The sequence below is a fragment of the Diceros bicornis genome, assembly GCF_020826845.1.
Source record: "Diceros bicornis minor isolate mBicDic1 chromosome 29 unlocalized genomic scaffold, mDicBic1.mat.cur SUPER_29_unloc_2, whole genome shotgun sequence".
Lineage (NCBI taxonomy): Eukaryota > Metazoa > Chordata > Mammalia > Perissodactyla > Rhinocerotidae > Diceros > Diceros bicornis.
The window spans coordinates 316297-460475 of NW_026690894.1; the positions used below are offsets into that span (position 1 = coordinate 316297).

At 44.6% G+C, this 144179-nt stretch overlaps 1 protein-coding gene across 1 annotated transcript; it reads left to right on the forward strand.

The window, feature by feature from the left end:
• Window positions 1–51686: 51686 nt before the first annotated feature.
• On the forward strand, window positions 51687–110063 carry LOC131401968 (zinc finger protein 705A-like). The gene is made up of 6 exons (XM_058537004.1): window positions 51687–51710; window positions 107105–107231; window positions 107937–108032; window positions 109266–109469; window positions 109554–109880; window positions 109999–110063. The coding sequence occupies exons 1-6, from the start codon at window positions 51687–51689 to the stop codon at window positions 110061–110063; spliced, it is 843 nt and encodes a 280-aa protein (XP_058392987.1).
• The last annotated feature ends 34116 nt before the right edge of the window (window positions 110064–144179 follow it).

The following is a 144179-nucleotide window of genomic DNA, read 5'->3' on the forward strand; positions in this document are numbered from 1 at the left end:
TGGAAGGAATTGACAGGGTCCTGTGACTACATGAGGGTGAGTCTCCCCTGGGGCCCCCTCTTGTTCTCTTCGGGGGAAGCCCAATCTGCCTCAACCCCCTTCTCTGTGAGGGAACTCTTCAATTCCATGCCAGCCAATGTGATCAGTTCGTGTACTTGCCAGATCTCATTTTTCTTGCTGTTTAGGGTTTGGCACTACTCCTTGCATGTCTGTCACCAAGATGCAGGTGGGGGCTGTGGAAGCGGTTTCATCACAGGTCTCCACAAGGTGGAATCCTTGATGTAAGAGATAGCATTGCAATGGTGGTGCACACCCCCAAATTGTTCCTCAACACTCCTTACTCATGAAACCGCCTCCACAACAGCAGGAGCTGTGCACATTCCCTAGAAAAATTTTGGAGAGTGCTCATGTACACTTCCTTCAAGAGAGACACTGGGAAGAACCTTTCGATTCTCCTACCTGCCCCAAACACGTAGCAAGGTGACGGTGCAGTTTGTTTTATCCTGGCCACCACTGAGGTTGAGTCCCTCATCATTTTTAAACTCAACACCTTTATATCTCATAATATTCAATTTCATGTTACAAGTTCTGGTTTTCACCTATTTTATTGGGTTAGTTGTAATTTCTCTCCCTTGGTGAGGACGTTCTAATATGCAGTCTTTGTGTGTCTTTGTCTTGTCTTCCAGCATGCAAACAGACCAAGACCCCTCTACAGAGGCGAGAGGAAATCTGCCCTGGGCCTCAGTCTCACATGTAGGCCACCTTCGAAGACACCTGACGTGAGGTCCAGCGGACCCGCAGTGTCTGCCATCCAAAGACCTGAACTGAGCCTCTTCTCACCTCGTGGAATTCAGAATGGTCAGGAAGTGCCTGTCCCTGACACGCCTCACGCAGCATTCAAGCACTTTGCCCCGGATCCTACCCTCATTGTCCAGCTGAGGGACAAGAAGCCCCATTTTTCCTCCCTGGAAGATCCCCAGGCTCCCTCTAAGACACATGGCCTGGGCCACGCTCACCAGCCCCAGGAACAGGCCATGTATCTGGATGTCAACTCCTATCCCAGCCCACAGGCTGCTGGACCTACTGTGGACCGGGATGCCAAAATCAGCATCAAGGCACCAGGCAAGAGACCTGCCCAGGTGCCAGTGCAGGCTTTCCAGACGCTCCCAAAGAAACCGAGACTCACTCCCTTCCAAGCACCTAAGAAGAGCACTCAGAGACCACATCTGGGGGTTTTCCAGACTCCCCAGCCTCCACCACGGACAACTGGACGGAGACCCACTGCGGGATGCCAGGTGACCAGAAAGATGCATGCCCAGGGGAAAAGCATTGACCTCCCGCCTCCACACCACAGACCTCACCTGAATACCGCTCAGCCCTGCACTGTGGCCCATCGCCCAGCACTGAACCGTGACCCAGGCCAGCCCCTCAGAATGCTCTTCAGGAGATTAGACAATGGCTGGTGGAGCTCCAGACTCCTGACTGCTCCCTCCTGCCTTCCAGCTGAGAAGCCAAGCCCTCCCGGGCAGAGCCCTCTCACACAAGAGACGTCTGAGGGACACTGTGCCCAAGTCCCACTGAGTGTCCTGGAGAATGACCTCCAGGTTTCCTCTTCCTCGGAAGAGAGTGACTCGGAGGGAGACACCTCCTGCCAAGGAAGACACGTCCTCCCACCCCAGGACACCTGGAACTGACTGTCCAGTGAGGAGGAGAAGTCACAAGGAGCAAGGTTTTTCTCGCGAATCAGCCATTCCCCATCTCTGCTCTGGCTACACATGGTGGAAGCCCAGGCGATGCTTGTGGAAACACACAGGCAAACACTGCCCTCTTTCATGATGGAAGCAGAAGTGACGATTCAAAGGGCGGTAATCAAACTGGAATAGGAAGTTGTTTGACACTGAAATCCATTGGATACTAGTGAGTTCGATTGCAGGGGTAAGGTCTCAACTAAAAGATAATAGGAAATGGATCTGTATCTCTCCTCCGATTTCAGAATTTGGGGAAAATGGGTAAAGGGCTCAAAAGAGTCCGTGGCAAATTGTAAAGACTTCCCTGACCTGGGATGAGATATTTTGACTCTGTGGGGTTATTTCTGTGGAAATCCTGATGCGGGATATTCTCATGCCTTTGTTCCTTTGGGTTACTAAACGTCATTAGAAAGTTGTGTTTTAAAATGTTCTTTTGTTATTAATAAAATTCTCCCAAAGGTGACCTGTGGTACGCACTTTTGATTTCTAGGCATGCAGACCATTTTAAAAATTTCTTTGACTCATCCAAGTTAAAGTGACTGGGTGAAGCACTGTTTGGCAGGACCTAGGGCTTTTTAGAAACACAGATTCTCAGGCACACTCAGCCCCACGGCATCATTACATGCATTTTGACAGTGAGCCCCAGGGAATCTTAGGCAGATTTCAGTGAGACAAGCGTGCCTGCAGACTTATTCGCACGGTGGCCCACATGGGACTCAGGGCGGGGTGGTTAGCAAATACCTGTGCCTGAAGCCTACTGCAAGAGATTCAAATTGAGGGTGTGTTTATTGCGGCCTGGGCACTGGGAGCTTTGGAAATCTCCCGACGTGATAACAGTGGGCAGCAAAGTTTGAGATCCACTGGAGGTGGTGAGCAAAGATTTCACCTGAGTCACCTGTGATCTCCATTTTCTCCTTCGGGAAAAGCTCTGAGTAGGATCCAGAAAACTCCCATGCCTCGGTAAGGAACATTTCCATAGGAAGAACAAATGACTGCTCCTACCTCCTTGTAGGACATCCGTTGGCGAGTGCTTCTTTCAGTCTGCAGCCTTCTGTGCCTTCCAAGGAGGGCAGCCCCTGGGTGAACGCACAAGGTCACCAAAAAGAAGGGAAAAGTCAAGATGGCACATTTCGGCAATACCCCAGCCTGCCATAGCTACTGAAGTGCTCCAGTCTCCTTGGGACCCGGGACAGACTTCCCTCCTTTCGGCATAGGCCCTGGTCTGGTCTCACGGCCTCCGTCCTGCCCCATAACTCTCTTACAGATTCTGACAACCCCATTCACGCAGGCCCACCACTGAACAACCACACGCCAGTGCTGAGATGACTGCATTCCCTAGATCGACGTAGGGGATTTCAAATGGCAGCCCAGAGTGGAGAACACTTTAGCTAATACTCCTTTTCACAGTCTCGTGCACACAGAAATTTCTTCAATGTACAAGACTCAACACCAGGGAATTAGGAGTTTGGATGTCCTGGACGGATCCATCTGTTTCTATTTCTCACAAGTTCCCTGGGGACGCTGATGCTGCTCTTTCAAGACCCACTTCCACTAGCACTCAGCCTGGGAAAGAAAGCACAGGACACACAAGCCCTGACAGCCAACCATCATCTCGCTACAAACACAGTGGGTTTCCGTGAAGATCACCCATGGTCTCGCAGAAAGCCTACAGTACTCGCGTATTCTCAGGACGTTGAGAGAAGTATACAGGAGGCGATAGGGTCTCAGCAGGACCACCTTCAGGAAACAGCACGCCATACTACATTCAGACGACCTTGCTTGAGCATCTAGTGTGCAGTCACATGTTCCTTAGGGCTCCCTGGGTACAAGGAATTGAGCTGGGAACCTCAATTCATTAGAAAATTTAACTCTGCTCTACCTTGGTAGTTAGTACTCTAAAGCCCACGCCAGGAAGGAAGACGTGGAAAAGCGAGAAGAGGGAGCAAGGACATTGAGGGGAGACAGGCGAATTGGTGGCAGACCGCTATTGGGACCTGGAAGACTTTCAACAGCTCAGGCACAGTTAGGAAGCCATCCTCGCACCATCATTTTGGCCAATGGCAGTTCCTGGGCACTTGAAGGGAAATAGAAAATTCTGCACGAGGACGACGGTTTCCTCTGCAGCCTTTCCAGGCTGGCAGGAGCAGTTCCGGTGCCCCCAGTGCATCATGGAAAAAATTCTGGGGGCTCCTGCCCAACATTCACTAGCCTTCAACGTCATCGAGAGGCATTCTGGGGTCCCTGAGCTCAAGTGAAAAATTGATGGTGGCGCTGGCTCGCTAAGGACGCCCACACTGGTCTTTCTGGCAGCTGCAAGCCACTGCTGGGCCTCGGACGTAGTTCGAGATTTGTCCAGAGACTCAGGCAGCCAAGGACACCCGTCCTGATTCTCTGCTTCTGGCACGCAATGGCCTCCGCCCGCCAGATGAACAACAAATTTTTCAGGAACGTCCTCAGACAGACAGGTTCTTTGCCATAGAGGGAGAGTCTGGGAGCTGCACTCTCTATAGCGGTCTCTTTGGGAACCTGCATGCATATCTTCAGTCAATCGGAACCACTTGAGAAACAGAGAAACGCTAGTCATTGTCGACTAAAGATAACCAGATCTATAAGCCATAAAGACAACAGGTAAAATAATAAAAATAACAGTGAATAGTAATGATAACAATGGGTTTCATCGACCCAACGATGATGCTACTCCCAATCATTATAGTATTGGAGATCATGCTCAGCCTCTGAGGAGGGCAAATAATGTGCAGATTCTCTTCAAGAATTACAGTCGACTGAAACATTCCACATTGGTCTACCCAACAGGAGGCTTTCAGGTCAACTTCCTGCCTCCAAAGCCAGAGAATCTGAGAAGGAGCCCCCAGGGTTGGCTTCCTCTCCACACTGTGCTGCACACACTGCCAGGGCCATGACACATGAGAAATGAGGGCACTGTGTAATCTTGGAAATTACACCTGAATCTTTTTTGGTATTGGCTGGTGATACGATGCTCCACGAGGCACATCCTAGCAAAATCAGAGAAAAAGTCTGGAAACGAACAGCTGCTTTCAACCAACACTCCAACTACGGCAATCCAACTTCCCAAATTGGTAGCATTCACGTCTAACAGCAATAAACTAAAATACTACAATGGAGGAGAAGAGTTACTGACAATATCCTTCCTTCTGCAAAGAAAGAGCTATAAATATGAAATCTAGGAAAAACTCTGTAGAGTTTTAGGAAAAATATAAAATACCCCTAATTGAAATAAACGGCCGTATAAATTAGGAGCAGTTAACACATATCTTAGTTGGGGAAATTCAACACAAAACACTTTCTCGTATAAGTTCTCATCGATTCCGCTCTAAATCCCAAGGGATTTTCTCTGCAATGCTGAGGAGGCAATTGACAAATTAAGAATTAAAAGAACAGAACCAAAAAGAGTCTACGCAAATTGGAATAATTCCTGGTGTGAAAGGGATACCTTTATTTTTCCGAAAGTACGCAGTTTATTCTGCCTTGGGAAGCCAGTCGTGAGAGTGGCAAGTGCTACTCCAATTACGTGGAGGGTGGGTAAGGGGCAATTCAGGCCAGTGGTGTGAGAATCACGGGGGGCACGCGATCCTTGGAGCGGGGAGAGGCCACCAGGAGGCCCAAGGCTGCGGTGGGAGATCAGGGAGGGGCCCCTGCTGCCCAGGTTCCAGGGCAGGAGGATGGGATCAAGCCGTGGCTACGGAGCCAGGACCTAGGGCATTTTGCCAAGTTCATAAATTATTAATGTAATGCAATTTTCAAAGTCCATACGGTTGCAAACCTCTGCAAACCACAAACTGCGGAAACTCCCCAGGGTACCAATAATCTGGAACAACGGAGACACTCCACCCACGTTACTGGCGGTTGTACATAGTCACCCGCTTTGGAGGTCCATCTGGTCCCTTTGAATCAATGAGCAACTACCCAGACGAGATCACAGGGCATTTTCATTCCCAACCGTCCCATCATCAAAACACAGACCTGTGCCTAACCGTCTCCTGGGCCTGACCACTAGCGGGAAGTTGTGAAAGTCACACAAATATCAACCAAAGGGAGATGAGGCTAGAAAAAGAAAGTCCCACGTCATCTACATACTACCGAGCACAGGACTAAGAGACTGAGCCGAGTGGAGCTGCCTGGCTCAACCAAAGGGACCTGGCAGGAACAATTACTTGAGTCACAAGACACAGTGCAAAAGAAGCCAGTCCCAGCAGGACGCAGATCGCACAATGCCTTCTCTGTGGATTCCTAGAGCAGTCCCATGCATAGACATCGAAAGGAGAATGGTGGAAGAGGGGTCTGCAGGGAGGGAAGAATGAAGAGTGGGTGTTTAATAGATAGGGACTTTCAGTTGCAGAATATGAAAAGCTGGGGAGACGGACGATGGTGATGTTTGCACAACGAGGTGAATGTACTGAGGGCGGTAGAAGTCTACACTTCAATGCCTTCCAAGAAGAACTACCACGTTACACATAATTCGCCACAAGAACAAAAGTGCAAAGTGGAGAAAGATAGAGGCATTAGCACAGAGGTTTCTTTTCCTTACAGAAAACAGATATTATTCAAAGTATGCCCAGGAGTGCCTGGCATTTTAAAATGCCTGAAAATGCTAAGCGACACAGGACGGTTTACGGCTTCAAGACCTGCTTACGTCAAAGGTGGGTAGATGAGATGGATTGACTGAGATCCCCTTAACGAGGTCACGTGACCTTGAATCAGTATAAAAGCCTGCCCGGAAGGGAAACTCCCCCTCTGACCCTTCCTCAGGCACCTTGGAAGCTGCATCCCATCCAGGGCAGCTGTTGTTGAACCCAGCTGTAGAGAATCAGACCGGAGGATCACTACTGGATTTCAGGTGGGTTTCCATTACAAACTGCCCCCTCTGACGATCCCTCTGAGAGGGAGGACAGTAGGAAAAAGAGGGAGCGATGTGTCTTGAGGCACAGGGGTATTGATTCTTTAATTTTCACAGGAATTTTGAGAAAGAGATCCATGAGATACATCCTTTTCAATGCTCATTATCAGACAAAGTTCAAATTCCAGAGGAAATAGACCCCAGTCCCTGATGTGCATGGGGCAGTGAGTGAGCAGGAATGGAAAGTCGCTGGCTTTGGCTATGGGCCTTAAAGCCTAGACAATAGATTAGTTCACACTTAGTTCAAACATATTCAGTTCAGATTTCTTGGAAAGTCGTTAAAATAGGGTCATGAAGATGACAAATAAAACAATACAGTTCTGACCATGCTGACCCTGGCAGGTCTCCAGGCCAGTAGAGGAGAAAACATTTTTCCTATCTGAATTGGAATGTGAAAAGTGCCTCCTCTCGTGTCAAAGAGGAACTTCCAGTTTTCGATAGGAAAGCTTACTTTGCTTTTGACATTCCAAGACGTGTGCCCCGGCATTCATTGCATCATTCCCGGGGCATGGATTATTGTGTACACCTGGGGAAATTTTGCCTTTCTTTGTCCAAATAGAGTGCGTTGTGATAGACTTCACCAAAGTCTCTCAAATCACTCTTTGAAGGATGGAAATGCAAATTGACAAAGGCTGCCTCCCGTGTCTGGTCTTGGGCAGCGAGCTTTTGTCGGGCGAGGGAGTCAGGGAGAAGGACAAAATCTCTGGGAGGGAGACATCACCTTGTGAGAAATGTGTTTTGACTGAGTGCTCATGAGGTCCCTTCATCCCCACTTGGAGAAGAAGGTGCATGAGGACTTTAGTCTCTGTGTCAATCTGAAAGTTTTCTTCTGCTTTTGATTCAGGAAATCCGAATATCAAGTCCCCAGAAACACTGAGGTGACAAACCAAGGAGGTGAGGAAGATGGCGGGCCGTTCCACCCAGCACGGGCCCTCCAGACTCTCTAATGTCCAGAAGGGCAAGAAGCAAGTGAAGGGACCGGCGGCAAAGAAGGCTCCCCTACCAGAGGAGGAGGATCCCAGGGTAAGCGTGGAGGCTTGGGTCTGTGGGGCAGCAGGGATGTGCATGGAATCCAGAGACAGGGTTTGAACATGGCCACTTCTGTGGCCAGCACTCCCTTGTCCTTTCCCATGAGACGATTTCTTTCCTTGAGACCACATCACCAGGCACAGGCCCATTCACAGACCCAGAGGAACAACCTCACTTCCTCTTTGCTGTCCTGTCTAGCTTGGATTTTGCCTCAATCTTCACTTATGACTCATCTGCTCACCTTGAGAGCTCCAATCCTTCCTCCACTGTCTATCCATAGCAGAAGCTTTTGGAAGGCACCCTAATATGCTCAGTGTCCTCACAGCTACTGCCATATGTCCTGTCCCCTCTCAAAAACCAATATTCACCTCTCAAACTCTGTCCTCCTATTCACTGTGGAAAAGTGCTTGTGATTCCCGCTGACTCAGAGACCATTTCCTCCTCCACCCACAGGTGAAGTGCAAGGACTGCGGAGCCTTTGGGCACAACAGAAGAAGTACCAGGTGCCCCATGAAGCGTTGGCAAGGGGCCATAGCCCCCCTGCACTTGGGCTCCAGTATTTGCAAGGAGAATGTGAAACCGGGGAATCTGCAGGTGCAGCCAAACCCACGGCTCTTGCAGAAGCCAGAGAGAGAGAAGCAGCAAAGACAAAGGTGAGGAACCTGGGAGCTTGTAACCAATCTTTGGGCTGAAATCCAAGGAGACTCACGTGTCTCCCCAGCTCCACATGGTGTGCACAGCCACCTCCAGGCCAGGACAGGGGGGTGGAGACAACGAGATAGGAGCTCATTCTCCTCCAGGGTCCACACTCAGGTGCTCACTCAACTCCTCGGGAGTCAGTCAAGGGGGTGGGGAACACTTCAGAATTCTCCCCACGACAGGGAGAGAAGCAATGGAGAAAAAGGAAAGGACTGCATGAGAAAACCCGCAGGGTTCTCTGCAGTTGGGGGAATAATCTGAGGTGAGGCAAAGGCCCAGGGCTTCACGACCTGTCTCAAAACCCAACACTGAAGGAGCCTGGGACACAGGAATATCTGTCCCAACTGGCTCCAGGAAATTGTGTGCCCTGCACTTGACATGCTTTTGTTTGCAGGCAACAAGAGCAGCACAGCAATGCTCTACTGCAGAGATTTCCCAGGAGAGCTCAAGGGAGTCCGCAGACGAATTGGAAGGAATTGACAGGGTCCTGTGACTACATGAGGGTGAGTCTCCCCTGGGGCCCCCTCTTGTTCTCTTCGGGGGAAGCCCAATCTGCCTCAACCCCCTTCTCTGTGAGGGAACTCTTCAATTCCATGCCAGCCAATGTGATCAGTTCGTGTACTTGCCAGATCTCATTTTTCTTGCTGTTTAGGGTTTGGCACTACTCCTTGCATGTCTGTCACCAAGATGCAGGTGGGGGCTGTGGAAGCGCTTTCATCACAGGTCTCCACAAGGTGGAATCCTTGATGTAAGAGATAGCATTGCAATGGTGGTGCACACCCCCAAATTGTTCCTCAACACTCCTTACTCATGAAACCGCCTCCACAACAGCAGGAGCTGTGCACATTCCCTAGAAAAATTTTGGAGAGTGCTCATGTACACTTCCTTCAAGAGAGACACTGGGAAGAACCTTTCGATTCTCCTACCTGCCCCAAACACGTAGCAAGGTGACGGTGCAGTTTGTTTTATCCTGGCCACCACTGAGGTTGAGTCCCTCATCATTTTTAAACTCAACACCTTTATATCTCATAATATTCAATTTCATGTTACAAGTTCTGGTTTTCACCTATTTTATTGGGTTAGTTGTAATTTCTCTCCCTTGGTGAGGACGTTCTAATATGCAGTCTTTGTGTGTCTTTGTCTTGTCTTCCAGCATGCAAACAGGCCAAGACCCCTCTACAGAGGCGAGAGGAAATCTGCCCTGGGCCTCAGTCTCACATGTAGGCCACCTTCGAAGACACCTGACGTGAGGTCCAGCGGACCCGCAGTGTCTGCCATCCAAAGACCTGAACTGAGCCTCTTCTCACCTCGTGGAATTCAGAATGGTCAGGAAGTGCCTGTCCCTGACACGCCTCACGCAGCATTCAAGCACTTTGCCCCGGATCCTACCCTCATTGTCCAGCTGAGGGACAAGAAGCCCCATTTTTCCTCCCTGGAAGATCCCCAGGCTCCCTCTAAGACACATGGCCTGGGCCACGCTCACCAGCCCCAGGAACAGGCCATGTATCTGGATGTCAACTCCTATCCCAGCCCACAGGCTGCTGGACCTACTGTGGACCGGGATGCCAAAATCAGCATCAAGGCACCAGGCAAGAGACCTGCCCAGGTGCCAGTGCAGGCTTTCCAGACGCTCCCAAAGAAACCGAGACTCACTCCCTTCCAAGCACCTAAGAAGAGCACTCAGAGACCACATCTGGGGGTTTTCCAGACTCCCCAGCCTCCACCACGGACAACTGGACGGAGACCCACTGCGGGATGCCAGGTGACCAGAAAGATGCATGCCCAGGGGAAAAGCATTGACCTCCCGCCTCCACACCACAGACCTCACCTGAATACCGCTCAGCCCTGCACTGTGGCCCATCGCCCAGCACTGAACCGTGACCCAGGCCAGCCCCTCAGAATGCTCTTCAGGAGATTAGACAATGGCTGGTGGAGCTCCAGACTCCTGACTGCTCCCTCCTGCCTTCCAGCTGAGAAGCCAAGCCCTCCCGGGCAGAGCCCTCTCACACAAGAGACGTCTGAGGGACACTGTGCCCAAGTCCCACTGAGTGTCCTGGAGAATGACCTCCAGGTTTCCTCTTCCTCGGAAGAGAGTGACTCGGAGGGAGACACCTCCTGCCAAGGAAGACACGTCCTCCCACCCCAGGACACCTGGAACTGACTGTCCAGTGAGGAGGAGAAGTCACAAGGAGCAAGGTTTTTCTCGCGAATCAGCCATTCCCCATCTCTGCTCTGGCTACACATGGTGGAAGCCCAGGCGATGCTTGTGGAAACACACAGGCAAACACTGCCCTCTTTCATGATGGAAGCAGAAGTGACGATTCAAAGGGCGGTAATCAAACTGGAATAGGAAGTTGTTTGACACTGAAATCCATTGGATACTAGTGAGTTCGATTGCAGGGGTAAGGTCTCAACTAAAAGATAATAGGAAATGGATCTGTATCTCTCCTCCGATTTCAGAATTTGGGGAAAATGGGTAAAGGGCTCAAAAGAGTCCGTGGCAAATTGTAAAGACTTCCCTGACCTGGGATGAGATATTTTGACTCTGTGGGGTTATTTCTGTGGAAATCCTGATGCGGGATATTCTCATGCCTTTGTTCCTTTGGGTTACTAAACGTCATTAGAAAGTTGTGTTTTAAAATGTTCTTTTGTTATTAATAAAATTCTCCCAAAGGTGACCTGTGGTACGCACTTTTGATTTCTAGGCATGCAGACCATTTTAAAAATTTCTTTGACTCATCCAAGTTAAAGTGACTGGGTGAAGCACTGTTTGGCAGGACCTAGGGCTTTTTAGAAACACAGATTCTCAGGCACACTCAGCCCCACGGCATCATTACATGCATTTTGACAGTGAGCCCCAGGGAATCTTAGGCAGATTTCAGTGAGACAAGCGTGCCTGCAGACTTATTCGCACGGTGGCCCACATGGGACTCAGGGCGGGGTGGTTAGCAAATACCTGTGCCTGAAGCCTACTGCAAGAGATGCAAATTGAGGGTGTGTTTATTGCGGCCTGGGCACTGGGAGCTTTGGAAATCTCCCGACGTGATAACAGTGGGCAGCAAAGTTTGAGATCCACTGGAGGTGGTGAGCAAAGATTTCACCTGAGTCACCTGTGATCTCCATTTTCTCATTCGGGAAAAGCTCTGAGTAGGATCCAGAAAACTCCCATGCCTCGGTAAGGAACATTTCCATAGGAAGAACAAATGACTGCTCCTACCTCCTTGTAGGACATCCGTTGGCGAGTGCTTCTTTCAGTCTGCAGCCTTCTGTGCCTTCCAAGGAGGGCAGCCCCTGGGTGAACGCACAAGGTCACCAAAAAGAAGGGAAAAGTCAAGATGGCACATTTTGGCAATACCCCAGCCTGCCATAGCTACTGAAGTGCTCCAGTCTCCTTGGGACCCGGGACAGACTTCCCTCCTTTCGGCATAGGCCCTGGTCTGGTCTCACGGCCTCCGTCCTGCCCCATAACTCTCTTAGAGATTCTGACAACCCCATTCACGCAGGCCCACCACTGAACAACCACACGCCAGTGCTGAGATGACTGCATTCCCTAGATCGACCTAGGGGATTTCAAATGGCAGCCCAGAGTGGAGAACACTTTAGCTAATACTCCTTTTCACAGTCTCGTGCACACAGAAATTTCTTCAATGTACAAGACTCAACACCAGGGAATTAGGAGTTTGGATGTCCTGGAAGGATCCATCTGTTTCTATTTCTCACAAGTTCCCTGGGGACGCTGATGCTGCTCTTTCAAGACCCACTTCCACTAGCACTCAGCCTGGGAAAGAAAGCACAGGACACACAAGCCCTGACAGCCAACCATCATCTCGCTACAAACACAGTGGGTTTCCGTGAAGATCACCCATGGTCTCGCAGAAAGCCTACAGTACTCGCGTATTCTCAGGACGTTGAGAGAAGTATACAGGAGGCGATAGGGTCTCAGCAGGACCACCTTCAGGAAACAGCACGCCATACTACATTCAGACGACCTTGCTTGAGCATCTAGTGTGCAGTCACATGTTCCTTAGGGCTCCCTGGGTACAAGGAATTGAGCTGGGAACCTCAATTCATTAGAAAATTTAACTCTGCTCTACCTTGGTAGTTAGTACTCTAAAGCCCACGCCAGGAAGGAAGACGTGGAAAAGCGAGAAGAGGGAGCAAGGACATTGAGGGGAGACAGGCGAATTGGTGGCAGACCGCTATTGGGACCTGGAAGACTTTCAACAGCTCAGGCACAGTTAGGAAGCCATCCTCGCACCATCATTTTGGCCAATGGCAGTTCCTGGGCACTTGAAGGGAAATAGAAAATTCTGCACGAGGACGACGGTTTCCTCTGCAGCCTTTCCAGGCTGGCAGGAGCAGTTCCGGTGCCCCCAGTGCATCATGGAAAAAATTCTGGGGGCTCCTGCCCAACATTCACTAGCCTTCAACGTCATCGAGAGGCATTCTGGGGTCCCTGAGCTCAAGTGAAAAATTGATGGTGGCGCTGGCTCGCTAAGGACGCCCACACTGGTCTTTCTGGCAGCTGCAAGCCACTGCTGGGCCTCGGACGTAGTTCGAGATTTGTCCAGAGACTCAGGCAGCCAAGGACACCCGTCCTGATTCTCTGCTTCTGGCACGCAATGGCCTCCGCCCGCCAGATGAACAACAAATTTTTCAGGAACGTCCTCAGACAGACAGGTTCTTTGCCATAGAGGGAGAGTCTGGGAGCTGCACTCTCTATAGCGGTCTCTTTGGGAACCTGCATGCATATCTTCAGTCAATCGGAACCACTTGAGAAACAGAGAAACGCTAGTCATTGTCGACTAAAGATAACCAGATCTATAAGCCATAAAGACAACAGGTAAAATAATAAAAATAACAGTGAATAGTAATGATAACAATGGGTTTCATCGACCCAACGATGATGCTACTCCCAATCATTATAGTATTGGAGATCATGCTCAGCCTCTGAGGAGGGCAAATAATGTGCAGATTCTCTTCAAGAATTACAGTCGACTGAAACATTCCACATTGGTCTAGCCAACAGGAGGCTTTCAGGTCAACTTCCTGCCTCAAAAGCCAGAGAATCTGAGAAGGAGCCCCCAGGGTTGGCTTCCTCTCCACACTGTGCTGCACACACTGCCAGGGCCATGACACATGAGAAATGAGGGCACTGTGTACTCTTGGAAATTACACCTGAATCTTTTTTGGTATTGGCTGGTGATACGATGCTCCACGAGGCACATCCTAGCAAAATCAGAGAAAAAGTCTGGAAACGAACAGCTGCTTTCAACCAACACTCCAACTACGGCAATCCAACTTCCCAAATTGGTAGCATTCACGTCTAACAGCAATAAACTAAAATACTACAATGGAGGAGAAGAGTTACTGACAATATCCTTCCTTCTGCAAAGAAAGAGCTATAAATATGAAATCTAGGAAAAACTCTGTAGAGTTTTAGGAAAAATATAAAATACCCCTAATTGAAATAAACGGCCGTATAAATTAGGAGCAGTTAACACATATCTTAGTTGGGGAAATTCAACACAAAACACTTTCTCGTATAAGTTCTCATCGATTCCGCTCTAAATCCCAAGGGATTTTCTCTGCAATGCTGAGGAGGCAATTGACAAATTAAGAATTAAAAGAACAGAACCAAAAAGAGTCTACGCAAATTGGAATAATTCCTGGTGTGAAAGGGATACCTTTATTTTTCCGAAAGTACGCAGTTTATTCTGCCTTGGGAAGCCAGTCGTGAGAGTGGCAAGTGCTACTCCAATTACGTGGAGGGTGGGTAAGGGGCAATTCAGGCCAGTGGTGTGAGAATCACGGGGGGCACGCGATCCTTGGAGCGGGGAGAGGCCACCAGGAGGCCCAAGGCTGCGGAGGGAGATCAGGGAGGGGCCCCTGCTGCCCAGGTTCCAGGGCAGGAGGATGGGATCAAGCCGTGGCTACGGAGCCAGGACCTAGGGCATTTTGCCAAGTTCATAAATTATTAATGTAATGCAATTTTCAAAGTCCATACGGTTGCAAACCTCTGCAAACCACAAACTGCGGAAACTCCCCAGGGTACCAATAATCTGGAACAACGGAGACACTCCACCCACGTTACTGGCGGTTGTACATAGTCACCCGCTTTGGAGGTCAAGCTGGTCCCTTTGAATCAATGAGCAACTACCCAGACGAGATCACAGGGCATTTTCATTCCCAACCGTCCCATCATCAAAACACAGACCTGTGCCTAACCGTCTCCTGGGCCTGACCACTAGCGGGAAGTTGTGAAAGTCACACAAATATCAACCAAAGGGAGATGAGGCTAGAAAAAGAAAGTCCCACGTCATCTACATACTACCGAGCACAGGACTAAGAGACTGAGCCGAGTGGAGCTGCCTGGCTCAACCAAAGGGACCTGGCAGGAACAATTACTTGAGTCACAAGACACAGTGCAAAAGAAGCCAGTCCCAGCAGGACGCAGATCGCACAATGCCTTCTCTGTGGATTCCTAGAGCAGTCCCATGCATAGACATCGAAAGGAGAATGGTGGAAGAGGGGTCTGCAGGGAGGGAAGAATGAAGAGTGGGTGTTTAATAGATAGGGACTTTCAGTTGCAGAATATGAAAAGCTGGGGAGACGGACGATGGTGATGTTTGCACAACGAGGTGAATGTACTGAGGGCGGTAGAAGTCTACACTTCAATGCCTTCCAAGAAGAACTACCACGTTACACATAATTCGCCACAAGAACAAAAGTGCAAAGTGGAGAAAGATAGAGGCATTAGCACAGAGGTTTCTTTTCCTTACAGAAAACAGATATTCTTCAAAGTATGCCCAGGAGTGCCTGGCAGTTTAAAATGCCTGAAAATGCTAAGCGACACAGGACGGTTTACGGCTTCAAGACCTGCTTACGTCAAAGGTGGGTAGATGAGATGGATTGACTGAGCTCCCCTTAACGAGGTCACGTGACCTTGAATCAGTATAAAAGCCTGCCCGGAAGGGAAACTCCCCCTCTGACCCTTCCGCAGGCACCTTGGAAGCTGCATCCCATCCAGGGCAGCTGTTCTTGAACCCAGCTGTAGAGAATCAGACCGGAGGATCACTACTGGATTTCAGGTGGGTTTCTATTACAAACTGCCCCCTCTGACGATCCCTCTGAGAGGGAGGACAGTAGGAAAAAGAGGGAGCGATGTGTCTTGAGGCACAGGGGTATTGATTCTTTAATTTTCACAGGAATTTTGAGAAAGAGATCCATGAGATACATCCTTTTCAATGCTCATTATCAGACAAAGTTCAAATTCCAGAGGAAATAGACCCCAGTCCCTGATGTGCATGGGGCAGTGAGTGAGCAGGAATGGAAAGTCGCTGGCTTTGGCTATGGGCCTTAAAGCCTAGACAATAGATTAGTTCACACTTAGTTCAAACATATTCAGTTCAGATTTCTTGGAAAGTCGTTAAAATAGGGTCATGAAGATGACAAATAAAACAATACAGTTCTGACCATGCTGACCCTGGCAGGTCTCCAGGCCAGTAGAGGAGAAAACATTTTTCCTATCTGAATTGGAATGTGAAAAGTGCCTCCTCTCGTGTCAAAGAGGAACTTCCAGTTTTCGATAGGAAAGCTTACTTTGCTTTTGACATTCCAAGACGTGTGCCCCGGCATTGATTGCATCATTCCCGGGGCATGGATTATTGTGTACACCTGGGGAAATTTTGCCTTTCTTTGTCCAAATAGAGTGCGTTGTGATAGACTTCACCAAAGTCTCTCAAATCACTCTTTGAAGGATGGAAATGCAAATTGACAAAGGCTGCCTCCCGTGTCTGGTCTTGGGCAGCGAGCTTTTGTCGGGCGAGGGAGTCAGGGAGAAGAACAAAATCTCTGGGAGGGAGACATCACCTTGTGAGAAATGTGTTTTGACTGAGTGCTCATGAGGTCCCTTCATCCCCACTTGGAGAAGAAGGTGCATGAGGACTTTAGTCTCTGTGTCAATCTGAAAGTTTTCTTCTGCTTTTGATTCAGGAAATCAGAATATCAAGTCCCCAGAAACACTGAGGTGACAAACCAAGGAGGTGAGGAAGATGGCGGGCCGTTCCACCCAGCACGGGCCCTCCAGACTCTCTAATATCCAGAAGGGCAAGAAGCAAGTGAAGGGACCGGCGGCAAAGAAGGCTCCCCTACCAGAGGAGGAGGATCCCAGGGTAAGCGTGGAGGCTTGGGTCTGTGGGGCAGCAGGGATGTGCATGGAATCCAGAGACAGGGTTTGAACATGGCCACTTCTGTGGCCAGCACTCCCTTGTCCTTTCCCATGAGACGATTTCTTGCCTTGAGACCACATCACCAGGCACAGGCCCATTCACAGACCCGGAGGAACAACCTCACTTCCTCTTTGCTGTCCTGTCTAGCTTGGATTTTGCCTCAATCTTCACTTATGACTCATCTGCTCACCTTGAGAGCTCCAATCCTTCCTCCACTGTCTATCCATAGCAGAAGCTTTTGGAAGGCACCCTAATATGCTCAGTGTCCTCAAAGCTACTGCCATATGTCCTGTCCCCTCTCCAAAACCAATACTCACCTCTCAAACTCTGTCCTTCTATTCACTGTGGAAAAGTGCTTGTGATTCCCGCTGACTCAGAGACCATTTCCTCCTCCACCCACAGGTGAAGTGTAAGGACTGCGGAGCCTTTGGGCACAACAGAAGAAGTACCAGGTGCCCCATGAAGCGTTGGCAAGGGGCCATAGCCCCCCTGCCCTTGGGCTCCAGCATTTGCAAGGAGAATGTGAAACCGGGGAATCTGCAGGTGCAGCCAAACCCACGGCTCTTGCAGAAGCCAGAGAGAGAGAAGCAGCAAAGACAAAGGTGAGGAACCTGGGAGCTTGTAACCAATCTTTGGGCTGAAATCCAAGGAGACTCACGTGTCTCCCCAGCTCCACATGGTGTGCACAGCCACCTCCAGGCCAGGACAGGGGGGTGGAGACAACGAGATAGGAGCTCACTCTCCTCCAGGGTCCACACTCAGGTGCTCACTCAACTCCTCGGGAGTCAGTCAAGGGGGTGGGGAACACTTCAGAATTCTCCCCACGACAGGGAGAGAAGCAATGGAGAAAAAGGAAAGGACTGCATGAGAAAACCCGCAGGGTTCTCTGCAGTTGGGGGAATAATCTGAGGTGAGGCAAAGGCCCAGGGCTTCACGACCTGTCTCAAAACCCCACACTGAAGGAGCCTGGGACACAGGAATATCTGTCCCAACTGGCTCCAGGAAATTGTGTGCCCTGCACTTGACATGCTTTTGTTTGCAGGCAACAAGAGCAGCACAGCAATGCTCTACTGCAGAGATTTCCCAGGAGAGCTCAAGGGAGTCCGCAGACGAATTGGAAGGAATTGACAGGGTCCTGTGACTACATGAGGGTGAGTCTCCCCTGGGGCCCCCTCTTGTTCTCTTCGGGGGAAGCCCAATCTGCCTCAACCCCCTTCTCTGTGAGGGAACTCTTCAATTCCATGCCAGCCAATGTGATCAGTTCGTGTACTTGCCAGATCTCATTTTTCTTGCTGTTTAGGGTTTGGCACTACTCCTTGCATGTCTGTCACCAAGATGCAGGTGGGGGCTGTGGAAGCGCTTTCATCACAGGTCTCCACAAGGTGGAATCCTTGATGTAAGAGATAGCATTGCAATGGTGGTGCACACCCCCAAATTGTTCCTCAACACTCCTTACTCATGAAACCGCCTCCAAAAGAGCAGGAGCTGTGCACATTCCCTAGAAAAATTTTGGAGAGTGCTCATGTACACTTCCTTCAAGAGAGACACTGGGAAGAACCTTTCGATTCTCCTACCTGCCCCAAACACGTAGCAAGGTGACGGTGCAGTTTGTTTTATCCTGGCCACCACTGAGGTTGAGTCCCTCATCATTTTTAAACTCAACACCTTTATATCTCATAATATTCAATTTCATGTTACAAGTTCTGGTTTTCACCTATTTTATTGGGTTAGTTGTAATTTCTCTCCCTTGGTGAGGACGTTCTAATATGCAGTCTTTGTGTGTCTTTGTCTTGTCTTCCAGCATGCAAACAGGCCAAGACCCCTCTACAGAGGCGAGAGGAAATCTGCCCTGGGCCTCAGTCTCACATGTAGGCCACCTTCGAAGACACCTGACGTGAGGTCCAGCGGACCTGCAGTGTCTGCCATCCAAAGACCTGAACTGAGCCTCTTCTCACCTCGTGGAATTCAGAATGGTCAGGAAGTGCCTGTCCCTGACACGCCTCACGCAGCATTCAAGCACTTTGCCCCGGATCCTACCCTCATTGTCCAGCTGAGGGACAAGAAGCCCCATTTTTCCTCCCTGGAAGATCCCCAGGCTCCCTCTAAGACACATGGCCTGGGCCACGCTCACCAGCCCCAGGAACAGGCCATGTATCTGGATGTCAACTCCTATCCCAGCCCACAGGCTGCTGGACCTACTGTGGACCGGGATGCCAAAATCAGCATCAAGGCACCAGGCAAGAGACCTGCCCAGGTGCCAGTGCAGGCTTTCCAGACGCTCCCAAAGAAACCGAGACTCACTCCCTTCCAAGCACCTAAGAAGAGCACTCAGAGACCACATCTGGGGGTTTTCCAGACTCCCCAGCCTCCACCACGGACAACTGGACGGAGACCCACTGCGGGATGCCAGGTGACCAGAAAGATGCATGCCCAGGGGAAAAGCATTGACCTCCCGCCTCCACACCACAGACCTCACCTGAATACCGCTCAGCCATGCACTGTGGCCCATCGCCCAGCACTGAACCGTGACCCAGGCCAGCCCCTCAGAATGCTCTTCAGGAGATTAGACAATGGCTGGTGGAGCTCCAGACTCCTGACTGCTCCCTCCTGCCTTCCAGCTGAGAAGCCAAGCCCTCCCGGGCAGAGCCCTCTCACACAAGAGACGTCTGAGGGACACTGTGCCCAAGTCCCACTGAGTGTCCTGGAGAATGACCTCCAGGTTTCCTCTTCCTCGGAAGAGAGTGACTCGGAGGGAGACACCTCCTGCCAAGGAAGACACGTCCTCCCACCCCAGGACACCTGGAACTGACTGTCCAGTGAGGAGGAGAAGTCACAAGGAGCAAGGTTTTTCTCGCGAATCAGCCATTCCCCATCTCTGCTCTGGCTACACATGGTGGAAGCCCAGGCGATGCTTGTGGAAACACACAGGCAAACACTGCCCTCTTTCATGATGGAAGCAGAAGTGACGATTCAAAGGGCGGTAATCAAACTGGAATAGGAAGTTGTTTGACACTGAAATCCATTGGATACTAGTGAGTTCGATTGCAGGGGTAAGGTCTCAACTAAAAGATAATAGGAAATGGATCTGTATCTCTCCTCCGATTTCAGAATTTGGGGAAAATGGGTAAAGGGCTCAAAAGAGTCCGTGGCAAATTGTAAAGACTTCCCTGACCTGGGATGAGATATTTTGACTCTGTGGGGTTATTTCTGTGGAAATCCTGATGCGGGATATTCTCATGCCTTTGTTCCTTTGGGTTACTAAACGTCATTAGAAAGTTGTGTTTTAAAATGTTCTTTTGTTATTAATAAAATTCTCCCAAAGGTGACCTGTGGTACGCACTTTTGATTTCTAGGCATGCAGACCATTTTAAAAATTTCTTTGACTCATCCAAGTTAAAGTGACTGGGTGAAGCACTGTTTGGCAGGACCTAGGGCTTTTTAGAAACACAGATTCTCAGGCACACTCAGCCCCACGGCATCATTACATGCATTTTGACAGTGAGCTCCAGGGAATCTTAGGCAGATTTCAGTGAGACAAGCGTGCCTGCAGACTTATTCGCACGGTGGCCCACATGGGACTCAGGGCGGGGTGGTTAGCAAATACCTGTGCCTGAAGCCTACTGCAAGAGATGCAAATTGAGGGTGTGTTTATTGCGGCCTGGGCACTGGGAGCTTTGGAAATCTCCCGACGTGATAACAGTGGGCAGCAAAGTTTGAGATCCACTGGAGGTGGTGAGCAAAGATTTCACCTGAGTCACCTGTGATCTCCATTTTCTCCTTCGGGAAAAGCTCTGAGTAGGATCCAGAAAACTCCCATGCCTCGGTAAGGAACATTTCCATAGGAAGAACAAATGACTGCTCCTACCTCCTTGTAGGACATCCGTTGGCGAGTGCTTCTTTCAGTCTGCAGCCTTCTGTGCCTTCCAAGGAGGGCAGCCCCTGGGTGAACGCACAAGGTCACCAAAAAGAAGGGAAAAGTCAAGATGGCACATTTCGGCAATACCCCAGCCTGCCATAGCTACTGAAGTGCTCCAGTCTCCTTGGGACCCGGGACAGACTTCCCTCCTTTCGGCATAGGCCCTGGTCTGGTCTCACGGCCTCCGTCCTGCCCCATAACTCTCTTAGAGATTCTGACAACCCCATTCACGCAGGCCCACCACTGAACAACCACACGCCAGTGCTGAGATGACTGCATTCCCTAGATCGACGTAGGGGATTTCAAATGGCAGCCCAGAGTGGAGAACACTTTAGCTAATACTCCTTTTCACAGTCTCGTGCACACAGAAATTTCTTCAATGTACAAGACTCAACACCAGGGAATTAGGAGTTTGGATGTCCTGGACGGATCCATCTGTTTCTATTTCTCACAAGTTCCCTGGGGACGCTGATGCTGCTCTTTCAAGACCCACTTCCACTAGCACTCAGCCTGGGAAAGAAAGCACAGGACACACAAGCCCTGACAGCCAACCATCATCTCGCTACAAACACAGTGGGTTTCCCTGAAGATCACCCATGGTCTCGCAGAAAGCCTACAGTACTCGCGTATTCTCAGGACGTTGAGAGAAGTATACAGGAGGCGATAGGGTCTCAGCAGGACCACCTTCAGGAAACAGCACGCCATACTACATTCAGACGACCTTGCTTGAGCATCTAGTGTGCAGTCACATGTTCCTTAGGGCTCCCTGGGTACAAGGAATTGAGCTGGGAACCTCAATTCATTAGAAAATTTAACTCTGCTCTACCTTGGTAGTTAGTACTCTAAAGCCCACGCCAGGAAGGAAGACGTGGAAAAGCGAGAAGAGGGAGCAAGGACATTGAGGGGAGACAGGCGAATTGGTGGCAGACCGCTATTGGGACCTGGAAGACTTTCAACAGCTCAGGCACAGTTAGGAAGCCATCCTCGCACCATCATTTTGGCCAATGGCAGTTCCTGGGCACTTGAAGGGAAATAGAAAATTCTGCACGAGGACGACGCTTTCCTCTGCAGCCTTTCCAGGCTGGCAGGAGCAGTTCCGGTGCCCCCAGTGCATCATGGAAAAAATTCTGGGGGCTCCTGCCCAACATTCACTAGCCTTCAACGTCATCGAGAGGCATTCTGGGGTCCCTGAGCTCAAGTGAAAAATTGATGGTGGCGCTGGCTCGCTAAGGACGCCCACACTGGTCTTTCTGGCAGCTGCAAGCCACTGCTGGGCCTCGGACGTAGTTCGAGATTTGTCCAGAGACTCAGGCAGCCAAGGACACCCGTCCTGATTCTCTGCTTCTGGCACGCAATGGCCTCCGCCCGCCAGATGAACAACAAATTTTTCAGGAACGTCCTCAGACAGACAGGTTCTTTGCCATAGAGGGAGAGTCTGGGAGCTGCACTCTCTATAGCGGTCTCTTTGGGAACCTGCATGCATATCTTCAGTCAATCGGAACCACTTGAGAAACAGAGAAACGCTAGTCATTGTCGACTAAAGATAACCAGATCTATAAGCCATAAAGACAACAGGTAAAATAATAAAAATAACAGTGAATAGTAATGATAACAATGGGTTTCATCGACCCAACGATGATGCTACTCCCAATCATTATAGTATTGGAGATCATGCTCAGCCTCTGAGGAGGGCAAATAATGTGCAGATTCTCTTCAAGAATTACAGTCGACTGAAACATTCCACATTGGTCTAGCCAACAGGAGGCTTTCAGGTCAACTTCCTGCCTCCAAAGCCAGAGAATCTGAGAAGGAGCCCCCAGGGTTGGCTTCCTCTCCACACTGTGCTGCACACACTGCCAGGGCCATGACACATGAGAAATGAGGGCACTGTGTAATCTTGGAAATTACACCTGAATCTTTTTTGGTATTGGCTGGTGATACGATGCTCCACGAGGCACATCCTAGCAAAATCAGAGAAAAAGTCTGGAAACGAACAGCTGCTTTCAACCAACACTCCAACTACGGCAATCCAACTTCCCAAATTGGTAGCATTCACGTCTAACAGCAATAAACTAAAATACTACAATGGAGGAGAAGAGTTACTGACAATATCCTTCCTTCTGCAAAGAAAGAGCTATAAATATGAAATCTAGGAAAAACTCTGTAGAGTTTTAGGAAAAATATAAAATACCCCTAATTGAAATAAACGGCCGTATAAATTAGGAGCAGTTAACACATATCTTAGTTGGGGAAATTCAACACAAAACACTTTCTCGTATAAGTTCTCATCGATTCCGCTCTAAATCCCAAGGGATTTTCTCTGCAATGCTGAGGAGGCAATTGACAAATTAAGAATTAAAAGAACAGAACCAAAAAGAGTCTACGCAAATTGGAATAATTCCTGGTGTGAAAGGGATACCTTTATTTTTCCGAAAGTACGCAGTTTATTCTGCCTTGGGAAGCCAGTCGTGAGAGTGGCAAGTGCTACTCCAATTACGTGGAGGGTGGGTAAGGGGCAATTCAGGCCAGTGGTGTGAGAATCACGGGGGGCACGCGATCCTTGGAGCGGGGAGAGGCCACCAGGAGGCCCAAGGCTGCGGAGGGAGATCAGGGAGGGGCCCCTGCTGCCCAGGTTCCAGGGCAGGAGGATGGGATCAAGCCGTGGCTACGGAGCCAGGACCTAGGGCATTTTGCCAAGTTCATAAATTATTAATGTAATGCAATTTTCAAAGTCCATACGGTTGCAAACCTCTGCAAACCACAAACTGCGGAAACTCCCCAGGGTACCAATAATCTGGAACAACGGAGACACTCCACCCACGTTACTGGCGGTTGTACATAGTCACCCGCTTTGGAGGTCAAGCTGGTCCCTTTGAATCAATGAGCAACTACCCAGACGAGATCACAGGGCATTTTCATTCCCAACCGTCCCATCATCAAAACACAGACCTGTGCCTAACCGTCTCCTGGGCCTGACCACTAGCGGGAAGTTGTGAAAGTCACACAAATATCAACCAAAGGGAGATGAGGCTAGAAAAAGAAAGTCCCACGTCATCTACATACTACCGAGCACAGGACTAAGAGACTGAGCCGAGTGGAGCTGCCTGGCTCAACCAAAGGGACCTGGCAGGAACAATTACTTGAGTCACAAGACACAGTGCAAAAGAAGCCAGTCCCAGCAGGACGCACATCGCACAATGCCTTCTCTGTGGATTCCTAGAGCAGTCCCATGCATAGACATCGAAAGGAGAATGGTGGAAGAGGGGTCTGCAGGGAGGGAAGAATGAAGAGTGGGTGTTTAATAGATAGGGACTTTCAGTTGCAGAATATGAAAAGCTGGGGAGACGGACGATGGTGATGTTTGCACAACGAGGTGAATGTACTGAGGGCGGTAGAAGTCTACACTTCAATGCCTTCCAAGAAGAACTACCACGTTACACATAATTCGCCACAAGAACAAAAGTGCAAAGTGGAGAAAGATAGAGGCATTAGCACAGAGGTTTCTTTTCCTTACAGAAAACAGATATTCTTCAAAGTATGCCCAGGAGTGCCTGGCATTTTAAAATGCCTGAAAATGCTAAGCGACACAGGACGGTTTACGGCTTCAAGACCTGCTTACGTCAAAGGTGGGTAGATGAGATGGATTGACTGAGCTCCCCTTAACGAGGTCACGTGACCTTGAATCAGTATAAAAGCCTGCCCGGAAGGGAAACTCCCCCTCTGACCCTTCCGCAGGCACCTTGGAAGCTGCATCCCATCCAGGGCAGCTGTTCTTGAACCCAGCTGTAGAGAATCAGACCGGAGGATCACTACTGGATTTCAGGTGGGTTTCCATTACAAACTGCCCCCTCTGACGATCCCTCTGAGAGGGAGGACAGTAGGAAAAAGAGGGAGCGATGTGTCTTGAGGCACAGGGGTATTGATTCTTTAATTTTCACAGGAATTTTGAGAAAGAGATCCATGAGATACATCCTTTTCAATGCTCATTATCAGACAAAGTTCAAATTCCACAGGAAATAGACCCCAGTCCCTGATGTGCATGGGGCAGTGAGTGAGCAGGAATGGAAAGTCGCTGGCTTTGGCTATGGGCCTTAAAGCCTAGACAATAGATTAGTTCACACTTAGTTCAAACATATTCAGTTCAGATTTCTTGGAAAGTCGTTAAAATAGGGTCATGAAGATGACAAATAAAACAATACAGTTCTGACCATGCTGACCCTGGCAGGTCTCCAGGCCAGTAGAGGAGAAAACATTTTTCCTATCTGAATTGGAATGTGAAAAGTGCCTCCTCTCGTGTCCAAGAGGAACTTCCAGTTTTCGATAGGAAAGCTTACTTTGCTTTTGACATTCCAAGACGTGTGCCCCGGCATTCATTGCATCATTCCCGGGGCATGGATTATTGTGTACACCTGGGGAAATTTTGCCTTTCTTTGTCCAAATAGAGTGCATTGTGATAGACTTCACCAAAGTCTCTCAAATCACTCTTTGAAGGATGGAAATGCAAATTGACAAAGGCTGCCTCCCGTGTCTGGTCTTGGGCAGCGAGCTTTTGTCGGGCGAGGGAGTCAGGGAGAAGGACAAAATCTCTGGGAGGGAGACATCACCTTGTGAGAAATGTGTTTTGACTGAGTGCTCATGAGGTCCCTTCATCCCCACTTGGAGAAGAAGGTGCATGAGGACTTTAGTCTCTGTGTCAATCTGAAAGTTTTCTTCTGCTTTTGATTCAGGAAATCCGAATATCAAGTCCCCAGAAACACTGAGGTGACAAACCAAGGAGGTGAGGAAGATGGCGGGCCGTTCCACCCAGCACGGGCCCTCCAGACTCTCTAATGTCCAGAACGGCAAGAAGCAAGTGAAGGGACCGGCGGCAAAGAAGGCTCCCCTACCAGAGGAGGAGGATCCCAGGGTAAGCGTGGAGGCTTGGGTCTGTGGGGCAGCAGGGATGTGCATGGAATCCAGAGACAGGGTTTGAACATGGCCACTTCTGTGGCCAGCACTCCCTTGTCCTTTCCCATGAGACGATTTCTTGCCTTGAGACCACATCACCAGGCACAGGCCCATTCACAGACCCGGAGGAACAACCTCACTTCCTCTTTGCTGTCCTGTCTAGCTTGGATTTTGCCTCAATCTTCACTTATGACTCATCTGCTCACCTTGAGAGCTCCAATCCTTCCTCCACTGTCTATCCATAGCAGAAGCTTTTGGAAGGCACCCTAATATGCTCAGTGTCCTCACAGCTACTGCCATATGTCCTGTCCCCTCTCCAAAACCAATACTCACCTCTCAAACTCTGTCCTTCTATTCACTGTGGAAAAGTGCTTGTGATTCCCGCTGACTCAGAGACCATTTCCTCCTCCACCCACAGGTGAAGTGCAAGGACTGCGGAGCCTTTGGGCACAACAGAAGAAGTACCAGGTGCCCCATGAAGCGTTGGCAAGGGGCCATAGCCCCCCTGCCCTTGGGCTCCAGTATTTGCAAGGAGAATGTGAAACCGGGGAATCTGCAGGTGCAGCCAAACCCACGGCTCTTGCAGAAGCCAGAGAGAGAGAAGCAGCAAAGACAAAGGTGAGGAACCTGGGAGCTTGTAACCAATCTTTGGGCTGAAATCCAAGGAGACTCACGTGTCTCCCCAGCTCCACATGGTGTGCACAGCCACCTCCAGGCCGGGACAGGGGGGTGGAGACAACGAGATAGGAGCTCACTCTCCTCCAGGGTCCACACTCAGGTGCTCACTCAACTCCTCGGGAGTCAGTCAAGGGGGTGGGGAACATTTCAGAATTCTCCCCACGACAGGGAGAGAAGCAAAGGAGAAAAAGGAAAGGACTGCATGAGAAAACCCGCAGGGTTCTCTGCAGTTGGGGGAATAATCTGAGGTGAGGCAAAGGCCCAGGGCTTCACGACCTGTCTCAAAACCCAACACTGAAGGAGCCTGGGACACAGGAATATCTGTCCCAACTGGCTCCAGGAAATTGTGTGCCCTGCACTTGACATGCTTTTGTTTGCAGGCAACAAGAGCAGCACAGCAATGCTCTACTGCAGAGATTTCCCAGGAGAGCTCAAGGGAGTCCGCAGACGAATTGGAAGGAATTGACAGGGTCCTGTGACTACATGAGGGTGAGTCTCCCCTGGGGCCCCCTCTTGTTCTCTTCGGGGGAAGCCCAATCTGCCTCAACCCCCTTCTCTGTGAGGGAACTCTTCAATTCCATGCCAGCCAATGTGATCAGTTCGTGTACTTGCCAGATCTCATTTTTCTTGCTGTTTAGGGTTTGGCACTACTCCTTGCATGTCTGTCACCAAGATGCAGGTGGGGGCTGTGGAAGCGCTTTCATCACAGGTCTCCACAAGGTGGAATCCTTGATGTAAGAGATAGCATTGCAATGGTGGTGCACACCCCCAAATTGTTCCTCAACACTCCTTACTCATGAAACCGCCTCCAAAACAGCAGGAGCTGTGCACATTCCCTAGAAAAATTTTGGAGAGTGCTCATGTACACTTCCTTCAAGAGAGACACTGGGAAGAACCTTTCGATTCTCCTACCTGCCGCAAACACGTAGCAAGGTGACGGTGCAGTTTGTTTTATCCTGGCCACCACTGAGGTTGAGTCCCTCATCATTTTTAAACTCAACACCTTTATATCTCATAATATTCAATTTCATGTTACAAGTTCTGGTTTTCACCTATTTTATTGGGTTAGTTGTAATTTCTCTCCCTTGGTGAGGACGTTCTAATATGTAGACTTTGTGTGTCTTTGTCTTGTCTTCCAGCATGCAAACAGGCCAAGACCCCTCTACAGAGGCGAGAGGAAATCTGCCCTGGGCCTCAGTCTCACATGTAGGCCACCTTCGAAGACACCTGACGTGAGGTCCAGCGGACCCGCAGTGTCTGCCATCCAAAGACCTGAACTGAGCCTCTTCTCACCTCGTGGAATTCAGAATGGTCAGGAAGTGCCTGTCCCTGACACGCCTCACGCAGCATTCAAGCACTTTGCCCCGGATCCTACCCTCATTGTCCAGCTGAGGGACAAGAAGCCCCATTTTTCCTCCCTGGAAGATCCCCAGGCTCCCTCTAAGACACATGGCCTGGGCCACGCTCACCAGCCCCAGGCACAAGCCATGTATCTGGATGTCAACTCCTATCCCAGCCCACAGGCTGCTGGACCTACTGTGGACCGGGATGCCAAAATCAGCATCAAGGCACCAGGCAAGAGACCTGCCCAGGTGCCAGTGCAGGCTTTCCAGACGCTCCCAAAGAAACCGAGACTCACTCCCTTCCAAGCACCTAAGAAGAGCACTCAGAGACCACATCTGGGGGTTTTCCAGACTCCCCAGCCTCCACCACGGACAACTGGACGGAGACCCACTGCGGGATGCCAGGTGACCAGAAAGATGCATGCCCAGGGGAAAAGCATTGACCTCCCGCCTCCACACCACAGACCTCACCTGAATACCGCTCAGCCCTGCACTGTGGCCCATCGCCCAGCACTGAACCGTGACCCAGGCCAGCCCCTCAGAATGCTCTTCAGGAGATTAGACAATGGCTGGTGGAGCTCCAGACTCCTGACTGCTCCCTCCTGCCTTCCAGCTGAGAAGCCAAGCCCTCCCGGGCAGAGCCCTCTCACACAAGAGACGTCTGAGGGACACTGTGCCCAAGTCCCACTGAGTGTCCTGGAGAATGACCTCCAGGTTTCCTCTTCCTCGGAAGAGAGTGACTCGGAGGGAGACACCTCCTGCCAAGGAAGACACGTCCTCCCACCCCAGGACACCTGGAACTGACTGTCCAGTGAGGAGGAGAAGTCACAAGGAGCAAGGTTTTTCTCGCGAATCAGCCATTCCCCATCTCTGCTCTGGCTACACATGGTGGAAGCCCAGGCGATGCTTGTGGAAACACACAGGCAAACACTGCCCTCTTTCATGATGGAAGCAGAAGTGACGATTCAAAGGGCGGTAATCAAACTGGAATAGGAAGTTGTTTGACACTGAAATCCATTGGATACTACTGAGTCCGATTGCAAGGGTAAGGTCTCAACTAAAAGATAATAGGAAATGGATCTGTATCTCTCCTCCGATTTCAGAATTTGGGGAAAATGGGTAAAGGGCTCAAAAGAGTCCGTGGCAAATTGTAAAGACTTCCCTGACCTGGGATGAGATATTTTGACTCTGTGGGGTTATTTCTGTGGAAATCCTGATGCGGGATATTCTCATGGCTTTGTTCCTTTGGGTTATTAAACGTCATTAGAAAGTTGTGTTTTAAAATGTTCTTTTGTTATTAATAAAATTCTCCCAAAGGTGACCTGTGGTACGCACTTTTGATTTCTAGGCATGCAGACCATTTTAAAAATTTCTTTGACTCATCCAAGTTAAAGTGACTGGGTGAAGCACTGTTTGGCAGGACCTAGGGCTTTTTAGAAACACAGATTCTCAGGCACACTCAGCCCCACGGCATCATTACATGCATTTTGACAGTGAGCCCCAGGGAATCTTAGGCAGATTTCAGTGAGACAAGCGTGCCTGCAGACTTATTCGCACGGTGGCCCACATGGGACTCAGGGCGGGGTGGTTAGCAAATACCTGTGCCTGAAGCCTACTGCAAGAGATGCAAATTGAGGGTGTGTTTATTGCGGCCTGGGCACTGGGAGCTTTGGAAATCTCCCGACGTGATAACAGTGGGCAGCAAAGTTTGAGATCCACTGGAGGTGGTGAGCAAAGATTTCACCTGAGTCACCTGTGATCTCCATTTTCTCCTTCGGGAAAAGCTCTGAGTAGGATCCAGAAAACTCCCATGCCTCGGTAAGGAACATTTCCATAGGAAGAACAAATGACTGCTCCTACCTCCTTGTAGGACATCCGTTGGCGAGTGCTTCTTTCAGTCTGCAGCCTTCTGTGCCTTCCAAGGAGGGCAGCCCCTGGGTGAACGCACAAGGTCACCAAAAAGAAGGGAAAAGTCAAGATGGCACATTTCGGCAATACCCCAGCCTGCCATAGCTACTGAAGTGCTCCAGTCTCCTTGGGACCCGGGACAGACTTCCCTCCTTTCGGCATAGGCCCTGGTCTGCTCTCACGGCCTCCGTCCTGCCCCATAACTCTCTTAGAGATTCTGACAACCCCATTCACGCAGGCCCACCACTGAACAACCACACGCCAGTGCTGAGATGACTGCATTCCCTAGATCGACCTAGGGGATTTCAAATGGCAGCCCAGAGTGGAGAACACTTTAGCTAATACTCCTTTTCACAGTCTCGTGCACACAGAAATTTCTTCAATGTACAGGACTCAACACCAGGGAATTAGGAGTTTGGATGTCTAGGAAGGATCCATCTGTTTCTATTTCTCACAAGTTCCCTGGGGACGCTGATGCTGCTCTTTCAAGACCCACTTCCACTAGCACTCAGCCTGGGAAAGAAAGCACAGGACACACAAGCCCTGACAGCCAACCATCATCTCGCTACAAACACAGTGGGTTTCCGTGAAGATCACCCATGGTCTCGCAGAAAGCCTACAGTACTCGCGTATTCTCAGGACATTGAGAGAAGTATACAGGAGGCGATAGGGTCTCAGCAGGACCACCTTCAGGAAACAGCACGCCATACTACATTCAGACGACCTTGCTTGAGCATCTAGTGTGCAGTCACATGTTCCTTAGGGCTCCCTGGGTACAAGGAATTGAGCTGGGAACCTCAATTCATTAGAAAATTTAACTCTGCTCTACCTTGGTAGTTAGTACTCTAAAGCCCACGCCAGGAAGGAAGACGTGGAAAAGCGAGAAGAGGGAGCAAGGACATTGAGGGGAGACAGGCGAATTGGTGGCAGACCGCTATTGGGACCTGGAAGACTTTCAACAGCTCAGGCACAGTTAGGAAGCCATCCTCGCACCATCATTTTGGCCAATGGCAGTTCCTGGGCACTTGAAGGGAAATAGAAAATTCTGCACGAGGACGACGGTTTCCTCTGCAGCCTTTCCAGGCTGGCAGGAGCAGTTCCAGTGCCCCCAGTGCATCATGGAAAAAATTCTGGGGGCTCCTGCCCAACATTCACTAGCCTTCAACGTCATCGAGAGGCATTCTGGGGTCCCTGAGCTCAAGTGAAAAATTGATGGTGGCGCTGGCTCGCTAAGGACGCCCACACTGGTCTTTCTGGCAGCTGCAAGCCACTGCTGGGCCTCGGACGTAGTTCGAGATTTGTCCAGAGACTCAGGCAGCCAAGGACACCCGTCCTGATTCTCTGCTTCTGGCACGCAATGGCCTCCGCCCGCCAGATGAACAACAAATTTTTCAGGAACGTCCTCAGACAGACAGGTTCTTTGCCATAGAGGGAGAGTCTGGGAGCTGCACTCTCTATAGCGGTCTCTTTGGGAACCTGCATGCATATCTTCAGTCAATCGGAACCACTTGAGAAACAGAGAAACGCTAGTCATTGTCGACTAAAGATAACCAGATCTATAAGCCATAAAGACAACAGGTAAAATAATAAAAATAACAGTGAATAGTAATGATAACAATGGGTTTCATCGACCCAACGATGATGCTACTCCCAATCATTATAGTATTGGAGATCATGCACAGCCTCTGAGGAGGGCAAATAATGTGCAGATTCTCTTCAAGAATTACAGTCGACTGAAACATTCCACATTGGTCTAGCCAACAGGAGGCTTTCAGGTCAACTTCCTGCCTCCAAAGCCAGAGAAACTGAGAAGGAGCCCCCAGGGTTGGCTTCCTCTCCACACTGTGCTGCACACACTGCCAGGGCCATGACACATGAGAAATGAGGGCACTGTGTAATCTTGGAAATTACACCTGAATCTTTTTTGGTATTGGCTGGTGATACGATGCTCCACGAGGCACATCCTAGCAAAATCAGAGAAAAAGTCTGGAAACGAACAGCTGCTTTCAACCAACACTCCAACTACGGCAATCCAACTTCCCAAATTGGTAGCATTCACGTCTAACAGCAATAAACTAAAATACTACAATGGAGGAGAAGAGTTACTGACAATATCCTTCCTTCTGCAAAGAAAGAGCTATAAATATGATATCTAGGAAAAACTCTGTAGAGTTTTAGGAAAAATATAAAATACCCCTAATTGAAATAAACGGCCGTATAAATTAGGAGCAGTTAACACATATCTTAGTTGGGGAAATTCAACACAAAACACTTTCTCGTATAAGTTCTCATCGATTCCGCTCTAAATCCCAAGGGATTTTCTCTGCAATGCTGAGGAGGCAATTGACAAATTAAGAATTAAAAGAACAGAACCAAAAAGAGTCTATGCAAATTGGAATAATTCCTGGTGTGAAAGGGATACCTTTATTTTTCCGAAAGTACGCAGTTTATTCTGCCTTGGGAAGCCAGTCGTGAGAGTGGCAAGTGCTACTCCAATTACGTGGAGGGTGGGTAAGGGGCAATTCAGGCCAGTGGTGTGAGAATCACGGGGGGCACGCGATCCTTGGAGCGGGGAGAGGCCACCAGGAGGCCCAAGGCTGCGGTGGGAGATCAGGGAGGGGCCCCTGCTGCCCAGGTTCCAGGGCAGGAGGATGGGATCAAGCCGTGGCTACGGAGCCAGGACCTAGGGCATTTTGCCAAGTTCATAAATTATTAATGTAATGCAATTTTCAAAGTCCATACGGTTGCAAACCTCTGCAAACCACAAACTGCGGAAACTCCCCAGGGTACCAATAATCTGGAACAACGGAGACACTCCACCCACGTTACTGGCGGTTGTACATAGTCACCCGCTTTGGAGGTCAAGCTGGTCCCTTTGAATCAATGAGCAACTACCCAGACGAGATCACAGGGCATTTTCATTCCCAACCGTCCCATCATCAAAACACAGACCTGTGCCTAACCGTCTCCTGGGCCTGACCACTAGCGGGAAGTTGTGAAAGTCACACAAATATCAACCAAAGGGAGATGAGGCTAGAAAAAGAAAGTCCCACGTCATCTACATACTACCGAGTACAGGACTAAGAGACTGAGCCGAGTGGAGCTGCCTGGCTCAACCAAAGGGACCTGGCAGGAACAATTACTTGAGTCACAAGACACAGTGCAAAAGAAGCCAGTCCCAGCAGGACGCAGATCGCACAATGCCTTCTCTGTGGATTCCTAGAGCAGTCCCATGCATAGACATCGAAAGGAGAATGGTGGAAGAGGGGTCTGCAGGGAGGGAAGAATGAAGAGTGGGTGTTTAATAGATAGGGACTTTCAGTTGCAGAATATGAAAAGCTGGGGAGACGGACGATGGTGATGTTTGCACAACGAGGTGAATGTACTGAGGGCGGTAGAAGTCTACACTTCAATGCCTTCCAAGAAGAACTACCACGTTACACATAATTCGCCACAAGAACAAAAGTGCAAAGTGGAGAAAGATAGAGGCATTAGCACAGAGGTTTCTTTTCCTTACAGAAAACAGATATTCTTCAAAGTATGCCCAGGAGTGCCTGGCAGTTTAAAATGCCTGAAAATGCTAAGCGACACAGGACGGTTTATGGCTTCTAGACCTGCTTACGTCAAAGGTGGGTAGATGAGATGGATTGACTGAGATCCCCTTAACGAGGTCACATGACCTTGAATCAGTATAAAAGCCTGCCCGGAAGGGAAACTCCCCCTCTGACCCTTCCGCAGGCACCTTGGAAGCTGCATCCCATCCAGGGCAGCTGTTCTTGAACCCAGCTGTAGAGAATCAGACCGGAGGATCACTACTGGATTTCAGGTGGGTTTCCATTACAAACTGCCCCCTCTGACGATCCCTCTGAGAGGGAGGACAGTAGGAAAAAGAGGGAGCGATGTGTCTTGAGGCACAGGGGTATTGATTCTTTAATTTTCACAGGAATTTTGAGAAAGAGATCCATGAGATACATCCTTTTCAATGCTCATTATCAGACAAAGTTCAAATTCCAGAGGAAATAGACCCCAGTCCCTGATGTGCATGGGGCAGTGAGTGAGCAGGAATGGAAACTCGCTGGCTTTGGCTATGGGCCTTAAAGCCTAGACAATAGATTAGTTCACACTGAGTTCAAACATATTCAGTTCAGATTTCTTGGAAAGTCGTTAAAATAGGGTCATGAAGATGACAAATAAAACAATACAGTTCTGACCATGCTGACCCTGGCAGGCCTCCAGGCCAGTAGAGAAGAAAACATTTTTCCTATCTGAATTGGAATTTGAAAAGTGCCTCCTCTCGTGTCAAAGAGGAACTTCCAGTTTTCGATAGGAATGCTTACTTTGCTTTTGACATTCCAAGACGTGTGCCCCGGCATTCATTGCATCATTCCCGGGACATGGATTATTGTGTACACCTGGGGAAATTTTGCCTTTCTTTGTCCAAATAGAGTGCATTGTGATAGACTTTACCAAAGTCGCTCAAATCACTCTTTGATGGATGGAAATGCAAATTGACAAAGACTTCCTTCCGTGTCTGGTCTTGAGCAGCGTGCTTTTGTCGGGTGAAGGAGTCATGGAGAAGGACAAAATCTCTGGGAGGGAGACATCACCTTGTGAGAAATGTCTTTTGACTGAGTGGTCATGAGGTCCCTTCATCCCCACTTGGAGAAGAAGGTGCATGAGGACTTTAGTCTCTGTGTCAATCCGAAAGTTTTCTTCTGCTTTTGATTCAGGAAATCCGAACATCAAGTCCCCAGAAACAGAGGTGACAAACCAAGGAGGTAAGGAAGACGGCGGGCCGTTCCACCCAGCACGGGCCCTCCAGACTCTCTAATGCCCAGAACGGCAAGAAGCAAGTGAAGGGACCGGCGGCAAAGAAGCCTCCCCAACCAGAGGAGGAGGATCTCAGGGTAAGCGTGGAGGCTTGGGTCTCTGGGGCACCAGGGATGTGCATGGAATCCAGAGACAGGGTTTGAACATGGCCACTTCTGTGGCCAGCACTCCCTTGGCCTTTCCCATGTGATGATTTCTTGCCTTGAGACCACATCACCAGGCACAGGCCCATTCACAGACCCGGAGGAACAACATTACTTCTTCCTTGCTGTCGTGCCTAGCTTGGATTTTGCCTCACTCTTCACTTATGACTCAGCTGCTCACCTTGAGAGCCCCAATCCTTCCTCCACTGTCCATCCCTAGCAGAATCTTTTGGAAGTCACCCTAATATGCTCAGTTCCTCACAGCTACTGCCATATGTCCTGTCCCCTCTCCAAAACCAATATTCACCTCTCAAACTCTGTCCTTCTATTCACTGTGGAAAAGTGCTTGTGATTCCCGCTGACTCGGAGACCATTTCCTCCTCCACCCACAGGTGAAGTGCAAGGACTGCAGAGCCTTTGGGCACAACAGAAGAAGCATCAGGTGCCCCATGAAGCGTTGGCAAGGGGCCATAGCCCCACTGCTCTTGGGCTCCAGTATTTGCAAGGAGAACGTGAAACCGGAGAATCTGCAGGTGCAGCCAAACCCAGGGCTCCTGCAGAAGCCAGAGACAGAGAAGCAGCAAAGACAAAGGTGAGGAACCTGGGAGCTTGTAACCAATCTTTGGGCTGAAATCCAAGAGGACTCACGTGTCTCCCCAGCTCCACACCATGTGCACAGCCACCTCCAGGCCAGGACAGTGGGGTGGAGAGAACGAGATAGGAGCTCACACTCCTCCAGGGTCCACACTCAGGTGCTCACTCAACTCCTCGGGAGTCACTCAAGTGGGTGGGGAACATTACAGAATTCTGCCCACGACAGGGAGAGAAGCAATGGAGGAAAAGGAAATGACTTCATGAGAAAACCTGCAGGGTTCTCTGCAGTTGGGGGAATAATTTGAGGTGAGGCAAAGGCCCAGGGCTTCACGACCTGTCTCAAAACACAACACTGAAGGAGCCTGAGACACAGGAATATCTGTCCCAACTGGCTACAGGAAATGGAGTGCCTTCCCCTTGACATGCTTTGTTTGCAGGCAACAAGAGCAGCACAGCAAAGCTCTACTGCAGAGATTTCCCAGGAGAGCTCAAGGGAGTCCGCAGACGAATTGGAAGGTTTTGACAGGGTCTTGTGACTACGTGAGGGTGAGTCTCCCCTGGGCCCCCCTCTTGTTCTCTTCGGGGGAAGCCCAATCTGCCTCAACCCCCTTCTGTGTGAGAGAATTCTTCAATTCCATGCCAACCAATGTGATCAGTTCGTGTACTTGCCAGATCTCATTTATCTTGCTGTTTAGGATTTGGCACTACTCCATGCATGTCTGTCACCAAGATGCAGGTGGGGGCTGTGGAAGCGGTTTCATCACAAGTCTCCACAAGGTGGAATCCTTGATGTAAGAGATAGCTTTGCAATGGTGGTGCACACCCCCGAATTGGTCCTCAACACTCCTTACTCATGATTCCACCTCCAAAACAGCAGGAGCTGTGCACACTCACTAGAATAATCTAGGAAAGAGCTCGTTTCCACTTCCTTCATGAGAGACACTAGGAAGAACCTTTCGATTCTCCTACCTGACGCAAACCTACATGTAGCAATGTGACGGTGCAGTTGGTTTTATCCTTGCTGCAACTGAGGGTGAGTCCTTCATCATTTTTAAACTCAACACCTGTATATCTCATACTATTCAATTTCATGTTACAAGTTTGGTTTTCACATATTTTATTGGGTTAGTTTTAATTTCTCTCCCTTGGTGAGGACGTTCTAATATGTAATCTTTGTGTGTCTTTGTGTTGTCTTCCAGCATGCAAACAGGCCAAGACCCCTCTACAGAGGCGAGAGGAAATCTGCCCTGGGCCTCAGTCTCACATGTAGGCCACCTTCGAAGACACCTGACATGAGGTCCGGCGGACCCACAGTGTCTGCCCTCCGAAGACCTGAACTGAGCCTCTTCTCACCACGTGGAATTCAGAATAGTCAGGAAGTGCCTGTCCCTGACACGCCTCACACAGCATTCAAGCACTTTGCCCCGGATCCTACACCCATTGTCCAGATGAGGGACAAGAAGCCCCATTTTTCCTCCCTGGAAGATCCCTAGGCTCCCTCCAAGACACATGGCCCTGGGCACGCACTCAAGCCCCAGGTACAAGCCATGTATCTGGATGTCAACTCCTAACCCAGCCCACAGGCTGCTGGACCTACTGTGGACCGGGATGCCAAAATCAGCATCAAGGTACCAGGCAAGAGACCTGCCCAGGTCCCAGTGCAGACTTTCCAGATCCTCCCAAACAAGCCGAAACTCACTCCCTTCCAGGCCCCTAAGAAGAGCACTCAGAGACCACATCTGGGGGTTTTCCAGACTCCCCAGCCTCCACCACGGACATCTGGATGTAAACCCACTGCGGGACGCCAGTTCACCAGAAAGATGCATGCCCAGGGGAAAAGCATTGACCTCCGGCTTCCACACAACACACCTCACCTGAATACCGCTCAGCCCTGCACTGTGGCCCATCGCCCAGCACTGAAGCGTGTCCCGGGCTAGCCACTCAGAATGCTCTTCAGGAGATTAGACAATGGCTGGTGGAGCTCCAGACTCCTGACTGCTCCCTCCTGCCTTCCAGCTGAGAAGCCAAGCCCTCTCGGGCAGAGCCCTCCCACAATAGAGACGTCTGAGGGGCACTGTGCCCGACTCCCACTGAGTGTCCTGGAGAATGACCTCCAGGTTTGCTCTTCCTCTGAAGAGAGTGACTGGGAGGGAGACACTTCCTGCCAAGGAAAACACGTCCTCCCGCCCTAGGACACCTGGAACTGACTGTCCAGTGAGGAGGAGAAGTCACAAGGAGGAAGCTTTTTCTCGGGAATCAGCCATTCCCCATCTCTGCTCTGGGTCCACATGCTGGAAGCCCAGACGATGCGTGTGGACACACACAGGCAAATACTGCCCTCTTTCATGATGGAAGCAGTAGTGACGATTCAAAGATCACTAATCAAACTGGAATAGGAAGTTGTTTTACATTGAAATCCATTTGATACTACTGAGTTCGATTGCAGGGGTAAGGTCTCAACTAAAAGATAATAGGAAATGTATCTGTATCTCTCCTCCGATTTCAGAATTTGGGGAAAATTGGTAAAGGGTTCAAAATAGTCGGTGGCAAATTTTAAAGAGTTCCTTGACCTGGGATGAAATATGTTGACTCTGTGGGGTTATTTCTGTGGAAATCCTGATGCGGGATATTCTCATGGCTTTGTTCCTTTGTGTTATTAAATGTCATTAGAAAGTTGTGTTTTAAAATCTTCTTTTGTTATTAATAAAATTCTCCCAAGTGTGACCTGTGGTATGCACTTTTGATTTCTAGGCATGCAGACCATTTTAAAAATTTCTTTGACTCATCCCAGTTAAAGTGACTGGGTGAAGCATTGTTTGGCAGGACCTAGGGCAGCAAAGTTTGAGATCCACTGGAGGTGGTGAGCAAAGATTTCACCTAAGTCACCTGTGATCTCCATTTTCTCATTCGGGAAAAGCTCTGAGTAGGATCCAGAAAATTCCCCTGCCTTGGTCAGGAACATTTCCTTAGGAAGAACAAATGACTGCTCCTACCTCCCTGTGGGACATCCGTTGGCGAGTGCTTCTTTCTGTTTGCTGGATTCTGTGCCTTCCAAGGAGGGCAGCCCCTGGTTGAACGCATAAGGTCATGAAAAAGAAGAGAAAAGTCAAGATGGCACATTTGGACAATACCTCAGCCTGCCATAGCTTCTGAAGTGCTCTAGTCTCCTTGGGACCCAGGACAGCGTTCCCTCCTTTTGGCCTAGGTCATTTCACTGGAAACCCAGAGTTGAGAACACTTTAGCTAGTAATCCTTCTCACAATTTCATACACATTGATTTTTCATGGATGTACAGTGCTCAACTTTAGGAAATTATGAGTTTCATATTCTAGGAAGGACCCATCAGTTCCCTTTCTCACATGGTCCCTGGGGACTTGGATGCTGATCCCTCCAGACCCTCTTCTAGTAGCACTAATCCTGATAAAGCAAGCACAGGACACACATTCCCTGACAGGAAACCATAGACATGTTTTGCTCTCAAAACAAGGACAGTGGGTTTCAGGGAAGTTCACCCATGGTCTCCCTGAAAGCCTAAATTTTTCGCTTACACTCAAGACATTGAGAGAAGTGTAGAGGAGGCAACAGGGTCTCAGCAGGGCAGCCTTCAGGAAATATCCTGTGTTCCTACCTTCGAACAACATGGATTCAGCATCTACTGTGTGCTCCCACGTTTGTTAGAGTGCCCTGAGTGCGAGGCATTGAGCTGGGAAGCTTAACACATTACTGGAATTATCTCTGCTCTACCTTGGTAGTTATGGACTCTAAATCCTGTGCCAGAAAGGAAGAGGTGGATATAGGAGATGAGGGAGTAAGGACATTGAAGGGAGATACGCGAATTGGTGGGAGAATGGTATTGTGTCCTAGTATATTTTCAGCTGCTCAGGAACAATTAGGAAGCCATCCTTGCACCATTATGTTGGCCAATGGCAGTTCCTGGGCACTTGAACGGAAATAGAACATTCTGCAAAGGGAGGATCGGTTCCTCTGCAGCCTTTCCAGGCAGGCAGGAGCAGTTCCAATGCCCCCAGGATACACTGGAAACAATTCTGTGGGCTCCTGCCCACCATTTGCTAGCTTTCTATGTCATCAAGAGCCATTCTTGGGTCCCTGAGCTGAAGTCGAAAACTTTGTGGTGGCTCCTCCTGGCTAAGGACGCCCACACTGGGGCTTTCTCGCAGCTGCAAGCCACTGCTGGGCCTCTGACATAGCTCTAGATTTGTCCAGAGGCTCAAGCAGCCAAGGACACACTTCCTGGTTCTTTCCTTCTGGCACGCAATGGCCTCTGCCTGCCAGATCGACAACAATATTTCAGGAACGTCATCAGACCAACAGGTTCTTTTCCCTAGAGGGACAGTCTGGGAGCTGCAGTGTCTTCGTCGTCTCTTAGGGAACCTGCATACACATCTTCAGTCAATCAAACACTGTTCGGAAATAGAGTAACTCTATTCATTGTGGAAAAAACATAATCAGACATATAAGCCATCAAGACAACAGGTAAAATAACAAAAATAATGGTGAATATCTTTGAGAACAATGAGGATCATCAACCCAATGATGCTAATCCCAATCATTATAATATTGAAAATAATGCTCAGCCTCTGAGGAGGGCAAATAACGTGCAGATTCTCTTCAAGAATTACAGTTAACTGAAACGCTCTGCATTCGTATACCAGAGAGGTTGCTGTCAGGTCAACTTCATGCCTCTAAAGACAGAGAAACTGATAAGGAGCCCACAGTGTTCACTTCTTCTCCATACTGTGCTACATGGATTGATTGAGATCCCCTTAACAAGGTCACATAACCTTCAAACAGTAGAAAAGTGTGACAGAAAAGGAAACTGCCACTCTGACCCTTCTGCAGGCACCTTAGAAGCTGCATTATGTCCAGGGGAGCTGTTCCTGTACCCGCTTGTCAATAATGAGACTGGAGGAGCAGAGCTGGATTTCAGGTGAGTCTCCACTCCAAGTTGACATCTCAGATTATCCCTCTGAGAAAGGGGACATTAGCAATAACAGAGAGTGATGTGACTTTAGGCAGTGGGGTACAGATTCTTTAATTTTCATAGGAATTCTGAGAAAGAGATGGATAAAATATATCATTTCCAATGTTAATTATTACATGAGGTGCAAATCCCAGAGGCAGCAGAACCCAGTCCCTGATGTGTGTGGGGCAGTGAGTAGCTAAGGAAACTTGGTGGGTTTGGCTATGGGAACTGAAAGCCTAAATAAGTGATTTGTTCATACTTAGTTCAAACATATTCACTTCTCATTTCTTGGAAGCTAGTTAAAAACGGGTCATGAAGATGACAAACGAAATAAAACAGCTCTGACCCTGCTGAACCTGTGAGGCTTCCTGTCTAGTGGAGGAGAAAACAGTTTTTCCACATGAATTTGAATTTGAAAACTGCATGGAATGGCGTCTGAATCCAAGGAGATAAGAAACTTTTCAGAAACCTCATCAGATTAATAGGTTCTTTTCCATAGAGGGAGAGTCTTTGAGCTGCAGTGTCTATGTCTGTCTCTTGGGTAACCTACATACACATCTTCGGTAAATCAGACACTCTTCAGAAATAGAGAAACTCTATTCATTGTTGAATAACGATACCCACAAATATAAGCCACACAGACAATGGATGTAATAATAAAAATATTGGTGCATATCAACGATAATAATGATGATAATCAACACAATGATGCTAATCCTAATAATTATAATATTCAAAATAATATTCACTCTATGAAGAAGTTAAAGAAAGCAAAGAGTCTCATCAATGACAAGTACACATCCTGGGAGTGATCGAGGTCGTTTTGAGTCAGAGTGCCAGCTTCACATGATGCAACACACTTGTTCCCTGAAGCCAAAGACCCATAGCAGAAGAGATGAGAAATACAAACTAGATGTTGGTATGTGCAAACATGGGGACTCCTGCATGAACTATGGGTGCCTTGGCATTAGGTCTAAGAATAAAAGGACTCTGGTTGCAGTCATGCATTTCATCAGACACATGAGTTTTCAGGAGCTAGGACCACTCACGGATGTTGTAGGGCTTACTGACTTGAAGTCAGGCATCCTGCTTCATGAATGGTGTGCACCAACCCAGCTGATTAGGAACACAAAATACCCAGCTTTATGTTACTTCAAAGTGTCTGGCTGCCCTTCTGTCATCTGCCCGTCCCAGATGCCACAAGGATCAGACATCTTGGTCCTATAGATTGGAACTGAGATATTGTAGGGCATCTGCTTGTCTTGGTCCCATTTTGACCAATTCTTGCTGGGAAGCAAGGAAGACTAAGCCCTCCCATAGTCCTGGGTGGAGATAAGGGAACCAAGAATCCCTGACCTTGATGGATCCTGGAACACCACACATCAAAAGAGCTTCTGGGCTCTAAGGGCTGATGTAGTGCCTGGAGCTTAATGTTACACACAACCAAGGATTCTGAGTCCCAGGAGAGAGGGCCATGTGTGGTTTCAGAGTCTTGCCCATTTGCAGGGATCTCAACCGAAGCAGCCACCTGGCTGAACCACAGAATGCTGTTTGGCATCTTGCGGAAGGGAGGGCTCCACCCAGAGTCCTTCCTCCTCTACCAGGCATTCTTCTTCAAGAGGGGTACACACTTGAGTTCCCATACGATCCTATCATCTCCTGCGGGTTGTTTGCCTTTTCCCTTCCTGATACTGGTGTTTGTCTCATGGAAACATTTCATGGTGCAATCCTAGGGTGCCAACTCAAGCTTCGCCATGAAAGTCCATCTGGGTACTTTGTCATAGACTCAGAGGAATCTACATATAATTTAAATCTTTTAGGATAATATATCAAAAGTATAACGATTAGTATTCACATCATTATGATGGTCATTTTGATCGTTACTATCCATCATTATTTTTATTATGATCATTCTTGTCATTGATAATTTTTGTTGTTGTTGGCATACAGCAGTCTATAGAGATTCTCTGTTAAGAAGTGTGTCTGATTCAATGAAGATGAGGAGGATTCACCTACAGACACAAACACACGCAGCCAATCCCAGGGTGATGCTGCACCACATGGGGTCCTTTTGGAAGTTGATCTTCTGATATTTCCATGTACCCTGTGGGGCAGGGACCATGCCATGCTTGCTACAGAGGCTTCAGGAAAGTGTCTTCTCCTATCTTGAGCAGCTGGAAAAAATTAGAAGCACTTTGATGGTCCTAGAAACCATATGTGCAGGTCTGTGAGCCAAAGAAAGGAACTCCTAGGACAAACCTATCCAATACGATGTTATCTATGTCAACTCTGGGGCCCCGCGATCCCTTCACTCAGCCTGGGGTGATGATGCCCTCCAAGGGCCCTGGGTGGAGGTGTGGGAAGTAAGAAGTGGGGCCAGTCAGGAGCCCAGCATGATTTGATGGCGGAAGGGCAGCTGTACAGTGAGTGATGATGTGTTGCTGTGTGAATAATGTGCTGGGCAGGTGGAGCTCTGAGCCAGGGGGGAGGTTCTGCTGTCACTTTGGAGATCCGCCTGTCTTGTTGCTAGCCCTGCCCAAGAAGCCATCTGGTCAAACTACTGACACCTGTTGAGTGTCGTGGGGAAGGCAGGCCACAAACCTTGGTGCCTCCACCTCCACCCAGGGGTCCTCTCCAAGAAGGTTTTGCAGACCCCCCCATACGACCCATGCCCTCCTGGGGCTTGTGATATTTTCCCCTCCTGCTGTTCCTCTAATCCATCATGAAGCACAACCATGATGCAGTGCCGGGACTCTCCTAACTAGCCCAGGAGTCTCCATCTCTGTACACTGTCATACCTCACATGCTTAGCAGAACCTGTATGCTAATCTCCATCCCCATTTTCACGTTCTTAAAAATTTTCCTATTTACGTCAGTATAACTCTCACGGTTATCTTGTGGTGCTTCACTACGTTGTCATTATAAGTGTTTTTCTTTACTTTTACACCAATCACTTTTGGGTTTATTATTGCACAGTGCTGAAAAGATTTTTCTTTATTTCAGAGGTGTGTACAATTCCTGAGGACTATTGGGACGGTCCCTTACTGACAGCATACACACAGCATGTCCAGGGCTGCCCCTGTACCATGTAGTGCCCATTCAAAGAAAGAGATTCCTAATAGATTATCTGTCCCCTGAGAGCCAGGGGTCACCTCCTGCCTGCATTGGACACTGGGGAGGGCATACTAGTCCCTCCCTGATCCTCCAGAAATGGTGACAAGCACCCATGAGTTCCTAACAAGCATGTGTGGAGCCCTACAAAGCCAAGGAGTGCCTCTGCAAGAACCAGATTCCTCCACAAGATTTCCTATGTGAAAGGAGGGGCCCAGACAACCTTGGGGCAGCTGTGATCCTCCTGATACTCCAGAATTATTCTAAATCACCTGGGAGACTATGGATCTACTCCAGCCTTCATTTAACGGCAGGAGAAGGATTCACCTCCCGCCAGAGTCTCCTAAGGTTTTTCTAGTCCATTTAGGTGTCTGGGAACGGCCCACAAAATATGTGCAAGGAACTCCAGGAATTTCAAAGATCCCTCTGGTGTCCAGGGATGTCTGCAGCTGTCCTGAAAGCACGGAGAGCACAGCTGGCCTCCAATAACCTTTGAAGGTTCACTTCCTCCAAGGAGGCGGGAGCCCAGGTGGCTCCTGCATGCATGGGCAGCACAGGCGAGTTGTGGAGACCAGATGTCCCCATTTGGGAGTATGGGAGACCAGATGTCCCCACTTGAGAGTCTTGGAGACAGATGTCTCCATGCAGGAATATGGGAGACAAGAGGGCAGCCAGGCAACTCTGCTGTGAGGGCTGATGGAGTCCAGGAGGAGCCCTGTTCCCTGCAGTACAGAACACTGAGCTCCAGGGGGAGGCCATGGTGTAGCTCTTGGGTCCTGGCTTCCTGTAGGGAACCTGCCCAACCAGTCACCTACTGAACTGCTGAAAACTGTTGAGTGACCTATGGAAGGCAGGACAGGATGAGGGTCCCTATACCTCTGCCCTCTAGACTCTGATAACCTAATTTCCATCTACTCTGTTCAATATTAACATCATTATTAGCATTATTTATGTCTTGATGGTCATTATCATGGTTACTCATATTTATTTTTATTATACTGTTCCTAGGAATCATTTTTGTGTTTGTTATTATGAAATGTTAAAGAGATTTTCTTTGTGAAAGAAGGGTCTGATTTTCTGAGGATCATTAAGGGGGTCCCTGCAAGTAGATATACACTCACTGGTCTCAGGCTGACACTGGACTGCCTGCTGCCCTTTAAAAGCAGGAGGCTAACTCCAGGGGCCCTACTTATGCCTCAGTTGGTCTCTCTCCTCTGACCAGCTTCTGTCCCGTCATCCCCCTAAGCCTCTTCATCCCCATGTCCTTGGCCTCAGTTCCTCTGCACTGGTTTTCCCCACAGCTCCCCTCATCTCCTCCTCAATCTAATGCTGTACTTAGATCTCCCATGGGCAACTGGGAAGGTCAACTTCCTACCAGTAACCCCCAGTTTCCCTGCTCCCCATCCAGGCCCAGGTCCCATCTGGCCTTCCCCCTTCCCCGACCCACCAATCACCCTGACCCAGGTCCCCTTGTAAGCCCAGCATCCACTCCTTCTCCCACTCTCTTCCCATTTCTGTCCCTTCCCTGACTCACTTCCTGTTGCCTTCCCAGGTCAAAGACCTGTGGCTCCTGCCCCAGGTCACCTAGGATGTGTTGGCCACCCTAAAGCTTTGTCCTCAACTGCAAGTACCTGCATGTTAACTTCCTCTCAGACAAGGACATCCCCCTCCCCAAGTTGCACAAGCAGCCTTCAACGCTTCTCCCTCACAAACATGTCCCTTCTTTCTGACCCTTCAGGAGTCTCAGTGCCCCTCCATGTCCCCCTGAGGCCCTGCTCTCCCAGAAGCTGTCCCTAATCAGTAGGTCTTAAGAGCCTGCCAGGGTTCCTGCCTTTTCCTCCATCATGACATGAGAGTGAAGCCTCTTCAAGGGCTCCATTTGGGAGGAAAAAGAACATCACAGAGGCTAATCCAACTGATGCAAAACAAATCCCCTTTAAGAGAACTTCCTTTAGAAAATACCATGCCTAAAATAAGGTCGAGGGAAATTTAACTTTTATATGTAAGTGTAGATTACAGTCATCCCAGAATTGAGAGCCATTACTCAGGAGCAGACTTCAGCCACTTAATTGCCCCTTTCGGAAAAGAGGGATGAAACTCTGAAACGGATCTGGAAGAGGTGGGTGGAGCTAAAGGACAATGTATAACCAGCCTTACTTAGGAATGTAGGTACCAAAGCATTAACTATTCCATCAAAATGAAAACAGCAATGGGTGCAAAACAGCATTATCAACATAATTTGTAAGGAATGGAAGAATGCTTTACAGCATATACAGTTTTACCAAGTTAGCTATTTAAGCCATTTGGCCATCAGTGGTATGGTTACATAATAATAAATCATCATAAATTGGAACTTAATCCAATAATGAAAAGGTGATTCAACACCTGAACCTTTTTCGTTTTATACGATAGTTTGACCTTCGAAAACATTTAAAAATCATGCCAAATGATGGGGAGAGTGTTTTTAATCCAGAAAATTACAGGAAACATATTTAACAGTGAATGGTTTGCACTGGAATGGTTTGCAGTGGAAGCCTTTGCACTAAACGTAAGTCTGGGCAAACAGTGGAACCCCTTCTGTCCCCAGTTTTACCCTCCCTCCCCCTTCTCCCCCGCTCCTCCCTCCACAGTCAGGGAACAGAGTGAGGACGCCCCCCCCCCCGGGAGGAACACACCTTCCCGCGCGGCATCGCGATGTGAACCCCCGGGACGGGATGTGGACAAAGGACCTGGCGTCACGGGAGCCCCTGGTGGAATCCCCGCACGGACATGGCCTCCCTGAGGGCGAGGGAAGGGCGGGCTTGCGGACCGCGGGTCAGGGACGGAGGGAGGGTCTCGGGAGTGACCGCGGTCTGCAGGGCCCTGGGCCAGGGGGAGGGCGCGGCGACCCGGAGCCGCCCTCCAGGGGGCAAGAGGGGCAGAATCCCCCTCCCATGGGGACTTGACCCCAAGCATGGTGTACAGGGGAGACCCCGTGGAGACAGGAAGACAAAGAACGGAGAGCAAACCAGCTCGGACCGACTTTAAGCAGAAACGGACGCGCCCACAGAACCGGCAGCAGAACTACCCGGGGCCTCTCGCGGCCCGACGGAGCTCCTCGCGGGGCCGCGCGTGCGCGGATTGTTACGCCCCGGCGTCCTGACTAAGCATGTGGAGGGCGGGGCGATGGGGCCCTGAATCGCTGCTGTGACACAGAAATAGGGAAACTCACGCCCTGGGGGCTGACCTTTGATTTGGGAAATCTACTTCCGGGTCTGCAGGAAACTGGGAGCTCTGGGAGGCGGGGCTTGGAAGGAGGGGGCTGTGGGCGGGGCCTGGGAGGCGGGGCGTGTGTGGGCGAGGCCTGCGCGCCTCCGCCCCGTGCGTTTCCGGTCTGCCTGTACTTCCGCCTGCGGAAGTAGTCTGTGCGTCTGAATCCACGCGAGGTGCTGGGTGTCAGTGGGGCTGCGCTGCGCCCCCTGCAGCAAGTTAAATGATTCGGATACTTCTCGGTAAAAGCTTAGAGTTAAGGGGCCGCGCACACTGAATGCGGAGATGTTTCTTTCTCAGCAACCTGAAATGTGTTTAAGTCAAAAACCTGCACAGTGAGCGTGTCGTGAGTCCAGCAGATGCGACTCGGCTGCGGGGGCTCAGCGCCCGCGGTGCGGGCGGATGTGCGCGCTGGTTGCACTGGGTTCATCTGTGCCTCCAGCACGCAGAATAGGTCATTTACAAGGGGAACTGGAACGTGACTCGCCACACTCGGTGTGGTCGGAATGTGCAATTTCACACTAAAGAACACAGAATGTAGTTTCAGTCTCTGTTCCCCATTCACCTGGGAGGCAGAGACTCAGCGCTGGGCTCAGTTTAGGGACTTCACTGGATGGGATCTGGGCAGATCGCTCACCTGGTGCCGTCATGCTGAGTTTGGGGTTCTGGCCCAATCTATGTGCAGCATGTGGGGTGGGATGAAAGTTTACATCAGCCTCCTTGTGCATGGGAGTTTACAGCATGGCCCAGACCACGAGATTTGGAGGCAGCCTGGGGAACATCATGGGAGCAAACATCAGACCTATTGTCTGTGAGCTGGAGAATGAGGGTCAGTCCTGGCCAAGGTGCTTGGAGGTTGGCTGAGAGGCGTCAGGGATATCCACTTCTTGTACTTATTTTTTTCCATGAGATGAGAAGGAGCTCAGCTCAGGTCTATTGATGGGAGACACTGCAGGGCACGTGGATGTCATATTTGGTTTCCTGATAGGTGCTGACTTGTGAGAACAGGCTCAGGACAGGTCTCTTCTTGGCTGTGAGGACAGGAATTGATTGGCCTGCTTGTATCCTGTAGGAGAAGACACCATGCATAGAATATATATTAAGATTTTCTTCATCAAGTGAAAATTTAAATCAACCAAATAAAAGACATGGAACATGTAACACTTAATTTAGCAGTTAAAGAATCATTAGCAGTCATTTTAAATATGAAGTACTGAGTGGTAGGATAAAATCAATTAAATTATCAAAGTGAAAAACATTTTACTTCAGATTTCATAGTATGGATATTATTAATATTGTCTCTAAGTGGAAACAAGCTCTTTCATACACTGTTCTAAGCATTAACACAGCTAATGAGCTTTTAGAGGCAGATTAATGACTAATAAATTTTGATGGACAATTTCAGAGTATTTTTAGCAATTTAAAAGATGCATAGAGGATTCTACCTTTTGGAGGCATCTGAAAAAATAAATTCCACATGTCCTCAACAGCATGCTGGCAGACACACAAGTAACAGTACAAAAATTTAGAGACAAATGAAAATTGGCATCCTAAAAGTTCACAGACTTGAATCCCATCGGCCAGAATGGAATTTTAACAACTCCCTCTCACAGAAGGGGCATAGTCTTGAAGCATATTGTGGTTACCCAGAAGAGTAAAAGAGCTGGGACCAGGGGAGACTCACCCACAGATCATCACAGGACTCTGTCAGTTCCTTAAAATTTTGAGCTGTCCTGGGACATTTGTGGAGTTCAACCATCCTCTGCTGCTCTAACTACCTATAGAACAAACCATGACAAATGGGTGTACCACAATTTCAAGTCCCCAAATGGGAGAAAAATTACTGGGACCCAGGCCTATTCAGTGTTTCAATGTGAGACAGGTAGTGAAGCCCTGGACAAGACTGCCCTTTCCCTCATCTCAGATTCTTCCCCCAACTCCAGGTAACCCTCCAGGTTCTTCCATAATATACTTTCATCTAGGCTTCATTGCTTTTCTTCGTGTCATTTGCAAAGTTCCAAGATGTGCCCTGGTCCCAGCCTCTCAGTAATTATCCAGGAGTAGAATGGGCTCCTGAGTTTGGACCCTTGGAGGATATGGAACTCTTCTCTATTTCTCTCCATGTTCGTGTCTTTGCCTAGAGATGTCTTTGCACACAGTGTAAGAGGAAGAGACACAGGATCCATAGGTTCCAACGCTGAAAGATTGCTTAAAACTCCCACGTTCGTCACGTTTGTCCTTGTTCCATCTCACTTTGAATTATGTTAAAGGGCCCGGGGTTCCTTGGTGCCTCAGGCTTCCATGGTTTCAGGTTCTCCTTCACCTTGTTTGACCCCAAGGGTTGAGGACTATGGCCCTGTCCCAGCACTTCAGAGGGTGCCTCCTGCTTCTTGCCTTGTGCCCAAAGGCTCTGCAGTCCTTGCACTTCACCTGTGGGTGGAGGAGGAGGTGGTCACTGAGTCAGCAGAAATCACAGGCAGATTTAAAGGTGAATATACTGTTGTAGTTTGAGAGATGAATATTGGTTTCAGAAAGGAGACATTGTCACGTGACCCTTTATGTGCCAACATGTTAACAATATTGTCCTGCCCAAAGCCTGTGTTGATTAGGGGTCCTAGGAGGATGGATTAGATGGTCTAAACGTGAGGAGACTGAGCCAGATTTAAAGATTTGGATAAACTCCAGCCTGGACATGACACTAAGTAGGAGTGAGGTTGTTCATCCAAGTCTCGGAATGGACCCATGTGCCTGATGATGAGGTCCCAAGGTAGGCAATCCTTGGATGAGAAATGACAAGGAAGTTGTGGACACAGAATTGTGCATGTCTGAACCCTGTCTCTGGATTTCATGCCATCCCCTGGTTCCCGATAGACATAAGCCTCCACTTACCCTGGGATCCTCCTCCTCTGGTAGGGAAGCCCTCTGCGCCACTGGTCCCTTCTGTTGCTTCTTCCCTTTCTGAGTATTAAAGAGTCTGGAGGGCCTGTCCTCGGTGAAACGTCCCACCATTTGCCTCACCTCCTTGGAGAGTCACCTCAGTCTTCCTTGGGACTTGATTTTTGGATTTCCTGAGTCAAAAGAAAAAGAAAACTTTCAGATTCACAGAGACAGAAGTCCCTCGTGCACCTTATTCAGTGAGGGATGAGGAGGCATCATGACCACTAAGTCAGACACATTTCTCACAAAGAGATGTATCATTCCCAGACTTTTTCCATCCTCTTTCCTGATTACCTAACCTCAGTAGAAGACTCTGACTTAAACAAGACATGTGACTTGTAAATGGTGAATTTAGTTTTGCACACTTGAATGACTGATTTTACAGAACTTGTTTAGACATATTACATTTCATTGCTTTAAGAGAAAGAAAGAAATCATTTGCTTGGAGTTACAAAATAATCAAGGTTATGGGAATGCTACATTTAATCCTGTGGCACACATATTCAAAAATTCAGAATAAAGTCTGCTTTCCTCTTCAAAACTTGAATGCCATATTTGACATGAGATGAGGAAATTCCAAAATATAAATTCCAAATTAAATATAGAAAAATTATTTTCCACTCTACTAGAATGACAGCTTCACAGCTGAGAGTCTGGGCTGTTTATTGACTCTTTTATCTTCACTGCTTTAATTTTAAGCTAAGTTCTAATAAAGGTGAAATGAATATATTTCATGTAAGGATGAACAAATAAATTAGTCTTTAAATTTCCGTAACCAAAACTGCCAGGTTTCCATAACTGGTCACACACTGTCTCATTCAGTTCAGGGTGTATATTGCCTTCGAAACTTGAACTTTCATGTAATAATCAGCATTTACAATGATGCATTTTTCTCAGTCTCTTTCCTAAGAAATACTATTAAAATGAAAGAGTCTTTCCACAATCACTTAAAGCCACATCACATCATACTTTTACCACTGTACTATTTCTCTGAGGGATGATCTGAGGACCAAATCTGTATAGAAAAGCAGCCTGAAATCCAGCTGTCCTTTCCCCCTCTGTCAGTGGATCCTCAGAAAGGTGGATGCTGGACAAACTCCTTTAGACGGGATGCGGTTTCTAGGATGGCTGAGGAGGGGTCGTGAGGAAGTTTGCTTTCCAGCCTGACTCTTATAATGTTTCAGGTTCTTCTGACTGTTCAGGTGATCTAATCCAACCAACTTAATCAAGTAACATTTGATCTGATCCCTTTTTGAGGCCATGCACCATAATTTGTTGTTTACCATTTCCATACATTTTAAAAAATATGTGTACACATATGCATACTTTTAAAAACGTCTATTTTCTCTAAGATTTAAAAAAATTTGTGGATATGTCTGTTTCTTCACCTTGCATTTTTTGGTAAAATATAAATAACATAAAATTTACCATTTTAACCATAGTTAATTGTACATTCTGTGGCATTAAGTACATTCACACTGTTGTGCAACCATCACCATCATTCATCTCCAGAGCTTTTCATTTTCTACACCTGAAAACCTGTACCGGTTAAACAGTTCTTCCAATGCATAGATATAGACACAGGTGCATTTCTCTAAGTAATAATCATCATTGATATGAAGGTAAACATTGCTTAATGGCTCACATCAATGTCTCCATCTGTAATCCGTTACCTCCTGGGTCATCCTAGCCCTCGCCCCTCCCTTGTCTGTAACTGCCCGCTCCAATCCTGACACTATATGGCAATGGTGAAGGGATTCACAGGTGTCATTAAGGTCCCTAGTCAGCTGTTTGTGAGACAATCACCTGGGAGTTTTTCGTGGCTGAGTATAACCTAATTGAGTGAGCAATTTTAAAGAGGGCCCACAGGTCAGAAACAGGATGTCAGAGATGTGACGCCAGAGACAGTCTGCTGCCTGGAAAACACAATCACAGAAAGGACACCAAGTAAAAGCATTGATCTGTAGGGGGTGGGGAGTAACATTGAGGAAGTGACAGGAGGAGGAGGACATTTCTGAAGGCACCTGTTTATAAGGTTTTTCTTTTGGAATTTTTGTACTCAAAAATGAAATTAAATAAGCAAGGATGGGCAGAAACATATTGAAAATGAAAACATAAATGAACTTAATTTTATATCAAATGACAATCATAATCTCACAAATAAAATTAAAAAAAACAAATTCAGGAGGCGGAGTCAAGATGGTGGCGTAGGCAGACTCTGAACTCACCTCCTCCCGTGGACACAGCCAATTTACAACTACTCGTGGAAAAATTACCCCTGAGACAGAACTGAAAACTGGATGAGAGGAACTCCTGCAACAACGGACAATCCTAACTGGGGTAGAAGAGGCAGAGACTCCCTTCTAGAGAGGAAAAACACCGCCTTCACAAGCCGCCAGCTTCATGGCCGCCAGGAAGAGCTCACAGGTACGCAGCCCTCCCTGGAGGCGCGGGGCCCTGAGCCGGGGAGCGCCCCCGCTATGGGCATTTTGTGGACCCAGCGCAATCGAGACCAGCGGCATAATATCTGACTTTACCTGCTACTAAAGCATTGGGGAGCACCCCCAGAAAACCTGGTTCACAAAGAAACTAAAACTGGCTCTTAAAGGGCCCGCGCACAAACTCACCCGTTCCAGAAAGCATCCTAAAATCACCAGAAAGAAAGGTGCACAGTGCTTCAGTGACAAGAGACTCACCTAATAGGCCCTGAGTGCATCTCCGTGAGGGGTGAGACCTCTCCAGGGACTGGGACATTGTCGGCGGCCATTGTTGTGGCCTGGTGTGAGCGTGCTGACACAGACGCCATTGGAGTTCTCCCTGAGACCTGCTAGCCCAGGGTCTGCTCCACCTGCTAGAGCACCGATTTAATCCAGCTCAGCCAGGGCAGGCAGCCCACCCTAGAGACTGGCCCCACCCAACAACAAGCCCTCAGGCAACTTGTGGGCCTGCATAGATTGGTGACTGGATTCTCTGCAGCCTTGTAACTGAGCTGACTTGAGGGGGGCAGGGTGTGCACAAGGAGCGGGTGGAGAGTGTGGGGTGGTGGCGGAGTGTGTGGGGCTCCCGCCGTGGAGAGACTGGGTCCGCTTGGGGAGGTCGGGGCGCTCACACGGGGCAGGACTGTGTTGACTGTGTGTGTGGACCTGTGGGCAACAGGGCTTGTCAGCTGCAGAAGACTTGTGCTTCTCAAAGACCCACATAGGAGGTTTGCCCCACCTTCCAAAGCCTGAAACAATTGGGTGCTCCTGTGCCTGAGGGCAGCCCCACCCAGCTGCAATCCTCAGAGAGCTGACAAGAGACCTAATAGGCTAGAGGTTTACAGAAATTGTAAGGCCCTGAGCCTAACAACCTGCCACACTGGGGGTCTACTCACTTAAAAGAAATACTGCAACACAGATGTGGTATTAGAACTTACAGCCAACTGTGCTGGGGCTACCCACACCTGATAAAGAGACAGAAGGGCCCACAACAACTACAAGCAGCTGAGCATTACAACTGGCCAGGAGCATAACTCAGCCTCCCTGGGCGCCTATAGGGAGAGCTAATAGGCCACAATAGAAGGACACACGTAGCCCACATAGGGGCCACCCCTGGAACATTGAGAACTGAGGGAAGCACACAACAGGCCTCCTAAGGCACCACTTACATAAAGTCACCTATCCAAGAACAGGGGAAATAGCTAACCTACCTAATACGTAGACACAAGCACAGGGAAAGAGGCAAAATAAGAAGGCAAAGGAATACATTCCAAGTAAGGGAACAGGACAAAAGCCCAGTAAAGGAACTAAGTGAAACAGAAATGAGCAATCTACCTGACAGAGAGTACAAACAAAGAGTGTTAACGATGCTCACTGATCTGGGGAGAAGAATAGATGAACTCAGTGAGAATGGCAACAAAGAAATGGACGATATAAAAAAAGAACCAATAAGAAATGAAGAATACAATACTGGAAATGGAAAATTCAATAGAGGGACTCAAAAGCAGAGTAGAGGATACAGAAGAACGGATCTATGAGCTGGAATAAAGACTAGAAGAAATTACCCAAGGTGAACAGGTAAAAGAGAAAAGAATTAAAAAGAGTGAGGACAGTCTAAGGGACCTCTGGGACAACATCAAGCGCACTAACATCCGTGTTATAGGTGTCCCGGAAGGAGAAGAGCGAGACAAGGGGGCAGAGAATCTATTTCAAGAAATAATAGATGAAAACTTCCCTAACCTAAGGAAGGAAACAGACATCCAGGTACAGGAGGCACAGAGATCCCCAAACAAGATAAACCCAAAGAGGCCCACACCAAGACACATCATAATCAAAATGTCCAGAATTAAAGATAAAGAGAGAATCCTAAAAGCCGCAAGAGAATGTCAAGTTACATACAAAGGAAACCCCATAAGGCTATCAGCTGACTTCTCAGCAGAAACCTTACAGGCTAGAAGAGAATGGCACGATATATTTAAAGTGCTAAAAGGAAAAAACTTACAGCCAAGAATACTCTACCCAGCAAGGTTATCGTTCAAAATGGAAGGAGAGATCAAAATTTTCCCAGATAAGCAAAAATTAAAGGAGTTTGTCACCAAGAAACCAGTGTTACAAGAAATGTTAAAGGGACTGATTTAAGGGGAAAAGAGAAGACCACAAATAGGAAAAATTATCTATTTCCACGATTAGAATGTAATGGATACAAATACACAAAAAAGAGGTTAGATATGATATAAAAAGCATAAAAGGAGAGAGGAGGGTAATTAAAGAGTACAGCTTTCAGACAGAGGTCAAACTAAAGTGACCATCAATTCTGTATAGAAGAAGTAAGGAACAGAGAAGGACTACTAAAACACTGAGGGAAAAAAAAAAAGTTAAAAAATGGCAGTAAGTATATACTTATCAATAGCTACTTTAAACGTCAATGGACTAAATGCTCCAATTAAAAGGCATAGGGTGGCTGACTGGATAAAAAAACAAGACCCATATATATGCTGCATACAAGAGACAAACTTCAGACCTAAAGACACTCACAAACTGAAAGTGAACGGATGGAAAAAGATACTCCACGCAAATGGCAATGAAACGAAAGCTGGGGTAGCAGTATTCATATCAGACAAAATAGACTTTAAAACAAAAACTGTAAAAAGGGACAAAGAAGGGCACTACATAATGATCAAGGGAAAAATCCAACAAGAGGATATGACACTTGTAAATATCTACGCACCCAATGTAGGTGCACCTAAATATATAAAGCAATTATTAACAGACATAAAAACAGAAATAAACAGTAACACAATAATAGTAGGGGACTTTAACACTCCACTTACACCAACGGATAGATCATCCAAACAGAAGATCAACAAGGAAACATTGGCCTTAAACGACACACGAGAACAGATGGACCTAGTAGATATATACAGAGCATTCCATCCAAAAACCGAAGAATGCACGTTCTTTTCAAATGCACATGGAACATTCTCCAGGATTGATCACATATTAGGCCACAAAACAGGTCTCCATAAATTTAAGAAGATTGAAATAATACCAAGCATCTTTTCTGACCACAACAGTATGAAACTAGAAATCAACTATAGGAAGAAAATCAGAAAAGCCACAAATACATGGAGATTAAACAAAATGCTACTGAACAACGACTGGGTTAACGAAGAAATCAAAGAAGAAATCAAAAAATACCTGGAGACAAATGAAAATGAAAATATGACATGCCAGAATTTATGGGATACAGCAAAAGCGGTTCTAAGAGGGAAGTTTATAGCAATACAGGTCTATCTCAACAAACAAGAAAAATCTCAAATAAACAATCTAACAATGCACCTAAAGGAACTGGAAAAAGAAGAACAAACAAAGCCCAAAATCAGTAGAAGAAGGGAAATAATACAAATCAGAGCAGAAATAAATGAAATGGAGACCAAAAAAAAAATAGAAAAAATTAATAAAACCAAGAGCTGGTTCTTTGAAAAGATCAACAAAATAGACAAACCTTTAGCTAGACTCACCAAGAAAAAGAGAGAGAAGGCACAAATAAGTAAAATCAGAAATGAAAGAGGAGAGGTTACAACAGACACCTCAGAAATACAAAAGATTATAAGAGAATACTATGAAAAACTATATGCCAACCAATTCGACAATCTGGAAGAAATGGATAAATTCTTAGAATCATACAACCTTCCAAAACTGGATCAAGAAGAAGTAGAGAATTTGAATAGACCAATCACCAGTAAGGAGATCGAAACAGTAATCGAAAACCTCCCCCAAAATAAAAGTCCAGGACCAGACGGCTTCCCTGGTGAATTGTACCAAACATTCAAAGAAGACTTAATACCTATACTTCTCAAACTCTTCCAAAAAATTGAGGAGGGGGGGAAGCTCCTTAACTCATTCTACGAAGCTGACATTACCCTGATACCAAAACCAGACAAGGACAACACAAAAAAAGAAAATTACAGGCCAATATCACTGATGAACATCGATGCGAAAATCCTCAACAAAATACTAACAAATCGCATACAACAATACGTTAAAAAGATTATACACCATGATCAAGTGGGATTTATTCCAGGTATGCAGGGATGGTTTAACATTCGCAAATCAATCAACGTAATACACCACATTAATAAAATGAAGAACAAAAATCACATGATCATCTCAATAGATGCAGAGAAAGCATTTGACAAGATACAGCATCCATTTATGATAAAAACTCTGAATAAAATGGGTATAGAAGGAAAGTACCTCAACATAATAAAGACTATATATGAGAAACCCACAGCTAATATCATCCTCAATGGTGAAAAACTGAAAGCTATCCCTCTAAGAACAGGAACCAGACAAGGATGCCCACTGTCACCACTCCTATTTAACATAGTATTGGAAGTCCTAGCAAGAGCAATCAGGCAAGAGAAAGAAGTAAAAGGGATCCAAATTGGAAAGGAAGAAGTGAAACTGTCACTATTTGCAGATGACATGATTTTATATATAGAAAACCCTAAAGAATCCACCAGAAAACTTTTAGAAGTAATAAACAAATATGGTAAAGTTGCAGGATACAAAATCAACATACAAAAATCAGTTGCATTTCTGTACACTAACAACGAAGTAGCAGAAAGAGAAATTAAGAATACCATCCCATTTACAATTGCAACAAAAAGAATTAAATTCCTAGGAATAAACTTAACCAAAGAGGTGAAAGATCTGTACACCGAAAACTATAAAACATTTCTGAAAGAAATTGAAGAAGACACAAAGAAATGGAAAGATATTCCGTGCTCTTGGATTGGAAGAATTAACATATTTAAGATGTCCATACTTCCTAAAGCCATCTATAGATTCAATGCAATCCCTATCAAAGTTCCAACAACATTTTTCACAGAAATAGAACAAAGAATTCTAAAATTTATATGGAACAACAAAAGACGCCGAATAGCTAAAGAAATCCTGAGAAAAAAGAAGAAAGCTGGAGGTATCACACTCCCCGATTTCAAAATATACTACAAAGCTATAGTAACCAAAACAGCATGGTACTGGCACAAAAACAGACACACAGATCAATGGAATAGAATCGAAAGCCTAGAAATAAACCCACACATCTATGGACAGCTAATCTTTGACAAAGGAGCCAAGAACATACAATGGGGAAAAGAAAGTCTCTTCAAAAAATGGTGTTGGGAAAACTGGATAGCCATATGCAAAAAAATGAAAGTAGATCCTTACCTTACACCATACACAAAAATTAACTCCAAATGGAATAAAGACTTGAATGTAAGACCTGAAACTGTCAAAGTTCTAGAAGAAAACATAGGCAGTACGCTCTTCAACATCGGTCTTAGCAACATCTTTTCAAACACCACATCTGACCGGGCAAGAGAAACAATAGAAAAAATAAACAAATGGGACTACATCAAACTAAAAAGCTTCTGCACAGCAAAGGAAACCATCAACAAAACGAAAAGACAACCTAACAATTGGGAGAAGATATTTGCAAACCATACATCTGATAAGGGCTTAATCTCCAAAATATATAAAGAACTCATGCATCTCAACAACAAAAAAACTACCAACCCAATTAAAAAATGGGCAAAAGACCTGAACAGACATTTCTCCAAAGAAGATATACAGATGGCCAACAGACACATGAAAAGATGTTCAAAATCACTAATTATCAGGGAAATGCAAATCAAAACTACAATGAGATATCACCTCACGCCCGTCAGAATGGCTATAATTAACAAGACAGGAAACAACATGTGTTGGAGAGGATGTGGAGAGAAGGGAACTCTCATACACTGCTGGTGGGAGTGCAAACTGGTGCAGCCACTATGGAAAACAGTATGGAGATTCCTCAAAAAATCAACGATAGAACTACCTTATGATCCAGCTATTCCACTGCTGGGTATTTATCCAAAGAACTTGAAAACACCAATTTGCAAAGGTACATGCACCCCTGTGTTCATTGCAGCCTTATTCACGATAGCCAAGACTTGGAAGCAACCTAAGTGCCCATCAAGGGACGAATGGATAAAGAAGCTGTGGTATATATACACAATGGAATACTACTCAGCCATAAGAAACGACGAAATCCAGCCATTTGTGACAACATGGATGGACATTGAGGGTACAATGCAAAGTGAAATAAGTCAGAGGGAGAAGGTCAAATACCGTATGATTTCCTTCATTAAGTAGTAGATAATAACAACAATAAACAAACACATAGGGACAGAGATTGGATTGGTGGTTACCAGAGGGGAAGGGGGGAGGGAGGAGGGTGAAAGGGATAATTCGGTACATGTGTGTGGTGATGGGTTGTAATTAGTATTTTGGTGGTGAACATGATGTAGTCCATGCAGAAATAGAAGTACAATGATGTACACCTGAAATTTTTACAATGTTATAAACCAATATTACTGCAATAAACAAAAAATTAAAAAAAAAATTCAAGTAAGTTTTAACAGTGTTTTTACTATACATACTCAAGTGAAAGATAAAAGTACCTGCACATTATTCTTATGGCTACTTGACTTTTTTTCCCAGTGATTGAGTGTAGCAATTTTGAAAGTATTTTTTACGAATTGTGTGACTGAGTTCATGATTAAATGTATTTAGGTTATTCGACTTAAGTTACCCAGTAATGGAAAATGGAGATAGAAATACTTAAGGAGGAACAAGAAGATAAGTCTTGGGTGTTGCATTGGAATTAGACTTATTAGCATGAATTCACGATGTGTGTATGTGTGTGTGTGTGCATGTGTCTTCATCCTAACCCTGCCCACTGAAAGGGCCTAGAAGCCATGACACCTCAGTCACAATGGCAAATACCACTCAAATCTTCATTTGTAATTTTCATTCCTCAATAATAGGAACCCAATTTCCTTGGAGAAAGGGTTGATTGAGGCAGGCACATGCAAAATTGGTGTTGGGGGAGGAAATGTACAAGATGAGCCTGAGGTATATTTTGCTAGAAAGTAAAGAATTAGACAAAAAAGGAAGTGCACAGGTGAAAAGGAAAAAGGAAGCAGATTGGAGGGACTCTGGTAGCCACATTTGGGACAAATATATCATCAAATGAAAACTGACAATAATGGATTTCAGGACATTGAATAATATAATCCAAGAGATCATACAAAGTAAGTAAATTGTAATATTCAGACACACCTGAATATATGCCTTCATATGAGGAGGGAAATGAGACACACTCCTTGACAGTAGAAGGCCTACTAAAAATGCAAAAGGAATGGTAGGGAAACAGGTCACCATTTGAAACTAGCATAGTGAACAAGGTCAACAGTAGAGACATTAGGCAAACACTACCTTAAGCATGTAATTCAAGTTTTCACCATCAATGAAAAAAGTTGACATTGTAATGAAAAACATTGATATCATGTGGTTTCTAATGTAAATCACTGAGAAAGACCAAACATCGCTTGTGAAGTGTTCCTGAAAAATTCTTAATTTTTCAATTGTCCCCTCAGCACTGAGGAGAAAATCCCTTGGCATTTATAATGTAATGGATGAGAAATTGTAAGGGAAAGTGTTTTCTGTTGATATTTTTGCAAGTAAGATGTGTGTTAATTGCTCCTAATTTATATGTCCGTTTATTTCAATTAGGGGTATTTTTGGTTTTTTCATAATACTCTACAGAGGTTTTCTGAGATTTCATATTTAGATCTCTTTCTTTTCGGAAGAAGGGATATTGTCAGTAACCCTTCTCCTCCATCGTAGTATTTCAGTTTATTGCAGTTAGACATGAATGCTACCGATTTTGGAAGTTCGATTGCCGTACTTGGATTGTTTGTTGACAGCAGCTGTTCATTCAAGGATTTTTTCTCAGATTTTGCTAGGATGTGCCTCATAGACCATCGTATCACCAGCCAATAACAAAGAGGTTCAGATTTCATTTCCAAGCGTGCACAATGCCGTCATTTCTCATGTGTCATGACCCTGGCAGTGTGTGCAGCACTGTGTGGAGAGGAAGCAAACCCTGGGGGCTCCTTCTCAGTTTCTATGGCTTTGGAGACAAGAAGTTGACTGAAAGCATCCTGTTGGGTATACCAATGTGGAGTGTTTCAGTCGACTGTAATTCTGCAAGAGAATCTGCATGTTTATTTGCCCTCCTTAGAGGCTGAGCGTGATTTCCAATATTATAATGATTGGGATTAGCATCATTGAGTCGATGATCCTTATTGTTATCATTGCTATTCACCGTTATTTTTATTATTTTACCTGTTGTCTTTATGGCTTATAGTTCTGGTTACCTTTATTCCACAATGAGTAGGGATTCTCTATTTCTGAAGAGTTTCTCATTGACTGAAGATGTGCATGCAGGTTCCCAAAGAGACAGATATAGAGAGTGCAGCTCCCAGACTCTCCCTCTATGGCAAAGAACCTATCTGTCTGAAGACATTCTTGAAATATTTGTTCTTCATCTTGGAGGCTGAGGCCATTGCATGCCAGAAGCAGAGAATCAGAAGGGTGTCCTTGGCTGCTTGAGTCTCTGGACAAATCTAGAACATCATCCGAGGACCAGCATTGGTTTTGAGCTGTCAGAAAGCCCAGTGTGGGCATCCTTAGCCAGCCCGAGCCAGCACCAGTTTTTCACTTCAGCTCAGGGACCAAAGAATGGCTCTGGATGACGTAGAAGGCTAGTGAATGGTGGGCAGGAGCGCCCAGAATGTTTTCCAAGATGCCCTGGGGCCACCGGAACTGCTCCGGTCTGCCTGGAATGGCTGCAGAGGAAAGCATCCTCTTCGTGCAGAATTCTATCTTTCCATTCAAGAGCCCAGGAACTGCCATTGGCCAAAACGATGGTGCGAGGATGGCTTCCTAACTGTGCCTCAACTCTTGAAACTCTTCCAGGTCACAATAGTGTTCTCCCATCAAGTCGCCTGTCTGGCTGCAATGTCTTTGCTCCCACATCTCCCTTTTCCACGTCTTCCTTCCTGGTGCGGGATTTAGAGTCCCAACTACCAAGGTAGAGCAGAGTTAATTCCTCTAATGTACTGAGGTTCCCGGAACAATTCCTTGCACCCAGGGAGCCCTAAGGAACATGTGACTGCACACTAGATGCTCAAGCAACATCGCTGAATGTAGGAAGGCGTGCTATTTCCTGAAGGCTGTCCTGCTGAGACCCTGTTCCTCCTGTATTATTCTCTCAATGTCCTGAGGTTAAGCTAATAATGTAGGATTTCTGTCAGATCTTGGGTATTCTTCACTGACACCCACTGTGTTTGTATCGAGACGTGATGGTTGGCTGTCAGGGCTTGTGTGTCCTGTGCTTGCTTTCCCAGGCTGAGTGCCAGTGGAAGTGGGTCTTGAGATAGCATCAGGATCCCCAGTGAAGTTTTGAGAAATAGAAACGGATGCGTCCTCCGCAGTCTTCCAAACTCCTAATTCCCTGGTATTGAGCCCTGTCCATCTAAGAAATTTCTGTGTGCACGAGACTGTGAAAAGGAGTGTTAGCTAAAGTGTTCAGAACACCGGGTTGCCATTGAAATCCCCGAGGTCGATTTAGGGAATGCAGTCATCTCAGCAATGGTGTGTGGTTGTTCTATGGTGCCCCGGCCTGAATGGGGTTGTCAGAATCTCTAAGAGAGTTATGGGGCAGGATGGAGGACATGAGACCAGGGCCTAGGTGCCAAAAGGAAGCAGCTCTGACCCAGGTCCCAAGGAGACTGGACCATTTCACAAGCTATGGCAGGCTGGGTTGTGGCCCAAATGCGGCATCTTGACTTTTCCCTTATTTTTCATGACCTTGTGTGCTCTACCAGAGGCTGCCCTGCTCGGGCGGCACAGAATTATGCAGACAGAAAGAAACACTCGTCAATGGATGTCCTACAGGACGGTAGGAGTAGTCATTAGTTCTTCCTAAGGAAATGTTCCTTACTGAGGCGTGGGATTTTTCTGGATCCTACTCAGAGCTTTTCCAGAATGAGAAAATGGAGATCACAGGTGACTTAGGTGAAATCTTTGCACACCACCTCCAGTGGATCTCAAAATTTGCTGCCCACTGGAATCAAGTGGGGAGATTTCAAAAGCTCCCAGTGCCCAGGCCCCAATAAAGACAACCTCAATTGGTTTCTCTTGCAGTAGGCTTCAGGCACAGGTATTTACTACAACCCTGCACCTGAGACCCATGTGAGCCACCGTTAGAATAAGTCTGCAGGCACGCTTATCTCACTGAAATCTGCCTAAGCTTCACTGGAGCTCACTGTCAAAATGCGCATAATGGTGCCATAGGGCTGAGTGTGCCTTAGAATCTGTGTTTCTAATAGTCCTACATACTGCCAACCATTGCTTCACCTAGTCAAATTAACTTGGATGAGTCGAACTAATTTTTAAAATGGTCTGCATGCTTAGAAATCAAAATTGCTTACGATAGGTCACATTTGGGAGAATTTTATTAGTATCAAAGAACAGTTTAAAACACAACTTTCTAATGGCATTTAAAAACCCAAAGGAAAAAGCCATGAGAATATCCCCCTTCTGGATTTCCACGGAAATAACCACACGGAGTCAAAATAGCTCATCCCAGCTCAGAGAACTTTTTACAGTTTTCCAAGGACATCTTTGAGCCCTTTACCCATTTTGCCCACATAAGTAAATCAGAGCAGAAATACAGATTAATTTCCTAGTTTCCAATTATCTTTTATTTTTTTTTTAATTTTTTCTTTTTTGCAGTAACATTGGTTTATAACCTTGTATAAATTTCAGGTGTACATCATTATACTTCTATTTCTGCATAGATTATATCCTGTTCACCACCCAAATACTAATTACAACCCATCACCACACACATGTGCCGAATTATCCCTTTCGCCCTCTTCCCTCCCCACTTCTCATCTGGTAACCACCAATCCAATGTCTCTGTCTATGTGTTTGTTTATTTTTGTTATTATCTACTACTTAATGAAGGAAATCATACGGTATTTGACCTTCTCCCTCTGACTTATTTTACTTTGCATAATACCCTCAATGTTCATCCATGTTGTCACAAATGGCTGGAGGATTTCATCGTTTCTTATGGCTGAGTAGTATTCCATTGTGTATATACACCACATCTTTATCCATTCGTCCCTTGATGGGCACTTAGGTTACTTCCAAGTCTTGGCCATTGTGAATAAGGCTGCAATGAACACAGGGGTGCATGTATCTTTACACCTTGGGGTTTTCAAGTTCTTTGGATAAATACCCAGCTGTGGAATAGCTGCATCATATGGTAGTTCTATCGTTGATTTTTTGAGGAATCTCCATACTGTTTTCCATAGTGGCTGCACCAGTTTGCACTCCCACCAGCAGTGTATGAGAGTTCCCTTCTCTCCGCATCCTCTCCAACACATGTTGTTTCCTGTCTTGTTAATTATAGCCATTCTGACGGGCGTGAATTGATATCTCATTGTAGTTTTGATTTGCATTTCCCTGATAGTTAAGGATTTTGAAGATCTTATCATGTGTCTTTTGGCCATCTGTATATGTTCTTTGGAGAAATGTCTGTTCAATTCTTTTGCCCATTTTTTAATTGGCTTGTTAGTTTTTTTGCTGTTGAGGTGCATGAGTTATTTACATATTTTGGAAATTCAGCCCTTATCAGATGTATGGTTTGCAAATATCGTCTCTCAATTGTTACGTTCTCTTTTTGTTTTGTTGATGGTTGCCTTTGCTGTGCAGATTTTAGTTTGATGTAGTCCCATTTGTTTATTATTTCTACTGTTTCTCTTGCCCAGTCAGACATGGTGCTTGAAAATATGTTGCTAAGACTGATGTGGAAGAGCATACTGCCTATATTTTCATCTAGAAGTTTCATAGTTTCAGGTCTTACATTCAAGTCTTTAATCCATTTGGAGTTAATTTTTGTGTATGGTGTAAGATAAGGGTCTACTTTCATTATTTTGCATGTGGATATCCAGATTTCCCAAAACCATTTGTTGAAGAGACTTTCTTTTCTCCATTGTATGTTCTTGGGTCCTTTGTCCAAGATTAGCTGTCCATAAATGTGTGGGTTTATTTCTGGGCTTTCGATTCTATTCCATTGATCTCTGTGTCTGCTTTTGTGCCAGTATCATGCTGTTTTGGTTACTATATCTTTGTAGTCTATTTTTAAATCATGGAGTGTGATAACTCCAGCTTTGTTCTTTTTTCTCAGGATTCCTCTAGCAATTCAGGGTCATTTGTTGTTCCACATAAATTTAAAGATTCTTTGTTCTATTTCTGTGAAAAATGTTGTGGGAACTTTGGTAGGGATTGCATTGAATCTATAGATTGCTTTAGGAAGTATAGACATCTTAACTATGTTACTTCTTCCAATATAAGAGCACGGAATATCTTTCCATTTCTTTGTGTCTTCTTCAGTTTCTTTCAGCAATGTTTTATAGTTTTCCAGGTACAGCTCTTTCATCTCATTGGTTAAGTTTATTCCTAGGTATTTTCTTCTTTTTGCTGCAATTGTAAATGGGATGGTATTCTTAAGTTCTCTTTCTGCTACTTCATTGTTTGTGTATAGAAATGCAATTGATTTTTGTATGTTGATTTTCTATCTTGCAACTTTACCATATTCGTTTATTACTTCTAAAAGTATTCTGGTGGTATCTTAAGGGTTTTCTATTTATAACATCATGTCATCTGCAAATAATGACAGTTTCACTTCTTCCTTTCCAATTTGGATCCCTTTTATTTCTTTCTCTTGCCTGATTGCTCTGGCTAGGACTTCCAGTACTACGTTAAATAGGAGTGGTGACAGTGGGCATCCTTGTCTGGTTCCTGTTCTCAGAGGGATAGCATTCAGTTTTTCGCCAGTGAGGATGATATTAGCTGTGGGTTTCTCATATATGGCCTTTATTATGTTGAGGTACTTTCGTTCTATACCCATTTAATTCAGAGTTTTTATCATAAGTGGATGCTGTATCTTGTCAAATGCTTTCTCTGCATCTATTGAGATGATCATGTGATTTTTATTCTTCATTTTATTAATGTTGTATATTACGTTGATTGATTTGCGAATGTTGAACCATCCCTGAATACCTGGAATAAATCCCACTTGATCATGGTGTGTAATGTTTTTAACGTATTGTTGTATGCGATTTGCTAATATTTTGTTGATGATTTTTGCATCAATGTTCATCGATGTGGGTTTCTCATATATGGCCTTTATTATGTTGAGGTACTTTCCTTCTATACCCATTTAATTCAGAGATTTTATCATAAGTGGATGCTGTATCTTGTCAAATGCTTTTGGCCTGTAATTGATATTGGCCTGTAATTTTCTTTTTTTGTGTTGTCCTTGTCTGGTTTTGGTATTAGGGTAATGTCGGCTTCAGAGAATGAGTTAGGGAGCTTCCGCCCCTTCTCAATTTTTTGGAAGAGTTTGAGAAGGATAGGTATTAAGTCTTCTTTGAATGTTTGGTATAATTCACCAGGGAAGCCGTCTGGTCCTGGACTTTTATTTTGGGGGAGGTTTTTGATTACTGTTTCAATCTCCTTACTGGTGATTGGTCTATTCAAATTCTCTACTTCTTCTTGATCCAGTTTTGGAAGGTTGTATGATTCTAAGAATTTATCGATTTCTTCCAGATTGTCAAATTGGTTGGCATATAGCTTTTCTTATTATTCTCTTATAATCTTTTCTATTTTTTGAGGTGTCTGCTATAATTTCTCCTCTTTTGTTTCTGATTTTACTTATTTGTGCCTTCTCTCTTTTTTTCTTGGTGAGTCTAGCTAAAGGTTTGTCAATTTTGTTGATCTTTTCAAAGAACCAGCTCTTGGTTTTATTAATTTTTGCTATTTTTTTCTCTATTTCATTTATTTCTGCTCTCATTTGTATTATTGCCCTTCTTCTACTGATTTTGGGCTTGGTTTGTTCTTCTTTTTCCAGTTCCTTTAGGTGCATGGTTAGATTGTTTAATTGAGATTTTTCCTGTTTGTTGAGATAGGCCTGTGTTGCTATAAACTTCCCTCTTAGAACTGCTTTTGCTATGTCCCATAAATTCTGGCATGTTGTATTTTCATTTTCATTTGTCTCCAGGTATTTTTTGATTTCTTTTTTGATTTCTTCATTGACCCAGTTGTTGATTGGTAGAATTTTATTTAATCTCCATGTATTTGTGGCTTTTCTGATTTTCTTCCTATAGTTCATTTCTAGTTTCATACCGTTGTGGTCAGAAGAGATGCTTGGTATTATTTGAATCCATTTAAATTTATGGAGAGTTGTTTTGTGGCCTAATATGTGATCAATCCTGGAGACTGTTCCATGTGCATTTGAAAAGAACATGTATTCTTCGATTTTTGGATGGAATGCTCTGTATATATCTACTAGGTCCATCTGTTCTAGTGTGTCATTTAAGGCCAATATATCCTTATTGATCTTCTGTTTGGATTATCTATCTGTTGGGGTAAGTGGAATGTTAATGTCCCCTACTATTGTTGTGTTACTGTCTATTTCTCTTTTTATATCTGTTAATGATTTCTTTATATATTTAAGTGTACCTACATTGGGTGCGTAGATATTTACAAGTGTCATATCCTCTTGTTGGATTCTTCTCTTGATCATTATGTAATGCCCTTCTTTGTCTCTTTTTACAGTTTTTGTTTTAAAGTCTATTTTGTCTGATGTGAGTACTGCAACCCCAGCTTTCTTTTCATTGCCATTTGCATGCAGTATCTGTTTCCATCCCTTCACTTTCAGTTTGTGTATTTAGGTCTGAAGTGTGTCTCTTGTATGCAGCATATATATGGGTCTTGTTTTTTTATCCAATCAGCCACCTTATGCCTTTTAATTGGGGCATTTAGTCCATTGACATTTAAAGTAGCGATTGATAAGTAGGTACTTACAGCCATTTTTTACCTTTTTTTTTCTCAGTGTTTTAGTAGTCCTTCTCTGTTCCTTTCTTCTTCTATACATAATTGATGGTCTCTCTAGTTTGACCTGTGTCTGAAAGCTCTACTCTTTAACTCCCCTCCTCCCTCATTTTATGTTTTTGATAACCTATCTAACCTATTTTTTTGTGCATTTGTATCCATTACCCTCTTATCATGGAAACAGATAATTTTTCCTATTTATGGTTTTCTTTTTTCCCCTTAAATCAGTCCCTTTAACATTTCTTGTAGCACTGGTTTCTTGGTCTCAAACTCCTTTAATTTTTGCTTGTCTGTTAAATTTTTGATCTCTCCTTCCATTTTGAATGATAACCTCGTTGGGTAGAGTATTCTTGGATGTAAGTTTTTTGCCTTCAGCACGTTAAATATATCGTGCCACTCTCTTCTAGCCTGTCAGGTTTCTGCTGAGATGTCAGGTGATAGCCTTACGGGGTTTCCTTTGTATGTAACTTGACATTGTCTTGCGGCTTTTAGGATTCTCTCTTTATCTTTAATTCTGGGCATTTTGATTATGACGTCTCTTGTTGTGGGCCTCTTTGGGTTTATCTTGTTTGGGGATCTCTGTCCTGTCTGTACCTGGGTGTCTGTTTCCTTCCTTAGGTTAGGGCATTTTGCATCTATTATTTCTTGAAATAGATTATATGCCCCTTTGTCTCACTCTTCTCCTTCCAGGACACCCATAACATGGATGTTAGAGCGCTAGATGTTGTTCCAGGGGTCCCTTAGACTGTCCTCACTCTTTTTAATTCTTTTCTCTTTTACCTGTTGTGATTGAGTAATTTCTTCTAGTCTTTCGTCCAGGATGCAGATCCGTTCTTCTGTATCCTCTACTCTGCTTTTGAGTCCCTCTAGTGAATTTTTCATTTCCAGCATTGTATTCTTCATTTCTGATTGGTTCTTTTTTACATCTTCCATTTCTTTGTTGACATTCTCACTGAGTTCATCTATTCTTCTCCCCAGATCAGTGAGCATCGTTAACACTCTTTGTTTTTACTCTCTGTCAGGTAGATTGCTCATTTCTGTTTCACTTATTTCCTTTACTGGGCTTTTGTCCTGTTCCCTTACTTGGAATGTAGTCCTTTGCCTTCTTATTTTGCCTCTTTCCCTGTGCTTGTGTCTACGTATTAGGTAGGTTAGCTATTTCCCCTGCTCTTGGATAGGTGACTTTATGTAAGTGGTGCCTTAGGAGGCCTGTTGTGTGCTTCCCTCAGTTCTCAATGTTCCAGGGGTGACCCGTATGTTGGTTACGTGTGTCCTTCTGTTGTGGCCTGTTTGCTCTCCCTGTAGGCAACCAGGGATGCCGAGTTGTGCTCCTTGCCAACTGTTGTAATGCTCAGCTGCTTGTAGTTGTTGTGGGCCCTTCAGTCTCTTTATCAGGTGTGGGTAGCCGCAGCACAGTTGGCTGCAAGTTCTAATACCACATCTGTGTTGCAGTATTTCTTTTAAGTGAATAGGCCCCCAACATGGCAGGATGTTAGGCTCAGGACCTTACAATTGCTGTAAGCCTCCAGTCTCTAGGTCTCTATTCAGCTCTCTGAGGATTGTAGCTAGGTGGAGCTGGCCTAAGGCACGGGAGCACCCAATTGTTTCAGGCTTTGGAAGGTGGGGCAAACCCCCTATGTGGGTCTTTGAGAAGCACAAGTTTTCTGCAGCTGACAAGACCCCCACCCACAGGTCCACACACACAGTCAACACAGTCCTGCCCCGTGGGTGTGCCCTGACCTCCCAAAGCAGACCCAATCTCTCCACGCTGGGAGGCCCACACACTCCATCACGGCCCCACACTCTCCACCCGCTCCTTGTGCACGCCCAGCACCACTGAAGTGGGTTCAGTTGCCAGGTGCAGAGAATCCACTCACCAATCGATGCAGGCCCACAAGTTGCCTGAGGGCTTGTTGTTGTGTGGGGCCAGTCTCTATAGTGGGCTTCCTGTCCTGTCTGAGCTGGATTAAATCAGTGGTCTAGGGGCGGGGCAGACCCTGGGCTGGCACTCCCCAGGGAGAACTCCAGTGGCGTCTGTGTCAGCACGCCCACATCTGGCCACAACAATGACCGCCGCCAATGTCCCAGTCCCTGGAGTGGTTACACCTCTCACCGAGATGCACTCAGGACCTATTAAGTGAATCTATGGTCACCAAAGCACTGTGCACCTTTCTTTCTGGTGATTTTAGGTTGCTTTCTGAAATGGGTGAGTTTGTGCGTGGGCCCTTTAAGAGCCGGTTTTGATTTCTTTGTGAACTAGCTTTTCTGGGGGTACTTGCCAATGTTTTAGGGGCAGGAATAGTCAGATACTGTGCCACTTGTCTCGATTGTGCTGGGTCCACAAAATCCCCACAGCGTGGTCCTCAACAGCTTGGGGCGCTGCCCCTCCAGGGAGGGCTGTATACCTTTGGCCTGCTCCCAGGCAGCTGCGAGGTGCTGCAGTTTGTGAAGGCGGCGTTGCTCCTCTCCAGAAACGAGTCTCCCCCTGGTCTACCTCAATTAGGATTCTCCTTTGTTGCAGGAGTTCCTCTTATCCAGTTTTCAGTTCTCTCTCTGGGGTAATTTTTCCACGAGTAGTTGTAAATTGGCTGTGTCCATGGGGAGAGGTGAGTTCAGAGTCCGCCTACGCAGCCATCTTGAGTTCGTGCATCTCCCATTATCTTTAAGTTGAGACCTTACCCCTGCAATTGGACTCAGTAGTATCAAATGGATTTCAGTGTAAAACAACTTCATATTCCAGTTTGATTAGCGCCTTTTGAACCGTCATTTCTGCTTCCATCATGAAAGATGGCAGTGTTTGCCTGTGTGTGTCCACAAGCATCGTCTGGGCTTCCAACATGTGTACCCAGAACAGGGATGGGGAAAAGCTGATTTCTGAGAAAAACTTTGCTCCTTGTGACTTCTCCACAATCAACAGTCACCTTTAGGTCTCCTGGAGTGGGAGGACACGTCTTCCTTGGCAGGAGGTGTCTCCCTCCCAATCACTCACTTCAGAGGAAAAGGAAACCTGGAGGTCATTATCCAGGACACTCGGTGCGACTCGGGCACAGCATCTCTCAGACATCTCTAGATTGGGTGGGCTATGCCCAGGAGGGCTTGTCTTCTCAGCTGCAAGGCAGGAGGGAGCAGTCAGGAATCTGGAGCTCCACCAGCCCTTGTCTAATCTCCTGAAGACCATTCTGAGGGGCTGGCCCGGAACTCGGTTCAGTGCTGGGCGATGCACCACAGGGCAGGTCTGGGCGGTATTCAGGTGACGTCTGTTGTGTGGAGGCTGTAGGTCAATGCTTTTGCCCCGGACATGCATCTTTCTGGTCGTCTGGCTTGCCGCAGTGGGTCTACGTTCAATTGTCCGTGATGGAGGCTGGGGAGTCTGGAAAACCCCCAGATGTGGACTCTGAGTGCTCTTCTGTGGGGTCTGGAAGGAAGTGAGTCTTGGTTTCTTTTGGATGGTCTGGAAAGTCTGAATTGGGACCTGTGCCGGTCTCTTACCTGATGCCTTGATGCTTATTTTTGTACCCTGGTCCACAGTAGGTCCAGCAGCCTGTAGGCTGGGATTGGAGTTGACATACAGATATATGGCTTGTGCCTGGGGGTTGAGGACGTGTCCCAGGCCATATGTCTTGGAGAGAGTCTGGGGATCTTCCAGGGAGGAAAAATGGGGCTTCTTGTCCCTCAGCTGGACAATGAGGTTAGGATCCTGGGCCACGTGATTGGATGCTGCATGAGGCGAGTCAGGGAGAGGCACTTCCTCTCCATTCTGAATTCCACGAGGTGAGAAGAAGCTCTGTTCAGGTCTTTGGATGGCATACACTGCAGGACCTCTGGTCCTCATTCAGGTGTCCTCACAGGTCACCTGTAAGTGAGACTGGGGCCCAGGACAGATTTCCTGTGCCCAGGGTCATTGGCCTGTTTGCCAGCTGGAAGACAACACAAAGACACACAAAGACTACATACTAGAACTTCCTCACCATCAGAGAGAAATTAAAATTAACTCAATAACACATGTAAAAACCAGAACTTATAACATGAAATTGAATCGTATGAGCTATACAGGTGTTAAATTTACAAATCATCAGGGACTCAACCTCCATGGTGATCAGGAAATAAGAAACTGCAAATATCACCTTGCTGCCTGTTTACCTCAGGTAGGAAACAATACAGGTTCTTGCTATGGTCTCATTCTAAAGGCTGTGTAAACGACCTCTCCAAGAGTCTTCTAGGGAATTTGCATGGCTCCTGCTCTTTTGGAGGCAGAGTGACAACTAAAGAGCTTTGAGGAAAAATTTGGGGCCATATACCGCCACTGGAAAGAGGTCTGTTCTTTCATGAATGATTCCACCTTGTAGAAGGTTATGGTGAAACCACTTCCACATCACCCACCTGCATATTGTTGGGAGAATTAAGAGAGTCCTGTGAACCCCAAGAAATCCAGAAAAATGACATTTGAAAGAGACACTAACTGATCACATTGGTTGGCATAGAATTGAAGAGTTCCCTCTCACAGAAGGGGGTTAGGGCTGATCCGGCTTGCCCGGAAAAGAACAAGAGGGTGGCCAGGGGACACTCACCCTCAGGTAGTCACAGGATTCTGTCAGTTCTTTCCCATGTGGCAGCTGACTCTCTTGGGGTCCCCCGGGATGTCTCTTCAGTAGAGCCTTGCTCTCCTGCTCCTGTTGCCTGCACGACAAACCATGTGTAATGGGAGGAACACACTTTCTTGTCCCCAGTTGGAACAAACATTCCTGTGTACCATGTGCCCTCAGTGTTGAGCAGGGAGCCAAGCTATGAAGCCCTAGGCCTTTTCCCCACCTCAGATTCTTACCCCAACTGCAGGGAGCCCTGCAGGTTTTCTCAGGAAGTCCTTTCCTTTGGACTCCATTGCTTCTCTCCCTGTCATGGGCAAAATTCCGAAATGTTCCCCACCCCCTTGAGTGACTCAACAGGAGTAGAGTGAGCACCTGAATGTAGACTCTGGAGGAGAGTGAGCCCCTATCTCACTCTCTCCATGCCTCTGTCCTGGCCTGGAGGTGGCTGTGCACACCATGTGGAGCTGGGGAGACACCTGAGTCTCCTTGGATTTCAGCCGAAAGATTGGATACAAGCTCCCAGGTTCCTCACTTTTGTATTTGCTCCTTCTCTCTCTCAGGCTTCTGCAAGAGCCCTGGGTTTGGTGGGACCTGCAGATTCCCTGGCTTTACCTCTCCTTCCGCTTGTTGGAGCCCAAGGTCAGGGGGGCTATGGCCCCTTGCCAACGCTTCATTGAGCGCCTGATACATCTTCTATTGTTCCCAAATTCTCCGCTTTCCTTGCACTTCACCTGTGGGTGGAGCTGGAGGTGGGCACTGAGTCAGCAGAAAGCACAGGCACATTTCCACAGTCAATAAAGGGTTCCAAGTTTGAGAGGGGAATGTTTGTTATGTATAGGGGCAGGTCATATGGAAGTAGCTGTCAGTACACTGAGGATATTATGGTGCCCTCCAGCCTGTGGTAGGGAAGCACAGAGGAGGAAGAATTGGAGGTCTCCAGGTGAATAGAGTATTGAGATTTGAAGATTAAGATAAAATCCAAGCCAGACATGACAGGAAGGGGGAAGTGAGGTTGTTCCTCCATGTCTATGTATGGACTTATGTGCTTGGTGATCGGGTCTCAAGGCAGGAGATCCTTGCATGGGAAAGGACAACAGAGTGATGGCCACAGAAGTGGCCATGTCCAAACCCTGTCTCTGGATTCCATGCACATCCCTGGTTCCCCACAGATCCAAATCTCCCCACTTACCCTGGGATACTCTCCTCTGGTGGGGGAGGCTTCTTTGCTGCTGGTCCCTTCGCTTGCTTCTTCCATTTCTGGGCATTAGAGAGTCTGGAGGGCCCGTGCTGGGTGGAACAGCCCGCCATCTGCCTCACCTCCATGGAGCGTCACCTCAGTGTTTCTGAGGACTTGATCTTCAGCTTTCCTGAATCAAAAGCAGAAGAAAACATTCAGATTGAGACAAAGACTTAATTCCCTCATGTACCTTCTTCCCCAAGTGGGGATGAAGGGACCTCATGACCACTCAGTCAAAACACATTAATCACAAGGTGATGTCTCCATCTCAGAGGTTATGTCCTTCTCCCTGACTCCCTCTCCCCACAATGGGACATGGCTCAAGACCAGACATGGGAGGCATCCTCTGTGAATTTGCATTTCCATCCTTGAAAGAGTGATTTTAGAGACTTTGCTGAGCTTTGTCACAAAGCACTCTATGTGGACAAAGGTAGACATTATTTCCACAGGTACACAATAATCCATGCGACGGGAATGCTGCAATGAATGCTGGGGCACAGGTCTTGTAAAGTCAAAAACAAAGTAAGCTTCTCCAAAGCTTGAAGATCCTCTTTGACACGAGAGGAGGCACTTTTCAAATTTCAATTCACATAGGAAAAGTCTTTTCTCCTCTACTGCCCTGGAGCCTCCCAAGTTCAGTAGGGTCAGAACTGTTTTATTTTATTTGTCATCTTCATGCCCCATTTTTCACTAGTGTCCAAGGAATGTGAACTGAATATCTTTGAACGAAGTAAGAACTAATCAATTCTATAGGCTTTAAAGGCCCATTGCCAAACCCAGCATGTGTGCATTCCTGCTCACTCACTGCCCCATGCACATCAGGGGCTGGGGTCTATTTTCTCTGGAATTTGAACTTCATCTGATAATGAACATTCAAAATGATGTACCTTATCGGTCTCTCTCAGAATTATTAAAATTAAAGGCTCTATACCCCCGTGCCTAAAGCCATATCACTCCCTCTTTTTCCTACTGTCCTCCTTCTCAGAGTGATTTTCTGAGAGGGAAATTCATAATGGAAACCCACCTGAAATCCAGTTGTGCTCCTTCAGTCTGATTTCCCACAGGTGGGTGCAGGAACACCTCCCCTGGATGGGATGCAGCTTCCAAGATGCCTTCGGAAGGATCAGATGTGGAGTTTCCTTTCTGGGCAGGCTTTTATACTGTTTCAAGGTTACATCACCTTGTTAAGTGGATCTCAGTCAATCTACCTCATCTACCCACCTTTGAGCTAAGCAGGTCTTGAAGCCATGAACCTTCCGGTGTTGTGTAGCATTTTTAGACATTATAAACTGTCAGACACTGCTGGGCATACCTTGAAGAATATCTGTTTTCCGTAAGGAAAAGAAACATTTGTGCCAATGCCTGTTTCTCTCTCCACTTTTGTTGTTGTGGAGAAGTATGTCTAACGTTGTCGTTATTCTTGGAAGGCATTGAAGTGTAGTCTTCTACCGCCTTGAATACATTCACCTTGTCTTGCAAACATCACCATCATCTGTCTCCCCAGCTTTTCATGTTCTCCAACTAAAAGTCCGTATCTGTATAACACAAACTCTTCCTTCTTCCCTCGCTGCAGACCCTTCTTCTACCATTGTCCTTTCCATGTCTACGCATTGGACTGCTCTAGGAATCCACAGAGAAGGCTTTGTGTGGTATCTGTCCTGCTGAGACGGGCTTCTTTTGTACTTTGTCTTGTGACTCAAATAATTGTTCCTGACAGGTCCCTTTGGTTGACCCAGGGAGTTCCACTCCGCTCAGTCTCTTAAGCCTTTACTTGATATTATGTCAATGATATGGGACTTTCTTTTTTTAGCCTCATTGCCCATTGGTTGATATTTGTGTGACTTTCACAACTTCATCTAGCGGTCAGTCCGCGGAGACGGTTAGGAACAGGTCTGCATTATGGTGATGGGACAGTTGGGAGTGCACATTCCCGAGGATCTCCTCTCAGCAGTTACTCATTGATTCCAAGGGACAACCTAGACCTCCAATGCGGGTCAATAAGTACAACCATCAGTAACGTGGTTTGAGTGTTTCCCTTGTTCTATATCGTCAGTCCTCTGGGGAGTTTCCACAGATTGCAGTTTGTAGACGTTTGCAATTGTATGTAGTTTTAAAATTGCCCTGCAGTAATTATTTATGAACCTGCTCAATTGGCCTGGGTCCATGGCCCTTTAGCCACGGCCTGGTCTCATCCTCCTGCACTCTACCCTGGGCAGCAGGGGCCCCACCTTGATCTCCAACAGCAGCCTCAGACCTCCTGGTGGCCTCCTATCCTTCCAAGGATGGCAAGCGCCCCTGATTTTCACATCATTGGCTTGAATTGTCCCTCGGCCCTCCCTCCACTAAACCAGGGTTGCACCTGCCACTCTTGGGGCCACCCTCCCAAGGCAAAATAAACTGGATACTTTCTACAAAACAAAGGTCTCCCTTTCACACCGTTTACTATAACAATTTGCATACACTCTATTTGGTTCTGTTATTTTAATTCGTAATTTTTCAATTCTCTCCTCAGCTTTGAAGAGAAAATCCCTTAGGTGGATCAGAAATTACAAGGGAAAATGTTTTGTGGTGACTTTTTTCCAACTACGATATGTGTTAACTGCCACTGATTTATATGTCTGGTTAATTCAATTAGGGCTATTTTATGTTTTTTCCTAAAACTCTACAGAGGTTTTCCTCGATTAAATATTTGGATCTTTTTCATTTTGGGGAGTAGATAGATTGTCAGTCTTCTTTTTCTACACTGTATTTTAGTTTATTGCAATTAGACTTGAATGCTACAGATTTTGAAAGTTCGATTGCATTGTTGATTTCTTTTTGAAAGCAGCCATTACTTTCAAAACTTTGTCTATGATATTTCTAGGTTGTTGTTTGTAAACATTCTTATCACTATTCAATCCCAAATAAGTTGTAGTTTCATTTCCAAGAGTGAACAGTGTCAGGGCTTTGCAGTGTTGGCAAAGCAGTGTGGAGAAGAAGCAATCATTGTAGTCTCCTTCTCTGTTTATCTGTCTTTAATAGCATGAAGTTTACCTGCAAGCATCCTGTTTGGCTAGGAATGTACAGTGTTTCAGTTTTCTGTTTTTCCAATCCTTTTTTAGTAATCATGGTGAACTTCATCAACATGCAAACCTCTGCATCTCTTAATTTCATTATATTTCACCTGTAAAGTTTGAATATTGTCAATTACAGTAATAGACTTTTGATTCTTATAGCTGAAACTTCATCACAGAGTAGATGCAAGTGCTATCACCACAGAACACACAGAAAGATCATGGGACATCGTATGAGAGGACTGTGGTGTTAATTCACTTGATTGTGGTGAGCATTTCCCAATGTAAATGTGTATCAAATCATCATATCTACACATTCAAGCTATACAATTTCATTTGTCAATTATATTGTCAACAATTTTGAAGAAAGATACTTTCTAATTTTGGAAGTATGTCAATTAAGGGATAAGGCACTAAATAAAGCATTCCTGATTCCTTATAAATTATCTTGATGATGTTATTTTAAATCCACTACTGTTTTTACTTCGATTGAATAATTAATGATTTGGTAAATAATTTATTAATTAGGATTGCATTATACATTTCCTTCATCTCCAGCCACCTGTGCCAGATCCATTCAGAGTTTAATCCCTCTTTTCCCAAATGGGCAATTAACTGACTGAAGTGAGCTCCTGACTAATGATTCTCAATTTTGGGAAGACTGTCCTATACCCATAATTTTAAAAGTCACATTTCCCTGTGACTTTTGAAGGATGATAGTTTCTAAAGGACGTTATCTTAAACTGGGTTTGTCTTGTATCAGTTGGATTAGCCTCTGTGATCCATTTCTCTGGAGCCCCTGGATAGTCCTCAGTCTCAAGTCATGATGGAGGAAAAGGCAGGAACATTCAGAGGGTCTTAAGACCTACTGATTAGGGACTGCTGCTATCCCTAGCTGGTGGGCAGGGCCTGAGGGATGCTGGGAGGTGCACTGAGGATGCTGAAGTGTCAGAAAGAAGGGATATGTTTGTGTGGGTGAAGCATTAAAGGCTGCTAGTGCAAGTTGTGGAGGGGGATGTTCTTGACGAGAGGAAGGTATTATGCAGGTACCTATAGTTGGGTCCAAAGCTTTGGAGGGGCCAATCCATTTTAAGTGACCTGGGACAGGAGCCTGGGGACTTTGAACCAGACAGGAAAATGGAAGTGTGTCAGTGAAGAGCTGGAAATGGGAGGGGGTTGGAGGAAGGATTGGATGTGGAGCTTACAAGGGAACCTTGGCAGACCTGAGATGATGGTTGAGGAGGCGACATAGGAAGGGGAGAGGGGACCTGGGCATGGGTGGGGAGGAGAGAAACTGGGGGTAACTGCTAGGAAGGTCACTTTCCATATTGCCAGGGGAGATCTAAGTCCAGCCTTGGGTTGGGGATGAAGTGTTGAGGGCAGTGCAGGAAATCAGCACAGAGGAACTGAGGCCAGGGTTGTGGGTGTGAAGATGCTGAGGGAGAAGAGGGGAGAAGAAGCTGTTCCAGAGAAGAGAGAGAGCCATTAACCCAAAGTAGGGCCCCTGGAGGAAGGGAGCTGCTTTTAAAAGTCAGTCCAATATCAGCCTGCAGGGATCCCTCCATAATCATTCTCAGAAAATCAGACTCTTCTTTCACAAAGGAAATCACTTCAGTGTTTTATTACAACCACCACAAATTGATTCCTGAGAACAGATATAATAAAAATAATGATGAAAAACAGTAATAATGACTACTATGACTTCAGTAATTTTAATAATAATATTAACATTCAAACAAGTAGATGAAATTCAGAACAGAAAAACCCCTAAGTGAATGACAATGGACCAATAAGGCACCTCTGAGGGAGTTTGGAGTCATTGTCTTAGGATGGCTCCACGAAATGTGCTCCCTGATGGCAGACAAGCATCAAGAAACATATCACGGCCCTAGAGACCATGTGTCACATGGTCTATCCTGTGCAGATTCCTAGAGCAGAGGTTTAGCAGGCAGAAGTTCCTATCCAGGCTTCTTCAGTTCACTCACCAGTTTTCAGAAGTTCAGCCATGTGACTGGTTGGATGAATTGCCTACAGGAAGGCATGACCTCAAAGCCACTCCTGGGTCTCCCGTTGGCGCCGTCCTCCTGACTGTCAGGAACATGGGTCTTCCAGGACTCCATCAATCCTCACAGCCCAGCTGCCCTCCTGTCCTTTGGTCTCCCAGACTCCCACATGTGGACCTCTGGTCTTCATGACTCTCACATACGGATATCTGATCTCCCCCTCTGCCACATGATGCCCCAGCCAGGAGCGGGCACCATGGCTCTGGTCTCCTTGTCGGAAGTGGACCTTCATTAGGTTTCTGGGAGTGGGCAGTGCTCTTCGTGCTTCCAGGACAGCTCTAGCCTTCCTTGTACAACAGGGGCATCTTTGAAATTCCCTGAGTTCCATGCACATACTTTGTGGGAAGTTCCCAGACACCTACACGGACTAGAAAACATTTAGGAGGCTTTGGTGGGAGGTGAAGACTTCCCCTGCCATTACTCAAGGGTGGAGTGGATCCATAGTCCGTCAGGTGATTTAGAAAAATTCTTGAGTCCCAGGAGGTCGACAGCTGGTGGAAGAGCAACTTCTCAACACAATACATGGTTTATAAGCAATTTGAGTAAAGTAAATTTGTCAAAATTCAGTTTCCCAATACAGCCAAGTTCCATTTCCATCAATGTCACTGACTTACCAAACTCTTATTTTTTTCAATTATAAGTGATTTTTAAGACAATTCATAATTGTATGTGATAAATATTTAACTCCATTATGGATAGTTCAGACAGTTCAGTGGACCAGTGTCCATTTTGTTTAATGATACCATTAAACAGATTATAATTTGTTCAATATTGTAATGGTTTAGCCGAATAAAAGTATGTTTATCAAGGAATGCAAAATTTGTCATTAGTATCCCAAATGTAATTACACACTGAGGCAGAACATGAGACAATAATTGCATAGGGAGCCACCTCAACAAACTCAAGCATCTGTTGGCCTGCCATTAGAAGGAATAGGATATGGAAAACTACTCAAACATTACCTGACACAACTGAGAGGACAGGGTCCCCATCTAGCAAAATGTATACGAAAATATCCAGCAGTTTATGAAACTAAGAAACAGAGTGATTGGAGACACTGATGGAGTCTCTCAAGAATTAAAACTAAATCAATATAGGATTTCAATAAATACAAGAAACCATGGAGACATAGAATCTTCAGTCTTTTTTTTTTAATTTTATTTATTTATTTATTTATTTTTCCCCCCAAAGCCCCAGTAGATAGTTGTATGTCATAGCTGCACATCCTTCTAGTTGCTGTATTTGGGATGCGGCCTCAGCATGGCCAGAGAAGTGCTGCGTCGGTGCGTGCCCGGGATCCGAACCGGGCCGCCAGCAGTGGAGCGCGTGCACTTAACCGCTAAGGCACGGGGCCAGCCCAGAATCTTTAGTCTTAAAGGAATGCTACAGATAAAGGGTATTATATATAAGAACATATATATCACTGTGTTGAAATATTCATTAATGTATATTCTATTTTTACTAGAAAAAAGTATCTATTATTTTCTCTTCATCTATAAGAGCAAGTTAAGAGATGTACGCATCCTGCTTATGAAGTCAATCTCCTATCTAACTACCACAGAACTGAACTGTCTCCCATCTACAGCCTCTGAGAAAAGCCCTCTTGTCCTATGAGAATCAAAGAAGCCATCGCTTAAGGCAAGAAAACGATGAAGCAATCCATATAGATGTTTAGAAATAAGTGCATGAATCAATTTCAGTACGAAAATTTATATACTATGTAAAATATCCCATGGTTATGAAAATCTCCTCAATTTGATGTCATGCATGGAGAGATGATGACATCTTTTACAATTTGTAAGTAAAAATAAATATATAGTTTTGTGATTGCTTTAACTCAGTGATAAATTTCCTCCAGCTAAATTACACACTGAGGGAGAAGATGGGACAAGAATGAGAAAAGAAGACAAAAACCGGGAACACAAGTGAACCAACTGTTAGAACAAATGGAGGAAGGAAGCTACCCAGACATGCACTTGGAAATAGAAATAGGAATATAGGTCCCCCATCCTAGGACAATCTGTCTGAAGGGAGCCTGAAGTGAAAGGTAGTGAGGAACACAGTGTGAGCAGGAAAATGGAGGGAGGGTTCAGGAAAGATTTTTAAAAGTCAAGATAGAAACTTTCTCTTGAAGATATTCAAAAGATAAATGCACGAAAGCTTTATGCATTTATCTGTGCTGCTTTTTATATTAAGATATTATTTGTCAACATGGTAACTTGATTTACTTTTATCCTCCTGGTTTACCTGTGGAAAATCCATTCCTTCTTCAGGATTGGTAAAGTTCTGCTTTCCTTGATGACAGTAATTGTAAGGAAACCACTAGAGGAGAAAAATAAAATAGTCTATAAATAGACTCATGAAAGGTGAATACATAGAAAAAGTGTAAGTATAATTTAGGCATAACCAACTTTTCTAAAATTTACTACCATGGAGGGAGACAAAACGAAATAGAGTAATTTGCGATAAAATTCTTAAATTAGTAAGAGTTATTTAAACAATGAAAGCATTCTGATCAACTTGTGAATCTGAGGTTGAGCTTAGAGAAGGACAAAACAATGCAGCAACATGTCTTTGGATTTCAGGGGCCTCCCTGTCACAATCAGCCTTGGGGAAGTGGATGCACTGCTCTCTCTCCTGAACGACCCTCCTTCCACCCTGACCTGCCCTCCTCACTCCATCTGCTCTCCTGGAAGATGCCCTTTCTCCACCATGACCAGGAATAAATATGCTTCATTGAAGCTGAGGTGTTGCAAGTTTTCCATGTAAATAATCAAACAGTTCCATAAATGAATTCCTTAATATGAATGTACAAATCAATTACATATTTTCATTAGTTAGACAGTGTTCTCTTTATTTTGCCTTCAGGAATTGAAAGATTTAGAAATCAATAAACATAGATGGTAAAAATGTAAATACATATTTACTCTTTTAGCCAAGTCAAATATTGAGTCCTACATCTGAACTACAAAATGAGAATGAAAATGTAGCCCAATAATCAAGAATAAGTATATATATATATATATATATATATATATATATATACATATACATATATGTATATATATATATATATATAAACGATAATTGAGATTTGAAAGACAGAATCAGGCAAGATATCAGAAACCTCCTGTTATCAGAGAGAAACAGCGTTCCTATATAGACAACACTCTATGTAAAGTGCCACCTTGTCATAAGTACCAGAATATGCTGAGAGACCAGCAGCACTGAGGGAGAATTTAAACTACAAAGCATGGAAACCTAGAGCTTGTTCACAATAGGACCCTTCTGAAGTTCTGCCACCAGTAATCACATCAGTCTTGCGGGCAGCTGTTGGGAAATAGGAAAGCTGGTCCTATCATAAAATCCTATTTTGTCATCCCCAGAACCATTTTACAAAACTCAATTGTCACCATTCTCATTGTATATTATGTAAATGTCACCTTGAGATGCACCAGGGTTTGTGTAATAGAGACTCTGATGATCTCCCCTTACAATTGGCTAAACACAGGAAAGTGACCTGCCAAATATCTTCCTTTGGGAAAATACTGAGTCTCCTCCCACTCAGACCTCGGTCACTGCCACGTCTGTCCAGTTTGCTGTGACTTGTCTAAATAAAGGGGTTCTGTACAAGCGTTATTGTCAACACCATCACTTCTGATCATGCTTCCTGAAATCCTAGGTATTTAGGCAACATTTTAAAAGGCAGAGAGGGGAGAGATATCTGTTTCCAAATTTGGGGGAAAAAACGATTAAGATACAGGGAAAGATAGTGAAGTTCTGCTCAGTGTCTGATGAAGATGCTTTTTGTCAGGAACACACACCCATCCAACTCCCATCTCATCTTTCCTGCCGGCTTGTGAGCCTGGCTTCCTTTCACATTTAAGACAGTCTTAGCACTCTCAGGCCTCCTCTCAAATGTGGACCCTGCATGGGATTCAGGTGGTGTCTGTGCTGGTTCCATAAGCTAGGACGGTTCCACTCACTTCTCTGGAGTGACTGGGAGATTGGGCTCTGCTGTTCTGGGATAGCTGCACATGACATCTCTATGGTAGTGGTCTCAGATTCTGTCATTATCCCTTAAACTTCCCCAAAGAATGATTCAATAGATGGGAAACACAAGACATCAGTGTCTTAAGTCCTGAGGCAGAAACGAGCAGTGAGTATACTCTCTATTCCATTTGTTCACAAGTGACCAAACTCAAGTGGGAGAACATGACCCCACCTCTCGCCAGGAAGACTGGACACTGAGACAATCCTCAATTCATCCTGGGATAGATCGACTCAGACGAGGACTCTATTTGCTTAGCCGGGGCACCATTTTGCAGCAAACTGGGCCTCATCAGAGCTTAGGTCTAACTGGACTTGGGTTAATTTCTGTGGTCAGTCAATTTCATCCTCAGTCACAGGAGCAGGCAGAGTCTCACAAACACCTGCTGTGGTTCCTGAAGCCACTCAATGTGCCAAAACACCTAGTGGGTGGTCTGAGCCCAACCTATAGGTCCACAGGTGTGGGTGTGAGTGTTCAGAAGGAAACCACTGTCCCCTCCCCTCAGGCTAGTCTTGCTCAATCACCAACCAGGGGCAAGGGGGTGGGTTTGATTTCTGGAAGGTAAGTGCCCAGGAGATGACTTAGAGATCTCCTCATGATACCCATTGATCTGCTCTCTACTTCCTCCTCCAGCTGGCTGGGACCAGGATTTCCTTGTGTCCCTCCCTCCCTGACTTTGCCACATATCTCAGCAGATGACTTCAGGGCTGTCTGTAATCAAAGAGGTTTGTCACCTCTTCATTCTCCAGATTGATCACCTCCTTCTGGAGAAACTCTCCACATAAAATTCCTGGCAAGGCATTCAAGGATTTTAACATGGTGAGACATTAATATCATCACCAAAGCTTCAAGTATCAGAGAGTGTAATGGTTAATTCTATATAGCAACATCAATGGGCCAATCAGTGTCCATGCATTTGGTCACACATTATTATGGGTGTTTGTGAGGGTGTTTGAGGATGACATTAACATTTAAATGAATAGACTAATCAAACAGTTCACTCTCTCTAATGTGGAGGGGGGCTCCTCCAATCATTTCAAGGCCTTGATAGAACAAAAAGGCTGACCCAACTCCTAACAATAGAGAGTTCCTCCTGCTTGACTGCTTTTGAACTAAAACATCTGCTCTTCCCAGGTCTTGAGCCTGCTGGCCCTCAGACTGGAACTACAACATTGGTTCTCCTGGTTTTCAGGCCTTCATACCTGGGTTGGTTCTATACATCAGCTCTTCTGGGTTTCCAGTGTGTGGACTGCAGAACTAGGGACTTCTCAGCCTTCATAATCACGTGAGCCATTTCTATACACATACACACACACACACACACACACACGCACACACCCCTATTGGTTGTGTTTCTCCAGAGAATCCTGACCAAAAACTGACTCAGAGAATTGATCTATTTTCTCTCTTGGGCAGGCCCATATCCAAATCCCAGGCTAAAGGTGAACTGGGAAAACTGTTCTACTTTATCCATCTCATATTACCCTGGGAGTAAATGCTTATATTCTAAAAGGTATATGGTGACCCAGAGAATATGGGGTAAGAAAGTCCTATAAACCTGGCTCCTTCTAGGTAATGGCCAGGGGTAGGAGCACAGCAGTTCCCAGATCACTAACGTCCGAGACTTTCCTAGATTTGCAAGGTCTTGAGTGTGACCATGGGCAAGATTCCCCCCTGGTCCTTAGACTCCCAGTAAGTGATGTGAAGTATCTCCAAATGCCATGAGAATTCCACACAAGTTATGCACCAGTTTGTTCATCACAATGTTATTCATAGTCACCTCAAAGTAAAAACAAACAGGTTTACGTCAATAGAAGTGATAAACAATCTGTGGTAATTCATTCCATGGTGGACTATTTGGTAATAGAAAAGAATGCATGACACATAGACACAACATCTTTATGCTGATTGTAGAAAACCATACCCAACAGGGTACATACCGTGTGTTTTAACTATTATGACGTTCTAGGGCAAGAAAAATTCATCCATGGTGATAAAAATCAGAAGGGTGGTTGTCTTTGTTGTTGTAGATGTGGCGATTGACTGGGAAGGGGCACAAGGGTATGTTGTGGAGGGAAGGATAATGTGCTGCATCTTCACATGAGTTTGGGTGAATAGGTACATTTGTCTGTTAAACTCATCACTTAAGATATGTGTAAATTTTGTGTAAAATGTAAAATATTAAGTAGAAATATAAATTGTAAGTAAAATACATAAGCTATAATAATATTGATCTCTAATAATATCATACTGAATTATTTAAGGCAATGTTTACTGATATCTGTAACTTTCTTTGATACGGATAAAGAATAAGGTGGCTTGATGGGAGGAACATGGAGAGATGAGTAAATATGTACACAGCAAGTACATCCAAATGATGATGATTGAATCAATGTTGTGGGGATACAAGAGTTAAATGTAAACTCATTTATTTTTCCATTGTTTTTGAAAGTTTTCATAATTAAATATTGGGGAAAAACCCCCGAATCATGGAGGCCCTTCCCATTCTGATGATTTATAGATACCCATTAAAAGAGATATAGAGAGTGACGTCAGCATCATGGCGGAGTGAGCTTTCCCGTGAACTCTTCCCCCGACAAGATACAAAAAAAGCAACAGTCACAGACCAACAACGGAATCCCAGACAGTGAAAAGCTAGAGTGGAGGGATCCACACTGCCGCACATCTGAGAGCGGAACGCGCCGGGCCCGGGAGGAAGTGTGGAGAGGTAAGGAGAACTCCTCTCCCTCCCCATCAGATCAGCAATCCCAGTCTGCGTGGCTCCCAGAGAGGGGGGAGGGGCGGCCCTCGGCGGGGAAACCACGGCTCTTCGCACTCTCTCAGCCAGTGGGAAAGTCCCGCACAGAGGACTCAGAGGAGCCACAGGGCTACCATCAACATCTGAGCACCCCAGAGAGCAGATAAAGAGGGGCAAATGAGAAGCCTCCCACGTCAGGGACCCAGAGGGCAAAAGAGAGAGCTCCCCCCTTCCCGCAAACCGGACTCTGCAGCTCAACCGACCAGACCAGACCTAGCGATCCACGGCAGACCAGACCAAGTGATCCGTGACAGACCAGACCAAGGGATCTGCGACAGACCTGATCAAACAACTGGACCCGTGGATCGCAGCGGGAAAAACAAAACAAAACTGCAGATAGCAGCAGAAAAACCGAGGCAGAGTGCAGGGGGCTTAGACTACACAGCCCTTTACCACCAGACAGTGGCGGCAGGTGGAAATTGCAACCAGAGATTTCCAGGATGAGGAAAAACAAAACCAACACAGGAACCACAATGCAAAAATATATGAAATCACCAGACCAGAAACAAAATGACAAGCACCCAGAAATCAACCCCGAAGACACAGAAATCCATAAACTAAATGACAGAGATTTCAAAATAGCTATCATCAAAACACTCAACGAAACACGAGACAACACAGACAAACAATTCAATGAGATGAGGAATTTCTTCACAAAAGAGATTGAAATCATAAAGAAAAACCAATCAGTGCTGATGGAGATGAAGAACACAATGGAGGAGATAAAGGAGAATCTGGAATCTTTAAAGAACAGAGCTGACAATATGGAGGAAAGAATTAGTACTTTAGAGGATAGGAATACAGATATACTCCAGATGGAAGAAGAGAGAGTACTAAGACTAAAAAGAAATGAAGAAAGACTCCGAGAAATATCTGACTCTATTAGAAAATGTAACATAAGAATTATAGGTATTCCTGAGGGAGAGGAGAGGGAAAGAGGAACAGAGAGCCTATTCAAGGAAATAATAACTGAGAATTTCCCAAATCTGGGGAAGGAGCAGGAAATACCAGTAAGCGAAGCCAACAGGACACCTATATATATTAACAGACAAAGGCCTTCACCATGACACCTAGTGGTAAGGCTAGCCAGGGTCAACGACAAAGAAACCATATTAAGGGCAGCTAGACAAAAACAAAAAATAACATACAAAGGAACTCCCATCAGGCTCTCAGTGGATTTCTCAACAGAAAGTTTACAGGCTAGAAGAGACTGGAATGATATATTCAAAATACTGAAAGACAAAAACTTTCAGCCAAGAATACTCTATCTAGCAAAAATATCCTTCAAATATGATGGAGAAATAGTAACACTCCCAGATAAACAAAACCTAAGGGAGTTCATGGCCACGAGACCCCCACTGCAAGAAATACTCAAGAAGGCCCTCAGGCCTGAAAAAAAGAAGAGAAAGGGAACACAAAGCTTGGAGGAAGGAGAAAAGTAGGTAGACAAACTCAGAAAAATAGTAGATCTTTACCGGAATAGGTTAGCAACCACTTAAATACTAAATTAAAAGATCAAAGGAAGAAATTCACCAAAAATAAATTTAACCTCATCACTGTAAACACACAGCCACAACACAAGATAGAATAAGGTAGAACAAGAACAACTTAGAAGGGGAAGAGGAAAGTGACAGAATTGACTTAGTATAAGGAAATAGGAGGCCGTCAGATAATGGACTATCTCATACACAAGATTTTCTGCCCAAACCTCAAGGTAAGCACTAAACAAATAATCAAAGCAAAACCACATATGATAAACAAAGAGAAAACTAGAAGATTCATAAGACAGAACAACCAAACTGAATTGGCAGTCCAAAACAAATGGGACAAGAAACAAAGGAAATGCAAAAGAACCAGAAATTAGGTGACAAAACAGCAACATTAAGCCCACATATATCAATAATTACCCTAAACGTAAATGGATTGAACTCTCCAATCAAAAGATACAGAGTGGCAGGATGGATTAAAAAGCAAGACGCAACAATATGCTGTCTTCAGGAAACACATCTTAGCACTAAAGACAAGCACAGGTTCAGAGTGAAAGGATGGAAGACAATACTCCAAGCTAATGGCGAACAAAAGAAAGCAGGTGTTGTCATACTCATATCAGACAAAGTAGACTTCAAGATAAAACAGGTTAAGAAAGACAAAGAAGGGAAATATATATTGATAAAAGGGACACTACATCAAGAAGACATATCACTTATAAATATATATGCACCCAACATAGGAGGACCAATGTACATAAAGCAACTATTAACAAACCTAAAAGAAAAAATCAACAACAACACAATAATAGTAGGGGACCTTAACACCCCATTTACAGCAATGGATAGATCATTCAGACAAAAAGTTAATAAAGAAATAGTAGACTTAAATGAAAAACTGGACGAGATGCACCTAGTAGACATATACAGAGCACTCCATCCAAAAACAGCTGACTACACATTCCTCTCAAGCGCGCATGGAACTTTCTCTAGGATAGACCATATGTTGGGAAACAAAGCAAGCCTCAATAAATTTAAGAAGATTGAAATCATAACAAGCAACTTTTCAGACCATAAGGCTATGAAACTGGAAATGAACCATGAAAAAAAAACTGGGAAAGTGACAAAAATGTGGAGATTAAACAACATGCTACTGAACAACCAATGGATCATTGATGAAATTAAAGGGGAAATCAAAAACTATCAGGAAACAAACGAAAATGATAACATGCCATCTCAAACCATATGGGATGCAGCAAAAGCGGTCCTGAGAGGGAAACTCATAGCGATACAAGCCCACCTTAACAAACAAGAAAAAGCCCTAATAGGCAACCTTAAATTACACCTAACAGAACTAGAAAAAGAAGAACAAACAAAGCCCAAAGCCAGCAGAAGGAGAGAAATAATAAAAATCAGTGCAGAAATAAATGATATTGAGACCAAAAAAACAGTAGAAAGGATTAATGAAACAAAGAGTTGGTTCTTCGAGAAGATAAACAAAATCGACAAACCCTTAGCCAGGCTTACTAAGAAAAAAAGAGAAAAGGCTCAAGTAAATAAAATTAGAAATGAAAGAGGAGAAATTACAACGGATACCATGGAAACACAGAGGATTATAAGAGAATACTATGAGAAATTATATGCCAACAAATTGGACAATCTAGAAGAAATGGATACATTCTTAGACTTATACAACCTCCCAAAATTGAACCAAGAAGAAATGGAGAATCTGAATAGACCAATAACAAGTAAAGAGATTGAAATAGTAATCAAAAACCTGTCAAAAATAAAAGTCCAGGACCAGATGGCTTCTCCAGTGAATTTTACCCAATATTCAAAGAAGATTTAATACCCATCCTTCTGAAACTATTCCAAAAAATAGAGGAAGATGGAACGCTTTCTAAATCATTCTATGAGGCCAACATCACCCTGATACCAAAACCAGACAAAGACAATACAAAGAAAGAAAATTACAGGCCAATATCGTTGATGAACATTGATGAAAAAATCCTCAACCAAATATTGGCAAACCGAGTAAACAATACATTAAAAAGATCATACAACATGATCAAGTGGGATTTATACCAGGGACGCAGGTATGGTTCAACATCCGCAAATCAATCAACGTGATACATCACATCAACAAAACGAAGAATAAAAACCACATGATCATCTCAATAGACGCAGAGAAGGCATTTGACAAGATACAACATCCATTTAGGATAAAAACTCTCAATAAAATGGGAATAGAAGGAAAGTACCTCAACATAATAAAGGCCATATATGACAAACCCACAGCCAACATCATACTCAATGGGGAAAGACTGAAAGCCTTCCCTCTGAGAACAGGAACGAGGCAGGGCTGCCCACTCTCACCACTCCTGTTCAACATAGTACTGGAGGTTTTGGCCAAAGAAATTAGGCAAGAAAAAGGAATAAAAGGAATCCAAATAGGTAACAAACAAGTGAAACTCTCACTATTTGCAGATGACATGATTGTATATATAGAAAACCCTAAAGAATCTGTTGGAAAACTATTAGAAACAATGAACAACTACAGCAAAGTTGCAGGGTACAAAATCAATCTACAAAAATCAGTTGCATTTCTATATGCTAATAATGAACTAACAGAAAGAGAGCTCAAAAAGATAATACCATTTACAATTGCATCAACAAGAATCAGATACCTAGGAATAAATCTTACCAAGGAGGTGAAGGACCTATACAATGAGAACTACAAGACATTATTGAGGGAAATCCATGATGACATAAAGAAATGGAAAGATATCCTATGCACGTGGATTGGAAGAATAAACATAGTTAAAATGTCTATATTACCTAAAGCAATCTACAGATTCAATGCAATCCCAATCAGAATCCCAATGACATTCTTCACAGAAATAGAAAAAAGAATACTAAAATTTATATGGGGCCACAAAAGACCCCGAATAGCTAAAGAAATCCTAAAGAAAAAGAACAAAGCAGGAGGCATCACAATCCCTGACTTCAAAACATACTACAAAGCAATAGTAATCAAAACAGCATGGTACTGGTACAAAAACAGACACACAGATCAATGGAACAGAATTGAAAGCCCAGAAATAAAACCACACATATATGGACAGCTAATTTTCGACAAAGGTGCTAAGAACATGCAATGGAGAAAGGAAAGTCTCTTCAATAAATAGTGTTGGGAAAACTGGACAGCCACATGCAAAAGAATGAAAGTGGACCATGTGCTATCCCCATTCACAAAAATTAACTCAAAATGGATCAAAGACGTGAAGGTGAGACCTGAAACTATAAAACTCATAGAAGAAAATATAGGCAACACACTATTTGACATTGGTTTTAAAGGATTCTTTTCGGATGACATGCCTACCCAGACTAGGGAAACTAAAGAAAAAATAAACAAGTGGGACTTTATCAGATTAAAGAGCTTTTATAAGACAAATGAAACCAGAATCAAGATGAACAGACAACCAACCAGCTGGGAGAGAATATTTGCAAAACATACATCTGACAAGGGGTTGATCTCCATAATATATAAAGAACGCACACAACCGAACAACAAAAAAACAAACAACCCGATCAAAAAATGGGCAGAGGAAATGAAGAGACACTTCTCCAAGGAAGATATACAGATGGCCAATAGGCACATGAAAAGATGCTCAACATCACTAATCATCAGGGAAATGCAAATCAAAACAACACTAAGATACCACCTCACGCCCGTTAGAATGGCTATAATCACCAAGACAAAAAACAACAATTGTTGGAGAGGATGTGGAGAAACAGGAACTCTCATACACAGCTGGTGGGAATGCAAATTGGTGCAACCTCTATGGAAAACGGTGTGGAGATTCCTCAAAGAATTAAAAATAGAGATGCCCTATGATCCAGCCATCCCACTACTGGGAATCTATCCAACGCACCTGAAATCAACAATCCAAAGAGGCTTATGCACCCCTATGTTCATTGCAGCATTATTCACCATAGCCAAGAAGTGGAAGCAACCTATGTGTCCCTCGACTGACGATTGGATTAAGAAAATGTGGTATATATATACAATGGAATACTACTCAGCCATCAAAAAAGACAAAATCGTCCCATTTGCAACAACACGGATGAGCCTGGAGCATATTATGTTAAGTGAAATAAGCCAGAAAGGGAAAGACAAACACTGTATGATCTCACTCATATGTGGAATATAAACCAACACATGGACAGAGAAAACTGGACTGTGGTTACCAGGGGCAGTGGGGGTGGGGGGTGGGCATAAGGGGTGAAGGGAGTCATATATATGGTGATGGACAAACAAAAATGTACAACCCAAAATTTCACAATGTTAGAAACCATTAAAACATCAATAAAAAAATAAAAATAAAAAATAAAAAAAAGAGAGAGATATAAAAGTTCAGGGCAGCTGGATTTTTCAGAAGTGAAAATCCACTTAAGAGAATGAAGCATACAATAAAGAACCATTCCTGGGTCTCAATTCTTTAGGAAATGCTTGAAAATCTCCTGCCCTTAGTCTACCTGCCCTACCAGCTGCCTGCACGAAGGAAGGTATTCCTTACACAGATTAGAGGGCAGCCACAGAGCAGAGGAACATGGATATGCCACTATGAAGGACACATTACTCTTGAGTATGACTGACCAGAGTGATTATTATCACCCCAGGAGGAGACTGGCTTTGTGCTGGTTCCACTCCATGAATAAATGGTTAGTGTTGGACTCATGCTTATTCACACTTCAGTGAAAGAAATGTACTATATAGGGTTGTCAGTAGTAAGTATGGCTTCCTCTCTCTTCCTCTTGCAGTTTCTGAATCTTTGATGATGTCACCCAACAGGACTCTGAGTTTTTTTCCAAAGATTTATCTACATTTTCCTTTCTGACTTGTGCTACATGCAGTGAGCACTTGTTCCACTACAGCTTTCTCAGTTATTCAACCAGCCTGTGCCACTCCATCCAGTGTCAGGCCCTGGAAGCCAGGCGTCTATCCTGCCCCCCACCCCCTCTGCCTGCCTGGCAAATCCCAGCTGAGGCTCCGGGCGCATCACAATGAGGCATCTTTAATGTCATGCGAGTCCCCACCCACGTGATTGCATTGGGAATTCCTCCTCTGGTGCCCCCTGCCTGCCTCGAGCTGAGGAGACCCAGCGAACCCCAAATCCTCCTTTGTCCATTCCGCTATCTGCTCTGTCCAGTTTGGAGATGTCTCTAGTTCATTGGTAAGTCACTTTAGGCTCAGATGACTTTTCCAAGGTCACAATACCAGCTGGAAGAGAGATGCCGCAAACCTACGTTTGATCTCATGGTTCAGAGAGCAGCAGGAGTCACAGAAGTCTGGCAGGAAGCTGTTTAACCTGGTGGTGCTCAGATCCCTGACCCCGCCCCTCTGAAGCTTCCCCCCCTCATTTCCAGCCCTCTCTGACTCACTTCCTGTTGCCTGCTGAAGCCAAGGCCCCTGTCTCCTAGAGTGGTTGGGCCCCTCTCAAACTTTGGTCCCGTTTGCAGGTACCTGCATATTCCCAATCTTACTTAGGAATGAATGGACCAGGTCATTAACTATTCAATCCAAGTTAAAACAGCATTGGATGCAAAATAACGTCATCAACATAATTTGCCAGCAATCTGGAATGCTTTATTTAGTTCCTTATTCTTTTTTCATTTTTCAGAAATTAGACAAATTATTTTTCCAGGTTTATTGAGATGATGATTGTATACATTAAAGCTGTGGAATGTGATGATTTGATACACAGGTACACGGGGAAATGCTCACCACAGTCAAGTGAATTAACACATCCCACTCCTCATATCCCCTCACATCACCTTTGTGTGTGTGGTGTGGTGACAGCGCTTTGGATGCACTGCTCTCTCAAATTTCAGGTATGTGAATAGAATGTCTCTTACTGTAATTGACAATAAATAAATAAATTGCTAGGCGAAATATGATGAAATTAAGAAATGCATGTATTTATGGATTGAGGGATTCAACCACAAAGATTAAGAAATGAATAGAAAAACAGATGCCTGAAACACTGTACATTCTTCTACCAAGGACAATGCTTTCAGGCAAACTTCATGCCTTTCAAGACAGAGAAACAGATAAGGAGCCCACAGTGTTTGCTGCTCTTCCACACTGTGCTGCAAACACTGCCAGGGCACTGACACATGAGGAATGATGGCATTGTGCACTCTTGGTAAGAAAACCCCAAACTATATGGTATTGACCTGTGATATGATTGTCTACATAGCACATCCTGGCAAAATCATAGGAAAACTTTGAATTAATAGCTGCTTTCAACAAAATTGTCAAACTCCCAATTGGAACTACCAAACTATGTAGCATTCTTGTATAGTTTCCATCAATTAAAATAGAATTTAGAAGTATTACTGACAATACTCCTCCTTCCTGAAATAATAGATCCATATATTAGATCTAGGAAAACCTTTGTAGAGTTTTATGAAAACATATTTTTCAAAGAAGTGTATCTTCAGGCAGTACAGATGGAAACATGAAGTGTGCTACCTTTAGGGGTTAGCAGCCAGGAAACACCTCTTCGTGTCAAAAATACAATTAAGCCCACAAACAGCTAGTTACCTTCTGTGAGTCTCCCTCAAAGTAATGAACGTCCTATTATTTAAGGATGCTGAACACAGGCGTTCATATTGACATCATCACAGGAGGCAGGGGAAGGATACAAACATATTAGCCAAGCACTGAGCAAATGGTGAAATAATTTGAAGTTCACTTTTGCATAAAAACAATAGATAAATTTAAAGAATGAATTATGTCTCAGGCAGAACACTCATAGAGCATTCTGACTTGTGAGTTTTTTCATTATGTATTGTGGTAAGATACATGTGACATAAAATTAACAATCTTACTGTTTATGTTCACGGTTCAGTGGTATAAGTCCCTTCATATTGTTTTGCTACCATCACCATCGTCCATCTCCAGAACTCTTTTCATTTTCCTAAACTGCAACATTAAACCATAACTCTCCATTCTCCCTCCCCTATACCCTGGCAACCACCACTGTACTTTCTATCTCTATGAATTTGACTACTCTAGGTATCTTATGTAAGTTGAATCATACAGTATTGGTCCTTCTGTGGCTGGCTTATTTCTCTTAGAATGTATTCCAGTCTCACCCATGTTTGTAGCATGTGTCTCAATTTCCTTCCTTTTCAAGGCTGGAAAATATTCCATTGTAAACACAGACCACATTTTGCTTATCAATTTTTCTCTAGTCTATGATTTTAAGCAACATAATATACATTGAAGTTTCTAAAAGTTTTGGAGGTTTGTTAAATGATTGAAGACTGGAGCTCTCTCCCTATGTGCATGATAACAAATTGTTTTCCTGGATGGAACAGAGAGAGAAAAGGCAACAGAAGAGGAGGAGGAAATCCAGCATCTCTACTGAAAGACACCATTTTGTCAAAGAAATCATACTAGATGGGCAGAAATTTTTTCTAAAAGATGAAGTTGACAAACGAAGCCCTCCCCTGAGCTCCCATATCATTATAGACCTGCCAATACCCCTGCCATGGACATGCAATATCTCAGGAGGATCATCTGAGGAACAGACTCCAACTCCTACAGTGGGGACATGGGAAAAAGTGTGTGAAGATATATCTGTTCTTGAATCCTCCATAATCAACTTCAGGAACACTGACCCACATTGTGAAGAAAGACTGCTTACTGTTGCGTGGCATCAACAACAAAAGTAATGCGTGATAGGAAATGTACTAATAAAAATGATGAATTATGATAGTAATCATGATCATGACGATATTAATTCTACTAACATTAAAATTGAAAATAATAATTACTAAGGAGATTAGGGTACAGAATCCCCTAAGTGATTGACAAGAAACTCTATTGGGCTGTAAGGGGTAGATGGAATTAGAGCCGTTGGTGTGGATATCTTACGTAAAGCAACAAATGAACTACAGGAGAGTAAAGAAAACAGGCTGGAGTAGGGTCTTGGACAACCTTGGAATTGTGTGAAAATCCCTTGAGGACAGGCCTGTGGGGCAGAGGGAGTGGGACCCTGAGCTGGTCCTGCTTGCAGCAGGACAACACCAGATTTCAGGATTTGGCCATGCTCCCACGCAAGCAAGGCAGGATTTCATGTCCCCATCTGGCAAGAAAAAGCCCAGTCTAGGATGGACGTGTGAGCCACCATCACTATCTCAGCTCTCACTGCCAGGCATCCATTCTGCATCTTTTCTACTACAACCCTTGAGCTCCAGACTTCTCAGTTCACATCTCCACCATCACTTAGGATATTTGCAGAGGATCCCATGAGCCTGTGTGGTAGGAGGGTGTCACCCTTGGTGCTCACATACCAGCATGGAGGACAGAGACTTCAGAGTGGTTCCCAGGCTCCTTGTAAGACTTAGAAATTTTCGTGATTGCACAAGATGAGAGTGCACAGTCTCTGTGACTCTGAGTCCAGCACCAGCCTTTCAATATTTCCAGAATCTCAGCAAAGCCTAACATATCCTCCCTGGGCCTTGTTTTTGGCACTGGCAATTCTGGGGCTCCTGAACTCACATAGACAATTTTGCATCAGCTCTTCTGCGTGAGGACTCCTCCTTATACCATGAGCAGTCTTGGACTCTTGGATGACTTAGAAAATTTTGCAGTTGCTCTGGCAGAAAGATCCAACTCTCTGTGCCTTCCAGTGTTGCACAAGCCTATCCTGGGCACCTGAGGGGACTTAAAAGATTTTCAGAGTCTCAGGCCTAAGAAGCCATCCCTGCACCTCCATTTTAGCTATGGTGGTTCCAGGGCTCCTGAATGGATATAGGAAATCCTGTGGATGTTCACATGGGCATAGACATAATCTCCTATCTTTCCAAGAAGGAAAGACTGGTTCCAGGGCCTCCGATTAGACTAAAATAATTTTGTGGTGGTTTGGTTGGTGTAAGGACAACTTCCCTGGGCGTCTAAGCTGGAAAATGCAGTTGGTGAGAACGGCAGAGGAATTTAAATTTTAACAGAGGCATATGCATGCAAAGGATATGGTCCCAGAGGCTCCCGTGGCATCAAGGGTTTGTCCTGCTTCTGGAGGCCAATTTGGAGTATTTCAAGATGCTCTACAGAAGAACAAATACCATGTGGTAGAGGAGGAATCACTTGTCTATAGAGAAATAATACTTAATGCTGCATATCTAAAACCACAAAAATAATTCATAATAAAAAAGGTACTAATGAAAATAACGATGAATAACAGCAATAGTGATCATAATGATGATCATTATGATGGAGTTATAATTTTTATATTAATGACAATGATAAACCTAAAGAGATGTGAGTACAGAAGACAGCTTTCCCACTGTGAATGACAAGGTAACAATATCAGTTTTCATGTGGTGATGGGAGTTGGCGTTCTAGATTTAACAGGGAAATACGTTCCATGAGGGCAAGCCTATCAGCAGGAAGGAAAAACAATCCAACCCAGTGGAGGGCAAGAGGAATTTGAGAACTCATGAGCCAATGAGAAAAGGAGAGGCTATGAGAAAAGGTGGAGGGACCACCATAAGACATCCACCGGCTTTAAGGAGGAAGGACAGCTAGCTGACAGGGTGCAGCTACGTGCAAGGAAGGCAGCTACGTGTCCTGATCCACACCTGGTGCACAGAAGCACCACTTAGTGCAAACACTTAGCCCCCAGTGTCATGTCACCTGTCTCATATACTGCCTGCATTGCTACCATCTGCACTAGCCAGGCCCACAAAGTTCAGACATCTAGATTTGCCTCTTTGGGCCAGAGCTTTGTAGGATATCATCCTCACTACTCTCTGATCTGCAGGGTGTGACATAGGAGGGCAGATCCACCCTAGGGCTCCCTGGAGGACTTTGTCAGCACATGCTGGGATTGACTCAGTGCAAAGAGCCCCCTGCCGCAAGGTGACACACTCCCCAGAGTGTCTGGCATGTAATGATTGATAGAGGTAGGACCACTTTGGTTCAATTTAGGACAAATATAATGGGTCATGCTGGTTCTATGGCAAACTGTGGGGTCGGAGGATGCTGTAAGGCTGCATTGCAGCTAGACTTCTCCCTCAGCATGTGTTCCTTCCTCCCCATCCTATCCAAAGAAGTTCATCTCAAGATCACTCCCTAATAAACATCCAGCACAGTAAACTCCATCTCTTCTGTTCTCTGGGACCTAAGACCATGACAACAGTGAAAAGATTCCAGGGAAAATAGGACTCATGAGCAGTAGGAATGAAATTCTGCTGAAGTTGAAAACAACATATACACCGATGACAACTCATGAGATTTTTTTGTTGGTTAGATCATTAGTGTTGTCAGCAATGATGAGATGCATGAATTAACGGGGAAAAATTCAGATTGGTGTGGGATGAGAAGAAATATTGGTGAATGGACTCTACCGTCAACTTGGATTTAAAAGGAGAGGAGAGGGGGAAACTGGCAATTAGAGGAGTTCAAAGTCTTTTGTTTCTTTGTATTTTTTCAATTCACATTTCAGGTTGAGTGATACTATAACATTTTAAAGGCTGAGAGGAAGGATCAGAATGAGAGGCAGTAGTTTATTTTAAAGTGTATATGTTTTAAATTATAACTTCCAATTCATGATATGGCAGGAGAGAATAGGAACTGAACACAAACCTAGAAATTAATGACCTAGCTGAGATTAAAGGTAATTCCTTTCCTGTTATGTGGAAGGTGGTATAAACAATGAATGAACATGCAGAAATACTTTACATCTAGTGGTTGAACGTATCTACATCCAGAATTATCAATTTCATTTGTTAAATAGTTTACAAACCATCTGATAAATATGAGAGAAAAGATGAGTCTGTGGAGATTGGATGGTGATAGCAAAGATTTGAAATAATCTTTAATGAGCATGGGAGAAGGAATTGACATGCATGACCTAATAGGATAGCCAAGTATTTTTAGAAAAATAACCAAAATGTCCTCAGATACAATGGAACCCTTACTATTTCCCATGGTTTAATGATTTCCTCTTGGGGAAAAGAATTTTAAGCCAGAAGAGCCTATTTCAACAACCGTAAGAATTCCATTCAAATGCATATATCAATTGTGAAAGACATACAAGTGGAATAATTTACTATGTAGTAATACTTTTTTTTTATTTCACCACTAACCGAGTATAAATTTGCCTTTCCATTTTCTATGAATAGTAAATAAATTCTTAACATTTTATTGAAAGTACCATAGGATCACTACCCTAACAATCAAGCTATCGATCCCAGAAATATATCTTATTTTGTCAATCATAATTTATATTTCAAATCTTCATATTTGTTCATCTTTAATTTCATTTTATTTATTATTTTATTGAGGTCAGATTGGCTTAGAATGTTGTGTAAATTTCAGGTGCAAATTATTATAAATTAGTTTCCATGGAGACTTTATCATGTTCACCACCAACAGTCTAGTTTTTATTCATCAACATACAAAGGTGTCCCTTTACCCCTTTGGGCCTCCCTCCAACTACTTCCCTTCTGGTAATCATCAATCTTTTTTCATTATCTATGTGTTTGTTTGTTTGTTTATCTTGCACATAGCAGCGAAATGCTATGGTATGTGTCTTTGTCTGTCTGACTAATTTGCTTACCATAACAGCCTCAAAGTCCATCTATATTGTCACAAGTGGCATAATTTTGTCTTTTTCTATGGCTGTGTGGTATTCTATTGTGTATCTATACATACCACATCTTCTTTATCCATTTATCCGTCTATGGACACTTGGGTTGCTTCCAAGTCTTGGCTATTGTGAATAATGCTGGAACATAGTGGTTGAAAGGATATGAACAGACATTTTTCAAAAAAAGATACACAGATGGCCAACAGGCACATGAAAAGACGCTCAACATCTCTAATTATCAGGGAAATGCAAATTAAAACTGCAATGAGATATCACCTCACTCCCATCAGAGTGGCTATAATCAACAAGACAAGAAATAAGACGTGTTGGAGAGGATGTGGAGAAAAGGAAACCCTCATAAACTGCTGGAGGCAATGCAAAAAAGGTAGAGCCACCATGGAAAATAGTATGGAGATTTCTCAAATATTTAAAAATAGAAATACTGTATGATCCAGCTATTCCACTACTGGGTGTTTATCCGATGAACATGAAATAACTAATTCAAAAAGATATATGCACCGGTATGCTCATCAGAGCATTTTTCATCTTATTTTTAAGTCCATTTTTCCTCCAGTTAATTCCAGCTTCATGCCCATAGAATCCCATTTAGTCTGGTGTTCTGATTTATTTCCAAGACATAAAATGTTTCTTGGAACAAAGAATGCACTAAAATGTATTTATGAATGAGCAAAGGAATGAATGAATCTTACTAATATCCCTTCACAATGTCATTACAGCTTTGCTCTCCAACTTGGTGTGAGGGTTATGACTTTGTATTAGTCTAGAAAATCTAATCAAATTGAACAGGGTGTGTCCCACCAACTGAAGCCCTGACTGGCATCTATCCAATCAGGGTGTGTCCCTGGAATGTAGCCTTGATTAAGTTTATTAACTGTTTTCCCTATATAAAGGGAAGTCAAACAGAGGATGGACTCATTTGCCCAGAGTAGAAGACACTGCAGAGTTCACAACACTGGAAGAAGAGGAATTGGCGCCCTGTCTGTAGAACTTGCCTCCGAATCTATTTGGCTTCACCATCTCCTCCAATATCGGGTTCTGGTGAGTTCTCCACACAGTGAAATATGAGCTGGCCCCATTCCCTTAAAATTACAGTCCTACCTGTCTTTAGACGTTAGTCATATCAAAGCAGCTCCTTAGGATCTTTAAATTTCCTTGTGTCCACATTTATTTCACCACTCTCATTTCCTGGTTTTGACTATCTGTCTCCTTTTTTCAGTTTTGACTTGGATTTAGTTATTTTATCTGTTTACTCAAAGATCCCAGATCTGAGCTGTTCAGTACAATAACCATCAGCCACATGTGGCTAAAAAAAATAAATTAATGAAATAAAAAAGCCATACCTCAGATACTCAGTAGTGCTAACCAAATTTCAAGTATTTTCTAATAACACGTGTCTGGCAGTTACTGTATTGTACAATGCAGATATAGAGCATTTTCTTCATTTTGGAAAGTTCAGTGGCATGTTGATCTATATCTTAAAGTTTTATCATTTTTTGCTGTTATAAATGCTTCACTTTCTGCTTTTCTGAATTAATTTTCTTGTATGAGTTTCATCAAATGATACTCTTCATTTTATTTCTTAACCATCTTGAGATAGGAGCTCATATTTATTTTATTCATTAAAAAGTTAATATATATTGAAAACTAATAATTTCCTTTGACTGTTGTTTAAGCTTTGTTCCATTTGTACTTATACATAATGTTACTGTATTCAAGTGTTAGCATTTTTCATAATGTACTTTGACAATATTTGTGTCAATATTTAAAAGATATATTTCCCCTTACTTTTCAGTTGACAGATTGTGTCTTCTACGGTTGTCACTATTTTCTGGTTTAATTTCATTGTTTGTAGGGCTGTTCCATATTCCTTTTTTTAAAAAACTAAGAAATTTTCCTCCCTCATAGTATACAATCCATTTGTATGCAGGATCAATTATGCAACTTAAAAGTAGATCTTCTGCTTCAGGGTATTGTGCTTTCATTATAAAATTCTAGAATAATTGTGAACTTAATTAGAATTACACCATTCCTGAATTGCTTTGGATATATTGGAGGTTGAAAATCATGAAAAGTTGAGCTTTCAACTGTGATACAATCTGAGATGATATATTTTTCCAATTTCACTATTAATTTGAAGTACGTTTGTTTTGGTTTCATACTTTCTTCATGTTTAAATCTATTTTCCTGGACTAGATGCTTGTTCTTTGCTATCCTGTCTGTACATTTATCGAATGTAAGAGGCAAAAAGGTAAAACTCTTTCAGTTATGTCAACTGCTATATCCTTAGCACCTGGAATAGTGCCTAGCCAATCATTAGTGTGGAAATCGGAGAGACCTCACTTAGTGACATGACTTTTGCCAACTGTCATTCTGAATTGAAAGGAAAAGAACAGGCAAGTGAGTGTATATAGATATTCTGGTGATTTTATGGACAGATGTTTGAGAACACGGTTTTGGTGTGGGGAAACAAAGGTCCCTAAAGCTGCAACCCAGAAATAAATAAGTGTGTCCAAATAACCCTGGAATGGCTGAAAAATAATTCTGCCTCTAAGTGGTAAGCAATGTTGTTAATATTAAGATGATATTTAAGAAGTAGAATGTCTCCTTCCAGGCAGCTCTTTAAGAGAACTGGAGGAAGAGCCTAAGTTGTGCCACCACCCACCCTGAGGTCGCCAGAGACCTAAGTCACTACTCTTGCTTTAGGGAGGGGTTGGTCAATATATTTTGCATAAATTAATGAATAATTTAGGACCATTGAATACATTTTGTTAGTCCTTCTAAAGATTGCTTGTCTAGGTATGATTTTTGAAATGCATTTAATCCATTTCCTGAGATAGTTTCTAATCACTCCACACTGGAGTCCATCATAAAACAGCTTTGCTTTGACTTCCATCTCATAATGCACCCTTTTCTGTCCCCGGCACAGTCTCTCTGTGATCAGTTAAGTTATTGTTTCATTTATGAGTTATCCTTACAAACAAGTCTTCTCTAAATCCATCTCTAGTTGTGATATTTGATGAAAAGTATACTTGGTTATAAACCAGGATCACAGCTGGTTTCCCTGAGGGCTTTGTAGGAATTCTCCAATATCTCAGTTTGTTGAGTGAAATAGTTTCATATTTTCCTTGAGTTTGTATAATGACCTTCCAATAATTCTTGATCTTTGAATATAGACTCCATGGAGGAGTTTTGCTAATTTTTGAAGTTTCATATGTTTTTTTTTCCAAATGTTTAACAGATTTGAACAAACGCTAAAATTATGCTTTCATATATTTTATTATTTCTTTAATGAACTAAATAATAAAATTAATTTTATACCATTTCCTTTGTTATATATACTGGCAACACTGATTTTGTTGGCTCCAGACGTCTCTTTGTTAGCTTTCAATTTATCTGTAATCCTTTCAAAAGATTTTTCTTTTTTTTTGGTGAGGAAGACCAGCCCTGAGATAACATCCAATGCCAATCCTCCTCATGTTGCTGAGGAAGACTGGCCCTGGGCTAACATCTGTGCCCATCTTCCTCTTCTTTATATGGTACACCGCCCCAGCGTGGCCTGACAAGCAGTGTGTTGGTGCACGCTGGGGATCTGAACCTGCACCCCCGGCTGCTGAAGCAGAGCATGTGCACTTAACCACTACGCCACCATGGCGGCCCCTCAAAAGTTTTTTTCTTAATTTTTCCTTCTGCTCATTTTAAAGCCTGTCATCCAAAGATATGCGTGATATCTGAGCAGCATCTATTCCCTTCTTTCATCTCCCAAAACGGCCTCTTCTCTTAAACGATTTCATTTTACTCTTGGAAGCTCAGAGCTCTGCCAAGTCATTTTTCTTCCTTCTCTTGTCTTCCTAGCACTTACTGTCATTCTTTTGTCTTAAAATATCTCACCTTCATTCTTGTAATTCTGATTTCAAGTCTATTTAAATAAGGCTTTTAATAATTGGGAGTCAGTTCATTTCTAAACTTATAGGATAATTTAAGTGATGTTCCTCTGCTCAAAGGCAAAGATTCTTTGAATATAGATCATCAATTACTTTTTCATTCCAACCTATTTTACTTCAGCTTTTTTAATAGTTGTTGCATTAGTTATTTTTTTTCAAGTCATTATCATTCAGGTTAATTCTCTTTAAATAGCAGAAATTCACGGAAATATTTTGGGGATAATTACGTGCCAGTGTTGTGCTATAGCAGGATATGTGTCTGTCTCAAAATATTGGCTATTAAACAGAGGATATGCCAAGAGTTTGAGGGATCTGGTCAGGATTCTCCATAATCTAAGAAAGATCAGCTCTTGAGGGGCTGCTTTTGTGCCCCAGTTCTGACCCGTTAAGTGACCGACTCTGGCACTACTCCTGGGAAGCATGTGTGTAGCACAGGGATGCCTGGTACATTCTTTCTTTCTATCCATAGGGCTGCTCTGTTGCACGTGCCTAGGGGTTCCCTCGATGTCAAATAGGAATTTCCATATTCCTAACGTTCTATAAAAGAAAAATTCTAGAAGTAGAAAACAATGTTCCATTTGACTCTGAATTTGCCATGAAGTCAAAACCAAATATATTCTCATGGTCAGTTTTTGCTTAGGTTTCCTGGATCTTCCTTCTCGCCTTGGATACTCTTATGTGCTCTGGCTAATTCAATCACTAAATACAACTCATTGAGTGTCTCTTGGACATTAAGTGTGCTCCTGGACACTGGATGCATGTGTGCCATTAGCAAATTCTTACATTTATCCAGAGCTTCTCTTTTACATCTGATTGCATCTGATAATTGCACTTTCAATTTTATTGTGAAGCAGGAGCTTGAGAGAAAATATCTTCAGAGGAGATTTCTGTTTCAAGATAGGCCAGACAATGAGGGGATTGATCGTGAATATATACAGAGATTTCCCTTAAAATATACTCAATTTAAATCAATAATGTAGTTCCTGCAAAAAAAGGAGAGAGGGTGATTCAAAAGTAGAGATTGCCAGGGGTAGCATGACTTTTGAGTTTAATCGGAGAAAATAAGTAACCACTGGATATGAATATCTGAATATTTGGAGATATTATAGCGATAAACTAAATTATTTTGTCATATTATGTAATTCATCTGTAATTCAAGGGCTGAACTGTGTGGCCTGCAAATTCTTGTCTTGTAGACTTTACCCCAAGGACATCAGAATATAACTTTATCTGGAGATAGGTACATTAGAGTGGAAGTAATTGATAAAGAGGTAATTAAGGGAAGACTCTAATTTAATATGACTGATGCTCTTACTAGAAGAGGAAATTAGGGCACAGGCACATAGAGAATGTAGAGAAAAGAGAGCCGTCTACAAGCCAAAGAGAGAGGTCTCAGAAAAAAACAACCCCACACATACCTTGACCTAAGGCTTGTAGCCTCCAGAATGATAAGAAAATAAATTTCTGTTGTTTAAGCCATCTAGTCACTGGTACTGGAAGAGTGACTTTTTTTTCCAGCAGAATATAATGCAATTAATAGATGTAATTGAAACCCATTTGGAATGATGATCCTGTGTTGAGACTGGGATGCACGTCTTCCCCATGTGCTGTCAGCTGCAGTCTTGGAAGAGGCAGCTGCCATGGGGCCTTGAGCTCATGTGACAAATAGTCCAAGGGATAAAAAACAGGTTGGTCTTTGAAATGCTTGTTGAAATGAGTAATTTAGATGAAACTGGGCAAAAATATGAATAAAGATTATGATGTTTAGGAGGTGGGGTCAATAGTCTCGAGATTCCCATGTGGTAGAGAACCTGGGCGGAAGGAGTGATTTTGTGAAAATGCAAGAAGAAAAAGACATTGTAATAACACGGTGCTTCTGAATACTCACGTTAGAGTTACTATTCCAGGTAACACATAGGTGTGCTGTTTCACCCTAAAGGAATTTGAGCACAGGAGACAGGCTGATCAAAATGAAATGACAGCTGTTCCGTTTTCTAGATGTGTGACTTAGTAATATTACTAAAGTTTTTGGAACCTCTGCTTATGTCATTTGTTATATTGGAAAATAAACTATAATTAACATGATTATGGTGGGGATTAAATGAGCAAATATATGTAAATCTGCAAATAAACAATCACACAATACAAATTTAACTTTTTTTTTTTTTCCTGAACCAAAGGTACAGACTGGTGAGTTAACGATCCCTCTGTTTATGGTGCATTTTTGTGATTTTTCCATGAAATATGTTTATTTTTTATTTATATGATAGTGGAGAAATTATAGTTGTTGAATGTTCCTCTCTCTCTCACAGTGTGTGTGTGTGTGTGTGTGTGTGTAGATTTGCATGTACATATACATATATGTACGTGTCTCTACATAATGAAAATGATTGAGGTTGCAGCTAAAGAAGATTAATAAAGAACAGGATTTGGAGGATTTCAGCTACTACTTGACTAAACTATCAGATGGAGCAGCTAGATTGTCTCCTAAATCCTAGCCCTTCCATATTATCTGAGCATCTTTGACCTAGAGGACTGAGATAAACATGACAGTAACATGATGACTCACGTGCTCCTGCTACTTTCTGATGCAGGGGATTTTAAGGACTGGACTCGTGAGACCGATGCCATTAATCCCTACAAATGGAATAAGTTTTGAATTGATTAACTCCATCATAAAATAGATTCTTAGTTGCTTGATGTCCAAGTCCGTGGGGGACAGATCTAAAAGTCAGGGTTGAGGGAGAAGAGGAAGAGTGAGGCTCTAGAGGGCTGCTGTGGATGTTGGAGGACCATTGCTAGTGCATAAGGCGAGAATAATGAAATCTGAGAAATTTCACAATGTATACCTTTAGGTTCTACATGTGCGATGAGTCAGGGATCATGATGCTTTGGAATCAGGGAGGGAATTGAACAAGTCTGGATGTCATAAGTTTTTTTAAAATACAAAACACAATGCTTATCATGCTCTTATTTGTAATATATCTGTATTTTGACTTTCTTTATTATCAATCACAGCTATAGCCTTCTTAACATTTGACCCTGGGAGAGAAGAATCCTCTGCATATTATTCTTAGAGTGAACCACTTGTTTCAGTTTGTTGGGCTGGGGGGTCATACCCAGGTGAACGTTTGGGGCTTCCTGACAGGTGGGGCTGGACATTGTGCACAGGACTGTGGTCTCATGGCTTCTTTCTGTATTCTCAGATTTGCCTGCTTAGTGCTTGGACTGTCTGTGAGTGAAAACCAAGATAAAGACACCTGGAAACTGAAATATTGACAATGCAGCCACTTGTGAGTAAAGAATGCCTCTTTCTACAGAAATTACATCCCTGGTTCCATTAGATGAGCAAGTAATTCCTATCGGCATGGACGTTCTAAGAGCAATCAGGTGTCCCTCAGGCATATGAGTTCCAATGAAGTTTGCCCAGGACTTGAGATGATTATCCTGGGTCAGGGCCTCATCAATAACTAATCTCCTTCCTAACATTACACATGTTTATGATAGCCTCCATGAAGCTTGTGTATTTATAGAAGAGACAAGAGAAGTTTGCTTTCTTTTCACAAGCCCAAGTCCTCATTGTCAAATAATTAACCCATTAACTCGGTTTAAGGATGTAATGGGCTTAGGATGGTGGTGATTGCAAGTGATGGAGTTGAGTGAGAAGCAGAACATTTACAGTCATTAGGGAGGCAGATGTTTCAGCAAGTGAGTGTAATAAATCCAATGTTACAAGACCTGGTGTGAGGGTTGTTCAGTGGTGAGAGGAGCGGGAGAGAGGTATAGAAGGAATGAGCAATTATGTTATTTTTTCACAATTTTTTTATTGATGATTTAATGGTTTCTAAATTTTCGGTTGTATATTTTTGTTTGTCCATCACCATATATATGACTTCCTTCACCTCTTGTGCCCACCCCCCACCCCCACTGACCCTGGTAACCACAGTCCAGTTTTCTCTGTCCATGTGTTGGTTTATATTCCACATATGAGTGAAATCATACAGTGTTTGTCTTTCTCTTTCTGGCTTATTTCACTTAACATAATACGCTCCAGGCCCATCCATGTTGTTGCAAATGGGACGATTTTGTCTTTTTTTATGGCTGAGTAGTATTCCATTGTATATATATACCACATTTTCTTAACCCAATCGTCAGTCGAGGGACACTTAGGTTGCTTCCACTTCTTGGCTATGGTGAATAATGCTGCAATGAACATAGGGGTGCATAAGCCTCTTTGGATTGTTGATTTCAGGTGCGTTGGATAGATTCCCAGTAGTGGGATGGCTGGATCATAGGGCATCTCTATTTTTAATTCTTTGAGGAATCTCCATACCGTTTTCCATAGAGGCTGCACCAATTTGCATTCCCACCGGCTGTGTATGAGGGTTCCTGTTTCTCCACATCCTCTCCAACAATTGTTGTTTTTTGTCTTGGTGATTATAGCCATTCTAACGGGGGTGAGGTGGTATCTTAGTGTTGTTTTGATTTGCATTTCCCTGATGATTAGTGATGTTGAGCATCTTTTCATGTGCCTATTGGCCATCTGTATATCTTCCTTGGAGAAGTGTCTCTTCATTTCCTCTGCCCATTTTTTGATTGAGTTGTTTGTTTTTTTGTTGTTCAGTTGTGTGAGTTCTTTATATATCATGGAGATCAACCCCTTGTCAGATGTATGTTTAGCAAATATTCTCTCCCTGCTAGTTGGTTGTCTGTTCATCTTGATTCTGGTTTCATTTGTCTTATAAAAGCTCTTTAATCTGATAAAGTCCCACTTGTTTATTTTTTCTTTAGTTTCCCTAGTCTGGGTAGGCATGTCATCTGAAAGATTCCTTTAAAACCAATGTCAAATAGTGTGTTGCCTATACATTCTTCTATGAGTTTTATACTTTCAGGTCTCACCTTCAGGTCTTTGATCCATTTTGAGTTAATTTTTGTGAATGGCGATAGCACATGATCCACTTTCATTCTTTGCATGTGGCTGTCCAGTTTTCCCAATACCATTTATTGAAGAGACTTTCCTTTCTCCATTGCATGTTCTTAGGACCTTTGTCGAAAATTAGCTGTCCGTATACGTGTGGTTTTATTTCTGGGCTTTCAATTCTGTTCCATTGATCTGTGTGTCTGTTTTTGTACCAGTACCATGCTGTTTTGATTGCTATTGCTTTATAGTATGTTTTGAAGTCAGGGATTGTGATGCCTCCTGCTTTGTTCTCTTTTTTAGGATTTTATGAATTTCAAGTGAATATTTCATAATCATCTGTCTGGAAGTCCCAAAAAATACGTTGTTGAAACACTTCCACATTGATTACAACACATGTCATGTGATATTCCCTTACAATAAAATATTATGAAGTCAGAGTATGTAGGTCTCTGTGAATATATCTGAAAGTTGCATATCAGCTCAGCAGTGACAGTAAACTGAGTGGAACCCCTAGCACAGATTGATCTTTCTATACACTCAGCTTCCCATCATTTCTTCTGTGCTGTCATCTCAACCCTCTGACCCTGGACATTGGTAGGGATTGCTCTATCTAAACCAGTATATCGATGTTATAGGAATCAGTGACGTTTGAAGATATAGCTGTAGACTTCACCAAGGAAGAGTGGGTCCTGCTGGACACATCCCAGAGAAAGCTGTACAGAGATGTGATGCTGGAAAGTATCAATCATCTGGTCTCCGTGGGTGAGTCTGTCGACATGTATTTGTGTATGTGTCCATTCATTCACTCATTGAACAAGCATCTAGAACAGCTTCTCCATACCCCATTCCTATCACTGCCATGAATCTTTCATAACCTGCATAAATACTTAAAAGAAAGATGTTTCTATACACTTTACTTTTTGTCACCACACTAGAATATAATTTTGCCCACAAATTAATGCTTTTCTTGCTACTCAGTCGCCAACACTCAGAACAGAACTAGGAATTCAATGACTATTTTAATGCATAAGTAATTGTTTAAATATTTTTAAAATAATTATTCTGTTCTAGTCTCTACATGGAGGCTTGGGAACAGAGTAGTGAAAACAGTATAATTTTGATTATTCTTGTAAAGGTTATGTTTATTGCATGCTGTTTGAAAATATATTCAACATACTGGTAAGACATTTAATCTCTTCCATTTTGAAAAGACAGGATTGTGCATTCTTTCTTTAAACTTGGGTATGGGCACCAGCATCTAGCATTCCCCCCGGTTTTCGCTGTAAGTCTGGATTTCTTCCAGGTCCAGTGTGGGGCCTTCAGTGTTTTCTCTGTTGAATATGTTGTTTCAAGGACTGACCTTCAATCATCTCTTTATTCTTCCTCAGTAGCCTGCACTAGACTTGATGACAGCAAATGTTAATTAGCACAGATCTCACAATCCACATATTTTTTTCCCACAAACAGGCTATCAGATATTCAAATCAGATGTGCTTTTCCAATTGGTGCAAGGAAAAGAGCTGTGGAGTCAAGGAAGTGGATTTCTCCAACACCAGAGTCCAGGTAAGCATCAGGGACTTGTGCTTCAATGCAGAGGCCTTGGTCATTGAGTTAATACATCCCTGGAAATACCATCTGAAGATGTTGTGAAGTGAGTGATATATTCCGAAATGTCAGTGAGGACACTGGGGCAAAATTCCTCATATTATTATCATTCCTTGCATATACCAATCACACTTCATGTCTTCCTGCCATTTTCTTTCCCTTTAGGGAGAAGGATATTTGTGTAATTACTGTAGTTAAACTTTAACATAGTGATTCTTGTCCTGATCTACCCATTTAAAAATATTCCCACCATTTGCTGACCCAACATCTCATAGTCACATACTGGTTTTCATGTTTCAATCTTTATTTTTTTCTTCTAATTGACAACATCCTTTAAAATGTTTCTACTACCTAGAGTATTTCTTTATTTGACACATTTCTCCACCTAATTGCCATTTTTTGAAACATACTGAAATGAACCTTGGTATTTTTCTATATTTTCATTCCCCTAATGCCATTCTAAAATATTACATTTTTTTCAATTACTTTAGGAAGGAGAAATCCCCTTAAAAATCAAGAAATTATGTCAATGAAACATAACAGCATGAAGAAATTATCTCTCACCATGCCAATGTTAAGTTTCATGGGTGTGAACTCTAGTCATCTAAATTAAAGACCTTCCAATGAGATGAGTTAGTAAATGGGCAGAATCTCCTAATGTAATTAAGGTGGGATTAAGCACATTCTAGGCAAAATGTTTTGGATAGTTTAAAATCAGTTAAGAAATTAACATGACTTCAAAGTAATGACTTGAAATCTAAAAAAAAAAAGAAACACAATTGCATGAACACTGCTCATTATCTAAGCTTTGAAACATATTGAAGTCTTATTTTCTCTTTTGTAGTATACCAACTACAGAGGTGTCAGATTAAATTCGAAGACTTCAATATGTTAATCTGACACCTCTGTAGTTGGTATACTACAAAAGACAAAATATTTTTCCCTCCTGGAGAGTAACACAACATGCATATGCAATAATATTGGAAATACTTCATCAAGAGATTATTACTGACTGATATTCTAGTATTTATATGTAGAAAAATGAATGTATGGATATAGGTGGGCAAACCATTAATAAACTTTTATCTCCTTCCCCAAAGCATGTATCTCATACTCAAGTGGATACCATTGAATGTATTGATGTGGTTGATAAATTTACTCATAGATCTTCATTGCCTCTACACTTGTGAGTTCAAATGAGAAAGAAACCTCCTCTCAGCAAACACTGTGCAAAATCACTTCATGATCAGTCATCCCTTTATCAAATTCACACTAGCGATGTGTCATGTGAATGTAATCTATGTGGGAAAGCCTTTAGTAATTTCTTTAGCCTTAGACGACACAAGATGATTCACAGTGGAGAGAAACCATATAAATGTCATCTATGTGGGAATGGTTTTTTGCAAAATTCTGACCTTAGAAACCACATTCGAATCCACACTGGAGAGAAACCATATAAATGTCATCTGTGTGGGAAAGTCTTCAGTCAAAGCTCGTACCTTAGACAACATGAGAAAACTCACACAGGAGAGAAGCCATATGAATGCCATGTATGTGAGAAAGCTTTCAGCCAAAGTTCTTACTTTAGGAAACATGAGAGAATTCATCCTGCAGAGAAACGTTATGAATGCCCTCAGTGTGGGAAAGTCTTTAGTCAAAGCTCTGGCCTTAGCCAGCACAAGAGAATCCACACAGGAGAGAAACCACATATATGTCTTCTATGTGGGAAAGACTTCTGTCAAAGTTCTGAACTTAGACGGCATAACAGAACACACTCAGGAGAAAAACCATATGAGTGTCATCAGTGTGGGAACGCCTTCAGTCAATATTTTAATCTTAGGCGACATGAGAGAACCCACACTGGAGAGCAACCATATGAATGCCAGCTATGTGGGAAATTCTTCAGTCATCGTTCTTCCCTTAGACGACACGAGGAAACCCAACATTGAAGAGGAAATCATGAATGGCTTCAGTGTGGAAGAAACATGAATCATAGCTTTAACATTTAAACAAACCAAAGGACTCACACAGTAAAGAAACACTCTGTGTAATCAATATGGAAGAGTCTTCAGTCATCATACTCCTTAAAAAAGATATGCATTTTCATATGGAATTGGATCCATATATATGGCATTAATGTGGAAAAGCCTTTAGTCACGGGCCTGACTTTAGATAACACGGCAGAACTCACACTCAATATAATGATATACATGTTCTCAGCAACAACTCTAAACGTTCAGTGGATTATGCATAGAAGAACCCCTAGTTGTTTGTTAATTATTATTGTTAAACATGAGCAAACTCCACATGGGATAACTCCTAGGTCTGTAATCATTGTGAACAAATATTCCACCAACTACCAGGTATGGTGTGGACAAGAAAACTCAGTGAAGGAATAAATGCTAAAACAGGCAATAAGATGAAGTTTCTTGAGGAATACCAAAGGATCTTGTGTAATACTAAATAATTCTTACAAATAATTATTAGTGGAGAAATTATTCAATGTAATATAATAAGAAATATTTGATTGATAGAACAGTACTTGTGGTATAGTGTGGATTCAGACTGTGCCAAACGGTCTGTGTCATGAGTGAACGAAGCCTTCAGTGATCACTTATTACTTAGTCAACATTAACATATTCTTACTGAGGAAATAGCAATCCAAAAATCCAAGTGGATAAAACTACAGGTAGAGTTCTTATCCCAAAAAAATGTGTGTGTGTGTGTGTGTGTCTGTGTGGTGGGGAAACCTCTCAAAGAATCCTTTAACACACAAGTCAGCAAATAACTGAGATTTTGTGAAAATATCTATTTATGAAAATGTGGCATAAAATGGAAAATGAAGTGATCTGGCAATACTGAAGGTACAATTTTGTAAGAAATACAGTTTTAGATAGATCAATACTTGCAAATATTCACCAATAAAAACTGTTGCTAAAGAAGCTAATGGTTGGTGTTGTAGTTTCCTTTTTGCAGTTCTAAACACACAGATTCAGGTCTACTCTCCTTGGTGTGTGGACAGAGATTCAGCCCCCTCTCTGGGTCTCTCCTTTCTCCAACAGCTCTTTCCACACACCTGAGCTCCCTCATTCCATCTTCCCTCCAACATCATCAGTTTTCCTTCATACTCCGGTGCTGACACAACTGTGATCTTCTGCTCCACTTGCGACGCTTCTCAGCGTGCCGCCACCCTGGTCAGTCAAGGTTGGGGGTCAGTAGCAAAGACATGTATTCTAAAATATTTGGTGGACCCTCAGGCTATATCTCTGCTGCTGGGAGCAGCCTGGAGAGAGAAAACAGGCAGCTCTGCCCTCACCGCCTGCAGATAGTTCCTTGGATTTCGTCCCCAAACCTCTGAATTTAGCTAAGTGGAGGAAAGAGTTAATTCCATGACCACACTTTGTATCTTATTCAGGTTATTCCTGATTTGTACACCCACCAGTCACCCCAAATAGCACTATTGCTGTGCTCTCTCTCACATAGCAGCCTAGAAAATAAAGCTTCAGTAAGATAAGATACCAAACTTACCATCCTCCACATAAGCATTCTTGTTTAATAGTTAAGGCTATACACTTTTCCCCAAGCAAAATTAATGTTCTCACAAAAATCATCTCTCCCTTTGTCCACAGGGCTTGGAAATGTTAGTCTTTCAGCAAACACCAATATCAAATCTAAACATGAAGGGGAAATGCTCCCATGATATCCACTGAGATGACTCGTGCTTTTGCCACACTAGCACATTTCAAAACTACAGGCTTAACTGAGTCCAATTAAACGAGCACATGTGTAGTTGAAACTGCTATCATTATTACTTTTAAAAGTCTCCACAAATGATTCTACTGTACAGTCACGGTAAAAAATCTCAAGTCATGAGTGAGGAAGATGAGCAACAATTTCTATGGTCTTCCTAAGTCAATACATGTTCTAACCCCTGTAGTTTACTTTAGCTGTGATTCTGGGTAGCCACCCTGGATCCTATCTGGTGGCTTATCCAGGAATCAACACTTCTGCCTAACACATCTCTAGGAGGGAGGTGGTACGTCCTGGTGTCACTGGCAGTGTGTCTTTGCTAGTGCTGGGACTCCCTAGGAATGTAAACACTCCCATCTCAGAGGACCTCACGTCCCAGTGGGATTTATCCACAGTGACCTATGTAGGTATGCTGGGCAGTTTGGTGAAACCAAGAGATTTCAGGACTGATCGCATACAATTATGACCACAGTGTGGCAGAATGACACAAGATTTATTTGGGTGGCACATAGACATCTTGTCTGAGTGAGGAAGTCTTTCACAGTATGACACCTTCCAGCAGCAGTAATATCAGGTCTCCACCTAGAAAGGTAGGATGGCAAAGAAACTCCCAAGAGGAGAGGGGTTGGAGAGGGGGCCACTTGTCAAGATGATGCCTCTCAACAGCAATAAAGGGAGTCTCTGAGTCAGAGAAATACGAATGGATAGCAGGAGTTAGGAGACGTCTATAGTTCATGGTTTACCTTATCTATGGCTGGCAGATGTTGGGTGATGTTTCACAGGGTATGCACAGGAGGTAAGCTTTAGATGGCTTAAAATCTACTAAATGGGGCTGCTTTAACATAATTCAATGTGTATGAATTTGAGATTGGCACCAGTGGGCCTTTGAGCTAAAGGTCTTAGCTGCTGTGAGGAAATAATATGTAGGTACCTTCTTTGGATCATCTATAACCATGACTGATCATCTCAAATGATTTGTCTTTGTGCTCACTAATGAAGATCTCAATTGATGCAGGAAAAGCATATTATAAGAATCAACACCTTTTCTTAGTAAAAGCCTTCAATAAACTAGTAAAAGAAGGAAACTTCCTCAGCATAATAAAGGCCACATAGGAAAACATACAGCTAACATCAGACTCAATGTTGACAGACTACAAGTTTTTTTATCAGGTACGAGGCAAAGATGTTGAATTTCACCATTTCTCCTCCACATAGTAATGGAAGTTCTAGCCTGAGCAAGTAGTGAGAAAAAGAAATAAAAGACATCCAAATTGGAAAGGAAAAAGTAAAATTATTTCTTTTCACAGGTCACCTGACCTTCTATATACAAAACCCTAAAGGTTAAACACACACACACACACACTGCTAGAGGTAACATTTTTTCAAAGTTGTAAGATGAAAAATTGGCCCAAAAATCAGTTTTGTTTACATACACTAAAAATGAACAATTAGCAACACAAATTAGGAAAACAAATTCAATCCATGGAGACAATGTTCACTTGCAATAGCTAGGATGTAAGAATCTGACACTGATATATCCTGCCTCACCTTGCCTCCTTCATTCTCAGAATTTGTTCTTATTCTTTTCCTCTGCCAATTGATCTCCAGAATGAGAGGCAACAGGCTTTCAGGGGGCTCATTCAAGGAAGGTTTGGCCTCAAGAATCCTGTTTTTTGATACAACGGATACAGCTGAATATCTGTGAGAAATATGATAATCTGTGATGGGATCATGACCAACATTTTTATGTTAATAAATATCACACTAAATTTGACTAAATGAAACAATTATCTGCTGCCACAAATAAGTTCAAAAACCAAGAATAGAAAAACCACCAACTGAAAGACCTCACTGTAATGAAGGCTGACAAAGGACATAATGTGAGCTGCACTTGTGGAAATTAAAGGGATTAACGAATGAGTTAATGAAATAAGAACTGGCTTGTTTACTGTCCCTATGGAAACCTCAGTCACTGTGCTGGGGCAGGGAATCAGAGGGGCAGATCTGTGGCAAATGTGACAGGGACAGGGGCAAGAGCACCACCAGGCTAAGCAGCGCCCTTCCGGGCTTCTGCGACCCCTGCTGCTCTCTGAACCCTGAGCTCCAACACAGGTTCCAGGTATCTACTCTTCCAACTGGCATTGTGACCTTGTACAGGTCGTTTGACAGTAAATGAATTCACCAATGTACTGGGACATCTCCAGACTGGACAGAGAAGACAGTCAGTGGGACGGAGGAGGAAAGACTCGGTAGGCTGGCTACCCACAGCTGGAGGCACGCAGGGCCCACCACACGAGGAATCCCCAACATGGTCGAGTGGGTGGAGTCACAGATGCCTCATTGTGACACACCCAGAACATCAGCCTCAGATTGGCCAGCTGGGTGGTGTGGGATTAGGATAGAAGGCAGGCCTGCAGGGCCTGACACTGGGTGCAGTCTGGGAGAATAGGGGACTCTGGGGCTCCTGCTCCCTCTGCTGCCCCTTCTATCCAGATCCCCTCAATGTCCACCCTGCTGAGGAGGCCGCTCTGACCCGTGCTCCTCCTCTGGGTCTCAGAACAGATGATTCAAGTCCTCACCTTCCCAAAACAGATTCAAGTACTTACCTTCCCTCCTGCATCTTCCTTCTCCACCCTGTGGGCAGGTAAAGGAGAGAAAGACCAGGATGAGCCCTTTGGATTTGGTAAAGAAATGCCAAATTCCTCAGCTCTGGGGGAAGTCGAAACAAGGAGCACGTCACAAGGATGGACAATGCCGTGAGCTCCACGACCCTTATAGAAATTATGGGAAATCTCACAAAGCCTTGAGAACTCGGGCTAACAAGGGGAATGGAAGTGCGGGTGTGAAGGAGAACACTGTGGGGAGAATCTGTGGCCAGAACAGCAGAGTGGAAAGAGAAACCTCAGAAAGGGCAGGTACCACATTTTTCTAGGAAATTTTAGTGTTGAAAAAGATGCAGAGCTTTTCCAGTCCCAAATGGAACAGAGTTAGGGGGACACAGGCTGGGTGAAAAACCGAGAAAGCTGTTAGCCAAACAAGTGCTCACCGTGGGTAGCACAAGTCAGGTAGGAAACGCAGATAAATCTTTGGAACAAAACTCAGAATCTTGTTGGGTGACATCATCAAAGATTTTGGATCCGCAAGAAGAAGAGAGAGGAAGCCCGGCTCACCACTGACAACCCTATATAGTACATTTTCTTCACTGAAATGTGAACAAGCATGAGTCCAACACTAACATTTTATTCATGGAGTGGAACCAGCACAAAGCCGGTCTCCTCCTGTCGTGTTAATAATCACTCTGATCAGTCAGACTCAAGAGTAGTGCCTCCTTCATAGTGTCGTATCCATGTTCCTGTGCTCTGTGGCTGCCCTCTAATCTGTGTAAGAAATACCTTCCGTGGTCCAGGCAGCTGGTAGGGCAGGTACACAAAGGGCAGGAGTTTTCAGGAATTGCCTAAAGAATAGAGACTCAGGAATGATTCTTTAATGTATGGTTCATTCTTTTAAAAGGATTTTTCACCTCTGAAAAATACAGCTGCCCTGAACCTTTATATCCCATGTAATGGGGATCTACAGAAAAGTCAAAGTGGGAAGGACATCAAAGATTTGTGGTTTTTTTCCCAATATTCAACTATGAAACCTTTCAAAAACGATGGAAATGTAATGAATTTTACATTGAACACTTATATCCCCACAACATTGATTCAATCATCATCATTTGGATGTACTTGCTTTGTACATGTTTACTCATCTTTACTCATCTCTCCATATTCCTCCCATCAAGTCACCTTATTGTTTATCCATATCAAAGAAAGTTAGAGATATCAGTAAGCATTTCCCTAAATAATTCAGTATAATATTATCAGAGATCAATAATATTATAGCTCATTCATTTTACTTACGATTTATATTTTTACTTAATATTTTACATTTTACACAAAATTTACACACATCTTAAGTGATGAGTTTTACAGACACATGTGCCTATGTCACCCAAACCCATACCAAGATATAGAACATTATCCTTCCCTCCACAGACTTCCCTTGTGCCCCTTCCCAGTCAGTTCCCACATAAACACCAAGGAAGACAACCGCTGTTCCGATTTTTTTCACCATGGATAAATATTTCTGTCTTAAAACCTCAGAATAGGTAAATAACACAGTATGTACCCTGTTGAGTACGGTTTCCTTCAATCAGCATAAAGATGTTGTGTCTATCTGTCATTGATTCTTTTGTATTAAGAAATAGTCCACAATTTAAGGAATTATGCAAAAATTGTTTACCCATTCCATTGATGTAAACCTGTTTGTTTTTAGTTTGAGGTGATTTTGAATAAAATTACTATGAACATACTCATGCATAACTTTTTGTGGGATTCTCATAGCATTTAGAAATACTTTTCATCACTTACCGGGAATCTAAGGACCAGAGGGAAAACTTGACAGCGGTCACACCTAAGTCCTGGCAGATACAGGAAAGTCTCTGACATTAGTGATCTGGGAACTGCTGTGGTCCTACGGCTGGCCATGACCTAGAAGGAGCTGGGTTTGTAGGACTTGCTTACACCATCTCCTCTGGCTCACCATATCCCTTTTACAACAAGAACATTTACTCCCAGGGCAATATGGGGTGGATAAAGTGGAACAGTTTTCCTAGTTCACCTTTAGCCTGGGATTTGGATGTGAGCCAGCCCAAGAGAGAAAATAGATCAAATTCCTCAGTCATTGTTTAGCCAGGCTTCTCTGGAGAAACAGAACCGATAGGGATGTGAGTGTGTGTGTGTAAATAGCTCATGTGATTATGAAGGCTGAGAAGTTCCTAGATGTGGAGTCCACAAAGTGAAAACACAGAAGAGCTGATATTGAGTTCCAGCCCAGGTCTGAAGGCCTGAGAACCAGGAAAACCAATGGTGCAGTTCTGGTCTGCAGGCTGGCGTACTCAAGACACAGGAAGAGCAGATGTTTCAGTTCAAAAGCAGGCAAGCAGGAGGAACTGTCTATTGTTAGCAGTTGGGTCAGCCTTTGTCTTCTACCAAGGCCTTGAAATGATTGGATGAGGCCCCCACACGTTAGAGAGAGCAAAGTGCTTTATAAGAGTATATTCATTTAAATGTTAATTTCATCTCAAAACACGCTGACAAACAGCCAGAATAAGGTGTGACCTAATATCTGACCTGGTGGGCCATACAAGTTAACACAGAGAATTAACTGTTACAATCTCGAATGATACTTAAAGCTTTAATTATGACATTAATGTCTGACCTTGTTAAAAATCTTGAATACCTTGGCAGGAGTTTTGTGTGGAGAGTTTCTGTGGAAGGAGGTGATCAATCTGGAGAATGAAGAGGTAACAAGCCTCTTTGAATACACACAGCCCAGAAGTCCCCGGATGAGATATGTGGTGGGGTCAGGGAGAGAGGGTCACAAGGAAATCCTGGTCCCAGCTGCCTGGAGGAGGATATAGAGATCAGATCAATCGGGATCATGATGAAATCCCTAAGTCATGTCCTGGGCACTTACCTTCCAGAACACAAACCCATGCTCATGCCTCTGGTTGGTGAGTGAACAAGACTAGCCCGAGGGGAGGGGGCAGTGGTTTCCTTCTGAACTCTCACACCCACATGTGTGGACCTATAGGTCGGGGTCATAGCACCCACCAGCTGTACTGGCACACTGAGTGGCTTCAGGAACCACAGCAGGTGTTTGGCCTGCACCTGTGTCTGAGGATGCAATTTACTGACCACAGAAATTAATCCAAACCCAGTTAGGCCTAAACTCAGTTGAGGTCCAGCTTGTGGCAAATTGGTGCCCTGGCAGAGCGAATCACTACCTTGTCTGAGTCAATTTGACCCAGGAGGAATTGAAGCTTGTTTCTGTGTCCAGTGCTCTTGGGGAGAGGAGGGGTTTTGTCCCATCCACTTGAAACTGGGTAGGTTTGGTGATTTGTGAACTAATAGAACAGGGAGGAAGACACATTCTTTCTGCCCCAGGACTTAAGACCCTGGTGTCTTCCGCTTCAGGTCTTTCAGAAGACATTTTTTGGGATCTGTGAGATATGATGACAGAAATCTGGATATTCAGAGACCACCACCATAGAGAGGCAATGTGCAGGTGTCACTCAGGGTGACAGGACTAGTAGAGCCCAGACTCGGAAGTCATCCTTTCCAAGGCACCAGACAAGGGAGTGAAGCCATCCTGGGCTCATGAAACCAGCACAGACACCACCAGAATACCATCTGGACTCTCCAGTTGAGACCAATACTTAGAGTCTTGGGACCGCCTTATCTTTTAAAAGGAAACCAGACTCACAGGCAAGCATGGAAGATGCCCACGCATTTGTAGTTGGAGGAGTGTGTGACCCTGATAAAAAGCACCCTCATCAGACACTGAACACAACTTTACTCTCTTTCCTTTTATTTTAACCTGTTCTAGCTTTTCCCCCTCAAATCCTGCCCCAGACATCTTGCCCCTCTCTGTCTTTTAAAATGTTGTCTAAAAATCAGAGATTTTAAGAAGCATGATCATAAGTGGTGGTGTTGACAATCAGGCTGGTACAGAGCCCCTTTGTGTAGACAAGTCACAGCAAACTCTACCCACGTGGGAGTGGCCGAGGTCTGCATGGGAGAAGACTCAGCACTAAAGGTACTAAAGGAATATCTTGGGCAGGTCACTTTCCTGCATTTAACCAAATGTGAGGGGAGACCATTAGGGCCTCTTTACTACCCAACTCCTGGTGCAGCTGGAGGTCACATTTATGTAATGTACAATGAGAACAGTGGCAATGGAGTTCTGAAATATTGTTCTGAGGATGAGAAAATAGGATTTTATGATCTGGCTAGCTTTACTATTTCCCAACAGCTGCTCCTTGGACTGGTGTAATCACTGGTGGCAGAACTTGAGAAGGGTCCTATTGTGGACAAGCTCTATGTTGCCGTGTGTTGTAGTTTAAATACTCCCTCAGCGTTGCTGGTCTCTCAGCATATTCTGATCTTTATGACCAGGTGGCACTTTACAGAGTGTTGTCTAGACAGGAACTCTGTTTCTCTCTGACAACAGGAGGTTTCTGAGGATCTTCCCTGAGCCTCTCTTTCAAAAGAAAATTATCTGTTACATTTTTTAAAATATATATTTTGATTATTGAGCTACATTTTCATTCTCAGTTTCTAATTCAGAGGCAGTGGTCAAAATTTAACTTAAAAAAGAGCAAATATTACATATTTACATTTTTATGATCAATTTTTAATGATTTATACATCTTTAAATTCATGAAGGCAAAATGAAGAGAACACTTTCATAATGAACAGAAATGTAGAATTGTTTTATACATTTATATAAAGGAATTCATTTATAGAAGTGTTTATTAAATCACATGGATAACTTCCATCACATCTCCTTCAAGGAAGCACAGTTGTTCCTGGTGATGGGGGAGAATGGGCATCTTCCAGGAGAGCGGGTGGAGTGAGGAAGGCAGGTCAGGGTGGAAGGAGGGTCATTCAGGAGACAGAGCAGAGTGTCCACATCCCCAAGGCTGATTGTGACAGGGAGGCCCCTTAAATCCTAAGATATATGGTTTCATTGTTTTGTCCCTCTATAAGCTCACCCTCAGATTCACAAGCTGATGGGAATTGTTTCATGCTCTAAATTACTCACTATTTTAATAATTTTGTTGCAAATTAATTTACTGTTCTATTTTGTCTCCCTGTATGGTAGCAGATTTTACAAAAGATGGTTATGTAAATTATACTTACTCCTTTTCTATATATTCATCTTTCATGAGTCTATTTATACGGTATTTTATTTTGCCCCTCTCCTGGTTTCCTTACAAATACTGTCATCAATGAAAGCACAGCTTTACCAATCCTGAAGAACGAATGGGTTTTCCATAGGTTAACCAGGAAGGTAAAAGAAAATCAATTTAGGATGTTGACAAATAATACCTTAATATAAAAAGCAGCACTTATAAATGCATAAATGATTGAGAGCATTTACCTTTTGAATATCTTTAATTGCATAGTTTGTATCCTGCCTTTGGAAAAACTTCCCTGAACCCTCCCTCTATTTTCCTGCTCACACCATGTTCCTTGCTACCCTTCACTTCAGGTTCCAATCAGACAGATTGTCCTTGGATGGGGGATCTTTATTCCTATTTCTGCCCAAGTCAGTGTCTGGGTAGCTTCCGTCCTCCGTTTGTTCTAACAGTAGGTTCCTTTGTGATCCTGATTTTTCTTGTTTTCTCATTCTTGTCCCATTTTCTCCCTCAGTGTGTAGTTTACCTGGAGGAGATTTATGTCACTGAGTTAAAGTAATGACAGAAGTATATATTTTTTTCACTTACAAATTTTAAGAGATGTCTTGATTTCTCCGTGCATAATATCAAATTCAGTAAATTTTCACTACCTGAGGGCGTTTTACATATCTTATACATTTTCATACAGATATTAATTTATGCACTTATTTCTAATCTTCTATATGGATTGCTTCATTACATTTTTTTTTTACCTTAAGGGGTGACTTTTATGATTCTTGAAGGACAAGAGGGCTTTTCTAAGAGGCAGCAGGTGGGAGAGACATCAGGTCTGTAGCAGTTAAAAAGAAGATTAACATCATAATCAGCATGTGCACATCTCCTAACTTGCTCTTATGGATGAAAAGAACATATTAGACAGTTTTTCCAGTGAAAATAAAGTATACATTAATGAATATTTCAATACAGTGATATATATGTTCTTTTATATATAATATCACTTATCTGTAGCATTCCTTTAAGACTAAAGATTCTATGTCTCCATGTATTTCTTGTATTTATTGTAGTCATATACTGAGTGGGTTTTAATTGTTTGAAGACACCACCAGAGTCTCTGACAACTCAGTTTCTTAATTTCATTAACTCCTGAATGCTTTTATGTATGTTTTGCTATATAGGGACCCTTTCCTTTCAGTTGTATCAGGCGTTGTTTGAGTAGTTTTCCTTATCCTGTTCCTTCTACTGGCAGGCCAACAGACACTTGAGTTTGTTGACATGATTCCTTTTGCGATTTTTTCTCATTTTCTGCCTCAGTGTATAATTACATTTTGGATACCAATGACAAAGTTTACATTTCTTGATAAATATATTTTTACAACAATAAAGCATTTCAACAGTCAACAAGTTATTATCTATTTAACAGTATCATTAAAGAAAATGGACACTGTTCAACTTAACTGTCAACTATCATTACTGGAATTAAGTATTTATCACATGCAATTGTGGTTGGACTTAAAAATCATTTATAATTCACAAAAGACAAGGGTTTGGCAAGTCTGTGATATTGATGAAAGTTGAAGATGGCTGTACTGGGAAATTTTATGTTGACAAATTTACATTACTGAAATTGCTTATAGACAATATATTATGTTGAGTAGTTACCCATTGGCCAGCTGTGGTCCTCCTGAGACTCCAGAATTTTTCTAAATGACCTTGGGAACTATGGATCTTCTTCATCTATCTTTTAATTGCAGGAGAAGCATTCACCTCAACTCAGAGTCTCCTAAGTATTTTCTAGTGCATTTAGTTGTCCAGTAAGTGCCCACAAAAGATGGAACTTGGGGAATTTCAAAGATGTCTCCAATGTCCTGGAAGCAGAGAGAGCACATCCCACCCCCAGGAACCTCATGAAGGTCCACTTCCTCCAAAGAGATGAGAGCAATGGTGCCACCTTCTGGCCAGGGCAGCATGAGGGAGTAGGGGAGACCAGATGCCCCTATATGGGAGTCCTGGAGATGAGATGCCCCCATGCAAGAGCCCTAGAGACCAGATGCCCCCATGCAGGATCCCTGGAGACCAGATGCCCCCAAGCGGGAGTCCTGGAGACCAGATGTCCCCATGTGGGATTCTGGGAGACCAGAGGGAATGAGGACAGCTGGGCAGGGAGGGATGAGGGAGTGCTAGAGGAGCCATGTTAGTGGAAGTTGAGAGGAGGGCCCCAAGCGGAGGCTGAGGTGTGGCCTTGGGTTCATGCCCTCCTGTAGGGAGCCCATTCAACTAGTCACTTGGCTGATCTGCTGAAAACTGTTGAGTGAACTGTAGAAGGATGGAGAGGACCAGCGTCCCTACACCTCTGCCTGCTAGACTCTACTCCAGGAATTTGCAAAGGATCAACCATGTCACACGTGTTCTCTGGGGCCGTGATAGTCCTTCTGCCACTTCTGTGCCATCCGGGAACACATTTCATGGTGCCATCCTAGGACGTTGAATCCACACTCCCTCATAGGCACCTTATTGGTCCATTGTCATTCACTTAGGGGTTTTTCTAATCTAAATTCCATCTATTTCTTTTAATATTAATGTCATTATTAAAATTATATGTCATCATAGACATTATTATTGTTTTTTATCTTTATTTTTATTATAACTATTCTTAGGAATCAATTTTCTGGTGGTTCTTACAAAACACTGAAGAGATTTCCTTTGTGAAAGAAGGGTCTGATTTTCTGAGGATGACTAGGGGTAGTCCCTGCAGGCAGACACTCACTCACTGGTCCCTGGCTGATATTGGACTGCCTGCTGCCTTTAAAAGCAGGAGTCTGCCTCCAGGGGACCTACTTTGCATCAATGGGTCTCTCTCCTATGGTCCAGCTTCTCGCCCCTCTTCTCCATTGTCCTCTTCACACCTACATACCTGGCCTCGGTTCCTCTGTGCCAGTTTCCCACACTCCCCTCTACATCTCATCTCAAGCCCAATGCTGGACTTAGATCTCCCCTGGGCAACAGGGATGGTCACTTTCCTACTAGTAACCCCCAGTCTCCCCCCTACCCACACAGGCCCAGGTCCCCTCAGCCCTTCATCATTAACCTCCACACCCATCATCTCATGTCTACCCAGGTACCCTTGTAAGCTCCACATCCACTACTTCCTCCACTTCCCTCCAATTTCCAGCTCTTCCCTAACACACTTCCTTTTGCCTGTCCAGGTCAAAGTACCCTGGCTGCTGCCCCAGTTCACATACAGTGGATTGGACCCTCCAAATCTTTGGCCCCACCTGAAGGAACCTGCATATTCCCTCCCTCTCAGTCAAGTACATCCCCCTCACAAAGTTTCACTAGCAGCCTTTAATGCTTCACCCTCACAAACTTGTACCTTCTTTCTGAACCTTGCAGCCTCACTGAACATCCCAGGCCCCCCTTTCCAGCAGCAGTCCCTAACCAGTAGGTCTCAAGACCTGCCCAGCTTCCTGCCTTTTCCTCCATCATGACTTGAGAAGGAGGGCTCTCCAAGGGCTCCAGAGAAATGGATCACGGAGGCTAATACAACCGATACAAAACAAACCCATTATAAGACAACATCCTTTAGAAAATATCATTGTGCAAAATCACAGGGAAATGTGACTTTTAAAATTAAGTGTAGATGACAGTCATCCAAAAATTGAGAATCATTTCTCAGGAGCTTACTTCACTCACTTAATTGCCCATTAGGGAAAAGTGGGATTAAAATCTGAAATGGATCAGGAAGACATGGGTGGAGTTTAAAGTAAATAAATAACCCAATCCTAATTAGGAAAATATAGACCAAATCATTAACTATACAATCAAAGTGAAAACAGCAGTGAATTTAAAATAACATCCTTAAGATAATTTATAAGCAATCAGAAATGCTTTACTTAGTTCCTTATTCCCTTACTTGACATATTTCCAAAATTAGAATACATAATTTTCCAACAGTTTTGACACTAGAATTGACAAATAAAATCATGTACATTGAAGGTGTAGAATGTGATGATTTGATAAACATGTACATTGGGAAATGCTCACCACAATCAAGTGAATTAACACATCCCTCCCCTCACATTGCCTCCCATCACCTTTCTGTGTGTTGTGTGGAGAGAGCACTTACCATCTCCTGTGTGAGCAAATTTCAGGTATAAGAATAGAAATTCTATTACTGTAATTGACAATATTCTAAATTAACAGGTGATATATGATGAAATTAAGAGATGCAGAGTTTTACATACTGATGAAGTTAACCATGATTACTAAAACGGGAATGGAAAAAGAAAAGACTGAAACATTGTACATTCTTAGCCAAGCAGGATGCTTTCAGGTAAACTTCATGCTATTAAAGACAGATAAATAGAGATGAAGACTACAAAGGTTGCTTCTTTTCCACACCCTGCTGCATATTCTGCCAGTTCCCCGACACCTGAGAAATGATTGCATTGAGTATTCTTTGAAATAAAACTCCAATTTACTTGGTATTAACTGGTGATATGAATATTCACAAAAAACATCATAGCAAAATCGTAGAAAAAAATCTTTAAGCTAACAGCTGATTTCAACAAAAGAATCAACCTACAAAATAAAACGAACAATATGTAGAATTCAGGTATAAGTTCCTTCAACTAAAATATAATTTAGAAGGATTAATGACAACACTCCCTTTTCCAAAAGAAACACATCAATTTATTCAATCTAGGAAATCTTTTGTAGAATTTTATTAAAAATATAAAGTATCACTAATAGAAATAATCTGAATTACAAATGTGTGGTTGTTAACACACGTTGTAGATGGGAAAAAAAAGGACAGTTTCTCTTGTAATTAATGTGTAATTCCATTAACTCCATTCAAAATCCCAGAGGGATTTTCTCTTGAAAGATGAGGAGACAGTGGTAAAACTAATCTATGAAAGAACTGAACCAAAAACAGTGTATGCAAATTGGTATAATTAGAGATGTGAAAGGGATACCTTTGTTTTTTAGAGAGTATGCAGTTTACTCTGCCTTAGCAGAGTGGTCCTGAGAGTGGCAGGTGCTACCCAGTTTAGAGGAGGGAGGGCAGAGGGGCAATTAATGTCAGTAGTGTCAGAAACAGGGGGCATGACATCCTTGGAAGGTGGAGAGGCCACTAGGAGGCCGGAGGCTGCTTTTGGAGACCAGGGTGGGGTCCCTGCTGCCCGGGGTTGATCGCAGGAGGATGAGACCAAGCCATGGCTACAGGGCCATGGACCTAGGGCTTCTCACCAGGATCATAAATAATTTATGAAGTGGAATTTTAAAACTCCATGCAATTGCAACTGTGTGCAAACTTGAAACTGCGGAAACCTCACAGCTTACCAACAATATGGAACAATGGAGACACTACCGCCATGTTACTGGTGGTTGTACTTGTTGACCTGATTTGGAGGCCAAGGTGGTCCCTTGGACTCAATGAAAAACTGAACAGATGACATAAGTGGGCATTGCCATTGCCAGCTGTCCCTTCATCAAAACACAGACCTGTGACTAACAGTCTCCCTGGCCTGACCACTAGAGGAAGTTGTGAAAGTCACACAAATATCAACCAATGGGAGATCAGGCTAAAAAAAGAAAGACCCATGTCATCTACATACTACTGAGTATGCAAATAAGAGACTGAGCCAAATGGAGCTGCCTGGGTCAACCAAAGGGACCTGTCAGGAACAATTATTTGAATCACAAGACAAAGTGCAAAAGGAGCCAGATTCAGCAGGACAGATACCACACAAAGCCTTCTCTGTGGATTCCTAGAGCAGTCCAATGCATAGACATGGAAAGGACAATGGCAGAAGAACGGTCTGCAGGGAGGGAAGAAGGAAGACTGGGAGTTTAATAGAGAGGGACTTTCAGTTGGGGAATACGAAAAGCTGGGGAGATGGATGATGCAGATGTTTGCACAACATGGTGAATGCACTCAACACTGTGGGGGTCTACACCTTAATGCCTTCAAAGAATAACTATGACATTACGTATAGTTCACCACAATAACAAAAGTGCAAAGTGGAGAAAGAAGCAGGCATTGGCACAAGTGTTTCTTTTCCTTACAGATAATAGATGTTCTTCAAAGTATGACGAGGAGTGCCTTGCATATTAAAATGCCTGAAAATGCTCAACGACACAGGACAGTTCAAAGACTTGCTTAGATCAAAGGTGAGTAGATGAGATGGATTGATTGAGACCCCCTTAACAAGGTTACGTCACCTTGAAACAGTACAAAAGCCATCCCAGTAAGGAAACTCCGCCTATGACCTTCGATAAGAACTTGGAAGCTGCATCCCGTCCAGGGGAGCTGTTCCTGCACAAACCTGTCGAGAATCGGTCCAGAGGAGTACAGCTGGATTAGAAGTGAGTTTGCATTTTGATTTGTCCCTCAGAAAATCCCCATGAGAAGGAGGATAGTAGTAAAAAGATGGAGTGATGTGGCTTTAGGGAGTGGGCTAAGGATTCTTTAGTTTTCATTTGAATTTTGAGAAAGAGACCGATAGGACACATCATTTTCAATGCTCATTATCACGAGATGCAAATTCCAGAGGAAATAGACCCCAGAACCTGATGTGCATGGGGCAGTGAGTGAGCAGGAATGAAAACTTGCTGGCTTTGCTATGGATCTTTAAAGCCTATAGATTCTATTAGTTCATACTTCAATCAAACATATTCAGTTCTCATTTCTTGGAAACTAGTTAAAAATGGGGCAGGAAGATGACAAATAAAATAAAACAATTCTGACCCTGCTGACCCTGGGACGCCTCGAGGCAAGTAGACCAGAAAACATTTTTCCTATGTGAATTGGAATTCTAAAAGTGCCTCCTCTCACGTCAAAGAGAAACTTCAAGTTTTTGAGGGGAAAGCTTACTTTGCTTTTAACTTTCCAAGATGTGTGCCACAGCATTCATTGCAGCATTCCCATGGCAGCGATTATTGTGTACATCTGGGGAAATAGTGTCTATCTTTGTCCAAATAGAGTGCATTGTCATAGACCTCAAAACAGTCTCTAAAGTCTCTAAGTCACTAAAGTCACTCATTCAAGTCATTCAGTCTCTAAACTCACAAAAATGCCTCCCGTGTCTGGTCTTGGGCAGAGTCCCATTGAGGGGGGAGGGAGTCAGGGAAGAATGAAAAAACCTGTGGGAGGGAAATATTTCCCTCTTGAAATGTGTTTTGAGAGAGTGGTCAGGAGATTCCTTTGTCCCCACTTGGAGAATAAGGCCCATGAAGGACTTTAGCCTCTGCATCAACCTGAAACTATTCTTGTGCTTTTGATTCAGGAAATCCTTAAATCTAGTCCCCAGAAACACAGAGGTGAAGCTCCAAGGAGATGAGGCAGATGGCAGACTGTTCCACCAAGCAGGGGCACTCCAGACTCTCTAAGGCCCAGAAAAGGAAGAAGCAAGTGAAGGGACTGGGAGCAAAGAAGGCACCCCACCAGAGGAGGAGGATCCCAGGGTAAGTGTGGAGGCTTGGGTCTGTGGGGAACCAGGGAAGTGCATGGAATCCTGAGACAGAGTTTGTACATGGCCACTTCTGTGGCCATCACTCCATTGTCCTTTCCCATGCAAGGAACTCCTGCCTTGAGACCTCATCACCTGGCACACGGGTCCATTCAGAGACTAGGAAGAACAACCTCAATTCCACCTTCCTGTTGTGTTTAGCTTGGATTTTGTCTTACTCTTCACATTTGACTCATCTATTCACCTGGAGACCTCCAATCCTTCCTCCTCTGTCCTTCACTAGCACAGGCTTGGGAAGGAACCATAATATCCTCATTGTCCTTATGGCTACTTCCATATGTCCTGTTCTCTCTCCAAAACCAACATTACCCTCTGAGACTTTGTCCTTATATTCAATGTTGAAATGTGCATGTGATTTCTGCTGACTCAGTGAGCACCTCCTGCTCCACCCACAGGTGAAGTGCAAGGACTGCGGAGCCTTTGGGCACAATGAAAGAATTGTCACGTGTCCCATGAAGTGTTGGCAAGGGGCCACAGCTCCCCTGCCGTTGGGCTTCAATAAGCAGAAGGAGAAAGTGAAACCAGGGAATCTGCAGGTCCCACCAAACCCAGGGATCTTGCAGAAGCAAGAGAGAGAAGAAGCAAAGGTGAGGAATCTTAGAGCTTGTAACCAGCCTTTGGGCTGAAATCCAATGAGAATCAGGTGTCTCCCCAGTTCCACATGGTGTGCCCAGCCTCCTCCAGGCCAGGACAGGGGCATGGAGAGAACAAGATAGGAGCTCACTCTCCTCTAGGGTCTGCACGCAGGTGCTCATTCTACTCCTGGTGAGTAACTCAAGAGGGTGAGGAATATTTGAATTTTTCCCACAAAAGAGAGAGAAGCAATGGAGTCCAAAGGAAAGGACTTGCTGAGAAATCCTACTGGGTTCTCTTCACTTAGAGGAAGAACCTGATGTGGGGCAATGCCTAGGGCTTCACGACCTGTCTCAAAACCCAACACTGAAGGAGCCTGGGACACAGGAATACCTGTCCCAACTGGGTACAGGAAATTCAGTTCCTTCCACTTCACATGGTTTCTCCTGCAGGCACCACGAGCAGCAGAGCGAGGCTCTACTGCAGAGATTTCCCAGGAGACCACAAGAGAGTTAGCTGCTGAATTGGAAGGAATTGACAGAGTCCTGTGACTACATGAGACTGAGTCTTCCCTGGCCTCCCTCTTGTTCTATTCTGGGTAAGCCAAACCTGCCTCAACCCCCTTCTGTGAAAGGGAACACTTGTATTCTATGACAACCAATCTGATGGGTAGTGTCCCTTCCGATGACATTTATCTTGCTTTCTTGGAGTTGCAAGACTCTCTGGATGTCTCCCACCAATATGAAGGTGGGTGATGTGGAAGTGGTTTCAGCAGAGGCTTCCACAAGGTGGAATCCTTGATGTAAGAACAGACATCTTTCCAGTGGTGGTACATGGCCTCAAATTGTTCTTCAAAGCTCCTTAGTCATCACCTGGCCTCCAAAATGGCAGGAGCTGTGCACGTTCCCTAGAAGAGTCTAGAAAAGATATTCTTTCCTCTCCCTTCAGAATGAGACCTTAGCAAGAACCTGTGTTGGTTCCTAGCTGACACAACATATAGCAAGATGATATTGCAGTTTGTTTTTTCCTGATCACCAAGGAGGTTGAATGCCTCATCATTTCTACACTGAACACCTGTATGTCTCATACTGTTGAAATTAATAGGTTATTGTTTTATTATGTTTTCAATTGGATAGTTTTAATTTTCTTTGATGGTGAGGAAGTTCTCATATGTAGTCTTTCTGTTGTCTTCCATCATGCAAACAGGCCAATGCTCGTCTACACAAGCAAGAGCAAATGTTTCCTGGCCCTCAGTCTCACATGTAGGCCGCCTGTGAGCACACCCGACATGATGTCCAGTGGACCCACAGTGTCTGCCATCCAAAGACCTGAACTGAACCTCTTCTCACTTCCTGGACTTCGGAATGGACAGGGACTACCTGTCCCTGACTCCCCTCATGTAGCATTCAAACGCTTTGCCCAGGATACTATGCTCATTGTCCAGCTGAGGGACAAGAAGCCCCATTTTTCCTCCCTGGAAGATCCCCAGGCTCCCTCCAAGACACATGGCCTGGGCCACACCCTCAACCCCTGTCTTGACATGAGTACAGCCATGTTTGTCCGCTCCATTGACCTATAGCCACCAGCACACAAAGAAATACAAAGCTGCTTTCTGTGTGGTGGGAACTGGCATTTTCCCAGGAACTGGCCTTTCTCCCATGGAGAGAGTTGCAAGTTGTAACATTTCAAGTCTCTTGGAGCGTCGTAGCACGGGATGGACTGGCCATCTGTGCCAGGTTAAGACGATAACCAAAGAGAACAATGCACGTACACAACTACTGGGCTAGGACGTTAGCCAAGCGGCTCAGTGCATGTATGCCACTGATAACCATTTTGTGCATGGGAACACTAGATGCTTGCTCTGTAAACTCTGTAACTGCTTATATAAACTGCTGGAATCTGAGACCTGGTGAGAGTTCCACCTGTGGAAGGGACACTTGCCCAGGAATGTGATACTTCCCCAGCCACGTCGAATGACAGGAATCTCCAGGCAGTGGGGCGTGGATATTGTGAGAAATTGATTTTATGTGAAGTAATTGATTTGATATGAAGTAATTGATCTGATGTGTTCTCATTTAGGTCAACACGGTGGTTCTCTTTTCAGTTGATTTGTGTCATTTCTCTTCAGCCAAAGTGGATGTTTTCCCTTTCCAGTCGAGCTGATGTTTTTCCCTATTAATATTTGAGCTATTCGGATCTGTTTGCAGACTATCGTCGTTACTATCCTCTATATAATAAAATATACCTTCAGTCCATTTGTTTGGAGTGGAAAATGTCTTTTACATCTCCAATCGAATCACCAAACCTCTCATAACAACTCCCAGGCACAAGCCATGTATCTGGATGTCAACTCCTATAACAGCCCACAGGCTGCTGGACCTACTGTAGACTGGGGTGCCAAAATCAGCATCAAGGAACCAGGCAAGAGACATGCCCAGGTACCAGTGGAGACTTTCCAGACCTTCACAAAGAAACCCAGACTCACTCACTTCCACGCCCGTAAGAAGAGCACTCAGAGACCACATCTGGGGCTTTTCCAGACCCCCCAGCCCCCACCATGGACAACTGGAGAGAGACCCACTGGAGGACGTCAGGTGACCAGAAAGATGCATGCCCAGGGGAAAGGCATTGACATCCTGCCTCCACACAACAGACCTCACCTGAATACTGCTCAGACCTGCACTGTGGCCCATCACCCAGCACTGAACCGTGTCCTGGGCCAGCCCCTCAGAATGCTATTCAGGACATTAGACAATGGCTGGTGGAGCTCCAGACTCCTGACTGCTCCCTCCTGCCTTCCAGCTGAGAAACCAAGCCCTCCGGGGCAGATCCATCCCACACTGTAAACGTCTGAGGGACACTGTGCCCGTGTCCCACTGAGTGTCCTGGAGGATGACCTCCAGGTTTTCTCCTCCTCTGAAGAGAGGGACTGGGAGGGAGACACCTCTGGCCAAGGAAGACATGTCCTCCTGCCACAGGACACGGGGAACTGACTGTCGAGTGAGGAGGAGAAGTCATAAGGAGCAAGGTTTTTCTCGGTATTCAGCCATTCCCCATCTCTGCTCTGAGTACACATGGTGGAAGCCCAGACGATGCTTGTGGAAACACACAGGTAAACACTGCCCTCTATCATGATGGAAAATGAAGTGACGATTCAAAGGGCACTAATCTAACTGGAATAGGAAGTTGTTTTACACTGAAATCCATTTGATACTACTGATTTCGATTGCAGGGGTAAGTTGCAAGTTGTTGCAAGTAAGTTGCAAGTCGATTATTTCAACTAAAACATAATAGGAAATGAATCTGTATGTCTCTTCCGATTTCAGAAGTTGGGGAAATGGGGAAAGGGCTCAAAATAGTCCATGGCAAATTGCAAAGAGTTCTCTGACCTGGGATGAGATATTTTGACTCTGTGGGGTTACATCTGTGGAAATCCAGATGCGGGATATTCTCATGGCTTTGTTCCTTTGGGTTATTAAACATCATTAGAAACTTGTGTTTTAAAATGTTCTTTTGTTACTAATAAAATTCTCCCAAAGGTGACCTGTGGTACGCACTTTTGATTTCTAGGCATGCAGACCATTTTAAAAATTTCTTTGACTCATCCAAGTTAAAGTGACTGGGTGAAGCTATGTTTGGCAGGACTTATTAGAAGTCCTAACTTCTATAATAACTAGGGCTTTTTAGAAACACAGATTCTCAGGCACACTCAGCCCCACGGCATCATTACATGCATTTTGACAGTGAGCCCCAGGGAATCTTAGGCAGATTTCAGTGAGACAAGCGTGCCTGCTTACTTATTCGCACGGTGGCCCACATGGGACTCAGGGCGGGGTGGTTAGCAAATACCTGTGCCTGAAGCCTACTGCAAGAGATGCAAATTGAGGGTGTGTTTATTGCGGCCTGGGCACTGGGAGCTTTGGAAATCTCCCGACGTGATAACAGTGGGCAGCAAAGTTTGAGATCCACTGGAGGTGGTGAGCAAAGATTTCACCTGAGTCACCTGTGATCTCCATTTTCTCATTCGGGAAAAGCTCTGAGTAGGATCCAGAAAATTCCCATGCCTCGGTAAGGAACATTTCCGCAGGAAGAACAAATGACTGCTCCTACCTCCTTGTAGGACATCCGTTGGCGAGTGCTTCTTTCAGTCTGCTGCCTTCTGTGCCTTCCAAGGAGGGCAGCCCCTGGGTGAACGCACAAGGTCACCAAAAAGAAGGGAAAAGTCAAGATGGCACATTTCGGCAATACCCCAGCCTGCCATAGCTACTGAAGTGCTCCAGTCTCCTTGGGACCCGGGACAGACTTCCCTCCTTTCGGCATAGGCCCTGGTCTGGTCTCACGGCCTCCGTCCTGCGCCATAACTCTCTTAGAGATTCTGACAACCCCATTCACGCAGGCCCACCACTGAACAACCACACGCCAGTGCTGAGATGACTGCATTCCCTAGATCGACCTAGGGGATTTCAAATGGCAACCCAGAGTGGAGAACACTTTAGCTAATACTCCTTTTCACAGTCTCGTGCACACAGAAATTTCTTCAATGTACAGGACTCAACACCAGGGAATTAGGAGTTTGGATGTCTAGGAAGGATCCATCTGTTTCTATTTCTCACAAGTTCCCTGGGGACGCTGATGCTGCTCTTTCAAGACCCACTTCCACTAGCACTCAGCCTGGGAAAGAAAGCACAGGACACACAAGCCCTGACAGCCAACCATCATCTCGCTACAAACACAGTGGGTTTCCGTGAAGATCACCCATGGTCTTGCAGAAAGCCTACAGTACTCGCGTATTCTCAGGACATTGAGAGAAGTATACAGGAGGCGATAGGGTCTCAGCAGGACCACCTACAGGAAACAGCACGCCATACTACATTCAGACGACCTTGCTTGAGCATCTAGTGTGCAGTCACATGTTCCTTAGGGCTCCCTGGGTACAAGGAATTGAGCTGGGAACCTCAATTCATTAGAAAATTTAACTCTGCTCTACCTTGGTAGTTAGTACTCTAAAGCCCACGCCAGGAAGGAAGACGTGGAAAAGCGAGAAGAGGGAGCAAGGACATTGAGGGGAGACAGGCGAATTGGTGGCAGACCGCTATTGGGACCTGGAAGACTTTCAACAGCTCAGGCACTGTTAGGAAGCCATCCTCGCACCATCATTTTGGCCAATGGCAGTTCCTGGGCACTTGAAGGGAAATAGAAAATTCTGCACGAGGACGACGCTTTCCTCTGCAGCCTTTCCAGGCTGGCAGGAGCAGTTCCGGTGCCCCCAGTGCATCTTGGAAAAAATTCTGGGGGCTCCTGCCCAACATTCACTAGCCTTCAACGTCATCGAGAGGCATTCTGGGGTCCCTGAGCTCAAGTGAAAAATTGATGGTGGCGCTGGCTCGCTAAGGACGCCCACACTGGTCTTTCTGGCAGCTGCAAGCCACTGCTGGGCGGCGGACGTAGTTCGAGATTTGTCCAGAGACTCAGGCAGCCAAGGACACCCGTCCTGATTCTCTGATTCTGGCATGCAGTGGCCTTCGCCCGCAAGATGAACAACAAATTTTTCAGGAACGTCCTCAGACAGACAGGTTCTTTGCCATAGAGGGAGAGTCTGGGAGCTGCACTCTCTATAGCTGTCTCTTTAGGAACCTGCATGCATATCTTCAGTCAATCGAAAACTCGTGAGAAATAGAGAAACGCTAGTCATTGTCGACTAAAGATAACCAGAACTAGAAGCCATAATGATAACAGGTAAAATAATAAAAATAACAGTGAATAGTAATGATAACAATGGGTTTCATCGACCCAACGATGATGCTACTCCCAATCATTATAGTATTGGAGATCATGCTCAGCCTCTGAGGAGGGCAAATAATGTGCAGATTCTCTTCAAGAATTACAGTCGACTGAAACGTTCCACATTGGTCTACCCAACAGGAGGCTTTCAGGTCAACTTCCTGCCTCCAAAGCCAGAGAAACTGAGAAGGAGCCCCCAGGGTTGGCTTCCTCTCCACACTGTGCTGCACACACTGCCAGGGCCATGACACATGAGAAATGAGGGCACTGTGTACTCTTGGAAATTACACCTGAATCTTTTTTGGTATTGGCTGGTGATACGATGCTCCACGAGGCACATCCTAGCAAAATCAGAGGAAAAGTCTGGAAACGAACAGCTGCTTTCAACCAACACTCCAACTACGGCAATCCAACTTCCCAAATTGGTAGCATTCACGTCTAACAGCAATAAACTAAAATACTACAATGGAGGAGAAGAGTTACTGACAATATCCTTCCTTCTGCAAAGAAAGAGCTATAAATATGAAATCTAGGAAAAACTCTGTAGAGTTTTAGGAAAAATATAAAATACCCCTAATTGAAATAAACGGCCGTATAAATTAGGAGCAGTTAACACATATCTTAGTTGGGGAAATTCAACACAAAACACTTTCTCGTATAAGTTCTCATCGATTCCGCTCTAAATCCCAAGGGATTTTCTCTGCAATGCTGAGGAGGCAATTGACAAATTAAGAATTAAAAGAACAGAACCAAAAAGAGTCTATGCAAATTGGAATAATTCCTGGTGTGAAAGGGATACCTTTATTTTTCCGAAAGTACGCAGTTTATTCTGCCTTGGGAAGCCAGTCGTGAGAGTGGCAAGTGCTACTCCAATTAAGTGGAGGGTGGGTAAGGGGCAATTCAGGCCAGTGGTGTGAGAATCACGGGGGGCACGCGATCCTTGGAGCGGGGAGAGGCCACCAGGAGGCCCAAGGCTGCGGTGGGAGATCAGGGAGGGGCCCCTGCTGCCCAGGTTCCAGGGCAGGAGGATGGGATCAAGCCGTGGCTACGGAGCCAGGACCTAGGGCATTTTGCCAAGTTCATAAATTATTAATGTAATGCAATTTTCAAAGTCCATACGGTTGCAAACTTCTGCAAACCACAAACTGCGGAAACTCCCCAGGGTACCAATAATCTGGAACAACGGAGACACTCCACCCACGTTACTGGCGGTTGTACATAGTCACCCGCTTTGGAGGTCAAGCTGGTCCCTTTGAATCAATGAGCAACTACCCAGACGAGATCACAGGGCATTTCCATTCCCAACCGTCCCATCATCAAAACACAGACCTGTGCCTAACCGTCTCCTGGGCCTGACCACTAGCGGGAAGTTGTGAAAGTCACACAAATATCAACCAAAGGGAGATGAGGCTAGAAAAAGAAAGTCCCACGTCATCTACATACTACCGAGTACAGGACTAAGAGACTGAGCCGAGTGGAGCTGCCTGGCTCAACCAAAGGGACCTGGCAGGAACAATTACTTGAGTCACAAGACACAGTGCAAAAGAAGCCAGTCCCAGCAGGACGCAGATCGCACAATGCCTTCTCTGTGGATTCCTAGAGCAGTCCCATGCATAGACATCGAAAGGAGAATGGTGGAAGAGGGGTCTGCAGGGAGGGAAGAATGAAGAGTGGGTGTTTAATAGATAGGGACTTTCAGTTGCAGAATATGAAAAGCTGGGGAGACGGACGATGGTGATGTTTGCACAACGAGGTGAATGTACTGAGGGCGGTAGAAGTCTACACTTCAATGCCTTCCAAGAAGAACTACCACGTTACACATAATTCGCCACAAGAACAAAAGTGCAAAGTGGAGAAAGATAGAGGCATTAGCACAGAGGTTTCTTTTCCTTACAGAAAACAGATATTCTTCAAAGTATGCCCAGGAGTGCCTGGCATTTTAAAATGCCTGAAAATGCTAAGCGACACAGGACGGTTTATGGCTTCAAGACCTGCTTACGTCAAAGGTGGGTAGATGAGATGGATTGACTGAGATCCCCTTAACGAGGTCACGTGACCTTGAATCAGTATAAAAGCCTGCCCGGAAGGGAAACTCCCCCTCTGACCCTTCCGCAGGCACCTTGGAAGCTGCATCCCATCCAGGGCAGCTGTTCTTGAACCCAGCTGTAGAGAATCAGACCGGAGGATCACTACTGGATTTCAGGTGGGTTTCCATTACAAACTGCCCCCTCTGACGATCCCTCTGAGAGGGAGGACAGTAGGAAAAAGAGGGAGCGATGTGTCTTGAGGCACAGGGGTATTGATTCTTTAATTTTCACAGGAATTTTGAGAAAGAGATCCATGAGATACATCCTTTTCAATGCTCATTATCAGACAAAGTTCAAATTCCAGAGGAAATAGACCCCAGTCCCTGATGTGCATGGGGCAGTGAGTGAGCAGGAATGGAAACTCGCTGGCTTTGGCTATGGGCCTTAAAGCCTAGACAATAGATTAGTTCACACTTAGTTCAAACATATTCAGTTCAGATTTCTTGGAATGTCGTTAAAATAGGGTCATGAAGATGACAAATAAAACAATACAGTTCAGACCATGCTGACCCTGGCAGGTCTCCAGGCCAGTAGAGGAGAAAACATTTTTCCTATCTGAATTGGAATGTGAAAAGTGCCTCCTCTCGTGTCCAAGAGGAACTTCCAGTTTTCGATAGGAAAGCTTACTTTGCTTTTGACATTCCAAGACGTGTGCCCCGGCATTCATTGCATCATTCCCGGGGCATGGATTATTGTGTACACCTGGGGAAATTTTGCCTTTCTTTGTCCAAATAGAGTGCATTGTGATAGACTTCACCAATGTCTCTCAAATCACTCTTTGAAGGATGGAAATGCAAATTGACAAAGGCTGCCTCCCGTGTCTGGTCTTGGGCAGCGAGCTTTTGTCGGGCGAGGGAGACAGGGAGAAGGACAAAATCTCTGGGAGGGAGACATCACCTTGTGAGAAATGTGTTTTGACTGAGTGCTCATGAGGTCCCTTCATCCCCACTTGGAGAAGAAGGTGCATGAGGACTTTAGTCTCTGTGTCAATCTGAAAGTTTTCTTCTGCTTTTGATTCAGGAAATCCGAATATCAAGTCCCCAGAAACACTGAGGTGACAAACCAAGGAGGTGAGGAAGATGGCGGGCCGTTCCACCCAGCACGGGCCCTCCAGACTCTCTAATGTCCAGAACGGCAAGAAGCAAGTGAAGGGACCGGCGGCAAAGAAGGCTCCCCTACCAGAGGAGGAGGATCCCAGGGTAAGCGTGGAGGCTTGGGTCTGTGGGGCACCAGGGATGTGCATGGAATCCAGAGACAGGGTTTGAACATGGCCACTTCTGTGGCCAGCACTCCCTTGTCCTTTCCCATGAGACGATTTCTTGCCTTGAGACCACATCACCAGGCACAGGCCCATTCACAGACCCGGAGGAACAACCTCACTTCCTCTTTGCTGTCCTGTCTAGCTTGGATTTTGCCTCAATCTTCACTTATGACTCATCTGCTCACCTTCAGAGCTCCAACCCTTCCTCCACTGTCTATCCATAGCAGAAGCTTTTGGAAGGCACCCTAATATGCTCAGTGCCCTCACAGCTACTGCCATATGTCCTGTCCCCTCTCCAAAACCAATATTCACCTCTCAAACTCTGTCCTTCTATTCAATGTGGAAAAGTGCTTGTGATTCCCGCTGACTCAGAGACCATTTCCTCCTCCACCCACAGGTGAAGTGCAAGGACTGCGGAGCCTTTGGGCACAACAGAAGAAGTACCAGGTACCCCATGAAGCGTTGGCAAGGGGCCATAGCCCCCTGCCCTTGGGCTCCAGTATTTGCAAGGAGAATGTGAAACCGGGGAATCTGCAGGTGCAGCCAAACCCACGGCTCTTGCAGAAGCCAGAGAGAGAGAAGCAGCAAAGACAAAGGTGAGGAACCTGGGAGCTTGTAACCAATCTTTGGGCTGAAATGCAAGGAGACTCACGTGTCTCCCCAGCTCCACAAGGTGTGCACAGCCACCTCCAGGCCAGGACAGGGGGGTGGAGACAACGAGATAGGAGCTCACTCTCCTGCAGAGTCCACATTCAGGTGCTCACTCAACTCCTCGGGAGTCAGTCAAGGGGGTGGGGAACATTTCAGAATTCTCCCCACGACAGGGAGAGAAGCAATGGAGAAAAAGGAAAGGACTGCATGAGAAAACCCGCAGGGTTCTCTGCAGTTGGGGGAATAATCTGAGGTGAGGCAAAGGCCCAGGGCTTCACGACCTGTCTCAAAACCCAACACTGAAGGAGCCTGGGACACAGGAATATCTGTCCCAACTGGCTCCAGGAAATTGTGTGCCCTGCACTTGACATGCTTTTGTTTGCAGGCAACAAGAGCAGCACAGCAATGCTCTACTGCAGAGATTTCCCAGGAGAGCTCAAGGGAGTCCGCAGACGAATTGGAAGGAATTGACAGGGTCCTGTGACTACATGAGGGTGAGTCTCCCCTGGGGCCCCCTCTTGTTCTCTTCGGGGGAAGCCCAATCTGCCTCAACCCCCTTCTCTGTGAGGGAACTCTTCAATTCCATGCCAGCCAATGTGATCAGTTCGTGTACTTGCCAGATCTCATTTTTCTTGCCGTTTAGAGTTTGGCACTACTCCTTGCATGTCTGTCACCAAGATGCAGGTGGGGGCTGTGGAAGCGGTTTCATCACAGGTCTCCACAAGGTGGAATCCTTGATGTAAGAGATAGCATTGCAATGGTGGTGCACACCCCCAAATTGTTCCTCAACACTCCTTACTCATGAAACCGCCTCCAAAACAGCAGGAGCTGTGCACATTCCCTAGAAAAATTTTGGAGAGTGCTCATGTACACTTCCTTCAAGAGAGACACTGGGAAGAACCTTTCGATTCTCCTACCTGCCGCAAACACGTAGCAAGGTGACGGTGCAGTTTGTTTTATCCTGGCCACCACTGAGGTTGAGTCCCTCATCATTTTTAAACTCAACACCTTTATATCTCATAATATTCAATTTCATGGTACAAGTTCTGGTTTTCACCTATTTTATTGGGTTAGTTGTAATTTCTCTCCCTTGGTGAGGACGTTCTAATATGTAGTCTTTGTGTGTCTTTGTCTTGTCTTCCAGCATGCAAACAGGCCAAGACCCCTCTACAGAGGCGAGAGGAAATCTGCCCTGGGCCTCAGTCTCACATGTAGGCCACCTTCGAAGACACCTGACGTGAGGTCCAGCGGACCCGCAGTGTCTGCCATCCAAAGACCTGAACTGAGCCTCTTCTCACCTCGTGGAATTCAGAATGGTCAGGAAGTGCCTGTCCCTGACACGCCTCACGCAGCATTCAAGCACTTTGCCCCGGATCCTACCCTCATTGTCCAGCTGAGGGACAAGAAGCCCCATTTTTCCTCCCTGGAAGATCCCCAGGCTCCCTCTAAGACACATGGCCTGGGCCACGCTCACCAGCCCCAGGCACAAGCCATGTATCTGGATGTCAACTCCTATCCCAGCCCACAGGCTGCTGGACCTACTGTGGAACGGGATGCCAAAATCAGCATCAAGGCACCAGGCAAGAGACCTGCCCAGGTGCCTGTGCAGGCTTTCCAGACGCTCCCAAAGAAACCGAGACTCACTCCCTTCCAAGCACCTAAGAAGAGCACTCAGAGACCACATCTGGGGGTTTTCCAGACTCCCCAGCCTCCACCACGGACAACTGGACGGAGACCCACTGCGGGATGCCAGGTGACCAGAAAGATGCATGCCCAGGGGAAAAGCATTGACCTCCCGCCTCCACACCACAGACCTCACCTGAATACCGCTCAGCCCTGCACTGTGGCCCATCGCCCAGCACTGAAGCGTGTCCCAGGCCAGCCCCTCAGAATGCTCTTCAGGAGATTAGGCAATGGCTGGTGGAGCTCCAGACTCCTGACTGCTCCCTCCTGCCTTCCAGCTGAGAAGCCAAGCCCTCCCGGGCAGAGCCCTCTCACACAAGAGACGTCTGAGGGACACTGTGCCCAAGTCCCACTGAGTGTCCTGGACAATGACCTCCAGGTTTCCTCTTTCTCGGAAGAGTGTGACTCGGAGAGAGACACCTCCTGCCAAGGAAGACACGTCCTCCCACCCCAGGACACCTGGAACTGACTGTCCAGTGAGGAAGAGAAGTCACAAGGAGCAATGATTTTCTCGCGAATCAGCCATTCCCCATCTCTGCTCTGGCTACACATGGTGGAAGCCCAGGCGATGCTTGTGGAAACACACAGGCAAACACTGCCCTCTTTCATGATGGAAGCAGAAGTGACGATTCAAAGGGCGGTAATCAAACTGGAATAGGAAGTTGTTTGACACTGAAATCCATTGGATACTAGTGAGTTCGAATGCAGGGGTAAGGTCTCAACTAAAAGATAATAGGAAATGGATCTGTATCTCTCCTCCGATTTCAGAATTTGGGGAAAATGGGTAAAGGGCTCAAAAGAGTCCGTGGCAAATTGTAAAGACTTCCCTGACCTGAGATGAGATATTTTGACTCTGTGGGGTTATTTCTGTGGAAATCCTGATGCGGGATATTCTCATGGCTTTGTTCCTTTGGGTTATTAAACGTCATTAGAAAGTTGTGTTTTAAAATGTTCTTTTGTTATTAATAAAATTCTCCCAAAGGTGACCTGTGGTACGCACTTTTGATTTCTAGGCATGCAGACCATTTTAATAATTTCTTTGACTCATCCAAGTTAAAGTGACTGGGTGAAGCACTGTTTGGCAGGACCTAGGGCTTTTTAGAAACACAGATTCTCAGGCACACTCAGCCCCACGGCATCATTACATGCATTTTGACAGTGAGCCCCAGGGAATCTTAGGCAGCTTTCAGTGAGACAAGCGTGCCTGCAGACTTATTCGCACGGTGGCCCACATGGGACTCAGGGCGGGGTGGTTAGCAAATACCTGTGCCTGAAGCCTACTGCAAGAGATGCAAATTGAGGGTGTGTTTATTGCGGCCTGGGCACTGGGAGCTTTGGAAATCTCCCGACGTGATAACAGTGGGCAGCAAAGTTTGAGATCCACTGGAGGTGGTGAGCAAAGATTTCACCTGAGTCACCTGTGATCTCCATTTTCTCATTCGGGAAAAGCTCTGAGTAGGATCCAGAAAATTCCCATGCCTCGGTAAGGAACATTTCCGCAGGAAGAACAAATGACTGCTCCTACCTCCTTGTAGGACATCCGTTGGCGAGTGCTTCTTTCAGTCTGCAGCCTTCTGTGCCTTCCAAGGAGGGCAGCCCCTGGGTGAACGCACAAGGTCACCAAAAAGAAGGGAAAAGTCAAGATGGCACATTTCGGCAATACCCCAGCCTGCCATAGCTACTGAAGTGCTCCAGTCTCCTTGGGACCCGGGACAGACATCCCTCCTTTCGGCATAGGCCCTGGTCTGGTCTCACGGCCTCCGTCCTGCCCCATAACTCTCTTAGAGATTCTGACAACCCCATTCACGCAGGCCCACCACTGAACAACCACACGCCAGTGCTGAGATGACTGCATTCCCTAGATCGACCTAGGGGATTTCAAATGGCAGCCCAGAGTGGAGAACACTTTAGCTAATACTCCTTTTCACAGTCTCGTGCACACAGAAATTTCTTCAATGTACAAGACTCAACACCAGGGAATTAGGAGTTTGGATGTCTAGGAAGGATCCATCTGTTTCTATTTCTCACAAGTTCCCTGGGGACGCTGATGCTGCTCTTTCAAGACCCACTTCCACTAGCACTCAGCCTGGGAAAGAAAGCACAGGACACACAAGCCCTGACAGCCAACCATCATCTCGCTACAAACACAGTGGGTTTCCGTGAAGATCACCCATGGTCTCGCAGAAAGCCTACAGTACTCGCGTATTCTCAGGACATTGAGAGAAGTATAAAGGAGGCGATAGGGTCTCAGCAGGACCACCTTCAGGAAACAGCACGCCATACTACATTCAGACGACCTTGCTTGAGCATCTAGTGTGCAGTCACATGTTCCTTAGGGCTCCCTGGGTACAAGGAATTGAGCTGGGAACCTCAATTCATTAGAAAATTTAACTCTGCTCTACCTTGGTAGTTAGTACTCTAAAGCCCACGCCAGGAAGGAAGACGTGGAAAAGCGAGAAGAGGGAGCAAGGACATTGAGGGGAGACAGGCGAATTGGTGGCAGACCGCTATTGGGACCTGGAAGACTTTCAACAGCTCAGGCACAGTTAGGAAGCCATCCTCGCACCATCATTTTGGCCAATGGCAGTTCCTGGGCACTTGAAGGGAAATAGAAAATTCTGCACGAGGACGACGGTTTCCTCTGCAGCCTTTCCAGGCTGGCAGGAGCAGTTCCGGTGCCCCCAGTGCATCATGGAAAAAATTCTGGGGGCTCCTGCCCAACATTCACTAGCCTTCAACGTCATCGAGAGGCATTCTGGGGTCCCTGAGCTCAAGTGAAAAATTGATGGTGGCGCTGGCTCGCTAAGGACGCCCACACTGGTCTTTCTGGCAGCTGCAAGCCACTGCTGGGCCTCGGACGTAGTTCGAGATTTGTCCAGAGACTCAGGCAGCCAAGGACACCCGTCCTGATTCTCTGCTTCTGGCACGCAATGGCCTCCGCCCGCCAGATGAACAACAAATTTTTCAGGAACGTCCTCAGACAGACAGGTTCTTTGCCATAGAGGGAGAGTCTGGGAGCTGCACTCTCTATAGCGGTCTCTTTGGGAACCTGCATGCATATCTTCAGTCAATCGGAACCACTTGAGAAACAGAGAAACGCTAGTCATTGTCGACTAAAGATAACCAGATCTATAAGCCATAAAGACAACAGGTAAAATAATAAAAATAACAGTGAATAGTAATGATAACAATGGGTTTCATCGACCCAACGATGATGCTACTCCCAATCATTATAGTATTGGAGATCATGCTCAGCCTCTGAGGAGGGCAAATAATGTGCAGATTCTCTTCAAGAATTACAGTCGACTGAAACATTCCACATTGGTCTAGCCAACAGGAGGCTTTCAGGTCAACTTCCTGCCTCCAAAGCCAGAGAAACTGAGAAGGAGCCCCCAGGGTTGGCTTCCTCTCCACACTGTGCTGCACACACTGCCAGGGCCATGACACATGAGAAATGAGGGTACTGTGTAATCTTGGAAAGTACACCTGAATCTTTTTTGGTATTGGCTGGTGATACGATGCTCCACGAGGCACATCCTAGCAAAATCAGAGAAAAAGTCTGGAAACGAACAGCTGCTTTCAACCAACACTCCAACTACGGCAATCCAACTTCCCAAATTGGTAGCATTCACGTCTAACAGCAATAAACTAAAATACTACAATGGAGGAGAAGAGTTACTGACAATATCCTTCCTTCTGCAAAGAAAGAGCTATAAATATGAAATCTAGGAAAAACTCTGTAGAGTTTTAGGAAAAATATAAAATACCCCTAATTGAAATAAACGGCCGTATAAATTAGGAGCAGTTAACACATATCTTAGTTGGGGAAATTCAACACAAAACACTTTCTCGTATAAGTTCTCATCGATTCCGCTCTAAATCCCAAGGGATTTTCTCTGCAATGCTGAGGAGGCAATTGACAAATTAAGAATTAAAAGAACAGAACCAAAAAGAGTCTATGCAAATTGGAATAATTCCTGGTGTGAAAGGGATACCTTTATTTTTCCGAAAGTACGCAGTTTATTCTGCCTTGGGAAGCCAGTCGTGAGAGTGGCAAGTGCTACTCCAATTACGTGGAGGGTGGGTAAGGGGCAATTCAGGCCAGTGGTGTGAGAATCACGGGGGGCACGCGATCCTTGGAGCGGGGAGAGGCCACCAGGAGGCCCAAGGCTGTGGTGGGAGATCAGGGAGGGGCCCCTGCTGCCCAGGTTCCAGGGCAGGAGGATGGGATCAAGCCGTGGCTACGGAGCCAGGACCTAGGGCATTTTGCCAAGTTCATAAATTATTAATGTAATGCAATTTTCAAAGTCCATACGGTTGCAAACCTCTGCAAACCACAAACTGCGGAAACTCCCCAGGGTACCAATAATCTGGAACAACGGAGACACTCCACCCACGTTACTGGCGGTTGTACATAGTCACCCGCATTGGAGGTCAAGCTGGTCCCTTTGAATCAATGAGCAACTACCCAGACGAGATCACAGGGCATTTTCATTCCCAACCGTCCCATCATCAAAACACAGACCTGTGCCTAACCGTCTCCTGGGCCTGACCACTAGCGGGAAGTTGTGAAAGACACACAAATATCAACCAAAGGGAGATGAGGCTAGAAAAAGAAAGTCCCACGTCATCTACATACTACCGAGTACAGGACTAAGAGTCTGAGCCGAGTGGAGCTGCCTGGCTCAACCAAAGGGACCTGGCAGGAACAATTACTTGAGTCACAAGACACAGTGCAAAAGAAGCCAGTCCCAGCAGGACGCAGATCGCACAATGCCTTCTCTGTGGATTCCTATAGCAGTCCCATGCATAGACATCAAAAGGAGAATGGTGGAAGAGGGGTCTGCAGGGAGGGAAGAATGAAGAGTGGGTGTTTAATAGATAGGGACTTTCAGTTGCAGAATATGAAAAGCTGGGGAGACGGACGATGGTGATGTTTGCACAACGAGGTGAATGTACTGAGGGCGGTAGAAGTCTACACTTCAATGCCTTCCAAGAAGAACTACCACGTTACACATAATTCGCCACAAGAACAAAAGTGCA

Coding starts and splice junctions, on each gene's coding strand:
- LOC131401968 (XM_058537004.1), top strand. CDS start 51,687: ATGGCCGCCAGGAAGAGCTCACAG. Junction 51,711..107,104: donor CCGCCAGGAAGAGCTCACAG/GTACGCAGCCCT, acceptor TCGATGTTATAG/GAATCAGTGACGTTTGAAGA. Junction 109,881..109,998: donor ACCATATGAGTGTCATCAGT/GTGGGAACGCCT, acceptor TTCTTCCCTTAG/ACGACACGAGGAAACCCAAC.